This window comes from Haliotis rubra, unplaced genomic scaffold (genome assembly GCF_003918875.1).
Source record: "Haliotis rubra isolate DU_JTF1 unplaced genomic scaffold, ASM391887v1 Scf727, whole genome shotgun sequence".
Lineage (NCBI taxonomy): Eukaryota > Metazoa > Mollusca > Gastropoda > Lepetellida > Haliotidae > Haliotis > Haliotis rubra.
Genome location: NW_025767443.1, coordinates 351,913 through 469,240, shown reverse-complemented (window position 1 = coordinate 469,240; position 117,328 = coordinate 351,913). Strand labels below are relative to the sequence as shown.

The window sequence follows — 117,328 nt, the reverse complement described above, 5'->3', positions numbered from 1 at the left end:
CATATCTCCATTCACAGCATGATTTAGCGTATACTTTCCCAACTCCTAGAGAAATATCGGCAGGCCTGATTCTGTACCTTATTAATAACACTAAAATCTTTAACACCCCATACAGCAGCACCATACGTAATGATAGGTAAAACAACAGATTCATACAATTTTCTAAAAGCATTATGCGGCATACCTCCAAGGCTTTGCACTTGGCAATAACAAGACCCAGTGCCCTACTGGCAGAGTGGGCAACAGCCTTAGCGGTCACATTAAAGTCTAGATGTTCCTGTAACACAAAGCAAAGGTATGTGTACTTATCTACCATATTCAGTAAAAGATCACCACATGTTAAGGTATAACAGTGTGTGTCGGTGTCCGAGTCACATTAGGGGGACTCTTTTTGATATGGTCACATTTCATGATATCCGTCAGTGAACATACAATTGGCGTATGGTCTGATATAGTTCACGTCATTACTTCAATATTGGTTACCAGACTGAAGATGTCGCTGGAAATAAGACAGTAGTCCACCACGCTTACTCCACTGTGTCCAACGAAGGTAATTTCGACGGTATATCAGACTGAAATCGTCCGTTGATTATATGAATATCAAAGGTTTTACATAACTCTACCAAACGCTTACCGTACGTATTTACAGTGCTGTCACAGTTGTGACTTGGAGTATAGAAGGAGTCGCTCACATAATCATCAGGCAAGGGCATCATCTTCAATGTAATCTGATAAGCTACCCATTCGTGCATTAAAATCTCCACTGAGAATGACTATTATAGAATCTCCAAAGTCAGAATATATAAAACGGAATTTGTTTTCAAGCATATATATACCATTTTCATCCGAGTCTACAAATAAGATGATTTGTGTGGATGTATATACATGAACCCAACAATAACACTGTATTCTAACACATCACTTGCAAATTTGAAAAACAAACAATTCTGCCCAAAATCGTATATTTTCTGAAATAAATGTGACATATTTCGGTTTATACAAACAATAACCCCACCAGATAATGTACCAACAGAGGATAATTTCTGTGGTTTACACTCAAAGCAGTCATATGAATCAAACGTTGATTTTACAGCATCTTCAGAAATAGTCCAAGTTTCTGTAAAACAAAACATATCAAATTGTGTACAAAAAATTACAAAGTCCTGGAAAGCAAGTTTGTTTAGCAAACCGTGGATGTTCCATGTCATGAGTCCATGGGTTTTAGTTGTTGATTTGGGTAAATGTTTGCCATTGGTGCCACGGCCGGTCTCCTAGTCTTCATCTGGTGTCCGTCTTCTTTGCTGTTCGGTTGATGTTGTTGTCTTGTCCGGGTTCCCACCTCGCGTATGTCCTGTCTGCTTCGTCATATATATAAACAGTGCCGTCGATAACGAGTTTATCATATGACATGTAGGCTACACACCCATCGTCTCTAGCATGCTTCACATATGGGAAAAGGAGGGATCTAGTTCTCCTTACCCGATCTGTAAAATCTGCAGACCACTCTGTAGGTTGTTTGGCCCTTTAAAGCATGTTTAGCTGTTTGAAGCACATAGTTCTTATCTTGGTATGATTGAAACTTGACTATTATGGGATTCTTACCAGATTTAAAGTACTGTCGGACATAGAAAAAAAATGTTTTTTTTTCACTTTTATATCTACAATTTATGAAGTTAATATGTGAAATGTTGAAATATCTGTTAAACTAAGTTCGGCCTAACTACACTCTCCGTGGTGGGGAGATAGGAAACGTAAAAACAGGACTTTACTGAGGAGATATTAGTGCAGAAATGAGCAATGCGGGTTTTTTAAAGCGACTTATTTAGAACAGACCATGGCTTTGTGCAAATTAGTGTGCGATGATATTGTATTCCAAAGGACACTTTTCAATTGCCTATTTTGAAACTAGACTTAGCTTCATTATAAACGATAGCTGACGTAAAAAATACTAACTTTAATACTGAAACTATTAAGGATGTAGCTACCATGGAGCCTCACTATTACTATAGAAAGGACCAGGTAGGAGGGGCCGTCTCAAAAGCAAAACCAGGACGAGTGTCACAGACGGTGGTGTAGGTCGTACTGGGGGATAGAGATATCAGCTGAGATAAGATAATCCTTTAGGGGAATTAAACTGGGGGGAGTAAACGGCCTGTCTTAACTATTCACAAATAATATACAGTCCTGTCGATCTTGGGGTGATTATGCCACCTATATATTTTGAGACATTTAATACGATAGTTGATATAAGCTTTTCTATGGGTATCATATTGTTTTACATATCTCAACATAAACGTTATGAAAGACACGTAAGATGATAATCAATAGATGAGACATATTCAATACACATGACAAAATGATAAAATATCCTTGAGATGACCCCTTGTGCCTGTAGGCAGCGCATGCATTTCATGCCAGGTGAGTCGACGGTCCGTCGTCATACCTGGCTGAGCGACCTAATTGCCATCTATAGTCTGATCTATTGTTTTCAGCAGCTATTATTAAGTTTTGCCCGATTTCACGAGTAAACATGCATTTCTGGATATCCTATTACACATCCAACTAAACGCCCAGTTAGGCCGATGTGGGTTATTTCAACATATGCTACTTGCATTTGTGTAAATTTTAGGGATACAGAGTAACAGCCTAAAAACAGTTTTTTCCTATTTCCGACAGTACTTTAGTTTTCAGTTTTCGATCGGGATACTGCGTGATGTCGCCATACCCAGGGTAGCGTCAATAAAATATTTAACTCGGATCTCCTCCCATGTCTCACCGGCATTGCAATCTCTTCCGTAGAATATGAGATTGTTCCGTCGTGACTGAGATTCACACTTGTCCATTTTCTTCTCCATGTGTTCAAGTGTTACTTGGAGTTTGGCGTTGTCCTCTTCGAGTTTATGGAGTCTGTTGCTGAATTCGGATGCAAACAAATCCATCTTCCGTTCAAGGGAGCTAATCTGGGAACTGATGTGGTCATGGATGGTGGACAGCCTTTTAGCGAGGTCCACTAGTGTAATGGATACTTCACGGGTGTCGAGCTCGCCGGGTACATTTCTGGTCGACAGACGGGTTTGTATTTTGTCTGCGTTAGTGGTGGAAACCTTTGGAGGTCCTAGGTTAGTCTCTATGTCATCAGGGGCGTTGGCTCGTCACGCCGAAGACCCGGGTTCGAATCCCCACATGGTACAATGTGTGAAGCCCATTTCTGGTGTCCCCCGCTGTGATAGTGCTGGAATATTACTAAAAGCGGCGTAAAACCAAACTCAGTCAGTCAGTCAGTCAGTCTATCTCACCACAGGTAACTATAAGTATCATGGATCGGATCGCTAGTCTCAGTGTTACACGTATCCCACCTGGCGGCCTTATACCGGGGACCGGTTTGGTTTACCTGGTCCACGTGTACATCCTGGCTGGAAATGTTCTTGAGTACCTTATTCACTTCCCAGACAGCAAACTGTGTCTTCATTATCTTTTTCACCGTGCCAACAAGGTTGTTTCTAACCCGGTTCTCGTACATTGTAGAGAGGTACATAAAGGGAAGGAACTCGCTCCGCACTGTTACTATATTCCCAATTGTTCAGTAGCCGGACATATCTCCTAGGAGATATCCTATGATCTCACACAAGCGATATCTCCTGTGGAACACAGTTTTGGGTGATAAATACCCACACTCTCAGAGTCAGGGCCTAGATTTTCGAAGCTTTCTTAGCGCTAAGGTAGTAGTATGTTAATGTTAGGGTATGGCACTTACGACTCTCTTAGCGCTAAGAGAGCTTCGAAAATCTAGGCCCAGGTCCCCAGTCGCCAGCAGATAACCACTGTGCCTGAGTGGGTGAGATCGCTGAACTCGTATGCAATATTTATTAAACCCATACCATTGCACTCTCATAGGAAAACTCAGGCCAGCTTGCCTTTCTTTATTTATGCGTATGAAAACAATGTTTCCAAAACAAATAACGTCCGAAAGTATACTCTTATTCCAAGCGATCTATGTTGCTTTTTTAAATCATAAAATACGTTACACAGACAGTGATTGATCGTGGTAATGCTATACTTTTATCCATTTTAACGTGGGGAATCAAACCCAGGTCATCGGTGTGACGAGTAAATCACGTAACCACTAAGCTACCCCACCGCCCCTCGCATTTGGGAATATTTCCTTTGGTATGACATTTAACCAAGCAGGAGCAAGCGTTTCACAGCAAGTCGGCAACAGAATTAAGTCCTGAATTGTCATTATGAATCAAGTTTCCCCGCCGATGTGGAAGTGTATACCCTGATGATTATTGTAGTGTATTGGTGATAATAAGTTGTGTCACTAGTATTATCTGGGTGACCGGAAGCGGCATGGCCTGTATGGTTAGTCATGAATAAAGTATGGGACTGTCAAGACGTGTCTCTCATCTGTGCATGTGAGGAACCCTGCCCTGGCAAACACTACAATTATGATAAAAAACTCTCACCCTTGCATGCTCAGAACTGGTTTGATCCGTATCGAAACACACGTAAAACATATACACTTAGTGCTTTGAGATCATTTTCCCAAACACAAGATTGTCAATGAAAGTAGTTTGATTGTGATATTGCCGATGTTGTGTAAGTAGCTCAGTTCAATAACCAATTGAAAACATTATATTGTGATCTTGCCAATATTGCGCAAGCAGATTAATTTCAATGCACATTCCGTTGTTATGAGTCACAATGAGAGGGTGACTTAACATTTCTAGTCAAGTCAGTGTTGCGTGCTATATTTATAAAGATCCATGGGACACACCGAGCTTGTCTGCAGGGCATGTGAACGTATGAAAACAGTAAATAGGATCTCCGAGTTGACGAAGCCGATAAAAGACCATTTCGTTTTTGTTGCACATTTAGCCACCATCAAACATTGATTAAAACTTTCTTTTGTTCAGTAATGAATAGTTAATATCTGATTCCGAACGATGTATTAACATTTGAAAGCTCGTTGTATTTTAAATGTTGTATACGTGACCTACTTTCTTCTGAATGACAGTGATAAACTGTACCAATAACGACGAAACGTAATAAACGGAGCCTTTGTTCCTTCCTCTTGTGTCATTCGTGAACTGAATATTTAATTTCAGTTCGCAGCATGGTGATAAAAGATATACACGTTTAATCGCCTCTGTGCAGCTGGGCCATTGGTTTCTGATGACGTCAAATGCATATCGAGTTCAAGTACAACAGGTTTGGCAACCCTCACGCATATCTGAATACACAAAACGTGAAAGGTTTTCAACGAGGGCGACGGCTGAGAACACACAGGGGTAGGTGTGCTCCACACATAACACAGCTCTCCACGGTTTCATAACTCCGTCAAGGTATTTATGTGTTGATCTCTTCCATAAACAAATGTAACACTCATAACAATGTAACTTGAAACTTTGATGAACATTTAAAATAACTCATACCACTCACCCATTCACTCACTCTCTCGCTTATACAATACTTTTTTACTCGTTTCACAGACAAACCATGACGCAAATACTGTTGTTCACCGTGGTCCTGTCCCTTCTCACAACACCACAGAGAGCGTCAGGACAGGAAGTTAACACCACGCATGGCAAAGTTGTTGGTCTGAGATCTTCCGTCTTTGGCAAGACCATCGACACATATTATGGTATTCCTTATGCCAGACCACCCATAGGTGATCTCAGGTTCAAGTACCCTCAACCAATGGACTCTTGGAGACCGGAAGTCAAGGAAGCACAATCAATGAAACCATCTTGCCATCAAGCAGTTGAATCTGCATACGGAATGCTCTGGAGAGCAATTCCCCCCTCCTTCAGTGAGGACTGTCTCTACATCAATGTGTGGGCACCAGGTAATGTCACAGCAACAACAAAACTCACAACCATGGTTTGGATCTATGGCGGAGGCTTTACGACCGGATCTATCAACATGCCTTTGTATAATGGTCAGTATCTTGCTGCTGAAAACAACGTCATCGTAATGTCCATGAACTATCGTTTAGGAGCTCATGGATTTCTATATCTTGGACCTGACAGGTTTCCTGGTAACCAAGGTCTCATGGATCAGGCTCTTGCTCTGCAGTGGATTCAGAACAACGTTGGAAGATTCGGTGGAGATACAAACATGATCACCTTATTTGGAGAAAGTGCAGGTGCAGCCTCGATTGGTCTTCATTTGTTATCCCCAATATCACGTGACCGCTTCACTCGTGCCATTCTTCAAAGCGGGGCCCCAAATGCAATGTGGACATCTACTGAACCGTCGAAGGCTATCAGCAGCACAAGAAGACTCGCAGAGCTGTCGAACTGTAGTGCAAAATCGGATGCTGACATTTTCCAATGCATCCGAGTTCTACCACCAGAAACGGTAATACAAAATCAAGCACTCGTTCCTATTGATGGCTCTGCACAATTCAGTCCAGTCGTAGATGGCTATTTCTTACCCGATTCCCCAGCATCACTCATTGAAAAAGGACAAATGAAGCAAGTGGAAATCCTTCTTGGGGTGAACAAAAATGAAGGCACGTCATTTCTCATAGGGCGTCTGCCTACAATATTTTCTCCATTTACAACTCAACTTAATGTCAGCAGAACACAGTTCCTAACGACTGTACAAACCTTAACCAGGGGGCGGTCGTCTAACATTGTCAAAGCTATTATAGCTCAGTATGCTGATATCTATGTCCCTTCTCTACATCCAAACTACGTGGACAGTGCTGACGGCGTCCTTGGAGACAGTTTCTTTAAGTGTCCAGCTACCAAACTGGCTGCTTCACATTCTGCAAATAACAGTGTTTACTTGTACTCTTTTAATCATATGATCCCATCGTTGCCACCACCACAATGGATGGGAGTTCCTCATACGTTCGAGATAGAATCGGTGTTCGGGCATCCTCTCGGGGATGCCTTTACTTCGACAGATGTGGATAAGTCAATAAGTCGAAGCATGATGACTTACTGGGCGAATTTTGCTAAAACTGGGTAAGTACTTCTTCTTGTAAATATGAAAGCAATCATGGTCTATATTTGACAGTGATACTGCCAACTGTGTGCAATATTATGTTGCTTGGTTACTGTGGAGAAATTGAATTAACCACAAAAATAAATTTGAAGAGAACTTCTCCTAAATTGATAATAAACTAGTGCTGAAAAGGAAATATACACCACAACATATTACATATATATATCACTACATTCTTTCCGGGAACAAACAGCGAAACAAGTTAACGAATCGCCTTGACCTCACAAGAAATCTAAAACGACTATTTCTGATGTAACACGTGAATACTGACGGTATACGACAACCTACGCGACACGTGAGCAACACAGTAGTAAAAAGAACAGAAACAATATGCCACGTTTGAGGCAACTCGAAAGAGAGAGCTGACGAAATGGCCCAACAAGGGGCTTACTGTACCGGCATTGCAAGAACCTTCGGCTGCACCTGAGCAACTGTCATCAGATGCAACGACTAAGACAAACAGGCAATACGTCAGACAGGCCCTGAAGTGGTCGACCACGTGTGGCAACGCCCGGTGATGATCACCACATCCGGACAATTCATCTGAGAAATCGTTTTGTAACGGCGGCATCGACGGCAGCGACTGAACTGGGACACCATATCAGTCGACATACAGTGTACCGGCGACTAAGAACATGGTATTCGAGTACGTCGACCCTACTGCAGAGTGCATTTAACTCACTCACTCAAAACCGACGTCGTCCATTGACATGGGCCAGGCGAGTTCGACGTTGGGAGATGCGTGATTGGCGACGTCTGATGATCACCGACGACAATAAGTATTGCATGTACAGTAATGTCGGCCGGGCTAGGTGTATACAGACGAGTAGGTGAACATTTATTTCCGAATTGCGTTCAGCAGGTCCAACCGTCTGAAGCCGGTAGCTCGATGGTTTGGGGATGGATCTGTGGCGATCTCAAAACGAGACTTGTGATTATGCATGGCAACCTGAATGCTCGAAGATACAGGAACGAAGTTTTGCGACCAGTTGTGTTGACATTTATCCAGCAACAAGCACGTGGCATTGTCTACCAACACGATAACGCAAGGCCTCGTACAGCAAACTGACAAACGACTTTCTGCATAACCTTAACATCGTTGTTTTGCCGTGGTTAACATGTTCTCGCGACATGAAACCAATAGAAGACTTATGGTACTACCTGGATCGACAAATCAGAAGACTACCAGCGCCACCTGTCACCGCTCAACAACTGGAACAATGTATCCTACAGGAATGGCAATGGATCACGCCTACCGTCATTCGGTGGCGACGTGTTTTGGCGTGTATTGGAGCCAACGGTGGCCATACTCACTACTGATTCAACATCTGATGACATGTGTCTGATGACACCTTGTTGAATTGTGTAGAGGTTAAGACAATGATACCATGTGTCTTTTAGTGTCAGTCTAATGGTACTTTCGACTTTGTATGAAATGAAATTGTGTATATTTGCTGTACAATTGGAATGAAACAGATGTTAATATATATATACTTTTCTTTTCTTTTCAAGTTTCTTTTCAAACAAACCCGTGAAGGTTGGGGTTAGAATAAACCTTCAGTAACCCATGCTTGTCGTAAGAGACGACTAACGGGACCGGGTGGTCAGGCTCGCTGGCTTGGTTGACACATGTCATCGGTTCCCAATTGCGCAGATCAAAGCTCATGCTGTTGATCACTGGACTGTCTGGTCCAGACTCGATTATTTACAGACTGCCGCCATATAGCTTGAATAATGCTGAGTGCGGCGTAAAACTAAACTCACTCACCCTCTCACTCTTTTCAAACACACTGCATACTTTCTTTTGAGCAATAGTTTAGCATTCTTAAACAAAAATGAAGTCCATCAGAATTCACAACAGAATTAAGAAGGTCGCTCTATCCTTTGGCTTGTTCCGAGAGTCCGGTTTGGGTATATAAGTAAAACGTCTGCATGCTGTCTCTGTGGAGTAGCATTTTCGAACTTAACAAGAGCTTTCCTCGCAAGATCGACAATATAATCTTGCTTTGAATTATGTTATCTCTTTATAACTTCCGATAAGTTGTTTCGTCAATCATTTTCGGTGGTTCATTCGTAAGATTTTAACCGTGTGTTTGCCTTTGCATTAAATGAAATCTGAGTCTGAGGATAACTGGGTATTTGCACTGACTTCACATATTCCAAGGAGGTGTGGTTAATTTCCAGAAGCATAAGCAAATGGAATGTGCTTGTATATCTCCAACAAACCAAACTGAATCAAACTGAACCACTGGAAATTGTTTCATGGTATATTTTCCAAAAGCATATTGCACGAGAAAGACACTCAATAGATAAAAGTATCGTTTGTCTGTGGTGTAATTATTGACATTGCAGTGTTCCCTTACTTCAAAGTTGATATAGATAATGACATTTTATCGAATGAATTTCGGAGTGCAATGTTTATATCCTCATTGTAGTATATGAATGTTATTTGTTATGGTGTTTTTAATTGCTTAATGCGGTTGTATAATACAATTAGCCACCTTTATGTCGACCAATTTTGTAACGAACCCCCGTGCCATACATTCCCTGTGAGGTATGTGAGCGATGCATTGCATTGTTTCTGTTCAGATTCATTTTGGGGGCTGTGGCCAGGCGCGGATACAGCTCTTTGAGAGGGGGGTGGGTGCACAGTTCATTTGAGAGTGGATACTCTCATTTCACGAGAGTTCAAATGCCCATTAAATGAACTTTCAGGACGAAAGGGGGTTCATAGGACAGAATACGACTCATATATCTTTAGGTTTTTTTAAATATCTGTACAGGTCCATATCAGGTTAGTAACTTTAATTTAGAATTTTCTCTGATTAGTCTGTCTCGCTTTGTGGTGTAATGAGAAATCCGTATGTTGTGTATTTTCTTTCTAAATGTGAATAATATTATGTTTAAAATGGTTTGTAATGACTACTTGCTAATCACACCAGCAAGTGGAGAAGTGATATGTTAAAGGGTAGTCCAATCATTTTCGCAGATAGCAAAAAGTTGTGTTTCAATGTTGTTATTAGTGACACTGTAGCATTCCCTCATTTCAATGATGTGACAGACAATGAAATTACATTACTGTTTGACGAGTGTAGTTCGGAGTGCGATGTTTATATCCTGTGTGTTGGAACACTTTTGTAACGAATCCCATTCCTTGTGAAATAGAGTGGACTCCCTCCAAACCGACATGGCTCGGGACCGGTGAAAAAGGTCGGTTTAGAGGGAGTCTTTTAAAACACAATCCAAAATTGAACCACACACAGACAAATTTAAAGAAAGAAAAAAACAACGGACATGAAAGTACTTTTGCATTATGCTTTCAATGGATAGCCAGATCAAAGTTTAATCAGTTGTTTGCAACACAGAATGTAAAACTCCTAAATCTTTCACCTGTCTATGTGATATATTTTGTTTATTGAATTGTACCCTTGGTCATGTGGACATAAATACTGAATAAAGCTCTTCTTTTTCTATGTGCTGGCTGATGCAATCTCTTGTGAAATTAAAGTGTCGGTTTAGACAAAATCAATTTTGCATTAAACCGTGTTTAGGACCGGATTTGAGTGTCGGAATTCGGAATAGAGGGATGTCGGATTAGAGGGAGTTTCTTACATGATATTATATAGGGAGACATTCAGGATCAAATAAATATGTCGGTTTACAGGGAATGTCGGTTTGGAGGGAGTTCACTGTATGTGAGGTGGGTGTCAAGGACAGTATACGTCTCTTATCACATCAGTAACAACCATCGTGTTTTTTCACTATGAATATTAGTAATTGCTTAAAATGGTTTGTAACGATAACTTATTAATCGAACCAGCAAGTGGATAGTTGTTATGTTAAACGGTCGTCAATCCATTTTCACAGAAACCCCAACCTCCCGGAAACACCAAACTACCAATGGCCGACGTACAACAGGATGGATGAACGTTTCCTGGTCTTCTCCTCGTCCGGACTGACCACAGAGCAGGGCATGAGAAAGCAGCAGTGTGTGTTCTGGAACACTCTCTTGCCATTGATCTCAGAGACCAAAGAAGACACATCTACAGGCAGTAAGTCTCTTCTTGTAGTGTGACCAGGCACCGGAACTGAGACTGGCCCCTTGTTATTTCATCACTAACGTATATTAAACTTAAGAGTCAATCGTGACCTTTTTTGGTACAAAAAACCCCCAACATTTTGTTGAACCGAAAACGTTGCACCGTATCAGGGTGGTCGTATTAGACGCATTATGTTAGTGAACAAGGTGATTTTTGATGTATCATTTAACGTATCAAAGGCATTCTGTGACCAAATCTCCCACATTCCTGATTCTTCTGTTTCAGCAACAACTGATGTTTACAGATGTCACACCAGTGGAAGCAGGATGCCATTCACTGTGAACACGTGTCTCATTGCTGTACTTGCAGCATTAGTGAGTGTGTAAACATGGAGCGATCACCACAATGTTTTCACTGAAAAATCACCAAAATATTCCTGAGAAGAGAGGCTCGTGCAACGTAATCATGGGATAATACAAAGATTAATTGATGACTACCTCTCATAGATCTCAAATTCAAGTGACATGAATTGTAACACACGATTCGAAAGAGATCAATTTGACCGTTGGTTTATAATTCCAAATCATGTTTCGTAAAACAGCTTGTTGAAATCCCAGCCAGATTACATTAATTTTCTTCATTATGTACTAACACGGATGTTTACCTTATTTAAAGTTATATTTACACGCTTGTTGCACGAAACCTCTTTCATAATAAACAGTTAACCTTTCTAATACCAACATTTTATTGACATGCTTATTTCTGGTAGCCTCGTTCATATGCAGTTCTCTCTGTACCATTGCTTACATTTTAGGGCAGCCTGTTTCAGTAAAGCTTACATGTATAAACGTTGTTTTGATTTGCGAAGCCTACTGTTTGTGCATGTCATTTTTATATCCATTGGATACTTCTTTAGCCAAACCCCTTGTCATTTACTTTGCATACTGTATGTACGTCAATGAATAGGGTTGTGATATTATTTACATTTGAATCCCTAACATGATCACTAAAATCATTATTTATCATCCTTAGCATATTTTATAATTTTATATCACCTGAGATGGAAATGCTATCTCATTCCTTCCGAATTATGTTCTTGGAAAGGTACTGCCATCTGACAATTGGTAAAGAAAGACTGGAATAAGGACATATATGAGACAATATATCAATCGTACTTACGCGTCGAAAAATATATGTTCATGTATTGGATATCTTCTTTTTCCACTAGGGACGGTGGGGTAGCCTAGTGGCTAAAGCGTTGGCTCGTCACGCCGAAGACCCGGGTTCGATTCCCCACATGGGCACAATGTGTTAAGCCTATTTCTGGTGTCCCCCGCCGTGATATTGCTGGAATATTGCTAAAAGCGGCGTTAAACTAAACTCAGTCATTCAGTCTTTTTCCATTTTGGTGTAAACTAAACAATACTACAGTTATCTCGTTTCAGTTGCTGGTTTTCTATAATAAGGATTTCGTGAAGATTGCTTTTCATGTTACATACATTAAAGAACGTTTTGGAATGAGAGATACAACATTGTCGGAAACAAATCGAAATATCTCCTTGGTTCTTCTTGGAAGGAAGGTTTGATTTAGGTCAGGGCCCCATTAACCAATTCAGACAATGACCTACTTTTCAGCCGATCGGAATTTTCTCGTGTGAAAGTCAAAAGAGACACTACAAACAACTATGGTTACACTGATTGCCAGTTTCTTGTTTCATAAGAGAATGGTATTTACAAATTAATTGTACAATGTAATCGTACAATGATTCACAATTCGTCTGGTCCACTGGTTACACCTGTTATGTATTCGTTAAGCTTATTAAATGCATTTTTGCAACGTACAATGTGATTGACAATATATCATTGCCGTACCAGCCCGCCAAACTTTTTTAGCGGCGGAGCCTGGTTTTCAGATTTCCACCATTTCCAGATTTCCGTTTGTCAGAGCACGTTGTAAGACAGAGCACGCTGCGCGACGTGTTTGTTAGGATTAGAAGGAGCGTAGTGTTGCAATATACAAGTGATTAGATGTATCAAATAATACTGATTAATATTTATATATCCAGTTGAATGAGTTGGTCTCAAAAGTCTGGACTAGTTATTGCACTAAGTTGCGCAATAGGACGGAACCCAGTCAGCAGGAAACGAGACTGCTTTGTAATCAATGTTTTGACTTGGGAAGGATTTCGTTTCGCACTGTTACTGTCTTCCCAACTGTTCGGTAGCGGGACAGCCTGTGTTTGATTTCCAACAGGGGTTCAGTTTGTGAAGTCTGTTTCTCGTTCCCATGCCATTTCGAGAAAAGGTCAGCTAATCACACTCCATAGTGGCGCCTTATGAATGCAATGTGCGAAGCCTATGTTTAGTCAGCCTCAAGATATATTTACTGATCTACATGTCTTTCTCGACCTGAAGCCCTTAAAGGACTACAGTCACATAGAGCTGTGCTTGTAGTGAGTGAGCGAGTGAGTGAGTTAAATTTAAAGTCACATCGGCAGTACTTCAGCCATATCGTGACTTTGAGAGTCTAATATCTGACAATATAAATATCGTTTTTCGAAGGACAGTAGTTTGTCAAGACTATCACAGATGTAAACTTAAACCTTGCATGTAATCATAAAACAGTGTTTCCACTGAACAACACAATATAAATATGGGCTTTAGATCAACTGAAGGCCAACAACTGAAGGAAGATCACCATTCATGGGACCATGGGGACTTTTAGTACTTTTGCTTCCTGCATGGACCCTAGCTGGATTAACACCACCATGTTGAGGATTTATAGCCAACATTGAAATGACAAATATGCTGCGTCTATAACCAGTGGGAGATAAAATATACCTTGAATGACATGAACTTGCTTTGCCCCATCAGGCTATGTTTGAATGTGGTGACTCAGGCATGTAATCGCCAGCACATAAAGTCAACGATCTAACCGTTGTGGCTGGGTGGATTAGTTTTCGAGAGTGTGGATTCGAATCCCGGAGGGGACTTAACCTAACAAAAGTACCCAAACCTGTACTTCACTGACAAAGTGTTATCCCAAATATAACACGTCCTGAAAGGCATTAGGTATTCATCGGTTCTTCAGATTTACATATTGTTTTGCAAGTTTAATTGTCCAACTGATTATAGCCTCCTTTAGGACTCTTTCGTTTTCTATACATGTCCCTGCCACATACAACCTACCCAGTGCAGGTATGCAATAGATAGAACTTTGTATATCTAAAGGCTATCCGTATTTTCTGCCTGTGTTATCCATCTCCCGCCAGACCAATTTCATTCCGACGTGACCCGTGAAGATCCAGATTGGAATTGGTCTTCAGCAACCCATACTTGTCGTAAGAGGCGACTAACGTGATCGGGTGGTCAGGCGCCTACTTGTTTGACACGTGTATCTCAATTGTGTTTTTGCTGATGACGTTGATTTTCCGGTCCAGACTCGATTACATACAGACCATCGCAATGTAGCTGGACTAATGCTCTCCGTATTTTCTGCCCATGTTTCCCACCTCCAGCCAGACCAATTTCAATCCGACGTGACCCGTGAAGATCCGGATTGGAATTGGTCTTCGGCAAGCCATACTTGTCGTAAGAGGCGACTAACCTGATCGGGTGGTCAGGCTCGCTGATTTGTTTGAAACCTGTCGTCGTATCCCAGTTGCGTAGATCGATGCTCTTGACGTTGATTGTCCAGTCCAGATTCGATAATTTAGAGACCACCGCCATACATACTGAAATCCATTAAAAATGTAATTTGACATTCATACTTTCTTTACTCACACTAATTTAAACATATATAAACCTAACTGGCAGATATGTTTTAAGTGAACATCTGTGAATACTTTCATCTGAAAATGTCCAGTCAACAACAACATCAGTGACGCAACAACGACATCACTCAAAGGAGGGATCACTTGCAGTCAATATCGTGTGTGTCCACCGTGCGCTGCAAGACATGCTCGCAGTCTTTGGGGCATTGAAAGACACACATTTCTCAGGAACAGCTGTTGAATGGTCTGCAGCCTCTGATGGTCTGTGGTCTGATCATGACACCACCCCCTCTAAAACGAGCATGTTCAAGGACACAGTTTGGCGCAAGTCTTTCTCCTTTATGTCGATTAATCTGCAAAGGAAAAGTTAAACTTTGATTCATCTGACAAAATGACATCTGGCCATGTCCTGTTGCCAAGATTGGCCCCATTTGCTGCCCATCGCTGTCTGGCAAGTCTGTGGCGATGCAATAAGGTTGGACCACGGTGTGGGTGACGACACCGGATGTTGAAGGCAGCAAGGCGTCCTTGCACCTTTTTGGATGCTGAAATGACGTTGACTTGTTCCAATTGTCCTCCTTGCCTAATCATCAGCTGTTTGGAACCGATTTCGCAAGTGTGAAACGGATATTGCGGTTTTATCGAACTGTTATCACAGGTGGTACACCAGGTCGCGGACGATCAGCAACACTCCCGGTAGCCGAAAACGTTGTCTGAGTCGACTTACAGTGGATGGATGCACATTAAAGTGCCTGGCAATCATCACATCTGAAGCACCGTGGCTGACCATACCGATAACCTGATTCCTTTCGTCTTGAGAATAACATCCTTTTATCCCTACATCCTCTGTATCGCAGGAACAAATCTTCAATAGAACTTTTGTAAGTTTCAGGACAACAAATACCAGTTGCGTTTTTAATGGCTTACAGTATACTGAGTGCGGCGTCAAACAATAAACAAACAAACAAACAATAAACAAACAAACAAACAAACAATAAACAAACAAATATTCCGACATGAAACAATCGACAACTTTCCCTGTCTCAATGGCCCGTCTCAATACTCCACGGCTCTGTCGAAAATCCATGCAAAATCCGCTGTTATGACACACAATGAGAGGATGACTCATTATTTCTTGCATATTCACTGTGCTTGAATAGGGTATGGATTACGCAATTCTCGCTTACTGTCAGCGACACCCTAGACCTTTGTAACAAAAGGTTGAAACAGTACATTCAGAGCATGACATATTCATTACACAAGATCGTCGTGACATTGCGTTGAGAAAACACACAGCGCTTGTCATCAGTATGTGTAGTTGTAAACAGGTTCTCCCAGTTAACTAGGGACTAGTTCGCTGTTTGCTGTATATTAAGCCACCATCAAACATGGCTTTAAACTTTCGTTTGTTTAGTTATGAACAGCTAATAATTGCTTCTGTAGGCTGTATTAAGATTTGGAAGCTTGTCGCCGAAGACCCGGGGTACAATGTGTGAAGCCCATTTCTGGGTTCCCCTGCCGTGATATTGCTGGAATATCACAAGAAGTGACATAAAGCCAAACTCACTCAATCACTCACTCAGCGTTCGAAACAATCGCAGGCCTCGAGGCCCAGCGCCGGTTGTTATTGTATCGGGCCCGTGTGGCCTTCAGTAACTTATCTGTCAATATTTTTTTTGTTGTGTTTCTTTCCCATTTTGTTTTTGTTCATTAACGTTCGGGAATCATCCATGATCCATCGTGTTTCGATACTTACCGTTTCACTTCCTAGTATTTCAGCGCTTTGTGCATAGGACTGTCAACACCAGTCTTTAACAAATAAAAAACATCTCTCCGCGCCATAGGATATCGCTAATTGAAACAGCGTGAAACTGTGTATAGTGTAGTCTATTTTGTTCTTACTGGTTTGATTTTATCAAACTTGGCCTGCAGATTTCATCTAGGACCTGTAGATTTTAAGCCCTCAGGCAGCAGCAAGCCCTGATGGCCAACTGGCAAAGATAAGTATTGCAAACACTGCACTCACTCAGTCAGTTTTTTTTTGTACTATGATCGGCCCTCTTCTCTTTAACCGTCTGTGGTGGCAAACTGATGAAGATGAAGCGTGATTAACTGTACTGGCTCCCGAACAGTTACCGCCATTTTGCAGCGGCATTTACAAAATTAATCTGCCGTTCGTAAATTAATGAAACAGAATTAATTATCATATTTACTTAGCTATTCGCCGATGTGTCCAGCCCGTTCACTGTCGCCGATCGTGTTTTTATATAAGCGGAAGGGAATTACGGCAGTACAAATAGATGATTTCTTACAACTAACTGTAGCAGTAATGGCCATTTCAGAATTTCTCATGCCATTCGTGAAATAATATATGTTTATATCATACAGTAACCACGAATAGTTTATTATCTGACTATTTGAGTGTTTCTTGTACAGTAGATTGATAGGGAATGAAACAATTAATGACTTGTGAACATGAACGTGCTATTATATAGATCGTGTGATATCCCCCCGACTAAGTTAAAAAAAATTTAGGGTTCATAACTTTATCTTTATTTTTTTTCTTATGTTACTTACCGTGAAAAAAATTCTTTTGCTGTTCTTTTTTGTTGTCAAATACTTTGGGGAAAAGATACCGGAATTATAATTGACTGATGTATTGGAGATAACTGTTACGCTGTGATAACTGTTCGCTAGCCAGTACCATTTCCTCTTATGTCAATCGTGAACTGAATACTTAACTCATTATGGGTAGTTACCAAGTTTGGTATGTAGAGCTGATTTGCTAATATATTTTACCGTTTATGGTTAGGTTGCAGAAACTTCTTAATTCTGTGAGTTGATGTGATTTTGATTCATTCACATGCCAGGCTACGGAGCCTATAAAATATCATGTTGTACATTGAGTGAGTGAGTTAGTTTAGTTTGACGCCGCACTCAACAATATTCCAGCTATATGGCGGCGGTCTGTAAATAATCGAGTCTGGACCAGACAATCCAGTGATCAACAGCATGAGCATCGATCTGCGCAATTGGGAACCGATAAACATGTGTCAACCAAGTCAGCGAGCCTGACCACCCGATCCCGTTTGGGTTACTGAAGATCAATATTCTAACCCGGACCTTCACGGGTTGTTATTCATTGAATGTATTATAAAATTGTTATTATAAACTGAGCAGAAATGTTTTGCAAACTAGGCTGCAAAGCCTTTAGAATATTGTTATGACATCGTTGTCTTGTAGTGAGACAATGTTTGTTGTAAATACTATAAACATCCTAGTTAGAACTTTAGCTTTCGTCTGGAGGGCACAGTTCCTGAGCTTTTTTTTCTCATGTATGAGCTGTTATCTCTGGTTTATGTGGCGGGCTAGTTCTATTCTAACATTATGTTGTATTGCATGTTCTGTGATGTACTTATCTTTATATAAGTGCTACGTTTTGCTGGAAATGCCGTTGAATGATGGTTTTGTAAAACGAATAAATCTGCCGTGAGTCTCAGAACGGCTGTTCCAATATTCTGAATGTTTCGTGTTTTTTATTTGGAATGAACTCTGTTTGGAAAGAGAACACCACGTAGTGGAACACCACCACTCATTTTGGAATCCGTAGTATCAAACCACACACTGCCATGAATATATCATTTTGTTTTAATCAATAACACAACTGTCTATATTTATGTGGACGGAAGGCTTGCCTTCGCCGTTCGATTTTAATGCATCCTCCGTTACCGGATCAAAATCAATGCCTATATTGTCAACGACATCTGGTAATAACATATATATTGAAAAAAATGTGAGTGAGTGAGTGAGTTTAGTTTTACGCCGCACTCAGCAATATTCCAGCTATATGGCGGCGGTCTGTAAATAATCGAGTCTGGACCAGACAATCCAGTGATCAACAGCATGAGCATCGATCTTCGCAATTGGGAACCGATGACATGTGTCAACCAAGCCAGCGAACCTGACCACCCGATCCCATTAGTCGCCTCTTACGACAAGCATGGGTTACTGAAGATCAATATTCTAACCTTGATTGAAATTATGTAGCAGTCTATCACTTGATCTTTCTTGCCATAACATAGGATCAACGTACAGATATTTTCTTTGATGATTTTTTATCCGTAAAGCAGATGGTGCTTTGATCTTGTTCGACTGAATATTGGTTGCTATGCTTGTTTAGTAATTTTGCATATATTATCACTTATTTCTGTAATTTACACAAGCAAGGAGTCGAGCACATCATCGCTAAACCAATTTTCAGGACGTATGTGTAATTGCCGACAGCAAAGTCCCTATAATCTATCGGTAGGTTGTTTGGTGAACGCCATGTTGGTGGGCCAACAAAAATAGTGCATTACGGTACATTATGTGTTAGGGTGATCAAATACTAGTACCTGTGAATGTCAATCACAATCCAGTATATACTGAAGTTATGGTAGAACTACAAAATATCTGGAAACACAATTGGTAACAGGTAGCTCTTTATTTAACACAGACATTACAACATTAATACTCTGCAGAAATGAAAGTAAATCATGATATTAAGACAGTGAAATACGTGCTCTCTTCCTTAAAGAAGTGTTTATCTATTTATTTGTTCTCAACATGAGAAGAGGTCGCTTCTTCAATCTGATTGTGAATCGGGCATATTAGATTAAAAGAATGTTGCGGTTTAAGTTTTGCTTTACATCACGTACAGGTATGTCAGTCAATACATCAATCCAGAATCCGTATATAAACCACGATCGCAAGTGTACCGTGCAACAAAGCCAAATCAGTCCACTATGGTAAAAACTCGATGTTAATTTGCTTGTGATTAATATTAATGAAAATATCTTATCTAACAATGGTAAACGATACATTATAAATCAGATTGAACCTAACCAAGATGTTTGCCATCAGGACAAAATCTTCTTCATTCAAATCTGTATATCTCAGTGATGACAGGCAAAATTTTAATGATATTGACGGGAAACGCAAGCGCTGCTGAGGTAGTTCCTAGAGAGTAAATTATCCGCCCTCTTGGGCCACTTCAGTGAAATTAGGATTCCCATTCTGGCATCTTTGGCGCTGCGTCGATTCCAAAGTTTCAGAGAAATCGGACCATCAGCATCCCAACAAGGAGAGACGCAATGCTGACCTGCACAGCTTCTGCTTCAGAGGAGCCTCCTCCTCCTGTTGAAGGGAAACAAACAACACTGATAAGACTGAGTTAGTGATTGAGTTTAGATTTGCGCCGCATTTAGCAATATTCCAGCAATATCACGGCGGGGGACACCAGAAATGGGTTTCACACATTTTACCCATGTGGAGAATCGAACTTGGGTCTTCGGAGTGACGAGCGAACGCTTTAACAACTAGGCTAGCCCATCGCCCCCTGATGAGGATGAAGAACTGGAGTAAATGATGACGTTTAACAGAATCCATGATATGGATTAAAGATATGTCTGAAAATTGTCATGATTTTATATTTCTACACGAATGAAACAAATATTGGACGGGCATCAAACTAAGATAGCTCACTTTATAGAAAAGTCAAGAATCCGTGTAAACATTCAGTTCACAAAAAATATTGAAAACGGAAAATAAATTATGGTAATTTCGATTGTGTCTATATAACCATTATAGATTCCCGCAACGATTTTGTAGAAATGGCTGACTTAATTTGAGGGTAATATATTAGGGTATGACCCCGACCGTGTTGGAAGCGTAAATTTTCCCGGCTGTACATGGATTACTTCCCAGCTTCAGTTCTTAAATATCTTACTAATAACAATGAATTATCTCGCAAGAGAGACAGGGATTCCTGGATGTAGACGGATTACTTCCCTTTCACCCAGTAGCAGCATTGAAACAACTTACCAATGACGATAAATTGTCTTTCAAAGACTGGCAGGAATTCCCGGAAGAAGATGAATTACTTCCCTTTGAGCCAGTTGCATTTTTTAAAAGACTTACCAATAACGATGAACTGTCTCACAAAGTGTGACAGGAATTCCTGGATGTGGATAGATTACCTCCCTTTGAGCCAGTAGCAGCTTTCAAACAACGTACTAATAAAGATGAATTGTTTCACAGAGGACAAGGGTAGCTTTAAAGAAATTACCAATAACGATAATCTTCCTCTCAAGGAGCGGCAGGAACTCGCGGATGAAGAAGCATTGCTGGTACTGCAGCCCTTGCACGGTTGAGAGCGAGATTATGTCCAACTTTACATGTCTGTTGTTGGAGCTGTACTCTGGCCATGTCACAGGTACCGAGTCGGGTTGGTTTGGCTGGCTGGGAATTCGTAAAGACGAAATATCTCATTCATTACATATACAGTTTCATGAAATTAGTTTAACAACACAAGTCAAATGTCACCAGTGCTTCAACATATTCAGTGCCAACTTGTTTGAGGTTTAATGCGAGGGTGTGGTGCGGTGGGGTTAAATGCTGCAATATTTCTGTTTCCAAAGGACTGGTGTGTGTGTTCATGGACCTGTAAATGGAGTTCAGAAAGTTTTGCGGGCATTATCAAGTTACAGTGGCACGCACATTTCTGATAACGTGCGGGCGTTTTAATGATAATTCTATCCATTTTAGCTATGATGTGTTAAAAATCGGACTGGTCAGCTTTGAGCCTGTATACTCTTTCTGTGTGGTGAATCCAATTCAGGGATGTATTGTTACGATTCACTTGCTAATTCGGTCAGATGAAAGTATCCCTTTAAAACTTCATTTCGTTATTCGCGAGTCCAAAATGAATTTTGTTTCAAGGGAAGAGATTTTGAATAAATTTGGGTGAGATTCGTTAAAGCGAGATATATACAAAATTGAATACACCCAGTGCCGAATAACAGTTAGTACTCTTATATGACAGTAATGTGATCACTAATCGTTGTCTCGAAATTCTGTGTAAATGGTCAAAGAATATATTGTTACCGTTTCACTACATATAATGAATAGTTATCAACTGAACCCAATGCTAGTGATGTGTACAATGTTCGACTCATAGTCGATTCAGTGCACCCCTAAACTATTGGAACTTTTGGAGAACAAAGGTAAACTGATAACAAACCAAGGGTCATTACCAAGCCGAATTGGGCATTTCGACCCCATAATAGGATCCTGCCAGGGTAAGGGGACCAAACGCAACATTTGAGCAACTGATAATATATGATGATATTCAGCCTACATTTCTTCCCTTGCTATTTAACCCACCATTCATCAATTTCACATCTTTTTCGGGGTTGTCTGTAAATCTTCCTATTATTGACGTCATGAAAATCAATGTACATGCAGTAACCATGCCAGCGATCTTTACCACCCGAACCTGTTAGTTGCATCTATAAGAATATAAGCATTACTTACCCTGACTTCGGCAGGTTAGTGAAGTATGTCATGGTTCTCCTCGACAGGGTCTTCTCGTCGTTAGTGAATGAGAAACTTGAATCCAAGGGCAACCCAAACACGCTCTCCAACTCATAGGTGTGAGGGGCACCAACCCAAGCAGGCAGAGGGTTGAGAGTGATCCGATGTTCGAAGCTGTAGAGGTAAGACGGGTTGTTGACGGAGTAGTAGTGAAGAAAATCAATAATTGGGCATTTGAAGTCCAGATCGCTCCAGAGGTTCTTCAGGAGTTCCACGTAGTCCGGAGTCGTTCCTGGAGTCTCCAAGCTCCCATAGTACATGGTAAGATTCTCCTGGAATCGCTGGATATCTGTAGCGTTGAAGACAATGTCCAGGATGTCATTGTACTGAGCCTCTGTGAGCGTGAGGGAATCAGGAACAGGAGTCGGACGTAAGAGATCGGCTACGATGGGGTTCATGAACAGAGTGGCTTCATCTTTCATTACCCCAGCTATGATGGATGTGTTCTTGTAGTAACCTGATTTCAATATTGCCATTGGTGAGTCCGACAGGAACATACCATCGATGACTGGGACGAAGGGGAAACCGCGCGACGCGATCATCGACTGGCTGTCAATCAAAGCCTGCGGGTCTGCGTCTTTGAAACACTGGAGGAGATCTTGATCCGAGGCAGCGGAGCAACCGTTGAGCTCTCCAAGCTTCATAGCATTGTTTCTGGCGGTGTCTGCGTCGGTGTGAGACCAGTAGGCAGTAGGAGAACCGCTCTGCATGACTGCAAAATCAAACAGGTCCCATGAAGCTGGCGACATCAAATGGAAACCAACACAGGCGGCTCCAGTTCCTTGTCCAAATAAGGAAATTTCGCTGGGACTCCCGCCGAAGTTGCCAATGTTGTCTTTAATCCACGTCAGCGCCATGTGTTGGTCCCACAGCCCCATGTTTCCAGGAATTGTGTCAGGTCCCAAGTAGGCGAACCCAAGCGGTCCGAGTCTGTAGTTGATAGTCACAACGATGACGTTGTTTTCTGCGGCCAGGTATTTACCGTCAGTTAGCTCATATATTGCACTGCCACGATCAAACCCACCACCATGGATGTAGATGACTGTAGCCTTTAAAGCTGAGTTGACAGGAACCCACATGTTAAGATACAGACAGTTTTCACTGAACGTTGTCGGGTTTTGCCTGTAGACTTCTGTCTGAGTCGGAAGGTTGGATAGCTGAAGACATGATGCTGGAGGCCTCTGGGTAATGAGCGTGCTGGTCCAATTATCGGGAGGCTGGGGTTTCTGGAAGCGTAGATCATTCAGTGGAGGCTTAGCGTATGGAATACCATAGAATTGGTTTACAAACCTGCCAAGCACACGAATTCGTGTACCGTCAATGTTTCCACTGTTGGTATTGACGACGATGTCAGCAACACAAATGCTTAGAAACACTACAAAAAACGTCACCTCCAAAATATTCCGCATCTTCAGCATGATGAATCTGAAACACAAGGTTCCGTTTAATAGATGTGGATAGACTGAGTGAGTTAGAAATGAATGTCACACCGGCAATATTATAGCCATATTGTGACGATATTAACTTTTATTTCCCACGTGGTCAACGCATACTGATCTCGGACGTCACACGAGTGTTAGGTCACGTTCTGACGTAGCTACTTTTTTCATTCATAACAAACACGCGAATTCATTCATTCTACAACTTAAATGCATTGTGGGAATGTAAACATTACGAACGTTGCCGTGTCGCTGTTTAATTGTGAGTCGAACTGAGACATTATATCCGTCGAAAAACATCTGCGCAATGTTTCCACCAGTTATGTTAGCCGAATGAAGCAACTGCAAACCAAGAAACGCGGTGCTACGGAGTAGTTTACTGTAGGAGGCTGTACGAGGCGATGACAACTGACATGCATCGTGACGTCGGTTACCAGGGCAGTGACGTCATTACAGTGTGACGTCATGCAAATATTGTACTACAGTACAAAACTCTTCCGCAACCTTTTTATGAAACCGGTTTCGGTTCGAAACTAAAATATGAACAAAAATACGCTATTTTGTCAATTTAATGCATGTAAGACGTGGGTAATAAATAAAATACCACACTCGGTCTCATTACATACGAATTATACGATACTTGTGACCTTCCTATGTTATCTGACCTCGCTTTCTCTCGGTCAGATACCATAGGAAGGACACTCTCTATTTACAACTAACAATTACAACATCTTCCTGCCCTTAGAAACACCACAATAACTAGATTAGTTAAAACTAGATTGAGAGGATGGTAAAGGAACACAAAAGCCGTTCGATTATTTAATAATTTAAACGAGCTTGAGAACACAAGGAACCGACGTTTAGCCATCATTCTACGGATCATGGTGACTAACGATGCTTCTGCCATTGCATCACAGCAGGATTAACGACATGCCTTCGGATGACAACGTGGAATATAATTTCCACTTCCATTGAAAGGCGTGTCTGCAGGACTGGATCGGTCTATTATTTTGATCTCTCAATACTAAATATTATATACTTTCAGAGCCTGTCTACAAAACCGAGTCCAATGTATTTTTAATGAACGAAGCATACATCCAGTCACATTCAATTACAAGTCTGTACATGCAGGAAGTTCGCATTATGCAGTAGCTTCACGTATCTCATTAGTCGTTCTACTAAACCTGTCAGTATTTTTTCAGCTAGCTACACTTGCTCTGTAATGTCGATTCAGCTATACTGCTTACCAGCATGTTCCCCAAATGGTGTGAAACCTGCTATATGGTGTGCTGGTCTACAAGTTCAGGTGCTCAGAACCCATGAGGATCCGGGTTAAAAAATGGTCAGCCCATACTTGATGCAAGAGTCGACTAACGAGATCGGGTGGTCAGGCTCGCTGACCTGCTTGACACATGTCATCGTATCCCAATTGCATAGATCGATGCTCATGTTGGTGATCACTGGATTGTCTAGCCCAAACTCGATTATTTACAGACCGGTGCCATACAGATTGAATATTTCTGTGCTGTGCGTATTAGGACAAACAAACCAAACCCAATGCAGGTACTCCGTCACTGAGAGCCAGGGTTTGATTCCCGTATCGATGCAAGTGAGAAGATATTAGTATTCCCAATGCATTTGTTGATTATAACTAACAAGACTATATACTTCTGAAAATATTATCTCATCCCTGAATTCCCTTACTGTACTCGTTACTGATTGTTAGTCTTGAATAATTGTTAATTTTGAATCATCGTTAATCTGGAATCATCATTAATCTGGAATCAAATAAACCTGAACGCTTCCTTTCATTCCATTTGTAACTTAAATCGTTAAGACGTTTAAACTTTATATATACCTGTTAAACATACAACCACTGGGGCGTAAGAGGCGACTAACGGGATCAGCTGGTCAGACTCGCTGACTTGGCTGACACATGTCATCGGTTCCCAATTGCGCAGATCGATGCTCATGCTGTTGATCACTGGATTGTCTGGTCCAGACTCGATTATTTACAGACCACCGCCATATAGCTGGAATATTGCTGAGTGCGGCGTCAAACTAAACTCACTCACTCACCCACCACTCGGGATTATTGAGGTCATATTCCAAATGACACGTTAACGATGCAGTGCGAAGTTAAATATGCACTGCGAGGATACACCACAACCGTATCAAGTGTTTCAGTGTGGGACCAAAGAGCCAGAAACTCTCATGAGTCAAGAAGCCAAATCGGTCACCCATCCAATTACCCCCCACAACCACTGTGGCTTAACTGCACCAATGTGTGACCTGTGCGCCATACGTACGGGACGACCCATGACGATCCGGGTTAGAATTAGGAGATAAACCTACTGTGTGGGAAAATCAGAGGTACATAACGAAATTATAATAGCTCTAAATTTCATTTAAAACCGAACGCGTAGCGTGAGGTTTTAAATGAACAATTTATAATTTCGTTATATACCTCTGATATACCTCTGATTTTCCAACACAGTAGGTTTATCTCCATTCTACCATGACAATTTTATGAACAATTTCAGGTGGTTACGAGTCAATACGTGAAGCGGCCTCGCATTCCATTCTCATGTGGCATCGCCCGAAACGGGGTGATTGGTGGCAAACCGTCAATGACTAACAAACTCCAGATTCAGTAATAACAAATCACGTTTTGTTTTTTCAATGCATCACCAATCATTAACTGATAAGTTGGAAAACATATATCAAATAAGTTTAAAAAGCTTGGTTCACATTTGAAAATTCCACCGTAGACCCTATCCCCACCAAAATAATGGCAGCAACCTCATGGCCTTGACCTATTCTCGGAAGTCATTGTTTACATTTACGTGCAAATTTGGAAAGATGTGACAGGAGAGCCCCTGACAGTTTGCGCAAGGTTAACCTGATTGTGTGACTGAGATAGTCTTTGATATCTAATTACTGGTACTGGTACAAAATTTAAGAGTAGAGGCGCTTTTGCTGTAATGAGAAGTCCGGGTTGTACCGAATTTAGATACTGTTGAATTTTGCGCCCTGTCAACTTGACGATTTCACACACCTCTGCGTCTGCGTGCGACAGCTGTGGTGACTCTTACACACTCATGTGTGTACTTTGTGCTCAAATTCGATTCTACGGATATTATTTTCTACATTTTGGAAAGTGTTTTGTGACCTAGTGGCTTCAAAGTGTAGTGAATTCAAATTGAATCGGATTCGCTGGCATGTTCGCGAGTCTGTTGACAAAGAGCCAGATTTGTGGTGATATTTCCGAAAGGATGGATCAGGACATGAGGGTGTACCTCTGGCATAAACACGGTAAGGTAATTAATTATACTTTAATAGACTACTTTAGATCAAGCAGTGTAAGGGATAAGAGGGATCATGGCTAAGCTAAATAACTTTTTCAACGATATTATACTTTTAGAAAAAAAAATATGTTGGGCTAAACAGAACGGTTTGCAGATTCTGTAATTGTGTTTTACTACCGCTAAATTTGAAACAGTACAAATTTCAAAATATCATTTTGTTTGAATTGATAACCCAACTGTTTATTTATGTGGACGGAAGGCATTAAAATTTCTTCGGCGTTCGATGTTAATGCATCCTCCGTTACCGGATCAAGATCAGTGGCGATATCGTTGACGAAAGCTGATAATAAATTTAACACGGAAATTATGTAGCAGTCTATTGCTGGATCTATTCTGACATAACATAGAATCAACGTAAACATATTTGTTTTTGCTGAATTTTTATTCGGAAAGCAGACGATGTTTTGATCTTGTTCGACTGAATATTTGTTTCCATGCTTTCGAAGTACTTTTGCATGTATAAACACCTATAGCTGTGATTAACGCAAGTAGTGAGTCGAGCCCGTCATCGCTAAATCCCTCTTTAAAGACATATGTGTAATTTCCGACAGCAAAATCGCCACAATTTATCGATGCATCGGTAGGTTGTTTGGTGTCCGCCATGTTGGTGGGCAGACAAAAATAGTGCATTACCGTAAACCATGTATGATTGCGCACGGAAAATCAGAGACCTGTATAACGTGATTATATACCTCTGAATGACTTTAATTAACCAATCACAATCCAGTGTTTACTGAAGTCATGGTAGAATTGACCTTCAGTAACCCATGCTTGTCGTAAGAGGCGTCTAACGGGATGCGGTGGTCAGGCTCGCTGACTTTGTTAACACATATCATCGTATTCCAAATGCGTAGATCGATGATCGTGATTTTGATCACTGGATTATCTCGTCCAGGCTCGATTATTTACAGACCGCCGCGAAATAGCTGGGATATTGCTGAATGCGGCTTAAATCTAAACTCACTTCGGGACGGGTTTCGGTTTATCAAATGATAACACCGGGTGTCCAGACACCTGGCCACTGACCATAGCCTCGATGTTATGAAGGATTAGGCTCTGGGCCTAGATTTTCGAAGCTCTCTTAGCGATAAGATAGTCGTAAGTGCCATACATTAACATTAACTTACGACTATCTTAGCGCTAAGAGAGCTTCGAAAATCTAGGCCCGGGTCAGTTGGCAGTCGCAACTATTTCATTTTCGAATTCCTCAAATATCAACTGGTTTAAGACATAGACGCATTGTATGCAGACCACATTAATGAAAAGGAGATAGAGATCATTTCACAGTACGACATACATTTTCCTGGTCAAAACTGGAAATGAACCCCGAAGGATGCGCTTTGTCTTCCTTTACTAAACAGCCCAGCTCCAGAGCAGTGTGCCCCATATACGGTCAAAATGCTCGGGCAAACTGTAAGTCTCAGCAAATTTAACTGAAGTAATTTAACAGCTGCAATGTTCAGCTACAAATAATTATAGAATGCCTTCTTTGAATACAATGTAAATACAAGATGTATGGTCGTACAACTGCAATACAATCAGCGCTTGTTCAAACACTCTTATCATACAAGTGATGGGCAGAGTGCTCCGACCTGTGTTCTAAACAGGCTACTAAACTCCCCTGCAATCAAAACACAATCATCCAATCATCCGTAAAACCACTTAATCGTAATTACATATTCCTATCAACAATACTGTGGTGGTAAGTGGTCCTGTGCGTAGAGCCCAGGGCACAAATTAGTTGAAGTTAAGCAAAGTCGAGCGCGGAGAGTCCTCTGATAGGTGTCCGTGTTTGGCAGCTTGACTGATAGTTTCTAGGACTTAACCTCCCCACAACGAAGCACACCTTAGGCAACGTGTGCGTTTGTTCGAGATTGCCACTGTTCACCCAGCTGAAAATGGGTACCCGGTGGCATACGTCATGTGACTATTAACCTTCCAGCGCCTCACAGGCAGCTTGGGTTATCCGGAGTAACAAAAATCAGATTCTGATTACAGCGTTCAGCGAGCAACTAGTCAGATGGATACTAGGCGCTATATCAATGAATTATTATTATTATACTCAGAACCACACTTGATAACGATGGTAGAACATACACCTGAACTGCGCTCCTAAGTAATGTATGTATCGCATTAACACTCAATTGCATGATTCATAACGGTATAATAATTTAAACATTCAGCATTCCCTTCCAAAAAGGGTGCTGATTGCAGCGTCTAAAACATATGCTGAAAAAAGGCACGAGACATTTGACCATTGTCTCTCTGTTGCTGTACTCACCTGTCTTTGCTTCCGTCAACTCGCTAATGGCAACACTGTCAACTGGTATGGTCACTCTGGTATGAAACCCTGATCTCAGTTAGATATTTGGCAAGGTAAGCCCAACCTGATCTGAGCACGCCCATACAAGGCCACGTGACTTAGCAACTCATCCGGCAGTAAATTAACCACGTGATATTTTTACGAACAATTCAGATTCAGCCCCATGCACTCTTTCCGATTTATGGACTGAAAGAGCGAGTAAATCACTTAGACGTACATGCTACCAGGCGTTAAGCTCATGCTTACTGACAATTCGCCATTTTAGTCCTGGACCAAATGCTATCCATGACTCCAAACATTACCGCCAATGAGTGAGAGGGTGAGTTTGGTTTTACGCCGTTTTCAGCATTATTCCAGCAATATCACGGCGGAGGACACAGAAATGGGCTTCACATATTGAACGCTTTAACCACTAGGCTACCCCTACGCGCCTTCTCGCCAATGAACTAAACGTTTGAGGACAGTGCAGATTTGAAATACGTTTGAAATAACATACCTGTTTGATAGTCACCAAAATCATATGTACGCACAGTACTGATGTTTCAAAATGTACTCAACTCCAAGTCAGACATAACGCGCAATATATAAGTTGTCCAGCTGGGTACAAATCAGAACTTCTATCAGGACTGTTCGTATTTACTGCAATATTCTGGACATAAACATACTGTGTTTTGAATGCACAACTTGATTGCCAAATTCTGGGCCTTATTCAGCATAACGATTGTAGCACTACATCATTCGCAACTCAATATTAAAGTATGGTATTTGCGATCATCTTAGTGCTATGTTGGCGTTGTGGAACGCTGCCTTGAGTCAAACACGCAGCATGTGATTCCAATTGTAAAATTTATTACCAGGTAAATTCGCTGTATATGGCTAATCGCCATTCTACCTTGACAAAATTAAATGTAAACTGTTGCATATGGTTGAAGATGTGTGCGAAGTTGCATGCATTCGAAGGCCAGTGTTTTGTGTCGATGTAAATATAGGGAACTATAATATAGGCGATATCACAGGTGAGTTATGCCAGTATTTGACAGAGGTTGAAAGGATGTAAATTACAAGTCGTCATTTAAGAGGTAAGGTGCACCACTAACTTCAAACGTATTCCTGTAGTCGTTTTCAAACGTGGTTTATGTCATCAATATATTGCCAAACATGCTTTGAATATGGTTGTAAAAATCATATTTGTACATGTCCCTTTTCAAGGTGCCTAGGGGGCGGTGGGGTAGCCTAGTGGTTAAAGCGTTGGCTCGTCACGTCGAAGACTCGGGTTCGAATCCCCACATTGGTACAATGTGTGAAGCCCATTTCTGGTGTCCCCCGCCGTGATGTTGCTGGAATATTGCTAAAAGCGGTGTAAAACCAAAACTCAGTCAGTCAGTCAGTCAAGGTGCCTAGCGGTAATAATAAAAAGGTATTTTGTATCTGTATGTATCTGTGTTGGCAGTGACGCTTTTGTCAAATGACCTGTGGCAATTAGAGTTGGCAATTGCGATTTGATACTTCTAATTGACAAATTAACATGTCGTAATTTCCAAATTTATGGTAGAATGTATATTTGTATGGAAAGTCGCAAGGGACATTTTCGCCACACAACGTTCTCGACTTTTGGAATAAGTGAGTGACGTTTTACGTCGCTCTTAGCAATACTACCGAATATTGACAGATGGGGGATATCAGAAAAGGGCTTCACACATTTTATCAAGGTGGGGAATCAAACCTGGGTCTTTCGGGGATACCCACTGTTAGCAACTAAGCTATCCCACCATCCATCAACCTTTGGAAATGTGTTTAATAGGCCAAAGGAGAGAGAACTTGAGATCACAAGATCATGCATTCTAGCCCAGGTGAGTCACAAATAATATTGTTAGATTCTACTTTAGCAACCGCCTCCGTGGACTGTCGGACAGAGCGTCTGCGGAGAGAGTAAAAGGTAGTGCTCCGATCCCCGATTTCATCATATCACCATAGTACTTGTTGTTTCAACGTGCACTCACACCTGCACACGGGTCTTTTTACGCACAGGCACGCATCCCAACACACACATGCGCACGCTCAGTCCCCTTCTCCCTCATGCACACACACACACACACACACACACACAAATTCGCGCGCGAGCTCAACCTCAACCTGATGATAATCATTCGCATCTGTGTACATAATGTCATATTTTAATCGTTCAGATTTGAAATTATAATAATGTTGTTTTATACTATCTGAGGTATGGATCCATTAAACAGATAATGTTTCTGTATTGTTTGCAGCAACAAGAACCAGGTGAAACGACAATAAGAAGGCCTCTTTCGGATTACAATAGTTTATTTAGTGTCAGTGTCTTTTCATCGATGCTTATAGTCTGCAGTGAACACGTACTGACGAATTTCACTTTAAACGAAAAAGTAAATCAAATAAGATGAAATTAAGATTGCGAATCCCCATAATTTAACATTCAAATCTCTTATCTATAAAATTCACCTGATGAAGGAGCAAGAATTAAATCTGAAACGTTGTATAAAAAGAAATTTAAAACAAGTTGTTATCTACAAACGTGTCATGTATTTAGTCTTTTTAGTGAATTCACTTGATGAAATAGCAAGAATTAGCTCTGAAGCGTCATGTAAAGAATAAATAAATAAAAGAAGTTGTTATTCATAAAACGTGTCATGTATTTAGTCTTTGTAGTTAGATATTAAGATAGATAATTAAATATTCGCTGTGTTCACTGTCATTCCGCCATTGTGATTAGCTGAACTGATCACATGTTATTGTCAAATAAGTCAAGCCGCGCCCAACAATGCGCACTACTTTCAGCAGTACAGACTGTCCGTGAATCCCAATTACTGTTGAAAGAATTCCCTTCCTGCTTACCCGTATCATCATTCGCAGGACTTTTGTGGACATTCATGTATATTTCTGATCGACGGCCGAGAATGAATTGAACTAAAAAAATATCCTCGATACGTTCAGGCCTGAAGGCTCGATCGCTTTGGTCCTTTCTCGCCTGGGGATTTGCAACTGGCATTTTTTTCAAGTACAGCAGTGCAATGTCATCAGCCGGCCGTTTTGGCTGTCTCGCATGGTAGCATCTGGAACTGCTCATTTGTGATGTCATTCGGACTTTAGGTCACAATATGATTTGAATGACGTCATCTCAGCTGACGACGTAACAATACAATGGTGTGAGCGATGTTTGTTTGTATTAATAGACAGCGAATTTCCTGAAATCGAATACTATTTGATCATGTTTATCAACCATTCAGATTAAAGAACACAGTGAATTTTGGTTTACAATCATGCTTAACTGCGGTATGGTATTTTAATGAGCTAGCACTATTTGGGTTTGGGGTTGTTTTGGTTTTTTTGGTGTTTCGTCTTCTTCTGCACAAGGGTGAGGTGAAGAGTCCTCTTCTGCACCGGTAGAGATGTAAGGAGTCCCTCTTCTTCTGTACAGCATTGTGAATAACAAATTGCCTGTTTTGAATTTGGTGCTACGACATTTTCTGTTTTTATATAATAATGTAATGAAATATATATGTTTTCAAAATAAAACTCAGTTATACTGTGTACTTAAAATGTATATGAATTCAGACTTGATCTCGTAACTATATGGCTGGAATAATGCCGATGTGACGTAAAACCCAACTCAGCTCAACTCAACTCATCTGCACAGAGGGTGAGGTGGGGATCGGAGTCCCTCTTAATATATCTTCTTCGTCACAAAAGGTGGGACAAGTGTGCTTCACAAAGTCTATGCTCATCAACAGCCCCTTTGCACACAATATATACGGCTTTCTAGAGAATAGCATTATGAACATTGATTTATGCATTAGGAAAACGAGGAAATGCATCAAACAAGTCATGAAGCCCCAGATCCATCAGTCATCTGTTTATTGGCATTGGTTGCTGACGAACGTTCTAATGTGGCTCTTCACCCGTTCAGCATTGATGAAGTACTATTTGACATTAGTAGAATAAAAAATATATTATTTATTGTAGGCATCAGTGATTTCTTTTATTTTGTGTTTTACTTGGCATCATTTGATATTACTCAGATTTCCTTTGAATTAGAATTAATATAGTTTCACCTTAACACAATCACACAATCTATTTCCGGGGACCACACTGTTTATCTTACCACCATGTAAAATACTTTAATTTCATTGGTCAATGACGCTTTAACAACTTTCCGTGTCACCCCAGCCAGGAGGCTGACAACTTGAAATTATATTACCCGCTGCCACGGTAACTACCAATCTCTCCACCGAGAAGCAGTATCGCTAACAATCGTAATATGATGCATGCAGTGCACGGAGTTCGAAAACCGTTCGATCAGCTGTTTTTGAGTTCACTAGGTACACATTTGTTTTACCGACTGTCACTGCTTTATACAAACTATTTTATACATTGCATCGTTTGCTTACTCAACTTAAACACGATTAACCATTTTTATAGCAGTGCTAACCTTGTCAGAATATGTTTCACTGATTTTAATTCATTCGAGAGGTAGACGCCATTTTCTTCACATGTCACCAGTAGCGAGCTTATCGATCTTCAAAATAGAATAAAATGATATTTTGTACATTTAACATGGCGGTAAGATAAATACGCTGTAAACATCTCCCTCGGGTAATACGGTCTGATGTACGCATCTTTGTAGCAGGATCATCCCTCGCCTACCGGCTCTGGTAACACTGCTACAAAGATGGTACATCAGGTCAGTATTACCCTCGAGAGAAGCATACAACTTGTGCACTGCTCTGTCATGTACATTGTTATGTAATACTCCATCTGAACAAGGTCAACCAATTTGGCAATAACGAGGGAGAAGATAGTGATTCACCGCATCCAGTAGCTCACTGTTTCATCCAGGATAAACGTCCGTTACATTAAGTGTCTCAAAAGTTTCAGATGTGAAATTTGGGGAAAGTTTTCAACTTTGGTGACATCCTTCGTCAGACGTTCAACAAACATCAACATCAAGGCTTTGTCCCAAACTTGGTATGATTTAAATACTACCAGAATTCCTGTCTTTCATCAAGATCCTTGACAAGCTTCAAGAGGATTTGAATGCTACTGGAATACCTGTCTATAATTCATCACGATTCTTGACAAGCTTCAAGAGGTTTTAAGTACGCATGTGATTCCTTTCTTTCATCATGATCCTTGACAAGCTTCAAGAGGATTTAAATGCTACTGGAATACCTGTTCTTTAATTCATCACGATTCTTGACAAGCTTCAAGAGGTTTTAAGTACGCATGTGATTCCTTTCTTTCATCACGATTCTTGACAAGCTTCAAGAGGTTTTAAGTACGCATGTGATTCCTTTCTTTCATCATGATCCCTGACAAGCTCCAGGGGAGTGAGGGGATGCGATAATCGCAGCAATGCGGTTACAATTGAAATAAACAATAGTTTCATCAAACATACTTACGAACGATATCCTACGGGATGTACGTAAGACTTGGCGAGATGGTCAAGAAAGATAATAATTCGAGAAAATTTGGCAATAGGAAGTTTATTGACTTGTGAAAATAATTCGTGAAAGAGAAAAGTGAATGCAGTTATATAACATGTGAAGTATTCCTTCATGAGTACAGTTGGCTTCAAGACCAATCAACAGATCCCTGGGAGAATGCATCATTCTGTAACTTAACTCAATATGCAATCGGCTCGCTCATAAACATTTTAAAGAAACATTAAGCATTGACTAACCATAGGATATATGTCACATAGAACTTATATTAGCTGTTTTTCAGCTTAATTGCCAAGGTTGCATAGTGCATGGACGCTTGAATGTTTAGATTTAATCGTCTTAATCCCACCTCATCCCTTTTCACCAAATGATGTATTTCAAAATGTAAAAAGCAATTATTATCATTTGAATTTACACATAGCTGTTTTATGTAAGGACACTACGGGATAAGTGTAATCTAACCCACTCAAAACCATCCCACTCTAAAAAGATGAAAAACCCAACAAAATAGAACCTAAAATATACAAACTACAACTTTAAAGGATATACACAAAATAATGTCAGAATGCTTTCGGCTGGAAACAAACCCATAATGAAACATGCGTCATAACGCAACAGCCATGATTTGATTTTTGATCACGTAGGATAGAATGACCAGGGTCATGTCAAAGTGACACATTACCTGTAACAGAACGTCAACAACAACCTGATGGTCTTCTCAGACTGAGCTTATAGTTACAGAATAAACGATCAGCACTTGTCAGCGCATATTAACATATAAGGGTACATCGTGGATATAATAGAGTGGTCAACATCATGAGCATCGACTGATACGATGACATGTGTCAACCGAGCCAGCGAGCTTCACCACCCGATCCTGACAAGCATGGGCTGCTGAAGATCAAGTATAACGCGGATCTTCGCGGGTAATAAGGTAGATATGTGAACAACAATTAATATTTAACCTGATATTATAGCACAGCATTTTATCTGCAACTTTTACATGTTCAGTGGTCAAAAGAGTCCTTATTCCACCTTGTCCTTTAAAGCCTTTTGTCCTGAAGGACTATGCTCGGTCCGATTGGATGTTTCCCCCAAATCTGATTCAAATCGTTTACTTTGTCGAACGGATGTTTTTGGCAGATGCTCCTATGCCAGAATACCCAGATATATACACCTGAAAAACGTTAAGCTCCGCCATAATATATTTTTCTTGTTTCGCGGATTTGGAATCTCTGTGTATTGCACGCAGGCTTAGGAAATATCGCCACAAAATTACATATTGTTTTACAAACGTCAGAGTTATCACCAATTCCAAGGACGCTCGGACAAGGTCCGTCAAAGTAAGGCTGTGCGTATTTTGTTCAGTGGTTCCCATACCCAAACGGCTCTGAAGTTTTATCTTTGCTCATATTGTTATCTGATGTGTCCCAGCTGTTGTGGGAATTTATGTCCCGGTGTGATATAGACGGTATTGCTACCATTCCCGCTCATTAAAACACAGGTCTTGCTTTCACTGTAAATTATAGTAAAGATTCCATTTCGAAGCCAAAATGACTCGATCTACTAAACAATTTTATTGACACACTGGAATAAGTGATCAAAATTAGATTTCTTTTAACATGCTACCTAATGAGGACAACGGATTATTTGTTTGTTTTTAGACATTGTTTATTGTTTTTGCCCGCATGTTCTCTTTCGGTTAAAATTGCAGACGGGAAAAGATGAAACAAATAGGGATGGCATGATACGCCTAAATAACAGCAGCAATATGAGTACCAACCAATTGTGCTTTGTCTGAAAAGGAATGCTGCATGAGATTGTTTTACAACAAGGCTGTTTCATTAAAGAAATAACCGGGGACCGGGGGATGCCGATCTCGCAATATAACCCTGCAGGAAGAATTAAATGTTTTATCTTGCGATGAACAGCAATCACTAGTATTCTGTTTCACATATGAGACATTACATACGGCCTGTTTATGGATGCAAATACATGTTACAAGTATTGACCCCTTTCCGAAATAATAACTAAAAAATATGCACTTACGTCATGTCAAATTCGATCCATTTGAGGATCGGATGATGTATTTCTTCTAAGTTTCTTGAATGTTAAAATAAACATAAAAAATGAAAAATTACTGTTTTTAGGTTTTATATCTCAAACATATTCCAAGTCCAAAAGAATTCCAATTTGTGGACGTCATATCCGCACAAGCGAATGCTCGTATGTCCATAGATGACGTCATGGTAGGACAATATTTACCATTTTGGAATATAGTTAAATTTTCGTCCTCCATTGTTGTTTGCAATTTATCGCGTAAATATGCTGAATATTTAAAAATATGGCGATAGATGTTTTCAGGTGTATACATACAGGTGTTTCAGTATCATACTTGACGTGAATTCCAACGTCTTGTCTCTGACAGGAAGTATCAAACCAGAGCATAGCCCCTTTTAACTAACTTAGCAAGAAACGCATAACAGTTTTGTAACTATGACAACGAGCCATAGAGATGCCAGTGGCGTTGCTGTGTGGCCTGCCGCGGGCACGCAGGGCATAACGATTCTCCATGCAGGTGGTGTCGTTCCTGGCCCCGCTTGTGTCGCTGGATCGTTCGTGGGCGTATAGCTTCCTGCCTGAGTATCTTCTAAATCTGAATAAAAACGTCACAACTAAGTTTAGAATTTGCTTGATATTGATTGTTAAGCTTTTGAATCCTTTAAAAGGAAAGGATTTGTTTGTGTGTTTGCTTGTCGTATGAGGCGACTAACGGGATCGGGTGACGCTGCACTCAGCACTATTCCAGCTATATGGCAGCGGTCTGTAAATAATCGAGTCTGGACAAGACAATCCAGTGATCAACAGCATGAGCATCGATCTGCGCAATTGAGAACCGATGACATGTGTCAACCACGATGAGTGGGGAGTTGTCCTACTGGTTACAAAACAGGTGTAGGGAAATGTCAAGATTGGGAAATGTCCTGTCCTGTGGGGAATTGTCCTCGTGGGTAATTGTCCTAGTGGGGAATTGTCCTAATGGGGGAATGTCCTACACTCAGGCAACCCTGTCACCTCTTGAAAATGTTTACGAAGCACAATAGTGATTAGCAGACACCACCCCACATGGCGCTGGCACGCTGGGACAACGAAAAACTTCACAAAAATAATACAAATATCTCTTTTTACATATAAAGAGCATCGGTGGATTAGAATATATACACATCACCACAGTGCAAACCCTTCTCGTCACGCACATGCCCTTATGCTTGTCTCAATTCACATGAGGGATCGCGTTCACTACCACATGAAATTACCACTCGTGTTTATTCATGGAACATTGTAAAATAGGTTTCCATGGAAATGAAAGTGAGTTGAATCAATGTACATTAACGACAATTTGCATGCAATTTCGACGTTCGTTTCTAATTTCGTTACAGCTGTATAAGTGTATGGACAATTAATGGCATCAATTCAAACACATGGCACATAAAACGATACATCTAAACAGTTACCTCAAGCACACGTGTACTTACCGATTGTGAAAGAAGGCGTTTCCGTGAAGGAGTCTTGTGGCTGACGGCAGTTTATTGGCGAGACCTGAGGCTCGGTATTCTCTGTAGTAAAAACAAATGTTGATACATCTGAATGATCAATATATATTGCTTACGGTAAACATAATTGTATGACAGTGTTTATTGTGGATTATCATACAAATCACCAATTTTCAACAATATCATTTTACTAAAAAATAATGCATTATAAAACTAAATCAAATACCGGCCAATATAAACTTATTACCCGAACAACAAGCATGCATGTAATCATAATAAATATTTACCGTTTACGGTAAACACAATTTGTACGACAGTATTCATAGTGACCTACGATACAAATCAATCGTAATTTTTGAAACAATTAAAAGAATAATTTTTAACAATCTCATTATAACGAACTTATAGTTCGTTATGAAAATAAACTAACACCTGGCCAATGTATTTCCCGAACCACAAGCATATATGTATCCAAAATCAAGCTTGAAATATTATAATGGGGATGTTGAATAACATGGAATAGGTCATATGTGGCGAATATTTCCCGAACTACAAGCATGCATGTAACCATAATGCATATGTGTTGTTTAAAGTAAACACTATTTGTATGACAATATTTACTAATCAATCTTAAGATTTGTTCCACAATTAAAAGAACAATGTTCAACAATCTTATTTTCAAACGTATTGTTTGTTATGAAACTAAACTAACACCTGGCCAATGTATTTCCTGAATCACAAGCATGCATGTATCCAAAATCAAGCTTGAAAATATTATGATGGGGAGTTGAACAAAACTGGAAAAAGGCTTCTATGCGGACAAAGGATACTTAAAATGATGGAGATCATTGACCCCGAAGACCTAGTTTCCTCTAAACATATGTTTATTACACACTGTACATGGATCTTCAGGATGTTGTTACCTGGGTTTGGTCCTAACAACGGCAGGATCTGGTTGATGAAGGCACACTCTCGATGTCGTAGTCCTCGTTTGATTGCAAGTTTACTGACGACGTCGAGGGCCAGGTACGTCTTGTTGACGTTGTCGTACGCCGCCCATGCCATGTTCAGTGGCTCCGGGGTGTTCGGGTTCCTTTTCGAAATACATTATCATATGTGCGTCATTGTGTTTACAACATATTCACTTGCATGGAAATAATCTCTTGGCAGGATGGAAGTCAGTGAAATTATATAGGTATTTATCATCCAAAACTGCATATATTGTTTGTGTGAGATCAAACGATATCTCCTTGGAGATACCGTTTTGACAGTACATTTTGTACTATGCACTGACAATGCTATGGCGTCATGAACTTGATGACGTCACAATGCTATGACGTCGCTGCACTGCAAGTCTAATGCCAGTACTGTTCAGAGATGTACATATTTCATTGAAAACTAAAGAAGAGTGATTTTTGATAATAAATAGAATCTCATCCTCGTGTCTTCTGATATCAAATATATCAACACTAGTTGATAAAAGTAAAAATATCCTCAGCAAGCCGTGGTGATATATTTGATGTCAAAAGACACTCGGATGAGATTCTCTATATATCCAATGATAATATGTGTTTACAACACACTCACTTGCATGGAAATATTCTCTTGTGATAAAGGCAGGATGAAAGTACATGCAATTATATAGGTATATATCCAATGATAATATGGTAATGTGTGTCCTCTTGCACGTGAGAAGATATATTAAGCATTTTTGGAATATTTGTTAATACATTCGGTCCAACGTACATGCAAACGTATATACAAGTGACGACATCATTTCCACAAAAAGAAATATCGGTCGTGGTACGATTTGGATTGTGTCATAAGAGGGTGTTCATGAATAGCTTACAACGACACGAGATGTTAGCAAAAATGTGAGAGGTTCCTGTCCCAGTGGTGTCACAAACACATGCAAAGGCAAGCCAAGATGTGACTGGAAAAATACAGGATTATATGGTGAACTACTGTAACAAAGCAACGAGAAAATGTGGCAGGGTGTAGTTACACCGCAACACCTTCCTACCAAACTACCTCATCTTTCCCTTTTTATATTGCTACAGCACGAATGTAATGCACTGGATTTATGGACCCTGTGCTTCAGTTAAGAATTTGTAAGGGGTTTCCTCACATCTAACCTGGAATAATGTTCAAAACAGAGTAAATCCAACTCCCACACCTACTCCTTCACTCACTCCTTCACTCACTCACTCACTCACTCACTCACTCACGCACGCACGAACTCACTCTCACTCACTCACTCTCTCTCTCTCTCTCTCACACACACACACTCACACACCCGCTCACTCACTCACTTAATCACCAGTAGGTCGCATGTCATGAACATCTTCCACTTTTGAAACCCAAAGATTAATCTTGATCCCAAGAACAAAAATGCGGCAAGTGAAGGAAAGTCCTTAACAAAACGTGGAACAAAGGAACAAAACTTCTCACCCAGTTTTGGCGAAATTGCTCCAGTATGTCATGATATTAAAACTCAGTTCCTGCTCATCAGGTGTAAATTCATACGACGCGTTCAGTGGAAGACCAAACACCAGTTCCATTTCGTAGGAGTGTGCAGCGCCTACCCATCTCGGGAACGGATTGGTTGACAGACGGTGCCCGACGCTGTAGAGGTAGGTGGGGTTATCACGGGCGAAATAACTGCCAAATTCTATTGCCGGACACTTGAAGTCAATGTCGCTACGTATCTGATTCAACAGTTCAACATAGTCTGCCTTTGAACCTGGCTCCTGTCCAGTCTCGTAGAAAAGGGATACTATATCAGTTCGTGTATGTTTGTTCACGCTTCCCAGGTAGTTTGTCAACAATTCTTCATATTGTTCCTTTGTTAAAGTGACATTGGATGTTGGCGTGGATGAGTTGAGGATATGCTGTATTGATGGAAGAAGAAGAAGAGTTGCTTCATCTTCTACAACCCCATGCAGCAGACAGGCGTTCTTGAAATTACCTGCAGCCATCAACTTCATGGGATCATCTGGAAGGAATACTCCATCAACGACAGGGAGAAACGCCATACCATCCGTTGCTACTGCTTGCTGGATGTTGGTCAGAATTTTAGGATCAGTCCCCACTAGGCAGTGCATGAGCGCCATGTCATTGATTAAAGGACAACCCAACAATCCCCCTAACTTGACGCTGTAGCCCCTTGCAGTCGCCGCGTCATTGTACGTCCAGTCGGATATCGGTGTTCCACTTTGAAGAATTGCGTTGTTGAACAGGTTTCGAGAAAACGGAGACAGCAGATGAAATCCTACAGAAGCGGCTCCAGTACTTTCTCCAAATATGGTTATCTTTTCAGGGTCCCCTCCAAAGTAGTCCACATTGTTTCGGATCCATTCCAGAGCCAACCATTGGTCCATGAGGCCCATATTGCCCGGGATGCTGTTCGGACCAAGAAAGAGGAACCCCAGAGCCCCAAGTCTATAGTTAATGGACACAACGAGGACGTCCTTCTCGCCCGCCAAATATTGTCCTGTGTAAAGAGGTAGTTGGGCGCTGCCTTGTAGGAAACCACCACCATGTATAAATACAAGAACTGCCATGTCTCTTTGACCATTTACAGGCGCCCATACGTTAAGGTATAGGCAATCCTCGCTGTAGCCAGACGGGTTCCTTCTGTAGGGTTCTGCAGACGGGGGCATACTGGACGGCTGGAGACAGGAGGGAGGTGGAACCTGAACACTCTTGGTATACGGAGCCCATGGATCAACAGGGTGGGGGGTAGTCGAATCGCAGATTGTTGAGAGGGGGTTCTGCATAGGGGATGCCGTAGAAAGCATCAACTTGTTTATTGAGGAAAGTCAGACGCCTTCCTGTTATAAGGCCATGGGTGGTTCTAACTGTTTGGGGTCGTGCTGGGCTGACCTGGTACAGAACCAGCATCACCAGGGCGGTGAGTCGACTCATCCTGCTGAAATAAGACATCAATGCAAATTGTTTTCCTTCTTAGGTTGACTCCAAAGCGACCAAATATATATTTTTGCATGAGCCTAAAGCCTGAATGATTAAATAGTGAGACCAGCTAAGCGTCAGAGGTGGGAACAATGTTTAATAAAGTCTCAAGAATGAGGTTTCTAAGATGCCTAGCGGTTAGAACAATCGAAAAGAAAATACATTATCAGACAATAAAGGTATAGTTTTTTGATGACGTAACAATTGAATGACGTTATCCTGTCACTGCGCCATTCTAGTGTGCCCCCTCGTAATCGAACCATTTTACATTACGTCACAGTGTAAGCGACGTCACGATGCATGTCAGATGTCATCGCCTCGTACGGCCTCCTACAATACACTACTCCGTTGCATCCCGTTTCTTGGTTTGCAGTTGCTTCACGCAGCTAACATCACTGGTGGAAACATTAAGTTTATGTTTTACGACGGTTAAAATGTGTCAATTCGACCCACAAGTTTTCAGCGACACGGTAACGTTCGCAATGTTTACATTCCCACAATGCAATCGTGGAATGTCGCTTGACTACTCAGCTTCAACTGGATGTACTGATCTAAACTTACGTTGGTAGTAGAAATGCGACGTTCATATTGCCCCATATGGTTTACGTTAATGACAGATGCAATTAAAATAATTCAGAGAAGATATTTAATCCGAACGTAAACCGTCATCAAACTGTTATCATTTGTTTTTTTCTAGGAACGTTCGTCTTAACGTAGGGGGGCACACTCATCAATAGAACAGCTCGCCAGTTAGCCCTGTGCGAGGATTCATAATTTAGGTTACCGACACCATTGTTTGTTTTCTGCCTTAAATTAATCGTAATTATCCTTAGAAAGTATTAAATTTGTCATCTTAGAAAAGAAATACAGTTCGCTCTACCACCATTTATAGTGTAATAAGCACACTTTCGCCCTGAACTATTATAACGTTAAAGCACTCGGACGCAAGCGTCCTCGTACTTTAACTATAATAGTTCAGGGCGAAAGTGTGTTTTATTACATTATACATGGTAGTAGAGCGAACTGTATTTCTTAAATAAAGAATGGGTCTATTTTGGAGGCTGTAAGACAATGTTTGCCTCAAGGCTAGGTGAATGTTTAGAGCTGTTAAGACAAGCTGACTCATTCGGTTGTATCTATTAATGTTTAATTAACTACTTGAAAGGAATAGGTAAGTATCACAAATTCTAAATATGTTTAAATTAGAACTAATGGCTAGTTTATAAATTTATTGAGGTGGCGTTGTTAATTGTAATGATATTGTAGTGCATGAATATGTATATAAAAACATTTCAGATATAACTTTGTATTTATAATGGACATACATATGCATGTGTAAAGTTGGTGGTATCATGGCTGAAATAATGCTAAGCGAGGGTTAAATGCTAACTCACTCATTCTACTTATATACATAGCAGTATGGAAATATTAAAGTTCGTAATCGATAACATAAAAGTCTTCCATTAGGAAGCTCTATATATTTCTAATAAAATAGGAGCGGTGGGGTAGCCTAGTGGTTAAAGCGTTCGCTCGTCACGCCGAAGACCCGGGTTCGAATCCCTACATGGGTAAAATGTGTGAAGCCCATTTCTGGTGTTCCCCCCGCCGTGATGTAGCTGGAATATTGCTAAAAGCGGCGTAAAACCAAACTCAGTCAGTCAGTCAGTCTAATAAAATAATTAAAGTTTTGTGTTTAATTAATGTTGTTTATTCATCCTGATATTTCTTAATGCGGACACTTCATATTGGGGACAGTTTCCTGTGAAAGTTACACAGTGTATGCAACGAGAGATTATCTTCGACAAGATCTTTGACTGACTGACTGAGTTTGGTTTTACGCCGCTTTTAGCAATATTCCAGCAACATCACGGCGGGGACACCAGAAATGGGCTTCACACATTGTACCCATGTGGGGATTCGAACCCGGGTCATCGGAGTGACGAGCCAACGCTTTAACCATTAGGCTACCCCACCGCCCCTACAAGATCTTTGAAGTTAAGTGGACTTTAATACTCTGTCTTGATTACCGAACACAGACATTCTCTTAATTCAGATGGTGATTCGCCACCTGTTTACATAACCTAACCAAAGAAATCGTTTAATCCGCCTGCGCGTGTCTTTGTTAAAGAAACAATTATTCTGAATTTCAGTGATCCAGTCATAATCGTTATTTAATTTGCCATCTTTGGAATCTGAGGATCGTGTTTTGGATATTCCCTGGTGTTGATATTTGGAATTTGATCAAACGTTGCTAGACGATTTGTCGGAAAATATACCCGGCTTGGTTGTTTAATAAACTGCTGTATGGAGAGTTTTTGTATAGAGAGATGAACACGAGTGAATATCACTCTGTATCATTCGCTTAACAATTCGACCGCCTCCACGGTGTAGTGGTTAGAGCGTCCGCCCGGAGAGCGGAAGGTCGCGGGTTCGATCTTCGACCGCGTCATACCAAAAAGACGTTAAAATATTGTACTTGTTGGTCCCTGCCTGGCGCTCGGCATTAATGGGTACAACAAGGACTGGTCGGCTCGGAGTCAGTATAATGTGTCTGAGTGGGGTATTCATGCTTTACTGCGGCATGGTATCTCAGTGGGCTAGCACTATAAAACCAGCGTCAGTCTGGGCTAGTACAAGCACATACACACGCATGCACGTCGTCATATGAGCGAAATATTCTCCAGCACGACGTTAAACCAAATTTCACCTCACCTCACCGTTTAACTATTCAGTGGGTCTAACATGCCATATACATGTTATTCAGCACATAACTAATTGTAACTACACCCCATCCAAATAACATTCCATATAAGTTATTCCAGACATTTCAAACTGACCATGTAATTTATTTACAAGAAATTATAATTTAAATGGTACACGACTAAATGAAACGACCTACATTTGGTCATGTTGACATGGAAATGACATTGTATACAAACTAGATATCGGTCTGGCAAGAAATAATATTTTGTAAATTTAAAACTTACACCTCATGACAAGATGAACTCCTCGAGGATCCTCAACAGGTTCCAGGAACTTTTCGTCCTGTAATTGCAGACCAAGTGGAACAATGTCAAAAGCCATTCTATTGGTATTCAAGCTTGAAACACGGAGCTCGTTAGTATGCTGCCTAACAAGGTGTGCGATGTTTAGGAGAATAGCGGAGAAACAAATCAGCAGAATGTGTCATATATCTGTTATGTATGTCTGAAGGGATTAACAGCACAAATGCGAATATTCGAAATTAGTTGTTTCAGCATTGGTGTACAAGCAGGCATTTCGGACAGAAATATATTTTGACATACTTTGGAAATTCAATTTTCTTCAAAGCTACATGGGGGCGGTTGGGTAACCTAGTGGTTAAGGCGTTCGCTCGTCACGCCGAAGACCAGGGTTCGATTCCCCACATGGGCACAATGTGTGAAGCCCATTTCTGCTGTCCCCCGCCGTGATATTGCTGGAATATTGCTAAAAGCGGCGTAAAACTAAATTCAGTCAGTCAGTCAGTCAAAGCTGCATGATGATTTGCGGTGATGCGAAAATGTCTGTTTTAGCTATCCCAAATTCTTAGATCTCTGTGATGATGATAAATTAGTTTTACTTTTTTAAGGCAGTGTATATTTGACCGCCAAAAATTGCTTTTATATCTTAAAAAAAGAAAACATATTATATATGGATAGATATCATATTTTATTACCCACGTGGTCAACGTATGGGTAGTTGCATATTAATCTCGTACGTCACACGAGTGTCGTATCGCGTTGACCTGTGTCGTAACGACTTGACCTGAAATTCTAACGATTTGATTGGATAACCGATGACCTCTCAATAAGGTCACATTCTGACGTAACTATTTTTTCATTCATAACAAACACGTGAATTCATTCATTCTACAACTTAAATGCATTGTGGGAATGTAAACATTGCGAACGTTGCCGTGTCGCTGTTTAATTGTGAGTCGAACTGAGACATTATATCCGTCGAAAAACATAAACGCAATGTTTCCACCAGTGATGTTAGCCGAATGAAGCAACTGGAAACCAAGAAACGAGGTGCAACGGAGTAGTTTACTGTAGGAGGCTGTACGAGGCGATGACAACTGACATGCATCGTGACGTCGGTTACCATGGCAGTGACGTCATTAGTGTGACGTCATGCAAATATTGTACTACAGTACAAAACTCTTCCGCAACCTCTTTATGAAACCGGTTTCGGTTTGAAACCAAAAACATAACAAAAATACGCTATTTTGTCAATTTTAATGCATGTAAGACGTGGGTAATAAATAAAATACCACACTCGGAGCTCATTACATACGAATTATACGAAACACGTGACCTTCCTATATTATATTCGACCCCTCGCTTTCGCTCGGTCAGATACCATAGGAAGGACACTCGTTTCGTATAATTCGTATGTAATGAGACCTCGTGTAGTATTCTCTATGTATATAACTATATCAGCATTCATTTTTAGTGTTTACAATACAGTATGTCATATTATATTAAAATCTCTCATAACCCTTAAAGGGTGGCTCACTTTTATGTTATTATTTATAAGTATTATCCATTTTTTGTGAGGTGAGACTTAAATAAAACGCCTGTCTGTCTGTCTACAACTATTGACCAGCCGAGACAGAGGGATACAAGGCCAGGCCCCGGGATCATGAACGAAATTAGTCTAATGATTTGCGCAAAAAAATCGTAAGTCTTAACAATTTTGCTTAGCTAAGCTTTTAGATAAGACTGGATCATGAAACTCTCTCAGCAAAATCTTAGCTAAGACTAAGACTAAGACAGTTACCATGGCAATTTCAGAATGATGCATTCATGTCAGGTCACGTGTTGAAGAGGCGGGTTCGGTACAAAGTGTGAAGATCACTTGAGGTGTCCACCCACCGGGCTTATGGTGCCTGTGTTGAAGAGGCGGGTTCGGTACAAAGTGTTCGGAAGATCACTTGAGGTGTCCACCCACCGGGCTTATGGTGCCTGTGTTGAAGAGGCGGGTTCGGTACAAAGTGTGAAGATCACTTGAGGTGTCCACCCACCGGGCTTATGGTGCCTGTGTTGAAGAGGCGGGTTCGGTACAAAGTGTGAAGATCACTTGAGGTGTCCACCCACCGGGCTTATGGTGCCTGTGTTGAAGAGGCGGGTTCGGTACAAAGTGTGAAGATCACTTGGGTGTCCACCCACCGGGCTTATGGTGCCTGTGTTGAAGAAGCGGGTTCGGTACAAAGTGTGAAGATCACTTGAGGTGTCCACCCACCGGGCTTATGGTGCCTGTGTTGAAGAGGCGGGTTCGGTACAAAGTGTGAAGATCACTTGAGGTGTCCACCCACCGGGCTTATGGTGCCTGTGTTGAAGAGGCGGGTTCTGTACAAAGTGTGAAGATCACTTGAGGTGTCCACCCACCGGGCTTATGGTGCCTGTGTTGAAGAGGCGGGTTCGGTACAAAGTGTGAAGATCACTTGAGGTGTCCACCCACCGGGCTTATGGTGCCTGTGTTGAAGAGGCGGGTTCGGTACAAAGTGTGAAGATCACTTGAGGTGTCCACCCACCGGGCTTATGGTGCCTGTGTTGAAGAGGCGGGTTCGGTACAAAGTGTGAAGATCACTTGAGGTGTCCACCCACCGGGCTTATGGTGCCTGTGTTGAAGAGGCGTTTTCGGTACAAAGTGTGAAGATCACTTGAGGTGTCCACCCACCGGGCTTATGGTGCCTGTGTTGAAGAGGCGGTTTCGGTACAAAGTGTGAAGATCACTTGAGGTGTCCACCCACTGGGCTTATGGTGCCTGTGTTGAAGAGGCGGGTTCGGTACAAAGTGTGAAGATCACTTGTGTCCAAGATCGGTACAGAAGTGTGTGAAGATCACTTGAGGAGTTCACTGTGAGGTGTCCACCCACCGGGCTTATGGTGCCTGTGTTGAAGAGGCGGGTTCCGGGTACAAAGCGTGAAGAAGATCACTTGAGGTGTCCACCCACCGGGCTTATGGTGCCTGTGTTGAAGAGGCGGGTTCGGTGTGAAGATCACAAAGCCAGTTATGAAGATCAAGATCTTGAGGTGTCCACCCACCGGGCTTATGGTGCCTGTGTTGAAGAGGCGCGGGTTCGGTACAAAGTGTGAAGATCACTTGAGGTGTCCACCCACCGGGCTTATGGTGCCTGTGTTGAAGAGGCGGGTTCGGTACAAAGTGTGAAGATCACTTGAGGTGTCCACCCACCGGGCTTATGGTGCCTGTGTTGAAGAGTCGGGTTCGGTACAAAGTGTGAAGATCACTTGAGGTGTCCACCCACCGGGCTTATGGTGCCTGTGTTGAAGAGGCGGGTTCGGTACAAAGTGTGAAGATCACTTGAGGTGTCCACCCACCGGGCTTATGGTGCCTGTGTTGAAGAGGCGGGTTCGGTACAAAGTGTGAAGATCACTTGAGGTGTCCACCCACCGGGCTTATGGTGCCTGTGTTGAAGAGGCGGGTTCGGTACAAAGTGTGAAGATCACTTGAGGTGTCCACCCACCGGGCTTATGGTGCCTGTGTTGAAGAGGCGGGTTCGGTACAAAGTGTGAAGATCACTTGAGGTGTCCACCCACCGGGCTTATGGTGCCTGTGTTGAAGAGGCGGGTTCGGTACAAAGTGTGAAGATCACTTGAGGTGTCCACCCACCGGGGTGTCCACCCACCGGGCTTATGGTGCCTGTGTTGAAGAGGCGGTTCGGTACAAAGTGTGAAGATCACTTGAGGTGTCCACCCACCGGGCTTATGGTGCCTGTGTTGAAGACGCGAGTTCGGGTACAAAGTGTGAAGATCACTTGAGGTGTCCACCCACCGTGATGTTGTTGGAATGTTGATGAAAGCGGCGTAAAATCTCACTCTCTCACGCATTCACTCATATGTACATGTGAATGGAAATGGTCGAATACGGAACTGCTCGTAGTTAGTTCTTTGTAACCTCTTGTTTATCCGTGAATGTCCGGGTTAGAATATTGATCTTCAGTAACACACGCTGGTCGTATGAGGCGACTAACGGGATCGGGTTGTCCGGCTCGCTGACTTGGTTGACACATGTAATCGGTTCCCAGTTGCGCAGATCGATGCTCATGCTGTTGATCACTGGATTGTCTGGTCAAGACTCGATTATTTACAGACCGCCGCCATATAGCTGGAATGTTACTTAGTGTGGCATAACACTAAACTCACTCACACACTCTTGTTATATTTAGTACTATAGAAGAATGGCCACTTTAGTTATTATTTACTCCCTCCCTCACTTAAAGTATATAGGTACGCGAGAAAGGATGGAGACGGCACAGCACAGGTAAATGACTCAATAGCTTTGTCGGCACTTGTGCACGTGCTCCACGTACACCTGGCTGTTCCTCTCTTTGCAGCCCTCCCTCGTAACAAATAGTGAACTTTATCAAACGTTTTATGATAGTTTGTTAAACATCTTTTTTCTATTTTTACTGGTCATGGTCAGTGTTTCATTGAGTATTAAATGTTTAGTAGTTTTAGAGTTAGATTGCAATTCATCGGTCCGTTTAGAGCCAAACGGACTATAAACTGATCCCAAAATCAAATGGGTCAGTTGAGCTATTCTGAAATAATCATTGTTTTACCCAGATGGCCAAGAATATTTTTTTCCATGTACACCTATGCAAAGACGGAAAGTCTGTGGAATTAAAATTAACGAAATGAAGTATTTTATGTGAGAAATAAATCAAACCAAACTAAGTGGCCGATAATAATTGAAAAAATATGAACAAACTGGGATGTCACAGTTGATATTTGTTTATTGTTATTCATTGGAGTTTTATGTTCATATATACAAATGTCGGGAAAACTTAGGAATTGTTCAATTGTTTACAAGGCTTCAAGTTTGCATACATGCAATGAAAGAGTATTAGAGATGTGTCGTAGAAAATGGGATTTGGGGAACATTCAATGTCATGAGGGGAGTATGTCCACTATCTTGTATACTAAGCAGCAAAAGAAACGCCAGTTTGGAATTTTCCTTCGCAGAAACGGATAACTGTTAACCCATCGCGCCAAGCCTTTCTCAGAGTGTGGTTCCAGGTGCCAATGGCCTTTATCAATCGATTGGTGCACTCCATGCATAGACGCTGCGCTGCAGTTATTGCCGCTCGTGGTGGTCACACTAGATACTGAAGTCTAGAGTCTGAATGGACTGCAAACGTTCACGTAATGTCGCTGAGTTATTCATTGATGTGTCAAGATATTGTACACAAAAAAGATTTGCGATTCGCTTATTATGTCCATTTCTGTAATGATTTGATTACAGTGCCTATCTAATTTTGAATTCGTACTGACGTTGTTGGTTTTTTGCTGCTGAGTATAGTTCTGCTTGGATAACGTGGGTTTACATGATACATGAGCTGTATCCTACATTTATTACGTGAGTTGTGCTCTGCTGGTATAATCTGTTGTATGCGGTTGATATAATAAGGCTGTATTCTGTTTGTATGACGTGCGTTATATTCTGCCAGTGTTGTGTTGGTTGTATTCTATGTGTACAACGTGTTTATAGCCCCGCTGGTATAAAAGTTATATCGTATTGGTATAATGTATTTTACATCTTATTTATTAAACACGTTTTTGACTTTCCGGTATAATGTGTGGCATCCTGTTGGTAAAACCCATGTTTGACGTTCTGTCATAATCTGTCGTATCCTACTAGTAAACCTATGTTTGACTAGCTGGTGTTTTTTGTCGAATCCTATTGGTAAAACCCATGTTTGACGTGCTGGCATATTGGTAAAACCCATGTTTGACGTGCTGGCATAATGCGTCGTATCCTACTGTAAACCTATGTTTGACTAGCTGGTGTTTTTGTCGAATCCTATTGGTGAAACCCATGTTTGACGTGCTGGCATAATGCGTCGTATCCTACTAGTAAACCTATGTTTGACTAGCTGGTGTTTTTTGTCAAATCCTATTGGTAAAACCCATGTTTGACTAGCTGGTGTTATTTGTCGTGTCCGGTTGGTAAAACCATGTTGGACTTGCTGCTATGATGTGTCTTATCCTATTGCTAAATCCGTGTTGGACTTGCTGCTATGATGTGTCTTATCCTATTGGTAAAACCCATGTTTTACAAGCTGGTGTTATTTGTCGTATCCTATTGGTAAATCCATGTTGGACTTGCTGCTATGATGTGTCTTGTCCTATTTGTAAAACCCATGTTTGACTTGCTGGTGTAATGTGTCGTATCCTATTGGTAAACCCGTGTTTGACTGGCAGCTACAATGTGTCATATCCTACTTGTAAAACCCATGTTTGACTTGCTGGCATAATGCGTCGTATCCTCGTGGTAAACCCATGTTTGACTAGCTGCTATAATGTGTGGTATCCTACTGGTAAAACCTGTATTGTGCCCACTGTTATCGGCTCATGTTCCACAATGACCACCCTTCAACACGTAACGAAGTCAATACATCTCGGGGGTTGATTGCTGACATAATACGACACAAGATGAATGATGGAATTACACTCGGATGCTTCACTGCATTTCGTAGCCCTGACTACGAGCAGCTCTTCGGCCATATTTGGATCCAAGCAATATTGCCCCGAAACATACGAGGAAGCCCAGAGTCAACATTCCAATGGCAATCCCGGCCAGTGCGCCTGAAACAAATCCCAAAAGGTGTTAGGTAGGGTTTGTAGCTTGGTGCGTGGCGTTTACTTACAGTTGGTTGGTTGGTGTTTAACGCCGCACTAAGTAGTATTGATCCAGTCATCAACAACATTAGCATCGTTCTACTCAATTAGGATACGATGACATGTGTCAACCAAGTCAGCGAGCCTGACAACCCGATCCCGTTAGTCGCCTCTTACGACAAGCATGGGTTGCTGAAGATCAATTCTAACTCGGATCTTCACGGGTCAGCGCACGCTCCGAATCACCTCCCTCCCCTCATCCACGTCCTCTCTTTTCTTAACCTCTCTTAACTTCTTCCATCTTTCATACAGCTGGGGAATTGGTAAATGAGTTGTTATGCAAATAACCAAATATACAAACGCAATGGCATTACCAGAAAGCCTTTGAATAAAATGAAGAAAAAAAATACGACTCCATAATTTACCTCCCCATCCCTTCTCGGAAATAACCAATGTTTGTGTGTGTGACAATCTGAATCAGCTTGAAAATGAACAAGATTAATGTGGCGTCCATTCTATGGCTCCAAATTATTCAAAGTTAAATCAAATAGATCAACTGAGGAAAGACGCGAAAGTTGAAGCCTTGAATTTGTCCAAAATATAATGTCGCATTGACATTATTTCAACCAAATAGCGACAAGAACAAGTTTACACATATACACGCACTATCGTGGAGAACGGTCCAACAAAGAATGGTTCATGAAATAAGGTAATGACATACTATATCTGGATATATTCAATGAACAGATTTGAAAGAATGAGCGAGTGAATGAGTTTAGTTTTACGCCGTTTTTAGCAATACTCCAGCAATATCACAGCAGCAGACACCAGAAATTGGCTTCACACATTGTACCCATGTGGGGAATCGAACCCGGGTCTTCGGCGTGACGAGATGGGGTGGGGGTGTGAGGTGTGTGTGGGGTTGGGGTGGGGAGGGGGGTGACAACCATTATTGGCATGAGTATACTATCAATCACTGGATAATCTGCCCCAGACTCGCACAGCAGAAAAACATACCCCCGCTGTATCCCTCGGCGGGTGCCTCACACAGTTCAATTGCGCTCAACCTGAGCCCGCGGCGAGGCACAGATCGTTTGTAAATCCTGGGCTCCACCTCGGGTAGTGCTGGGTCGACTTCCGGCACAGGGTCATCCTCAGGTTCATCATCCGGCTGCGATGTGACGGGTTGAGCCGCCGTCATCGGCGTAAAGCCCCAGAGCTTGTCCGAGTACGGGATCGCAGTCAGACGGATCACCTGGAATATTGTACATGACATTGGTCGCATTGTGCAACAAGAGACATCAATTAAAAATAACATACCTCTGAAAAATATTCAATTTTACATTGACAGGCGCGGCACTAAGATGCTATTGGTCGTATGTATTTTACTGAACCGTCTTAGCTTAGCTTACGACGGGCGATTCACTAAGATCGTCATAATGTGCCTCAATGACGGACCCAAGGCTAGATCTCTTTTTTACAGAGACTCCAGTTCGTCGTTGTCGTACTGTCTGCTCCAGAACATTATATTCGAAGATTTATTCTATGTAAGGTTAGTGCCACGACATCCTTCATGTGTCTGTCTGTCGTAAAACTATCACCCCGATACATCTACGTAAGTTTACAAAAACTCTTAACTGTTTTAAGAGTAGTATTCCTCCAGTTCGTTTACCCAAGTTAAATATATCTCTTAAATGTGTACCTCAACGTATGTTCGTAGCAGTACAATATACGTAGTCCTACGATGGGTTGATACACGATTTTCCAGACCTGTTAGTCAATACATGTGGGGCGGTGGGGTAGCCTTGTGGTTAAAGCGTTAGCCCGTCACGCCGAAGACCAGGTTTCGATTCCCCACATGGGTACAATGGGTGAGGCCAATTTCTCGTGTCCCCCGCCGTGATATTGCTGAAATATTGCTGAAAGCGGCGTAAATCCCAACTCACTCACTCTCGCTCAATGCGTGTACATACGTGCAATACACGTAGTCAATACCAATCACGATGATCTGGGCATAATCCGGTCTTAATATTCCTAGCACTATGATCGCTTTGAGAACATGGGCCAAGATATGTAATAGAGCCATAGAAAGCCATATAACGCATGCGTATCAGGCACATTCAAGACATACGTATCCAATGCATCAAACACAGCAGCAGAAAAAATCATTTGATTTACAAGACCAAAATACATATTTTCGAAGACAAAACTAAAATATATCGATAACAAGTATAGAGTCCTAGGAGACTTTTGCCGAAATTGCTGTGACAGAAGAATGCAAGGTCGGAAACATCGTAGGGAGACGCAGCTTTTACCAAAATTCCAGCAGGGGAAACCAGAAATGGAAAGCCATTGTACTCATGTGGGGAATCGAACCTGGTTGTTCCGCGTGGAGAGCGAACGCTTTGACCACAAGGCTACTCCACCGCCCCTTACGTTTAAAGGATCTTGGTGACTGTTTCCTGCCTAGTAGATTTTGACAGCGCTCCAAATCAAATCCAATTCTAAAGTGTACACTTTCTTTCGCCCGGCAGTGTAGAGCATGTGCCAGTTCGGTGACTGTGAATCTGGAATACTGGCTGAGATTGCAAATTCGCATGACCTCGGGGTCAGAGACGTCATAATCCTACAGTGATCATTAGGCATAAAGAGACTACAAGCTTCAGCAGGTATTGTCGACCAAGAAGCACCGTACCACGAATTCTTCAAAAAGTTGCTCCGTAATGAAATGAAACACCAGTACTCACGTTCATGTTCGCCCCCATCTCAATAGTGACGGTCAACTGGCTCTGTTTGATGCCGTTCGTGAGGGACTGTACCGCAGTGGCTAAGGGAATCTGGTTGGGGAAGTTAGGGATGTCGCCCTGGAAAGGGGTCGGGCCCAGGAGGTAGAACGCCACCTTTATGTACTTGTCGCTGTGGTCCACCTGAGAAGACGTCATAATGATTATGATGATGGTAATGATTATGTGACAAGACGTAATAATAATTATAATAATGATCATGATGATGAAATTGTCGCTGTGGACCTCCTGACAATGATGACTGTACTTTGACTCTGGTCCACTAGGGTTCTACTCAAGGAACATTGGTTGATGGAAATCTACTCAAGGAACATTGGTTGATGGAGATCAACTCTAAGCAGAAAGGTCGTTTTGGATCAACTCTAGGAACATACGTCGATGGTTATCTACTCTAGGAACATAGATCAGTGGTATCTACTCTAGGAACATAGGTCGATGGTATCTTCTCTAGGAACATAGGTCGATGGTATCTTCTCTAGGAACATAGGTCGATAGTATATACTCTAGGAACATAGGTCGATGGTATCAACTCTAGGAACATAGGTCGATGGTATCTAATCCAGGAACATAGGTCGATGGTATCTACTCTAGGAACATAGGATCGATGGTATCTACTCTAGGAACAAAGGTCGATGGTATCTTCTCAAAGGTCGAGGAACAAACATAGGTCGATGGTATCTACTCTAGGAACATAGGAACATAGGTCGATGGTATCTACTCGATGGTAACAGGAACATAGGTCGATGGTATCTACTCCAGGAACATAGGTCGATGGTATCTACTCCAGGAACATAGGTCGATGGTATCTCTCTACATAGATAGGAACATAGGTCTAGGAACATAGGTCGATGGTATCTCTCAGGAACATAGGTCGATGGTATCTACTCCAGGAACATAGGTCGATGGTATCTACTCATACATAGTCGATGGTATCTACTCTAGGAACATAGGTCGATGGTATCTACTCTAGGAACATCGATGGTCTACTCTAGGAACATAGGTCGATGGTATCTACTCCAGGAACATAGGTCGATGGTATCTACTCTAGGAACATAGGTCGATGGTATCTACTCTAGGTCGATGGTATCTGCTCTAGGAACATAGTCGATGGTATCTACTCCAGGAACATAGGTCGATGGTATCTACTCTAGAACATAGGTCGATGGTATCTACTCTAGGAACATAGTCGATGGTATAGGAACATAGGTCGATGGTATCTACTCCAGGAACATCGGTCGATGGTATCTACTCTAGGAACATATGGTATCTACTCTAGGAACATAGGTCGATGGTATCTACTCTAGAACATAGGTCGATGGTATCTTCTCTAGGAACATAGATGGTATCTCGATGGTATCGATGGTACTCTCTAGGAACATAGGTCGATGGTATCTACTCTAGGAACATAGGTCGATGGTATCTACTCTAGGAACATAGGTCGATGGTATCTACTCCAGGAACATCGGTCGATGGTATCTACTCTAGGAACATAGGTCGATGGTATCTACTCTAGGAACATAGGTCGATGGTATCTACTCTAGGAACATAGGTCGATGGTATCTACTCTAGGAACATAGGTCGATGGTATCTACTCTAGGAACATAGGTCGATGGTCGATGGTATCTACTCTAGGAACATAGGTCGATGGTATCTACTCTAGGAACATAGGTCGATGGTATCTACTCTAGGAACATAGGTCGATGGTATCTACTCTAGGAACATAGGTCGATGGTATCTACTCTAGGAACATAGGTCGATGGTATCTACTCTAGGAACATAGGTCGATGGGAACATATCTATGGTATCTCTAGGAACATAGGTCGATGGTATCTACTCTAGGAACATAGGTCGATGGTATCTACTCTAGGAACATAGGTCGATGGTATCTACTCTAGGAACATAGGTCGATGGTATCTACTCCAGGAACATAGGTCGATGGTATCTACTCCAGGAACATAGGTCGATGGTATCTACTCTAGGAACATAGGTCGATGGTATCTACTCTAGGAACATAGGTCGATGGTATCTACTCTAGGAACATAGGTCGATGGTATCTACTCCAGGAACATAGGTCGATGGTATCTACTCTAGGAACATAGGTCGATGGTATCTACTCTAGGAACATAGGACGATGGTATCTACTCCAGGAACATAGGTCGATGGTATCTACTCAGGAACATAGGTCGATGGTATCTACTGCAGTAACATAGGTCGATGGTATCTACTCCAGGAACATAGGTCGATGGTATCTACGTTAAGAACATCATCAGACCTGGAATACCAACACGGGATGTATGAAGGTAATATTAATTACTTACATCTATGTTGGAGATGCGGAGAGGTGACACAGAGAGGTAGGCTACCAAGGCTTGTATCACCCAGGTCTTGAAGCCCATTTCGTCTGACAAGACATCTTTCGTGAAGTTACCTGAAGAGTGAGTGAGTGAGTTTAGCTTTACGCCGTACTAGCTCTATTCCAGCTATATGACGGGGGTCTGTAAATAATCTAGTCTGGACTTGACAATCCTGTGATCAACAGCATGAGCATCGATCTACGCAATTGGGATCTGATGACATGCGTCAACCAAGTCAGCGAGTCTGACCACCCGATCTCGTTAGTCGCCTCTTACGACAAGCAGGAGTTGCTGAAGATCAATTCTAACCCGGATCTTCTCGAGTTTACCTGAAGAATCTAACACACAATTACCATCCATTCTTTACTGTATTATGTCGACCTATTGACCATCAAATGAAATCAAGTCTTGTTTAATTTCACTGGGTTGGAAAATTCGACAACCAGAATTCAAAACAGAAATAACAATGAACGTAGCTGGACGTGTTAGCACCTACATCTAAACGCCCAATTCATTGCAATAAAGAAGCTGACTACCCATAGAACATGCCTCTCAAAGAAGTTGTCTGAATAGGCCGGATTACAGGTAAGAATAATTGTCTATTTTCTGAAAAGTGTTTATCATGTTCAAACTGGGTTTTTCGTACTGGCTTGTGTGAAGTACAGGTCAGATAAGTTTTGATTGTTTTCATTAAGTGGCAGGGTAATAACTGCCAAGATAGAATGAATATATGTATATATATCATATATATGGCTAAAGGATCCCACTAGCAGCTGAAGGGGTGGTATAAATCCAATTGTGACCTGGCTCTGTTGCTTGCGATCTTTAGCCCCATTTTAAACAGTGTTCGTCAATAGACCGATCCAGTCCCGGCCGATAAGCCCCGTCCACTTCGTTTTTAACGTTAGGGGGGACAACCACGGACTAATCACAATGGCGTCACCGCCGGCGAAACGTACGTGATTGCGAATGTTGTTGATGAATTATGCTTGTTGTACTTTGGTATCCGTCGTTTGTGAATGATATTTTAAAAGGAAAGTTATACGTATTTTATTTTCAATATATTTTAGTTGACAGGTTGTATAATTGGCGAGTGAAAAAGTAGTTAGATATACATGCCCGATGAAAAAAGACTGGGAAGCGTATTTTCTACCAAATAATCGATCCGGCAATTCACGTTCGTCTAACATATTAGCAGGGGAAAGGTAACTGAATTATGTTTGTTGTTCTTTTCTCAAAAATTCCCATCGTAATATTATAAAAACCGTGAACACAACCACATGTTCAAGTTACAGATCGTTCCGGTATCTATAAAATAAATTGTCAAAACTGCGCGTGCCACCTTTATTTATTTATCCGTTGTTCAGCTTTAAGTCTGAGAAAACTTAGGTTTCTACCTTTCAAGGGACAACGAAGGAAAGCAGTATCCCGGTCTACTACTTCGTCCACCTTGTTTGTCTGTATATATATTATCTGGAAAACGTTACTGGACCTGTTAACACAGTATGTTTCCCTGGATGTATCTGGACATACCAAGAAGCAAATATTCAGCAGATAATCTGCAGCTATTTTCAGTAAAATTTCTCTCTTCCAAATCTGTACACCATCCTAAAATGACACTGAATATAAGGAAATCCATTTTTTAAATAATCCTTTCCAATTTATTTTTCTATGTGTACTTTGTTATGGAATCCTAATCTACAAACCTCCACTATAATGGACTTCGTGAACTGCCAGCATTTATCTACAGGTATGTCACACCACCATAAACACAAAGAATCCAAGATACAGTCTGCACCTGTACACTGACACATCTTCCATAAATAGGAAACGTGTGATGCAAAATCTTTGAACAGAGGATCCACAGTTATCCGTACAATTAACTAGCATTGAAACAGAATGTTACACAACATACAAATATACTGCTTTTTCTTTAGAGATATTTAACTGCTAACTACTATTGTAAACAAGAGGCAAAGAATATATTCAAAGTTTAAAGCTATTTGTCAATAAAATTACATATTGACATTATTGCTTCTTAGACAATGATAATCTTTGTTTTATTAGATCTGAGACCATATCCCTTAGGGAAATAACACTAATTCTGATCTATTTCCTTTCCTGAGATACTTACTAGTGTCATCAAACTATATCATAGTTGCTTAAAAATTTGGTAAAAGTCATAACAAAAGTTTAGGAAAACATACATGAAAATGTCCTGAAGCTTTCACCTCCTGCAATTAAACCAGTGTGCATTTTAATATGAATTTAAGCCTATTTTCCAAATAAGCACCAACAAACCTTGAACAATTTGTCCAAAAAACAACATCTTAAAAAACACTACTTTGGCTCAGTCTTCAAATATTGGTAACCTCCTCACAAGCTGATGAATTCTAAGAAGTATTACATGAAATCGGGGTTGAATGTCATGTTTCAATATCCATTCCAGTTACATGAACAGTCAACTTAGAATTCTGTAAGTTACTTGGTTCCATGACTGAATAATGCCTGGGTGTGACCAAAAACGTAGCCTTTGTTTTTCTTTCAAATTCTCTGGATGTTGAAATAACTTTATTATGAGTCACTCTCTGAATAAACATATTATTTAAAGACCAAATATAACTTAAAACAAACTAGCTATCTTAGTACCAAGTGTTTGTTCAGCCATGATATGTATATAGGGTTTGTTTGCCTAGTTCTGCCTTAACTTCACATGAATCTGATATGTGAGACAGTTAAGTAATTATTAATAATTGATTGGAGTATTATCTATTTTATTACCTTTCCACGTTTCCTGGAGGAGGCAAGATTCTTAAAACATACCTTGCTATCATTTCCAGTGAATAATAATTAAAATGACAGAACTATGTTATTACTCTAAAAGTGTACCAATGTACCCCCACCCCACCCCAAACCCCACCTTACAAGTAAAAATTATACTGTGACAAAAAAATCAAAACAAATAATGTTCTCAATAGTTAGGAAATAAACTTATATTTCACTCTGTCCGATATTCCAGAAAGTCACTATTCTTCTGACATTTTCGTTTTCGTCTCCGATTCACATTTGAGTAAAGCTAAATCAATTCAAGGTCCCATCTCTTTATAGATATTCTGAAATATTTAAGACATGGTTTTACAGACACTCATGAATTAATTTTGATGTTTGGATATTGCGTGATAGGCAACTGCTGACACTGACAATATTTCCGTTTGCATAAAAAATATTACTCTTCGAATATTTTGCACTATCAACAGATACTGTACTGTACATAGGCCTTCAGATTGTGCTTGTGAAACTTTAAAACATCCTAAAATGTGTGACAAGTTTCAGAATATCTAATCGCGAATGCAACCCATATCCACCACATTGTTCTTTAATGTAACAAGTTTTGCTATTTCGGTCGACCCTAACCGAAATCAGCTCGCTGTCAGATTTGTTTACATTGTGTCACGGCTTTCTCACCTGTCTCATTTCAGGTTTATGGTGTACCAACTCAATGCCCAGTAGTGACTAAAAACGTGAAGCAAAAACAATTTTGTAGTTACAAGAATTGTCCGTGTTTATAACACTTGCAAAATCCTAAACTGCTATTTGTTGTCATCAATTGGTAATGATTTTGCACATGTGCAAAAGTGTGTAAATTCGTGCAAATTCGCATCTGCAGGCAGACGTAGGTTTCGTGAACGATGGTGCAGACATTTACCTTTTCGTTAGGCCTATCGCATTCCTTGATCCGCCTCAATTTTTTTGTCTTGATCGTAATGGTTTTGTTAAAGGGACACATCAAATCACAGCAATATGTAATCGATATAGCGAGTGTAAATGGCATAATTCAAAGCACATCGCTTCGAAGGCATCGTTTGACCCCGGAAATAAGTCTGACAAATCCACACAGCGCACCCGGCCTGCTGATTGGCCAAAATTGACGCATGCGCCAGTTTTGATTGACAGACTGGATCGGTCTATTGGCTCACAAACTAGTTTAAGAACATGTGATAATCTAGTTGTGGCAGCTTTTTTATGTATTCTAACAGTTATTCTTAATTAAGGCATTTCTGTCGTTACGATATGGCTGAAATATCGTCTATGTGACTTTTAATTCACTCACTCACTCACTGAAGGGAAGAAGAAGATGAAAACCAAAGAAGTACTACAATATTTATCCTTACGTTACTTCCCTGGAAACAGCCACTGGGCACTGAAAACACATGGGGCAAAACAAAACTGTGAAAGTGTGGTCAGAAGACTCCATCAATCAACTCAGAGGTTGCTTCGACTGCACGCTGTGGGACACTCTTCGTGAATCCACTGCAGTCTTGATGAAGTCAACGGCGTTGTGACTGACTACATAACACAGGTTGCTTCGACTGCACGCTGTGGGACACTCTTCGTGAATCCACTGCAAGTCTTGATGAACTCAACGGCGTTGTGACTGACTACATAACAGAGGTTGCTTCGACTGCACGCTGTGGGACACTCTTCATGAATCCACTGCAAGTCTTGATGAACTCAACGGCGTTGTGACTGACTACATAACAAAGGTTGCTTCGACTGCACGCTGTGGGAAACTCTTCGTAAATCCACTGCAAGTCTTGATGAACTGAACGACGTTGTGACTGACTACATAACAGAGGTTGCTTCGACTGCACGCTGTGGGACACTCCTCGTGAATCCACTGCAAGTCTTGATGAAGTCAACGACGTTGTGACTGACTACATAACAGAGGTTTGCTTCGACTGCACGCTGTGGGACACTCTTCGTGAATCCACTGCAGTCTTGATGAACTCAACGACGTTGTGACTGACTACATAACAGAGGTTGCTTCGACTGCACGCTGTGGGACACTCTTCGTGAATCCACTGCAAGTCTTGATGAACTCAACGACGTTGTGACTGCCTACATAACAGGGGTTGCTTCGACTGCACGCTGTGGGACGCTCTCACTGCAAGTCTTGATGAACTCAACGACGTTGTGACTGACTACATAACAGAGGTTGCTTCGACTGCACGCTGTGGGACGCTCTCACTGCAAGTCTTGATGAACTCAACGTCGTTGTGACTGACTACATAACAGAGGTTTGCTTCGACTGCACGCTGTGGGACACTCTTCGTGAATCCACTGCAGTCTTGATGAACTCAACGACGTTGTGACTGACTACATAACAGAGGTTGCTTCGACTGCACGCTGTGGGACACTCTTCGTAAATCCACTGCAAGTCTTGATGAAGTCAACGACGTTGTGACTGCCTACATAACAGAGGTTGCTTCGACTGCACGCTGTGGGACGCTCTCACTGCAAGTCTTGATGAACTCAACGTCGTTGTGACTGACTACATAACAGAGGTTGCTTCGACTGCGCTCTCACGCTGTGGGACGCTCTGACTACTGCAAGTCTTGATGAACTCAACGTCGTTGTGACTGCCTACATAACAGAGGTTGCTTCGACTGCACGCTGTGGGACGCTCTCACTGCAAGTCTTGATGAACTCAACGTCGTTGTGACTGACTACATAACAGAGGTTTGCTTCGACTGCACGCTGTGGGACACTCTTCGTGAATCCACTGCAGTCTTGATGAACTCAACGACGTTGTGACTGACTACATAACAGAGGTTGCTTCGACTGCACGCTGTGGGACACTCTTCGTAAATCCACTGCAAGTCTTGATGAAGTCAACGACGTTGTGACTGCCTACATAACAGAGGTTGCTTCGACTGCACGCTGTGGGACGCTCTCACTGCAAGTCTTGATGAACTCAACGTCGTTGTGACTGACTACATAACAGAGGTTGCTTCGACTGCACGCTGTGGGACGCTCTCACTGCAAGTCTTGATGAACTCAACGTCGTTGTGACTGACTACATAACAGAGGTTGCTTCGACTGCACGCTGTGGGACGCTCTCACTGCAAGTCTTGATGAACTCAACGGCGTTGTGACTGACTACATAACAGAGGTTGCTTCGACTGCACGCTGTGGGACACTCTCACTGCAAGTCTTGATGAACTCAACGGCGTTGTGACTGACTACATAACAGGGGTTGCTTCGACTGCACGCTGTGGGACACTCTCACTGCAAGTCTTGGTGAACTCAACGGCGTTGTGACTGACTACATAACAGAGGTTGCTTCGACTGCACGCTGGCGGACGCTCTTACTGCAAGTCTTGATGAACTCAACGGCGTTGTGACTGACTACATAACAGAGGTTACTTCGACTGCACGCTGTGGGACGCTCTCACTGCAAGTCTTGATGAACTCAACGTCGTTGTGACTGACTACATAACAGAGGTTGCTTCGACTGCACGCTGTGGGACGCTCTCACTGCAAGTCTTGATGAACTCAACGGCGTTGTGAGTGACTACATAACAGAGGTTGCTTCGACTGCACGCTGTGGAACACTCTCACTGAAAGTCTTGATGAACTCAACGACGTTGTGACTGACTACATAACATAGGTTGCTTCGACTGCACGCTGGCGGACGCTCTCACTGCAAGTCTTGATGAACTCAACGACGTTGTGACTGACTACATAACATAGGTTGCTTCGACTGCACGCTGTGGGACACTCTCACTGCAAGTCTTGATGAACTGAACGACGTTGTGACTGACTACATAACATAGGTTGCTTCGACTGCACGCTGTGGGACACTCTCACTGCAAGTCTTGATGAACTCAACGACGTTGTGATTGACTACATAACAGAGGTTGCTTCGACTGCACGCTGTGGGACACTCTCACTGCAAGTCTTGATGAACTCAACGGCGTTGTGACTGACTACATAACAGGGGTTGCTTCGACTGCACGCTGTGGGACACTCTCACTGCAAGTCTTGATGAACTCAACGTCGTTGTGACTGACTACATAACAGAGGTTGCTTCGACTGCACGCTGGCGGACGCTCTCACTGCAAGTCTTGATGAACTCAACGGCGTTGTGACTGACTACATAACAGGGGTTGCTTCGACTGCACGCTGTGGGACACTCTCACTGCAAGTCTTGATGAACTCAACGACGTTGTGACTGACTACATAACAGAGGTTGCTTCGACTGCACGCTGTGGGACGCTCTCACTGCAAGTCTTGATGAACTCAACGACGTTGTGACTGACTACATAACAGAGGTTGCTTCGACTGCACGCTGTGGGACACTCTCACTGCAAGTCTTGATGAACTCAACGACGTTGTGACTGACTACATAACATAGGTTGCTTCGACTGCACGCTGTGGGACACTCTCACTGCAAGTCTTGATGAACTCAACGACGTTGTGAGTGACTACATAACACAGGTTGCTTCGACTGCACGCTGTGGGACCCTCTCACTGCAAGTCTTGATGAACACAACGACGTTGTGACTGACTACATAACATTCTGTGTGGATAACATCATACCAACCAGGACTATTAAGCTATTTCCTAACACCAAACCATGGATCACCAAAGACCTGAAAGTGCTTCTCAATGCGAAGAAACGTGCTTACTGTACTGGAAATGGAGCACAGATAAAACACATTCAAAGAGTCATCAAACCTTTGACAAAGAAGTGCAAAACTGAGTATAAAGAAAAAGCTTGAAACAGAATTCTGGAAGAACAACTTAAAGGAGGCATGGCAGGGTGTAAAAACCATGGTCGACACTAATCGGAACCGGGCTAGTCTTCCTGTTCTAGACGAACTTTCCCTTGTTAATGATTTGAATAAGTTCTACTGTCGGTTTGACACCAACGACTTCACATCTGATCGTCTCGCTGTTAACAAATCCCTGCCAGCCGGAGAAAATATCACCATCACAGAAGATGACGTTCTTCAGGTCTTCAAGAAGATAAATATCAGGAAAGCTTCCGGTCCTGACAGCCTACCTGGAACAAGGTAATATTCCAGCTATCTGTTAATTCACGTCATATACCTGCAATCTGGAAAACGGCCAATGTGATACCTATCCCCAAGAACTCGAAACCGTCAGGACTAAATGATTATCGGCCAGTGGCTTTAACGCCCATAGTAATGACATGCTTTGAACGCATTATCCTGAAATTGCTCTTACAAGAAACCAGACATCTACAGAACTGGTGTAGAAGACGCTCTGCTTTCTCTCCTACATACTGTATAGACTCACCTGGATACTCCTAAGTCATATAAGAGAATTCTGTTTGTCGACTTCTCATCTGCGTTCAACACGATACAACCCCACTTAATGACGCAGAAACTGTTTACTATGGAAGTGAATAGCACTCTCTTACGTTGGATCGAGCCCTTCTCTTATACATCGGTTACAACGTGTTCTGGTGAACTCTTCCTCTTCTGATTTAACACTCACGAATACTGGTGCTCCCCAAGGATGTGTATTATCTCCCGTTCTGTTTACCCTCTACACAAATGACTGTGTGTGTGTTTACCCTCTACACAAATGAATGTGTGAGTGATTACCTTATACACAAATGACTGTGTGAGTGATTACCTTATACACAAATGACTGTGTGAGTGATTACCCTCTACACAAATGACTGTGTGAGTAATTACCTTATACACAAATGACTGTGTGAGTGATTACCTTATACACAAATGACTGTGTGAGTGATTACCCTCTACACAAATGACTGTGAGTGATTACCTGATACACAAATGACTATGTGAGTGATTACCCTCTACACAAATGACTGTGAGTGATTACCTGATACACAAATGAATGTGTGAGTGATTACCTTATACACAAATGACTGTGTGAGTGATTACCTTATACACAAATGACTGTGTGAGTGATTACCCTCTACACAAATGACTGTGTGAGTGATTACCTTATACACAAATGACTGTGTGAGTGATTACTTTATACACAAATGACTGTGTGAGTGATTACCTTATACACAAATGACTGTGTGAGTGATTACCTTATACACAAATGACTGTGTGAGTGTTTACCCTCTACACAAATGACTATGTGAGTGATTACCCTCTACACAAATGACTGTGTGAGTGTTTACCCTCTACACAAATGACTGTGTGAGTGATTACCCTCTACACAAATGACTGTGTGAGTGTTTACCCTCTACACAAATGACTGTGTGAGTGATTACCTTATACACAAATGACTGTGTGAGTGATTACCCTCTACACAAACGACTGTGTGACTCTATTCCCTCATATTCAAGTTCGCAGACGATGCCGCATTAACAGGACTCCTCAACAGCTCTGAACTACATTACAGAAACGAAATTGATAGATTCACTTCCTGGTGTTATGACAACTACCTTGTATTAAATGTCACCAAGACAAAGGACATGATTATAGACTTTACTTGTAAACAACCACTAGAACCAGTACTCATCGACGGGGAGGAAGTGCATGTGGTAGAGGAATACAAGTATCTGGGACCTATACTCGGAAAGTATAGTTCTTGGAAAGCTCTCATCTAGCCCTGTCAGTGCAATATTTTGTGATCGTTAAATGCTCGAGTTCTTATGAATGTAAACCAAATTTCCTACGTGGATAATAAAGTCTTATCTTATCTTATCTTATCTTAACTGATATTCACTGGCTGTTGACAGCCAATAATATTTCTGCTACGTGACAACGTTCAATTGAGTCTGGACTACAGGTGAGGTGAGGTGAAATTGGGTTTAACGTCATGCTTGAGAATATTTCGCTCATATGACGACGTGCATGCGTGTGTATGTGTATGTGCGGCTGCTTGTACTAGCCCAGACTTAAGCTGGTTTTATAGTGCTAGCCCACTGAGATACTACGCCGCAGTGAAGCATGAATACCCCGCTCAGACACATTATACTGAGTCCGAGCCGACCAGTCCTTGTTGTACCCATTAATGCCGAGGGCCAGACAGGGACCAACAAGTACCATATTTTAACGTCTTTTCGTATGACGCGGTCGGGGATCGAACCCGCGACCTTCCGCTCTCCGGGCGGACGCTTTAACCACTACACCACGGAGGCGGTCTGAGTCTGGACTTGAACCAGTGGTTGACATCATGAGCATGAATCTGTGAAACTGGGATGCGATAAAATGCATGAATCATGCCATGCTTGGGTTCGAATCTCCACATGGGAACAGTATGTGAAGCCCATTTCCCGGTTTCCGCAAGGATCTTGCTGGAATATAGCTGGAAGCTGCGTAAAACCACACTCACTCACTCACTCACTCTAATCTACCTTGCAGCAGAAACTGTTGGAACTGCTTCTCTGTGGAGTTGTAGCACTTGCCAATGTCAAATGACCAGATGACAGGGGGCTCCTCGTTGTAGTCGTAGATGTTGTAGATGTAGTGTCGTACCTGTAACACCGACAACACCTCATGAAACATGCGACGAGGGAAGCGGAATTCACACACTCACTCACACTCTTACTCATTCACTCTCACACACTCACTCATTCACACACACTCACACACATTCTCTCTCTCTCTCTCTCTCTCTCTCTCTCTCTCTCTCTCTCTCTCTCTCTCTCTCTCTCTCTCTTTCTCTCTCTGGTACTCATTATGTACAGTTTGAGGTTAACAGCTGGTTGTATACAATACCATTGTGGTCGTTGACAGATACGACCACTAAGAGGGTTTGCTATCCCCTCATTTCCTAACAAGCATGTAATATAGCCATCCTTTATGATGAAATAAAGAACTAATTGCTAGACCTCTCTCTCTCACTGCGGCATGGTATCTCAGTGGACTAGCACTATATAACCAGCTTCAGTCTGGGGTAGTACAAGCAGCCGTACATACATATACACACGCATGCACGTCGTCATATGAGCGAAATATTCTTAAGTTCGACGTTAAACCCCATTTCACCTCACCCACTCACTCACACACTCACTCACACACACGCACACATTCATTCACTCACTCACTCACTCACCCACTCACTCACTCTTACCGGTTGCATGTGCATTGTTATGATGATCCCAACAGGCATCTGACTCTCGAAATTGTTTCCGGTGTTGTCCTGCCACTCTTGCTGCACCACAGAAAGGGGCATTTACATGAACAATAATTAGCAGCAACCATGTATAACATAACTAGCTTATAGTGTATATCAGCTTATCAAGTATATAACAAAATCATGGTATAACTGTCATGCTCATACTATTACTGCTACTACTACTGCTACTACTGCAGCTACTGATACTAATGTTGCTACTACTGCTACTCCTGCTGCTACTGCAACTATTACTACTGCTGCTACTGCTACTGTTACTGCTACTACTGCTACTGCTACTGCTACTACTGCTGCTGCTACTGCTACTACTGCTACTGCTACTGCTACTACTGCTGCTGCTGCTACTGCTACTACTGCTACTGTTACTGCTACTACTGCCACTGCTACTACTGCAGCTACTGCTACTACTGCTGCTACTGCTAATATTACTACTGCTGCTGCTACTGCTACTTCTGCTACTGTTACTGGTACTACTGCTACTGCTACTACTGCTGCTACTGCTAATATTACTACTGCTGCTGCTACTGCTACAACTGCTACTGTTACTGTTACCACTGCTGCTACTACTGCCACTGCTACTACTGCAGCTACTGCTAATATTACTACTGATGCTGCTTCTGCTACTACTGCTTCTGTTTCTGTTACTACTGCTACTACTGCTGCTACTGCTACTACTGCTACTGCTACTACCACTGCTGCTGCTACTACTATTGCTCCTACTGCTGCTACTACTTCTACTGTTACTGTTACTACTGCTGCTGCTTCTGCTGCTGCTACTGCTGCTACTGCTGCTGCTGCTACTGCTACTGCTACTACTACTACTACTGCTGCTGCTACTACTACTACTACTTCTGCTGCTGCTACTGCTGCTGCTACTACTGCTACTACTGCTGCTACTTCTACTACTATTACTAATATTGCTACCGCTACTGCTGCTGCTACTGCTACTGCTACTACTGCTACTGCTACTGTTACTGTTACTACCGCTGCTACCGCTGCTACTACTGCTACTGCTACTGTTACTGCTACTACTACTGCTACTACTACCGCTACTGCCGCTGCTACTGCTACTACTATTACTGCTACTGTTACTACTGTTACCACTGCTGCTACTACTGCTACTGCTACTGCTACTGCTACTACTGCTGCTACTGCTACTGCTACTGCTACTGCTACTACTACTACTACTACTACTACTACTGCTACTGTAACTACTGTTACCACTGCTACTGCTACTGCTACTGCTACTACTACTACTACTACTACTGCTACTGCTACTGCTACTACTACTACTGCTACTGTTACTGTTACTGTTACTACTGTTACCGCTGCTGCTACTACTGCTACTGCTACTACTTCTACTTCTACTGCTACTGCTACTACTACTGCTGCTACTGCTACTGCTGCTACTACTACTACTGTCACTGCTACTACCACTGCTGCTACTACTGCTACTGCTACTACTACTACTTCTGCTACTGCTACTACTGCTACTGCTGCTACTACTGCTACTTCTGCTGCTACTACTATTTCTACTACTATTACTACTATTGCTATCGCTACTACTACAACTGCTACTATTGATGCTACTGCTACTACTGCCTCTACTACTACTACTACTGCTACTTCTACTGCTACTACTGCTGCGACTGCTACTGCTACTGATGCTACTACTACTACTACTACAGCTACTACTGCTGCTGCTACTGCTACTATTATTGCTACCAGTACTACTACTACTGCTGCTGCTGCTACTGCAACAACTACTAGTACTGCTGCTGCTACTACTACTGCTACTACTACTACTAGTCCTACTGCCACTACTGCTACTGCAGATACTGCTGCTACTACTGCTACTACTTCTGTTGCTACTGCTGCTACTACTGCTGCTGCTACTACAACTGCTGCTACTGCTGCTACTCTCCTCCAGTATGACTACCTCTACTACGTCTTTGCTAATGCTTCAGCAACAACGGCTTCAACTTACTCTGGCGAAGTACCACTCCCACGTGGTGTTCATGGCGCTGCCCACTGGCCAGTTGACCTTGTCCGTGATCCACACGTCACACTCTATTCCACGCATTGTTCTCTGAAAACATTATCATGTATATGTGTGCACAAGTTACTTGTTACTAACACTTCTAGAAATTTCAATTTTGTTTGTAACCAATTGAGTCTGGGACCAGACAATCCAGTGATGAACTGCATGAACATCGATCTACGTACCTGAGATAAAATGACATGTGTCAACCAAATCAGCGAGCCTGACCACCCGGTCCCGTTAGTCGCATCTTATAACAAACATGGGATGCTGAAGATCAATTCTAAACCGGTGTCCTTCTTCATCAATAACAGATTGGGTTGTTGCATTACGCTAAAGCGATTCTGCAGCCATTCTAACGGACGTAAAATCATACACTAGAAGCTGTCTTGATATGTTTTCGAATAAAAGGGGTTATTAAATTGATCGATAACCGGAAATGTCAATAGGAAATAATGTTAATGATTATTGATATGACAATTATCCCATCGATAACATCGTACATTAACTTTTGTGATAGAATAAAGTTTTAATTTTTTCAAACAATACACAAAGTTAGGTTTTCGTTCATTGGCTGATCCATGAACAAACATGTCAGCACTCACTAGTAATGTGAAATATATTCATTTTTGTTGGCATTATTGCTCAAAGTTACTTCTCCGATATTTATCGATAATCGATCGATATTTAGTCAGCGATTATCGATCTCTATGATCTATATCTATTGCCAGTCATATCGAATATACACGTAACCTAGTCATTGGAGTCGGAGTTGCGTCCCTTAGGGATACCAGCACACTGTGATTCCGGTTCGTCCTCGGTTTCTTCCCGTGCTTAACCAAGATGCAAGCCTCTAATGCCTGCGCCACTTCGAGCTATGTTTCCACAACAATCTAACACCAAAAATAATAATACTAATAATAAATATATTAATTTATTAATAACTAACTCATTCGGTACTAAAACTGTCCAAAGGATTTTACACTTACGAGGCCTTCGTAGGCAATGAAATCAGTCTTGTTCGTAAAAAAGAATTCTGAGCTACTCCGCATGCGCACAGAAGTTGGTCCTGATGTTTCAGCATCGAACCCGGAAGAGGCAATCAGACCGACCGAACAGTTGTTATTAATCTCGTCTCTGATATAGGAAATCCCTGAAAATGATAAACGAGAATAACATAACTGCCTGTTACAGATTCATTCATCTTCATTCTTTGTCATTAAGAAAACAATGAAATAATACAGATTACGAGGGAGTATATTATTACATACAAAATTAAAATGTAATCTAAATTATACACGAACGCAGGTTCAGGTGAACCTTGCGTAATTAAAATGGTTAGGCTTGTCATCGGCTCAATGCCCTTATCCCTTTCCACGCACACGTGTAGATCCGGGTTAAAATTGGTCTTCAGCAACCCATGCTTGTCGTAAGAGAAGCCCATAAACACCGAATAACATTTACTTCACAGGGAGAGGTTCACCTTCATGAACACAAACATCTTCTCCAATCAGGCCACTAACCTCTGCAGGTTCCAATGAACACGGGCGGTGGGGTAGCCTAGTGGTTAAAACGTTCGTTCGTCACGCCGAAGACCCGGGTTCGAGTCATCATATGGGTACAATCTGTGAAGCCCATTTCTGGTGTCCCCCGCAGTGATATTGCTGGAATATTGCTAAAATCGGCGTAAAGCTGAAAACCCACTCACTCCAATGAAAACACGCCACGACCATTTGATACTGATCACCAGGTCATGAACTTACCAGTATTAAAATCATGAATTTCCGTAGTTCTGTGTTTGTCTGCGCCAGGGCCTTCCAAGTTACTTGGCGTGTACTCCAACTTGACAAGTTTATTATCATGGTCAAAATATTCCTAGAAAATAAATAGTGGACACTTCATTTCGAGGCAGACAATTTCAAGAGAAGCGTTTTTATGACTTACTGTTCTTATCAGTCGCTCTGCAGATTTGGTTTTGTTTGTTTGTTTGTTTGTTTAACGCCGCACTCAGCAATATTTCGGCGGCGGTCTGTAATGTTTTTAGTCTGGACCAGATAATCCAGTGATCAACAGCATGAGCATCGATCTACGCATTTGGGATACGATGACATGTGTCATCAAAGTCAGCGAGCCTGACCACCCGATCACGTTAGTCGCCTCTTACGACAACCATGGGTTACTGAAGACCAATTCTAACCCGGATCTTCACGGGCCACTCTGTATCAGAAAATTGCAGAAAAAATGGTTATAGTCAATATGCTTATGATGAAAACAGGCTTAATTCTTTTCTTTTGACAGTTTTTAGGTTACCTAAAAAGTGGTTACAATTTACATTGTACAGGGGTAGAAATACATTTTAACTTAACATAGATGATTAATGTCTTTTGCTGACAGGATTCGCTAAGCATGTGTTAAAATTTACGATCATCTATGCATATTGGTAAAGAATCATAATCGGGGAAATATTGTTTTAAGTCACTAATCCTGAGAATAAGGGACATGACTTACAAAGCGGTCAACGGTTACCAGGATATGCGGATATGCTTACCGTCATGTAGGATATTTGAAAGGCTTCGGGAACCTGGACCTCTGCCCCGAAGCTAAATGTGTTGGACGGTGTGGGCGGCTTGGTCCGTGTTTTCATCCCATGACAGTAGGCTCCCTGGGGAGTCTACAACAACACGAAACATCTTCCAGTTTCAGTGAGTGAGTGAGTGAGTAAGGTTTTATGCCATTTTACAAATATACCAGCAATACAACGGCTGGGGACACCGGAAATGAGCTTCAAACATTGTCCCTATGTTGGGAATCGAACCCGGGTCTTCGGCGTAACGAGCTGACACTTTAACCACTAGGCTACCCCACCGCCCCCTATTTTCAGTGATTAGACCGTTTACTATTCTAAAAGGTTTGAGATCTCCAGGATTGTCGGGGCGGCGGGGTAGCCTAATGGTGTAGTTTCTATAATGTAAAGCCGACTTCTGGTGTCCCGTGCTGATGTTGCTGGCATATTGCTAAACACGGCGTTAAACTAAAATCACTCACTCCAGGATTGTCCGTTTTACAATTTTCTTTTTTTTGTTACATCCACGCTTTCAACTTAAACAAGTTCATTAAAATGAGCCAAAACTATTCTACACTCCTATGGGAATGTTGTTTTCTTTAAGTATTATACGGAATGTTAAATGAGGTGAGGTGAGGTGAAATTGGGTTAAACGTCATGCTTGAGAATATTTCGCTCATATGACGACGTGCATGCGTGTGTATGTGTATGTGTATGTGCGGCTGCTTGTACTAGCCCAGACTTAAGCTGGTTTCATAGTGCTAGCCCACTGAGATACCATGCCGCAGTGAAGCAGAAATACCTCACTCAGACACAATATACTGACCCCGAGCCGACCAGTCCTTGTTGTACCCATTAATGCCGAGCGCCAGACAGGGACCAACAAGTGCCATAGTTTAACGTCCTTTGGTATGACGCGGTCGGGGATCGAACCCGCGACCTTCCGCTCTCCGGGCGGACGCTCTAACCACTACACCACGGATTTTGGTCGAATGGTAAATGAAATAGCATAAAGATTAACGTTTGATGCGTATTATATGTATGCTCTTCTGCTGGCATACAGGACGAGGGTGATCAGGTGGGTAGGTCGGTCAGCTTTTATAGAAATCTCCCGTGAATAGATATATATAGCGAGAATGAGTGCGAGAGTTAGGTTTTACGGTACTGTTAGCAATATTCCAGCAATATCATAGCGAGAACACCAGAAATTGGCTTCACACAATGTACCATTGTGGGGAATCGAACCAGGTATTTGGCCTGACTAGCTTTGACCACTAGGATACCCCGCCGCCCCCAATTAACGAGATATTCTTGCAATAGGTCATGTGAGATAGGCTAGACAGTTCTGCGTTTCTGAAAAATCATTGTCCATATATACCTTGTCCGTAATATACATTTGCAAGCAAGTTTTAAAAAATAGTGTTATTTTAAAAGTCTTGCTGATGATGCGGCGAAAGTGTTTTGGATCTTTCGAAGCTTATCAAGGAGGTTAGAACTGAGGCCTGAAAAGATGCTGTTATACTAGTGAAGCCTCGATGTAACAAGAGTTCGAAAAGGGCTTGCGTTGTCAGGTGTTGCCGAATATTACCAATGGATCTCAGGTAAAAGTAGCAAATCCTGCTCCAACGGTTAACATGGGAATGACCCAGACAAGGGGTAGAATCTCTGTTCCGCTCTCCAGGCTGACGCGCTATCCACTGCTTTATATGTTTACTCTATTCTTGGTTTGTTAATTTACCTCAAACCTCTCAGTTTCTCCATCCAAAGAGTTCCTGTATTCTGCGAACTCGTATATGTGCTCAAAGTTCCTTGACACTGTGCCGTTCCAGATTTTCCCCGTCACGTGACATCGAACAGGGACTTGTGGTGTATCCTGGGAAGTCTGCCAATCTACGCCTGCAAAAGATCACGTGACATGTTAATGCGCGATTACGTGCGCTCTACACCGGATACAGAAACGGATCATATCCGGGCCAGAAATATCTAAAAATAGTGTCATTTCCTGGACAAAGGGGTCATCCAAGCAAATGGTAGTAACATGTTTTATCTGTACGTGTGCTAGGCTTAATCGAATGCATCATTTTCTACCTAATTTCATAATGGAAAAAATACAGAAAGTGAGTGGATAGCAATTTTAGCAATATTCTAGCAATATCTAGGCTGGGGGCACCAGAAATGGGCTTCACACATTGTTCCAGTGTAGGGAACCGTATCTAGGTTACTGGCGTAACGAGTCAACAATCTAACCACTGGCTACCCCACCACCCCTCAAATGAAAAGAGGGGCGGTGGGTAGCCTAGTGGTTAAAGCGTCCGCTCGACATGCTGAAGACCCGGGTTCGATTCCCCACATGGGTGCAATGTGTGAAGCCCATTTATGGTGTCCCCCGCCGTGATGTTGCTGGAATATTGCTAAAAGCGGCGTAAAACCATACTCACTCACTCACTCAAATGAAAAGACCAGCCCTTTAGTTACACTGTCTGCACCAGATTGTAGAACTCCACAAACGTAAGAGTGAGTGAGTTTAGTTTTACGCCGCACTCAGCAGTATTTCAACTACATTGCGGCGATCTGTAAATAATCGGGTCTGGACCTGAGAAACTAAAGAGCATGAGCAACGATCTACGCAATTGGGATACAAAGACATGTGTCAACGGAATAATCATGTCTGGTCCAGACATTCCAGTGATCGACAGCATGGGCATCGATCTGCGCAACTGGGAACCGATCACATGTATCAACCAAGTCAGCGAGCCTGACCCCCCGATCTCGTTAGTCGCCTCTTACGAGCATGAGTTAATGAAGATCAATTCTAACCCGGATCTTCACGATCCACAACAGTAGGAAGGAAATTAAATTAAATCCTTGTAGATACATATAATATTATAACTTCACAATGTTTTTTTTTGTATTTTTTAAATTTTATTTTAATCCTAACATGAATAAAAAAATAAAAAAATTAATACAAACAAACAACAATACTAAACATGTGACATAGTACTATGCAAAACAATTCAGGAAAATTCACCCCTCCACATCTGAGTTGTCCACATCATATTTTAAAACTCTTCAAATGTCAGAAAAGTATTGAAGTTAATCGTTAATCATAAATAAACTCACGTGCAAAAGAAACAACACAAACACGAAGATATATGAAGTTTAATATACATAACGAAGGTGTATGTAAAGCATGTCTGACATAAAGAAAGAGAACGTGGTAAATGTAACAGTGGTATAGGGGAATGTTATCACATGGGTGTCGATTGTCCAGTATTCGAGCACAAGCCAAAACGACAAACGACAAAACAGAGGTTCAAGTGGGAAGGCAGATCGTCAGTACGGCGTTTTGGGTTCACCCCTTGCACTGATGCACGTCAGAAAACGTCGGTTGGAGTGTGTAAGTCTCCTGATCACGTGATTGGGGATCTGACGTGATTCTGCCTGTAGTGCCTGAGCCGGTGCATTTCTCGTCAACGGAGGGTGCACACTCCGGCACAGCGATGACTTATAACATCACTGCCACAGGCTAATTTGCATATCACGTGACCGGACTTTTCTCTTGTTTGTAATCAAACGCGCATATTCATCAATAAGAAGAGACTGGACTCACGAGAGCTTAACGGCGCTCTCTTCATAATGTTTTACATTGTTACATATATATTCTTCCACAACTGCGACAGTTAGGTCTATGACAGTACATATTTAGATATCAAACTGGCTGCATCGTTTGCTCTCCGTCGGCTTCGATGACAGCACGTGGAGCCGTACAACCTATGTAAACAAAGGATCGCTACGCAAATCGAAATAGTGTTACATGTTTTTGGATATTTTCTCAGTGAAACTAAACCATTCTATTAAAGATGTTTAGTTAGATGTGTAGACTCGTCAAAAATAAAAGAGTAAAAGAAATCTGTACATTATATTGAATGGACGGTGATAGATGTGACGAATCGTCACATTTTTCTGGCCTGTGGCAGAGGTACTATGCTGGCTTGCCGCATGGAACTCTGGGTAGGAGAGTGCGGAGGGTGTGGAAGCTGATAAATCCGATGTCCAAGATGGTCCCACAAGTGCTCTATCGGAGACATGTCAGTGGATCTTGGTGGCCAAGGCAGGACGGGCACGTTGTTGGCGTTGAGAAAGGCCGTTGTGGCGAAAGCGGTGTGAGGTGTGGCATTGTCTTGTAGAAACAAGGTTCCTGGATGTTGCTGGAGGAAAGGCAGGACATGGGCCGCAGAACTTCATCAATGTACCGACGGTTGTCATTGATGATAACGGGTATGGTCTTGATGATCCCACAAGCGCCACCCCAAACCATCACACTCCCTCCATCATATGGTTCCGTTTCCTGAACGCAACAACGTGCCGTCCGTTTCTCACGCCGTCGCTAGACACATCTTCGGCCGTCAGCTCTGTTCAGTTAGAACCTACTCTCTCGCTGAAAAGGACCCGTTGCCAGTTCCGTTGCTGCCACTGCCCAACATTCCTGCCCCAAACAAATCTTCGATGTCGATATTCCGGTGCTAACGTTATGCCCCTGAACGGTGTATAGGCTCTGATTCCATGCTGACGGATTTGTCTGGAAACTGTCCACCTGCTGACTCGTGGACCAAGGCTATGCGTTGATGATGACGTCACAGCGAGGTGTCTGTTCTTAAATGAAGCGTCCTTAAATAACGGTCCTCTTGTGGGGTAGTGACTTCCGGTCGACCGCTCCTAGGCCTGTCTGCTGTCCGGCCTGTTTGTCTGTAGCGTAGGACCAATGTCACAATTGTTCTTTTTGCGCAACCCAGAATTCTTGCAACACGTTCATCTGTTTTTTCAGATGATTGTAAATGCAAAGAAAAGTTTCCAACGTGTTTTATAATCGATATCCATACGGGTGATTTCCTGGAAATTTCACAGAATAAAGTCATTTTTCCGTTTCTTTGACGCAACATGTGCATTTCCTTGGGGTGCCATGCATTTATGTGTTTGCGCAATGTGTTCCTAACTTATACCACCGGGTACCCATTTTCTGCTGGATGAACAGAGGCTAGTTTGAACACAGTCACTTTCATAAGGTGTCGCCACTTAGTTGCTTTGTTGAGGGGCAGGACATAAGTCCTGGAAACTCACAGGATTACTCGAGGGCTTCTCTTTAACCTACTTTTTCTACTGTAGCCTAGTGGTTAAAGCGTTCTTTCGTCACGGGTTCGATTCCTCACATGGGTACAATGTGTAAAACCCATTTCTGGTAGCCCCCGCCGAAATATTGATGGAATATCGCTAAACTAACAAAGGCACTTTTCAACTCAAACTGGAAAATTGTTGTTTTTGGTTGTTGTTTTTCCTTTTGAACCTCACAAATAACATCTGATGTCACTGCAGTCTAAAGAAACGCCCGTAAAATGTACGGGAACCACTTATCTTCCACCAGTTTTGTAATTAGAGTGCGTGGACATTAATCAAGAGTTTGTTTCCTTCCATACCAAATGTTACCAGGGCTACATTATCATGATAACAGTAAAACTCTAATTCCAGATTTCATCTAGGTCACAACTCGTCATGGTCTTACTGGGAGAAGGGACCACCTGATGCCCGGTTGGATGTTAGTTTGTTGTTTAACGCCACCCTCAACAATATTCCAGCTATATGGCGGCGAACTCTAGATAATCGTGTCAGGAGCAGACAATCCAGTCATCAACAGCATCAGCAACTGGGATACAATAACATGTGTCAACCAAGTCAGCTAGCCTGACCAGGCGATCCCGTTAGCCGCCTCTTACGACAAGCATGGGTTGCTGAAGACCAATTCTAAACCGGATCTTCACGGGTAAGCGCATGCTCCAATTGCACCTCCTCCCTCATCCACGTCCTCTTCCTTTCTAACCTCTCTTAACTTCTACAGTCCGTTTGAGTCAGAAACGGACCGATGAATTGCAAATTTTATCATTGTACAAAATTGCCACATAAATATATATAGTACACATGTTTATCATTTACCCAACAGCTTTCTGATATCTGAAAATTTTCCGGACTCCACCAAAAAAGTTCTTTAAGAAACTATCATTAAAATTTTGACACAGTTCACTATTTGTTACGAGGGAGGAGTGCAGAGAAAGGGACAGCCAGGTGTGCGAGAAAGGATGGAGGCGGCACAGCACAGGCTAATGAATCAATACCTTTGTGGGCACTTGTGCAGGTGCTTCTCTAACACCTGGCTGTCCCTTTCTCTGCACTCCTCACTCGTAACAAATAGGGAACTGTGTCAAAATTTTAATGATAGTTTCTTATAGAACTTTTTTGGTGGAGTCCGGAAAATTTTCAAATGTAAGAAAGCTGTTTGGTATTAGTAAATGATAAACATGTGTACTATTTATATTTATGTGGCAATTTTGTACAATGATAAAATTTGCAATTCATCGGTCCGTTTCTGACTCAAACGGACTGTACCTTCGTTCATATAGTTGGGGAATGACTGGGTTACATCTTTACCCATTCCAACCTGAATCTTAACGGGTAACTGAGTCGTTGTATGAGTATGTGAGAGATTAAATAAACTCACGCGAGAAGTGCCAAAGAACTGTCATGGTGGCGTCCATATCCGCCCAATATACACAAGACTGCCACGTGTCTGTCAGTACCCCTCGCACAGTCTGTATCCCTATATACTTCTCCGGCGTCGACCCACCAAACCGCAATGCTCCAGCTGCAGTGTAGATCCGGTCAGTTCCATTGGCGTACGTCTTCGCGCCGAAAATGAACCTGTTTGGATCCTGGGCCAGATCGGTCACCGTGCAATGGAAACTGGAATCTGCAAACAAAAAGAACGTAACAAGGGGTCTTTGAATGGCTTTTAGAAGTGATACACAGAGTTTTCATGGATGTGAGCTTCATATATTACTATGAAGGGTAATCATTCATTCACCTGTTAAAGGAGTAAGACTGACTGACTGACTGAGTTTGGTTTTACGCCGCTTTTTTAGCAATATTCCAGCAACATCACGGCGGGGACACCAGAAATACTATGAAGGGTAATCATTCATTCACCTGTTAAAGGAGTAAGACTGACTGACTGACTGAGTTTGGTTTTACGCCGCTTTTAGCAATATTCCAGCAACATCACGGCGGGGGACACCAGAAATGGGCTTCACACATAGTGCCCATGTGGGGAATCGCCAGGCAGGGACCAACAAGTACCATATTTTAACGTCTTTTGGTATGACACGGTCGGGGATCGAACCATATTTTAACGTCTTTTGGTATGCGACCTTCCGATCTCCTAGCGGACGCTCTATCTACTACACCACGGAGGAGGTCTAAAGGAGTAAGAATATACCAGGAAACGTTGTGTTGATGATCATAGAGAAGTTGACATCCATAAAACTCTCTACCCTAACGTGACAAGAGTTTTGAGATATTTTTACTCTAAGAGAGGAGATTCCATAATTTTCCCGATATTTATGAATGATATATATATTTCCAGTCCATCAACCCACAAACCCCTTCCCCCAACTCTGAACATAATTATAAATAAATATATTATTTATCAAACATAGGCTATAGAAATCAATTCATAATTTATTTCTTCGTGTGCCTGAGCATGTAATATGAACCTCAATAGAACCTAGAAACAAAGGAGAGAGAGTAATAATCATGATAATGATATAGCGCCTTATTTTCACCCATACAGCTTGCTCAGTGGCGCTATATACAGGAGATATAGGAAAACGTCATTCAGTGAGATAAGAATAGCTAGTCAAAGGCTAGCTTGAAAGGGTGTGTCTTTAAAAAGTATTAAAATGAGGTTTGTCAGAGACAGTTCTTATAGGCAGAGGTAGTTCGTTCCACAGTGGAGGAGCTGAGGCAGTGAAGGTTCGATCACCCATTGATGCTCTCGTGATTGGGACTGACAGGCGAAGATGGTCGTCAGTACTGAAGGGTTGGTTGGTATATGCTGACAAGGCTCCTCAGATAGTGAAAAGGTGATTCATGATAGAAACACAGTTTTGGGCGAGAATGTTGTACTGATTCCAGGCAGTCACGGGCAGCCAGTGGAGGGCTTTCGGGATAGGCGAGCGCGTTACAACCCTTGCTGCTGCAATCTCGATTCGCTGTAACTTTTGGATCAGAGATAACAGAATATGGAAGAAGAGGGACTTACAATAATCCACTCATGATAGGATGGAGTCTAAGCAAGAAGTGTTGTTGTTTCATTGTCAAGAAGATGGCGGATTTTGCTAATGTTGTGAATGTGGAAGAAGCAAGTTTTGCTAAAAAAAGTGAAGTAAAAAAAGTAGTTTGCTCAGGTTCTGGACATGTTTTCAAGGGACATGCTGGCTTGAAATATGATTCCAAGATTTCTTGCAGATGGAGTGGTTCCAACATTGCTGTTGCCAGTGTTAAGTGACAGACCAGCAGGCGCTATCAAAAGTTATACTGCTGTTCAGAGTGTGTTTGTTTTACGCTACTTGATTGGCAATATCCCAGTAGAACAACAAGCAATTTACGCTGCTTTTGCAATACCCCGTGGTATGTTTTAAGCAGCTTTGAAATCCATATCACCCTTGGAATACCTGTTCAAGTATGTTTTTTTAACAGCTTTTGGCAATACCTTTAATGTTTTATGTTTTTAGCAGCTTTTTCCAATATCCCTCGTTGTATGTTTTACGCTGCTTTTTTTGCAATAGCCCCTGGTATGTTTTACGCTGATTTTGCAATACCGGCCTAGTTGTTTTAAGCAGATTTTGCAATACCCGCGTTGTATGTTTTATGCTGCTTTTACCAATATCCCGTAGAACGTTTTATCATATGCTGCTTTTTGCAGTACCCCGTGGTATGTTTTAAGCAGCTTTCTTCCAATACCCCCCAAGTATGTTTTACGCAGCTTTTTTGCAAAACCCCTTTGTATGTTTTACGCTGCTTTTTGCAACATGTTGTTTTACGCTGTTGTTGTTGGTTTTGTTGTGTGTTTTTGGGGTTGTTGTTGGTGTGTGTGTGTGTGTGTGTGTGTGTGTGTGTGTGTGTGTGTGTGTGTGTTGAAAGAACACAAGAAATAGGCTTGACACATTGTACCTTGAAGGGAATCGAACCTGGACCTTTAACCAATAGGCATCCGCACCGATTTCCAAATTAATTAATTCATTAATTATCAATAATTAATTAATCACTTGATCACTTGCAAAAAATAGTAAAATGTTTCAACTTTCGTTCCATCATCTGGCATGGGATGCGGTGGGATAGCCTAGTGGTATTAACGTTCGCTCGTCACGCCAAAGATCGGGGTTCGATTCCCCACATGGGAACAATGTGTGAAGCCCATTTCAGGTGTCCTCCGCCGTGATGTTGCAAGAATAACGCTGTAAGCGGCGTAAAACTTTGCGTAAAAATTTACTCACCTGGCATTGGTATGACCACAATCAGCTCGTTGAGGTCGTAGTCGTATATGGCGATGGCCTCAACTCCCTGCTCAAACTGATCGATGGCGCCTTTGTTGTTGACCTCGTCGTACCACTCCCGAATGTCGGTGGTGTAGTTCTTGTCGAGGATGTTGGCCTCAACCCTCACGCTGAACTGCTTAGGGAGGTTTGGCCGCTTATGTGTGGCATCTGGGAAACAAATGCGTATTTTTCGTATTTAGACATTGTACAACTGTGAATGTGTTGCCCAAACACGACATTACCCGTGAATGTGTAGCTAAGAATTTAGCCATCTTCACCAACCCATGTTTGTCATAAAGCACGACTGACAGGTTGTGTTAGTCGCGTTGACTTGGTTGGTGATGAAAAGGAGAGTGAGGTGAGGTGAAATGGGGGCTTAACGTCGCACTTAAGAATATTTCGATCATATAATAATAATAAATAAGCCATCTTCTATAGCCCACAGTCTCCAAACTCCAAGTGATTGCTCGCGGCGCTTAATCAGAATCTGATTATTATTACCCCGTATAACCCAAGCTGCCTGTTAGGCGCTAGAACGTTATAGTCACATGACTTTATCCAACCGGGTACCCATTTTCTGCTGGGTGAACAGAGGCAGTTTTGAACAAACTCACTTGCCTAAGGTGAGATCACATGTATCACATGTGATTCGTTGTGGGGCAGGACTGAACTCCTAGAAACTCTCAGGAGTCAAGCTGCCAAACACGGTCACCCATCCAAGAATTGTCCGAGCTCGACGTTGCTTAACGTCAACTGATTCGTGACCTAAGCTCTGTGCACAGGACCACACGCCGCCACATGACGACGTGCATGCGTGTGTATGTGTGGCTGCTTGTACTAGCGCAGACTTGAGCTTGTGTTATAGTGCTAGCTCACTGAGATACAGTATCGCAGTTAAGCGTGAATACCCTAGTCAGACACATTATACTGACACCGAGCCGACCATTCCTTGATGTACCCATTAATGCCGAGCGCCAGCCAGGGAACAACTTGTACCATATTTTAACGTCTTTTGGTATGACGCGGCCGGGGATCGAACCCGCGACCTTCCGCTCTCCGGGCGGACGCTCTAACCACTACACCACGAAGGCGGTGATGAAAAGGAGGTACAATGATCAAATATATAACTTGTTAGAAAATCCAAGGTTTGCTTTCGATAACAAAATTCATCTTCGTCTGTGATGAAATGAAAGCACCATTGGCTCTGGAAATAACGTCAGTGTTTTCAATCATCTTTTTAGGCATGACAGAGCATGACATCAAATAAGAACAAAATGTAACACCATCGCTTAGTCATAGTATCTAGCTGCGAAGATCGATATTCCTGATGCCAATCACTGATCCGTACTCGATTACAATGTCTCGGTTGAGACGAACTCTCAGTTGTGTCGAACTCATCTCTTTGCCTCTGCCTATTTCCTTATATTTATCATTATTTCTATGCTGACGGATGTGTCGAACACTCGGATAAGTCGAACCGTTCTCTTGTTCCCGACGAGTTCGACACGACGGACTTTGACTGTATATAGAAATCACCTTGTGAAACAGTGTTAAACAAACAAACAAATAAACAAACCGAGACACGATCAGGAAGAGCATATACACTCCAATATGAACATTAACAGTCATCCAAAAATCTATCTGGAATTTAACTGCAATAATACAGTTAAAATGAAATAAGACAAACAACATGTCCACAAAAACTATTAAAAAATAGAATTGAATGTTGGTTCGTCAACAATATGTATCTTGATTTGTCTGCTTTTCTTTCCAAAGTGTCAAGACCCGTGAAGGTCCGGGTTAGAATATTGGCCTTCAGTAACCCTTGCTTGTCGTAAGAGGCGACTAACGGGATCTGGTGGTCAGGTGGTCTGACTTGGTTGACACATGTCATCGGTTCCGAATAGCGCAGATCGATGCTCATGCTGTTGATCACTGGATTGTCTGGTCCAGACTCGATTATTTACACACCGCCGCCGTATTGCTGGAATATTGCTGAGTGTGGCGTAAAACTAAATTCACTCAATCTCACTCCAGGATCCGGATCAATGTGGACGTCCTGGCCACATGATTCGTCGGTTGTTGTTTTCCGCCGCACTCAGCAATAGTCAGCTTATATGGCGGCGGTCTGTAAATAATCGAGTCTGGTCCAGACAATCCAGCGATCAACAGCATGAGCATCGATCTACACACTTGGGATACAATGACATGTGTCAACCAAGTCGCCTCTTACGACAAGCGTGAGTTACTAAAGACCGGATTTTCAACCCGGATTTTCAGGGGTATCTTGCAACATGAAGCTGACTGCTTATGTCAGCACATCTTGCATCTGTTCCAGTACATACCATTTTGGTCCACTGTCAGTTGTGTGCATACTGTCGTGTCCCAGCCATGTTGCCCAAGTACAGGAGCAATCGCCATGGTAATCACCATAGCAACATAGAGTGACGGACACCTCATGGTCTAAACCCTCAGATCGGCCACTTCTGAAATTGTATGCAATATACAACATAATTTGTCTCGCTTATTCATTCTTCAACAACAAACGAATACATACGTCCGATTTAAGTGGGTGAGTTAGTTTAGTTTTGGCAATATTCCAGCAATATCACAGGGGGGACACCAGAAATGGGCTTCACACATTGTACCCATGTGGGGGATATGCGTGACAAGCGAACACTTTAACCAATAGACTACTCCACCGTCCCTCTCATGCATATAACGTGCAGTAGAATTTGATATGATGCGATATGTCGGGCACTGTTAATCAAAACATATAGTTTAAGAGTTATATCCCCTGAATTATGTTCTCTCGAGATTTTGAAAGAACAACGCCTCCAATCAGTCCTCATTTAAAACGATATTAATTTCCATTAAAGCGTACAGAATAGATTAGCATGAACATATACATGTTCAGGTATATTTACGATATCCATTTTGTAATCACCATTCCCAAATGAAACACCCCTCCGTCTGATCGTTGATACACGATAATACAAGTTTGGGGTGTCATCTCATACACGGAAAATACCCTCCTTAGAATCTGTAAAACACATTTTACAAAGCATAAGCTATATTGTACATACTGAGTTAATAGAAAACTTACCCGAAAATCGCACAGAACAGATCTTTAGTCTATAATGGCGGTGAACTCCGATCACTGATAACAGTGTTGGTATCTACTGGGTCATTGTATATGGACATAGATAAGTGTTCTATCTACAGTGACAGCCTGACACTGTACATCGCATTGTGATATGTACATGTATTGTGAAATGTGTTCTTACAGAGAGGGATTGTTAGGAGAATATTGCTGTCCCTATAGATTGTACTCGATTGTAACATACTAATCACGTGACGTATTTCATGTGTGTCTTTCTGTTATTACGATCGTTACGATTTTGAAGGATCCTATTTCGACCATGGATTCATCATTTAACGCTTCTTTTGTAGCAGTTGTTACTTGTTATGTATTTCTGTTCATGTACCTGCCGATGATAGTGAACTTTAATAAAAAAACAGAGTAACGTATTTAAACAAGATATGATTTTGTGGAAATACAAATTGCCTTTCTAAATAGATAAAGGCAATCCAAATGTTCCAGATACCTTCTTTCTGTCAATTAATTAACCCAGTACCATTTTCACACAGACCAATTAGTCCCAATTAGTGATAGTAGTTGTCCCAATTCTGGCAGTGCAATTTCTGTATGTCCCATTTCTGGCAGTGGATTATAACACCTCCCTAATTACGTCATCTGGTGACCGCCAGTTTTGGGATGGCGTGCGTGCTTGTGTGTGTGTGTGTGTGTGTGTGTGTGTGTGTGTGTGTGTGTGTGTGTGTGTGTGTGTGTGTGTGTGTGTGTGTGTGTGTGTGTCTCATTTGATGAGAATTCAACTAATTTGTTATGAATACAAGTACATATACAAAACAAAATAAAAAAAAGTATCACTGATGTCTGAGAGAGTCACGTTATCACACGTGCAGTCTATAGCGATGTCATACTAATACCTTTTTAATCAGATACTAAACATTGACTGAACCACATGTGTTACATGAAACCTTCACGTGCACCTGCTGAAATCAACAATTTTTCAGAATATGTGAGACGTGATAATTATGTTAGGAATGTGTTTACATCCATGACGAAGTGACACGTCATCGTTTAAGTTTGGAACTCGATTTCTCCAGAAACTCCCGCACTGTGGCTAGTTTCTGAAAGAAAGGTTTTAACGATCTACAATTAGTTTCGTGCAATTGTTTATTGTTTAAAACGCCGCACTCAGCAATATTCCTGTTATAGTGGTAGGTGATTAATCGAGTCTCATCAGATAATCCCTTGATGAACTGCATGAGCATCGATCTACGCAATTGGAATACAAAGGCATATGTCAACCAGGTCAGTGACCTGACCACCCGATCCCGATAGTCGCGTCTTACGACAAGCATGGGTTGCTGAAGACCAGTTCTAACCCGGATCTTCACGGGTATCTCGATTAGTGGTAACTTTGAGTTCGTTATAGCTGTAGTTACTGAGTTGAAATGATATGTTCAAAACAGAATTAAGGACACTTGCAAGGACTAACAGCAAGATAGGAACAATATTAACATAACAGATAAACCTATATAAAGCTAATTGATATGAACGAGAAAACGACAAAGGCACAATGGCGTACACTGCAGACGTTTGTCAACATTGAGAGCATGTTTACTACAATAGGCCTAGTCTGTCTCACAGTCCCTGAACCACATTATTGTCCTTCTGACTAGCCCTCCCTGCAATGTTAAAGCCCTTAATGAAGCAAGTCTAGATTTCCCAATCTCCCAACTCACTTGGGCACCTTTTCAATTTAAATAGGTTTATTTGTTACTTTCAAAATTTTATTCAGGGACTAAGCCTTAGTCTACAATAGACCATTCGCCGATACGATTCTTAGGTAACACGTTCATCTTTAGAACGCAATCACTGCAGATCAAGAAATGAAATATGAACTGTAGTTTCACTTAATGAAATGCAGTTTCATATGTAACCTTCACATGTTGAAATCTAGTGTAATGTGAAACCGTCACATAATGGATTGTAGTGTCATGTGAAATCTTCACATGTTGGATTTTAGTGTCGTGTGAAACCTTCACATAATGGATTGTAGTGTCATGTGAAATAGTCACATGTTGGATTGTAGTGTCGTGTGAAACCGTCACATAATGGATTGTAGTGTCATGTGAAACCTTCACTGTTGGAATGTAGTGTCATGTGAAACCTTCACATATTGGAATATGATGTCATGTGAAATCTTTATACGTTTGATTGTAGTGTCATGTGAAACCTTCACATGTTGAAATGTAGTGCCATGTGAAACTTTCACAGTGTTGATTGCAGAGTGGAGGGGTACGAAACGAGACCTTGCAGGTCTGAAAGCTCCTCGTTTAGTGCTACATTTTCATGACTCCCCACAATACCATTGTTCCGTCAACATTTGCAGAATGACCAATCTCCTAAACGAATGGCCATGGACGACCCATTGTCCGTGTCATCAAAGACACTCTAACCGCAACTGATCTTCAAACAAACCCTCATTTGAGGATCGGTTATGCATTAACATTGTGACACTAAGGTCAATTTCTTTTCTTTTCCGGTGCAGAGTCAAGCCGATGAGGGTTATCTCGTGTGATACCACAGAGTGTTTGAGGACAGAATGTTCTACAGCACTGTGACCCGCAACCCATGAAACACCAGTATGTCAGATATCTACACTAGATATTGCAGTGAAATGTTGCGCAAGACTACATCGTAAACCTGACCTGAGATCTTTTATCAAACAATGCAGCCAAGCCTGAATCTTCAGCTCGATGAGCAACGCTGTATTATATATATCCGCATCTATATCATATGTGACTTATCACAGCACGTGTTGGTTTAACGTGGGAGATAAGAGTAAAGGAGAGATGTCCCAGCAATAATTGGCTTCACACATTGTACTCATGTGGGGAATCGAACCCGATTCTTTGGCGTGACGAGCGAACACTTTAACCACTAGGCCTTAAACAAAGTAACACGTCACCATTTAAAACTGATTTGTTCAGAAACTCCGAAAAAAAAACATATTTGACAAAAATCAAAATAACATTTTCATGGATATATGCCAAGGATAAATAAAAAAATGAATAAATTTCGGAAAGAAATGAACTCACCGAACAATGTCCGTGGCCACAACAACCTTAACCGTCGCACCCGGATTAAACCCGGAAGTGCTGCCGACCCTAGCTTTCTCCTGTATGATGTTGAAAAACCTATATTCGATGTTATTTAAATCCTGGATTCGAACTTGATCATCGGACCCTCGATCAGTCATCTGCCCCCTAATTTCGGTGATGAATTTGTGTTTCGAACATCCACTTGTGGATAGCTAATATTTTCAACTAACATATTTGGGTTTTTTTTCAGTTTCAGGGCTGAGGCGTGGCCTTGTGGTTAAAGCACTCGCTGGTCGCGCTGAAGACCCTGGTTCGATTACTAATACGGATGGAATACCCATTTTCAAAATGAAGTAAACTACGGTTATATCGAAGTAAAAGTGAGAACTACTTTTAGTTCGTTATAACCGTAGTTCGTTATTCCCATTGCAACTAAAATATACACCTCGTGTTCGAGTGGAAACAGTTCGTTATTTCCACCTGTTCGTTTTAAGCGGGTTCGTTATAAACGCAGTTGATTGTAAGTGTAAACAACTAGACAAACAATTAGAATATATTTTATTGACACAGGTGTTGAATAATACAATATAAGAGCTGTTGTTTACATATACACAGTCATATCTTAAAGGAGTCAACCCTCGTGGTATCTGCAATGCATTGAAGAAGCTGTATCCGATTTACCTGTAATCTGATTGATCGATCAGAGGTTTCCTGTTACGCAATAAGAAATTACTGACTGGATGCCATCTACATAATTTCTATGTTAAGTCAAAATGGGGAATCAAGGCTTTGAATTACAGTAAATATAGAATGTATAAAAACTAGGGATTAGATTCTCGGTGAAATCAACATGAAGAATAAAGAGGTCAACATATATTTTATTTTGCAACACAGAAAAATGTTACCCTGTTATAATATGCTTAGTACCACAGTATATAAGAATATCCTTTGAAGGACAAATATAAGAAAAATATATACTGAGAGAAACAAATAAAGGATCACAGGAAAATGTTCAATATTTTACAGTTTTTATGACCAGCTTTGAATAGCTCTGTGGTGATGAAAACTGGAAAATAATAAAGGAACGTTTGAATTTTCATGTGATCCTTTATTTGTGTTTTCTCAGTATATAAGTCATATGTGAGATGTAATGTTATCGCAGCATGTGTGTTTAGGTTACATAACATGTGGTCTTACATAGACTGAGGTCATTGTCCAGATGTAAATGACATCCTTAATATCAAAACAGAATAAAAGAAAAAACAAAAGAATGGAAAATGTCTCTGTTCCAGCTGTGAAAAATGTGAAACAATTCATTATATCAGAGCAGCATGATCTGCTGGAAATACACAATCTCGGAAAACTGACGATGGTACCAATTCCTGAATATTTCGATCATCCGGTCTGGGTAATATCGAGTGTCTGGTCATCAGGAACACACGAAGAGGCTTTTGGAGTTTCTGTACATCTTAGTTGACATATTCACTTAGCGTTAGGGGTTGACAATTCTGAAACACAAGAGAGTTCAGCTTTATGTTTCTTCCTATACGTTTTCGTTTGCTTGTCGATAGGTGTGGCCAATTGACTATGTCAATCGTAGCCTGAGACCAAGGATCATTGTCCACGCATGTATCTTCAATAATCAGCATAAATAGGTATGCCTGCGCCCTAAAACAAAACTATGCTTATAATATTTCTTTGAGTGGCATTTTAGAAGTTGGGACGTACAATATTACACAATCTTTATGGATAATAATTTCTTGGTTAACTGCATGAAAAGGCTGTTATCCATAATTTTGTTTAATATTCTGAAAGAAACAAATAAAGGATAGCGCTGTGGTGATAATAATAAAGGAAAATAATAAAGGAACACAAGAAATTTCCTGTGATCCTTTATTTGTTTCTCTCGGTATATTATGTTTGTAATATTTACTTGATGCATGAAAGCGCAAAACAATGTTCACACAGAAGTTTTATGATCAGGCTATTAAGGTTTGACAAATTTGAATAGATTTGCTAAGGCTTGATACATTTGATACGTTTGAATCTTCGTGAAGATCCACATGAGATACGATCTTCAGCAACCCATGTACTGTGGGTGTATCACCAAAACCTAAACACTACCCGTGAATATTTTAAGTTCGAATTAATCTTCAACAACCCACATTTATCGTAAGAGGCGACTAACAGGATTGTGTGAAGCTCGCCACGTAGTTGATGATCAGCTGTGGCTTTCCGTTAGAGGCGACAATCTGGATAGGATGGTCAGGCTCGCTGACTTGACATATGTCATCGTATCCCAATTGCGTAACCCGATGCTCATGATGTTAATCACGGGATTGTCTGGTCCAGTTTCGATTAAATACAGACCGCCGTCATATAGCTCGCATATTGCTGAGTGCAGCGATAGACAACAATCAAACAAGACGGGGAGGAAAATATCAGCTTCTTCAAAGCTTATGTCACAGGCATATACATTCCGGACCAAATCATTATCTTCACAGAATATTTGTATGGTTACCTTATTTGAAGAAGGCAAATGACAGACCAGCCCCTAGGGCCCCGCCCACTACGATCATCCCGGCGGAGAGGCCACCCAGAGCACCTGAAACAGATCACAGACAGTGTCAGATTGAATAAGGAACTCATAGCTATTCCTGTATACTCATTACAAAATCCTAATGGTGTCACTTTTAAAGCATAAATTGTGTTTTTTCTCAGAGGATTTCTCGTTATCCCGTTATTTTGTTCAGTCTAGCTACTTCGTTTATTTTCTTATGTTTTCAAGTGTGTGTGTTTTTAAGTTGAAATTATGAGAAAAGAAACGAAATGCTCAAAGTTTCTAGTTTTTTAAATATATGTATTTAAATTAACAAACACATTATCGTAATTACGAAAATGAAATTGATGTAACGAAAACCGTCGAAAAACAGCAACAAATAATTGAAATAACAAGACATTCGTGTTAAAATAATTTATGCGGCAAAACTAACACCAATATTAATCTTTCAGAACTTATTACCATATCAGTCCTAAGTCATTACCAATTCCTTGGCATTGAACACACAACACATATTTCCAAGTACCCCCTTAAACTAAAACAAGAGGTTCATAAAAGGAGTTTTGAAATTTCGAACAGTATGAACAAATAGTTACAAATTACGGTCATTCCTGGACTACTGGAAAATTGTCACCCAGTCTTTAGCATTAAACAACAAAATAATCCAAGTATCACTTGGAACAAAACAGAGACGCTCATACAAGGAGATGTCATACCTCCTGTACATTTCACACAAGTATATGTAATTAAAATACTATCAATAATATAAAAGATCATGAAATATTATATTATCACATGTAGCCACTTAGTTATTTACAGCGGTCAGTAAATTACTATTACATGTACATTAATAAAATACAATTTGGTTGTAAATACCAACTGATGTTTTTGTTCGGGTTACTTAATAGTACAGAGTGGAATAAGATGTACAGTTGGGAAAACAACTGACTTGCACAGAAGGACTATAAATTCTAATCTGTGTGGTGAGGAAAATTGTGTTTACTTGCATACAAGATTATTACATTCCCATTGAGACGAGTAAATGTGTGCGTGCGTGCGTGCGTGCGCGTGCGTATCTTATGACTACGTAATTATTCAATGATATGGACTTGAATGAAGAAAATGACCGAAGAAGCTCGAATGAATACTGAACATATGTTAGTTACTGCTTTATCTGAGATCAACAAAAAGTATTTTTTCAAGCGCCTTGACTTGGCTGATGCATGTCATCGTAGCACAGTCGCGTACGGCGATGTTCATGACGTCAGTTAAAAGTTATTATTTACAGACAGCAGACATGCAGCTTTAATATTTTTGAATTAGCAAACACCAAAACAGTAAACATACACGTAGAGTCAAATGTCAGTATATCACTTCAATCTGGTGTCCACCGACGTGATATTGCTGGAATTGCTAAAACGGCATACAATTCAACTAACTCACTCACTAACCTGGTGAATAACCTTTAAACTCCGCCAACTCACTCTCATATGTAAACTCAGTGATGGAGTTAGGCACAGCCACGATGTAAGGAGTCTGTAGAACAACAAATATGACTGACAATAACACAAGATACATTGTTCCGGAAACGGAGGGGTTAATTTTGTGATCTAGATTTTATAACGTTGGTTGGATGGTTGGTTGTTGTTTAACGCCGCACTCAGCAATATTCCAGCTATATGGCGGCGGTCTGTAAATAATCGAGTCTGGACCAGACAATCCAGTGATCAACAGCATGAGCATCATGTCAACGGACAAGTGACTCATGAACAGAGTTTCCTTACAAAAAAATTAGTCTTTTCCTCCGTTTTGGTGTTTTATTTAGGGAACAAATATCTTAAAATTTGTTATGGAGGTGCAAAATGTCTATTTCAAAATAATTTGAAAACCTAACATATTCGTACAATGTATCTATGTACATGTAGTATTACTGATATTCGTCCAAAGAATGTGATGATATGACAGGGAGTATTTGAAGGGCGTCAAAAAAATTAGTATCATCATCATCATCTGTCATCATGGATTTCTAGTTACCACTTAGTACCACTCAGTTCACCTCGCGAATGTAATATCTATAATTACAATGATGATAAGAATTGCGAGATATCGTCAAGCAGGGACGAGGAGACAGAGACAGACACGTGGAGACGACCAGAGATATCGAGAGAGACAGAGGGGGAAAGACGGAGAGAGACGTTGAGAGAAAGAGTGTGACAGATGCAGTTACAATGAGGGGGAAGAGGCAGAAAATATATGTGGAGACACTGTGAGAGACCGTGAAAGACAAAGGGCAGAGAGAAAGAGAGTGAGGGAAAGAGTGAGTGAGTGAGTTGAGTTTTACGCCGCAATCAGCAATATTCCAGCTGTATGGCGGCGGTCTGTAAATAATCGAGTCTGGACCAGACAATCCAGTGATCAACAGCATGAGCATCGATCTGCGCTATTGGGAACCGATGACATGTGTCAACCAAGTCAGCGAGCCTGACCACCCGATCCCGTTAGTCGCCTCTTACGACAAGCATAGTCGCCTTTTGTGGCAAGCATGGGTTGCTGAAGACCTATTCTACCCCGGATCTTCACGGGTCAGAGAGGGAAAGAAATCACGGGACACAATGGGGAGGTAAATGCCTAAATGCGCGCCGGTGATAACGAACGAGTACAGTGAGAGGTGTGGTACAGGTGGTGGTGATGGTGGAATTGGGTTTAACGTCGTGCTTGAGAATATTTCGCTCATATGACGACGTGCATGCGTGTGTAGGTGTATGTGCGGCTGCTTGTACTAGCCCAGACTTAAGCTGGTTTTATAGTGCTAGCCCACTGAGATACCATGCCGCAGTGAAGCATGAATACCCCACTCAAACACATTATACTGACTCCGAGCCGACCAGTCCTTGTTGTACCCATTAATGCCGAGCGCAAGGCAGGGACCAACAAGTACCATATTTTAACGTCTTTTGTATGACGCAATCGGGGATCGACCTTCCGCACTCCGGGCGGACGCGGTGTGATACAGAGATAGCGAGAGACAAGGAGAGAAGATAAAGGGAGAAGGGAGAGAGGGGGGGAGGGAGGGAGAGATGGGTGGCACACGAGAAAAAATGGGGAGGCTAAGAGGTGGAAATGCATGATGTAGATAATGAACGGGTACAGTGAGAAATAAGATACAAAGACAATCGCAAAAGAGAGACAGAGAGAGAGGGAGAGAGAGAAGGGGGAGAGAGAGAAACGTAGAGAGAGATGGAAAACGATGCAGAGATAGAGAGAATCGTAAACAGAGAGAGAAGCGTGTGAGACAGAGAGACGAGAAAATCAAAGACAGAGACTGCCAAAAAGACAGTGACAGAGAAGATGAGACACAGAGACTGCCAAAAGGACAGTGACAGAGACAATGAGACACAGAGACTGCCAAAAAGACAGTGACAGAGACAATGAGACACAGAGACTGCCAAAAAGACAGTGACAGAGACAATGAGACACAGCTGGGGACACAGTCATAGAGGAATACCAATGACCATTTATCTTTAAGTTATATAACTCCCGCTTTTCCAACATTCTCTACCCACTATTGTCAATCATTTTCCATTTACCCGAAAAGTGATGTGAGACTGACAAAACTCATTTTGACAGAGATTAATGAGAAACAGAGGATGAGTGACAGAGAAGATGAGACACAGAGACTGCCAAAAAGACAGTGACAGAGACAATGAGACACAGAGACTGTCAAAAAGACAGTGACAGAGACAATGAGACACAGAGACTGCCAAAAAGACAGTGACAGAGACAATGAGACACAGCTGGGGACACAGTCATAGAGGAATACCAATGACCATTTATCTTTAAGTTATATAACTCCCGCTTTTCCAACATTCTCTACCCACTATTGTCAATCATTTTTCCATTTACCCGAAACTGACAAAAACTCATTTTTACAAAACCCACAGGACGACACGATCAACTGTATACATTGTACACCATCAGTTCATAAAACCAGTACTGTTATCCTGTGCAACAGTTATCCGGGCTAATCTTATCACTACAGTCATGTAGACTGTATAATGGCGAACTCAGCAGATTGTCCAAGGACACGATTTCAAAGCAATCAGAGAGGCAGTCTGATACGATATGTCTGTTATCAGTCACGTGACCACTCACCTCTTGCGGGCTGACACCAGGTTGCATGACGTAGATAACGAACTGATTATTGTTGACCTTTGACAACACTTGTTGAGCAGCGACATCTAGCGACGTTTCCGTGCCGTTGACAGTGACGTCACCCGCCACGGGCCTGACGTCGAGAATTTCGAATCTGACGTGTATGTGGTCGTCATACACAACCTGGGAATATAAAACAAATTTATTTTTTTAAATATGTAAAATAAGGACTGTTATTTAGGTTTGTTCAAATCAGTCGGATGGAATTATGTTGTATATTCAAGAGTGAGTGAGTATGATTTTACGCCGTTTCAGCGATATTCCAGCAATATCACGGCGGGGGACACCAGAAATGGGCTTCACACATTGTACCCATGTGGAGAATCGAACCGGGGTCTTCGGAGTTACGAGCGAATGCTTTAACCATTCTGGCTACCCTACCGCCCCGTATATTTAAGAGACATTGAGGGTTGGAAATCATGCTAATTTTGTAGTGTTTTAAGGGGTGTTTTGTTTCTTGTTTTAGGGTTTTTTGTTTGCGTTGTTGTTTTGGACGGCTTTTGTTGCTATTGTTGTTGTTGTTGTCTTTTAGATTAACAGTGGTTTTATTATCTCTGGATGCCAGGAATGCTTCTCTCGAGGTTAATACGGTCTGATGTACGCCTTTTTGTAGCATTGTCACCCATGCCAGTAGGCGAGGGATGACACTGCCACAAAAGGCGTACATCAGACCGTATTACCCGAGGGAGCAGTTTGCAACGTATTTATCTGAACGCCATGTTGATATACATATCAAAATATAATTTTATCTTTTTTTGTGAGGATAAGCTCGCTACCGACTATATGCCTTGTAAACAAGATGGCGTCTGCCTCTCGACTGGATTTTTAAAATCAGTGAAACCTATTATGGCAAGCTTAAAAATGCTATAGAAATGGTTATCTATGTTTAAGTTGAGTGTGCAAACGATTCAATGTTTAAATAAAGCAGTGAAAGTCGGTAAAATAAATGTGTACATAGTGAACTCAAAAACAGCTAATCGAACGGTTTTCGAACTCCGGGCACTGCATGCGTCATGTTATGACGTCATACGATTGTTATCGATACAGCTTCTCGGCGGAGAGTCGGCTACCGTTTTAAACTTTTTAAAACATCATTGACCAATGAAATCAAACTATTTTACATGAAGGTAAGATAATGGAATTTAATGCCAGTGTTTGCATTAAAGGCCCGTTCAAACATTGCTCATAGTTCAGTTTTCGTGAGTAAATATGATCCATCATGGCCTTTAATCGGGCTTTGGATAGAGTATATATTTTTATATTCTGTTTTGTTCAAATTTTAGTCTTGAGAGTGGTGGCAAAGATTGTATTTCTTCACAACAAGTTTTTTCAGGACATGCAGCAATTCCAGGGAACATTGTTTGGGTATTTGTACACATCACATGTGTTAGTTTACCTCTTTTGTAACAGGTTTTGGAACTTAAATGTTATTTGTGTGCATCTTCCTCACCAATTAATTACTTATAACTTCATCACACATATCATAGAATCCCAATTGTGTAGATACTAGATAGGTGTTCATGCTGTCGACCACTGGATTGGCTGGACCAGCTCTATTACAGCGATTGGTAACCGACGTCACCACCCAATCCAGTTAAGTCCTAGGACTATCCTAGCGAGGTCCGTGGTGTATATATAACAGAACACAGAGCGTGGGGTGAGGGAGGGTGGGTGTAGTCACGAAGAGTCGCTCACCTTGAGGTTGGCTATCCGGAGGGGGAAGACGGCAGTGTAGTAAGTGAGAGACATCAACACGGAGTATTTGAACAGCTCCTTGTCCTTATCTATCAGGTCCCTCGCCTCAGCTGGAGGACAAATCATCATCATCATCATACTCATTATCACCATCGCATCAATGACAACGACGAAGTACAACCCCAAAAATGGCAATAATGTTAGTCATCATCATCCGCTCATCCACCACCACCACCGCTACCATCGTCACCATCGTCATCATCATCACCATGACAACGATTACAACAATGGAATACAAGCCAAAAATAACAATAATATCAATCATCATAACCACCACTACTACCGCTACCATCATCGTCGTCATCATCATCACCATTACATCAATCACAGCGACAACAACGATGGAATACAACCCCAAAATAACAATAATATTAATCATCATTATCAAGATCAAACAGACATATCGGCATGATATACTCCATGACTTGAAGAATCAGGATATCACCACTCCGATTAAGCCCCAACATGCACACTACTATAAATACATGGAAACTGCCCTAAGCTCACCAAACGCCTGTCTTGAGTTCGAATCCAAGAATCTCCCCTCACTGTGATCCACAGATACACGATGATTATGGGCTTCTACAACGACTTAGACATGTCTTTTGCATTTTCATAAATGACTGAGGTTGGTTTTACGCCGCTTTTAGCAATATTCCAGCAACATCACGGCGGGGAACACCAGAAATGGGCTTCACACATTGTACCCCTGTGAGGATTCGAACCTGGGTCTTCGGCACATATACGTAGAAATAATGCATTGGTTTGTTTTTGAGCAAAGAATTACTGCACTTCATGTACAATATACATGTCATTTATCCATCCTGTTCCTACTTGGTATTTTGAAGTCGAACTTCCTCCTCTTTAGGTCCATGAAGCAAGGGCTGATGTCGAAGTCGAGGAGGTTGGGGCGTGCCTGGATGAAGTTGTAGATGTTGTATGTGTAGCTGACGGACAGCTGAAACACAATAATACAATCAATGCCCCAAACAACGGTTATAACGAACACGTTTATAACGAACAGTGAGTGAGTGAGTTTAGTTTTACGCCGCACTCAGCAATATTCCAGCTATATGGCGGCGGTCTGTACATAATCGAGTCTGGACCAGACAATCCAGTGATCAACAGCATGAGCATCGATCTGCACAATTGGGAACCGATGACATGTGTCAACCAAGTGAGCGAGCCTGACCACTCGATCCCGTTAGTCGCCTCTTACGACAAGCATGGGTTACTGAAGGTGACCTTCACTATAACGAACAGACGAACTGTTTTCCCTGGCGTATGTGTGGTACGTTTGGAGTTCGTTATAACCGTATACTGTGGTCCTGTAATATAGATACTAATATATGTCAATCAATTCTTTATTCGCAGAATGTATGTAGGCCATCGGCCCATAATACAAATATTACATATTTGCAGCCATATATGATTGGCGGTGTCTTACAGCATAATAGACAAAAATTGCTATATTTCTGATGACAAAGGTATTGTTGGAGGTCATTAATATATTGTAGTTTGACAAAGAAGGGTATGTGTAAAACTTGGCAGGAATATATATAGTGCGCAAGGAACTCTATACAGTACCCACTAAAAGGAAATGATACTCGTTTTCTATATATCCATTGTCGCACATGTTACATAACCTGTGATGTCTGGGCTTATTTGTGTATCTACCTGTCTCAATATTTAATTGATGGGAACCACAGCGAAACTGTGCGAGTGCAATGCGAAATTTACTAACGTTAATAACACTTAGATATGGTTCCATAGATAGATTACACTTGAAAAGAGAATATGAATAAGTAAAAAATATGTCAGAAGAAAGGACAACTTTAAAAAGTGCCAGGGGCAGAATGACAGCCATAATTCTTGATTTCCCCCACCGAACACGTGTACGTTGATAAGATACGGAACTTGCCACGCCGTATAAAGGAATGTTTGATCAATCATTGGGGCGGTAGCCATCACTGACAAAGTTACCTTCAACATTCTGTTGGATATTGTGCCCCAGAGTGAGTGAGGTTATTTTTACGCCGCACTCAGCAATATTCCAGCTATATGGCGGCAATCTGCAAATAATCTGGACCAGTAAATTCAGTGGTCAACATCATGAGCATCGCTCTACACAACTGTATACAATGACAGATATCTACCAAGTCAGCGAGCCTGACCACCCGATAACGATAGTCGCCTCTTATGACAAACATGGGTTACTGAAGATCCATTCTAACCCTGATCTTCACGGGTCTTAAGCCCCAGAAGTCCTTGTGACATGAATTGTCTTACTGCATATTAAACAGGAAAGAAAATTACTGTTCTGTAAAACAGGTTTAAGGCATTAAACTCTAAAAATGTTTGGGATTGTTTTTAAATATGAAAGGCCACTCTGGGATCAAACGCAACTTCCACAAAATAGGCATTTACAGAGCTTAAGATGCGTATTATCTAAACAGAGAACACTAAAAGTGGGCGTCATACACTGTATAATCTAGAGACTCGAACCCGGCTTCGGCGGGAACCTGCACCAATTGGCTATTTCGCCAAGTGTGGTCACTTTAGACTGACTGACTGAGTTTGGTTTTTACGCCGCTTTTAGCAATATTCCAGCAACATCACGGCACGGGACACCAGAAATGGGCTTCACACATTGTACCCATGTGGGGATTCGAACCCGGGTCTTTGGCGTGACGAGCCAACGCTTTAACCACTAGGCTACCCCACCGCCCCGGTCACTTTAGAAGAGTCTGAGAGCAAGTATAACCAGTTTTAAATCTCACCTCATCGACATCTATAGTCAACATAAGTGGTGTCCCCATGCTGTAGCTTCCAACGCGTTGCTGCGACGCTGACCACGTACCCTAAACACAAACCAGATCATAGTATCATGAAGATTATGAAACACATTTTATATTTGGGATTACACTTTACATGTGGTACATTTGGTGAGTGAGTGAGTGAGTTTAGTTTTACGCCGCACTCAGCAATATTCCAGCTATATGGCGGCGGTCTGTAAATAATCGAGTCTGGACCAGTCAATCCAGTGATCAACAGCATGAGCATCGATCTGCGCAATTGGGAACCAATGACATGTGTCAACCAAGTCAGCGAGCCTGACCACCCGATCCCGTTAGTCGCCTCTACTACAAGCATAGTCGCCTTTTGTGGCAAGCATGGGTTGCTGAAGACCTATTCTACCCCGGATCTTCACGGGTCGTGCTACATTTGAACACTGTCTAAATGGCATTATGTATTTATGGACATTATGGTTCATTGAGACAGTGACGGACACAGTAGAACATGACGAATGTTGGAATGAAAAATGAGATAACAATCTGCAGAAAAAGGGAATATTTTCCAATGGTTGGTGAGATAAAATGAAACAGGGACAGATGGTTACTCGGTGGTGCTGTATTTGGCGATGGTAATATTGTGATATCAATGAGCATCTCACAACAGCTGATGCATCCTGACCTCTCTCAGCAGTTTCACAGGAACGAGCAGAGTGAAGAGTGTGAACTTTCTTCTGAGAAGCAATTTTTGAATGGTTGGGAAGTAATGTAATAGTTTAATTACGAATTCGTATGGGTTGTTGAAGACCGATTATAACCTAGATCATCACGGGTTGTAATATTCATGACATCGGTTCCTTCATAGTCTCACAATACATGATACACAGCAAATGATCAACTATGTATTCATGAAATCCACCTGTCCTGGTCATAACCACGTAATATCTGCACTGTGTAAATTTCGACACCACATAAAGCATGAATTATTCATCTCATATCACTTAAAAGAAGTTAAGGATCAGTCGATGCTTTCATGACAGAGTACTTTAGTATGACAGCTCGGGATGTTCTTAACTTATGTTGAGTACTGTATACTCATCGCGTTGATCTTACCCTCGAGCCCCCTCCCCACCCCCCCACCTACCAGCTTGAAGTACCACTGCCATGTAGAGTTAAAGTTGTATCCCTCAAAGGTGTTCCTCTGCCCCACCCACGTGTCCATGTCGATGTTCCGAACTGTTTTCTGTTGGATGGAAACAGGAACATATTTATTGGAACACACGCCTTCACTTGGATGAGGATGGAATAGATCAGTGGTTAAAGGAGTTGAGGTTCCACACTCTGTCTTTTCCGTCTAAGTTTTCTTGTCTAAGTGCTGTAACTGGCTGTTGATTGATAGGTAGTACAGATGGGAGCAGTCAAGGGGTAAAGAAAGATATCACCTGGCATCTCAGTGAACCCCATGTACTGTTATATGAGTGAGTGAGCTTAATTTTACGCCGCAATCAGCAACATTCCAGCTATATGACGGCAGTCTTTAAATAATCGAGTCTGGACCTAACCAATCCACTGATCAACAACATGAGTATCGATCTACGCAATTAGGAACCGATGACATGTGTCAACCAAGTCAGCGAGCCTGACCACTCGATCCCGTTAGTTGCCTCTTACAACAAGCATGGGTTACTGAAGGTGACCTTCACTATAACGAATACTATTCCAGCTATATGACGGCAGTCTTTAAACAATCGAGTCTGGACCAGACAATCCAGTGATCAACATCATGAGTATAGCTCTTCGTAACTGGTAACCGATGACATGTGTCAACCAAGTCACATGTGGCCACCCGATCCCGTTAGTCGCCACTCACGACAAAGCATGGGTTTCTGAAGATCAGTTCTAACCCGATCTCCACGGGTTCATTGTTATATAAAGGTTATGTTCATATGTTGTCTTGTTATGGACATTAGGGCTGGCGAAAATGATTGCTAATCCGAAATATCGTCGATAGGTAAAAATATTGATGATTATCGAAATGAAAATTGTTTGATCGAAAAATGTTTTAATTTACTCTCGAAATATACAAATTTAGTACTTTATTCATGGTCTGCGTCTGAATTATGTTCAGATGATGATGATGATGAGCTTATTATTAGTTTTAGGCCGCTTACGTCAGTATAATAAGGCTGTATGCACCTGTATAATCGGCCGGTGGACCCCTTACAGAAATAAACATCTCTCTCATTGTACCCACACAGTGTAGTTAGTGGTGAGTGAGTTTAGTTACGCCACGTTTAGCAATATTCCAGCAATATCACGGCGGGACACGCCAGGTATTGGCTTCACGCATCGTACCCATGTGGGGAATCGAACCTGTGTCTTCGGCGTGAAGACAATGGTTTATCCACAATGCTATCCCACCGCCCCTCTCGGCATAAGAGGTACAAATATACAGTTTAGAGTACATGGCGGGATGGTTTACATGGATACAGCATATAAACTCTGTCAAAAAAGAAACGCAACCCCTGTATTTTAGAGATTTTGATCTGAAGTTTTAGGACGACACGGCATTTTTATTATTTAAGACAGAAGTCTGAAATTTGGCAGAATAATAACCCAGATGGGCATGTTTAAAATTGTCATTTCAAAAGTCATCTCACAGACACCAGTTTGTCACCAGGGGGGCGTCTTTCTCAGTATCTCGTATGAGCACCACGCGCTGCAATCACTGCACGGCATCTCCTTGGACAAGAACGGATAAGACGCCGGATTCTTTCCTGGGGAATGGCTCTCCACTCCTCCTGCAGTGCAACGGCGAGCTGTTGCAGCGTCTGTGGCGGCGGCTGACGTTGACGTACGCGTCGATCCAGAGTATCCCACAGGTGTTCAATAGGGTTGAGGTCTGGTGATTTAGAGGGTCATGGCAAGACATTGACGTTGGAATTCTGCAGAAAGTTCATTGTTGCACGTGCAGTATGAGGCCGGGCGTTGTCCCGTTGAAAAATCTGTGTCTGTTGGTCAATAATCGGGAGAAGGTGAAGCTCTAACACGTGGTTGATGTAACGTTGGGCTGTCAGGTTCCCTGGAACGATCACCAAGTCTGATTTCTGGTTGTATGAGATGGTTCCCCAAACCATGACGCTTTCTCCGCCAAATCTGTCCACCTGTCGGACGCAGATGGGCGCAAAACGTTATGACGTCTCCTATACAGACGCTGTCTTCCGTCGTGACGTTGCAAAAAGAAAACGTGATTCATCAGAAAACCAGATTCGCCTCCAGTTTTGTAAAGTCCGTATCCTTACGTTGTTGCACCACCTGAGTCGTCGGCGTCGATGTAGGGGCGTAGTACAGGTCAACAACTGGTCTACAGGCACGTAAACCCGCTTCTTTCAGACGGTTCCTAATCGTTTGAGCTGACACTCTCCTCAAACCTGGTATTTGTGTGGCAGTCACGGTTGGTAGGGCATGCCGATTACGCAGGTGATGGACCCGGATGTACCGATCTTGAAGGGGGTCGTGATTCTTGGCCTTCCACTTCTCGGGCGATCGTTGGTCAAATTGAAGTTGTTGTAGCGGCTCCAAAGTCGGGATATCGTTGTTTGTGAACATTTAGGTGCCGTGCAACAGTTCCAAAACTTTCTCCGGCAGAACACGACCAATGGCGATATTTCGGTCGGCAGCATACATAGGTTTTATAAAACACCAATTTGTTTACAGGTAAACAATTCGTTCAATTTTAACGCATTGTGTTTTTAACAATTTTAACACATTGTGTTTTTGGTTTGGGATATAAGTTTTCCGATGATGTTTGGAGAAAGGGCGAAGACAAATGTAATGAAATTCATCGCCAACAACACGTGTCGCAGAGGTTACACATTATTTCTTCAGCAGGAATTTGTTTGTACCACCTACAGCTACCTACTTCTGTAGGCAGGAGTTGAGTGAGTGAGTTTGGTTTTACGCCGCTTTTAGCAATATTCCCGCAATATCACGGCGGGGGACACCAGAATCTGTAGGCAGGAAGTTCGCGTAAAGTGGTAAATTTTATCACCTGGCTTCTCAGTAACCTGCTTAGATTGTTATATAAAATTTCATGTTCACATGTTATCTTGATATTAGTATTGCTCAAATAGTATTGCCGTCCATAACCAATCTGTATCACTGACCTGAAGGAGTATGAACTAACCCCGAAACGTTTATTTGTTCAGCATATAGCAATTTTTTGTTTGTTCTTCTTTTGTTAAACGCCGCACTCAGCAATATTCCAGCTATATGAAAGCGGTCTCTAAATAATCAAGTCTGGACCTGACAATCCAGTGATCAACAGCAAGAGCATCGTTCTGCGTAATTGGGATACGATTACATGTGTCAACCAAGTCAGCGAGCCTGACCACCCAATCCCCTTTGTCGCCTCTTATGAGAAGCGTAGGTTACTGAAGACCAATTCTAACCCGGATTTTCACGGATAGTCGAACATATTGTAACGTTGCGATGATATGCGAGTCAGTACGCAACCAAAGTTAACCTACCACTCCTTCGTAAGTGACATCCTGGCTGTTCATGTAGAAGAACTCTCGAGAAGTCCGCATACGAACAAGATGGGGGTTCTTGGCTGTGGCGTCATCAAACGTACCGTGTTCGATTGGACGATAGGAACAGTTGCCGATCAGCGGATCAATGACGTAAGCCACGCCTTCAACGAAATCACACAAAGATTGGGAGAGGGTTAGCTAAGTTGTGAACAATTGAGTCCTTTTCCTTGTGAATAAAATATGTTTAAATCAAATCGCAAAACGCATGATATACCCTTGTAGGAATATACGATACGCACGATTTAATGTGTTCATTTTCAAATAGTTGTAAGTGGTGGTTTGAGACAGGAACACTGACGTGCGTTTTCTTTTGAAAGTTTCATGGGTAAATGAAAAGGACTCTGTGCCGTGCTAGATGGAATTAAATCTTTGATCATGAGTGAGGTTGGTTTTGCGTCGCTTTGAACAATATTTCGCTTATAACAGAGTGTTTCTGATTGGAGTGGTAGGAAAGCAATTATAATAATTATACATAATAACGATAATACATAACGTAGGCGCTTAGCACCTTGAATATGGATCTGATATCGACAAACCATGACGTTCGAACCCACTATTAGAGGCGAGTGGGCGAGTATGGTTTTACGCCGCTTTTAGCAATATCACAGCAGGGGACGCCAGAAATGGGCTTCACACATAGTACCCATGTGGGGAATCGAACCCAGGTCTTCAGCGTGACGAGTGGACGCTTAACCATTAGGCTACCCCACCGCCCCCACTATTAAAGAATAAGCATGCATAAGAGACACACGTGAGGCAGAGATTTGTAAGCACTTGTTTGACTGGGCAATCCATCTCCCTCCAATACAATATTTACACTGACATTAACAGACGAAATGAAATAGAACATTAACTTGTCTTTGCATGTGTTTGTGACGTTGGTGCGGGATACGCTTACCTTTTCTCGCGAACACCTGACATCATCATAATTTGAGAGTGAGAACACATGCTCATCATATGAGCGAAAACTATATTTAACAGACTTTTGTTTAAGTATTTATAACCCTAAACCCTTTCAATATTCGTCAGAAATGTCTGTTAAATAAAGTTTTCGTTCATATGATGAGCATGTGTTCTCCCTCTCAAATTGTGATGATGCCAGGAGTTCGCGAAAAAGATAAGCGTATCCTGTAACATCACAAACACATGCAACGGCAAGCTAATGTTCCATTTCATTTCGTCTGTTAATGTCAGTGTAGATATTGTATTGAGGGAGATGGATTGTCCAGTCAAACAAGTGCTTACAAATCTCTGTCTCACGTGTGTCCCTTATCCTTTAATAGTGGGTTCGAACCTCACGGTTTGTCTGTATCAGAACCATACTCACAGGTTAGACCACAGGTTAGACCTATGTTGTAAGCTTACCTGTGTTGAAATCGTGGATCTCCGTCAGTGGGTTGTAGCCGTATGGGCTAGGGGTCATGTGTGATGGTTTATAGGTAAATTTAGTCAGCTTCATGCTTTGATCATAATATTCCTGAAAATGTAAACCATACACTACTTTCTCGGAAGGACACATTTAATAATGAATAACAAATCGTAAGCATCAATCTATATGAATCATATTTATATTTATTTATTTATTTATTCAATATACACTTTTGCAATGAATCACCATTTTATTCAATTACATATATATTTATATGAATCACAATTGTATGGATATATATTTATATGAATCACAGTTTTATTTATCTCACTCTCTCTTTCTCTCTGTCTCTCTCTCTCTCTCTCTCTCTCTCTCTCTCTCTCTCTCTCTCTCTCTCTCTATGTATATATATATATATATATATATATATATATATATATATGTAGCCATGACAATGAGTACCGCTATTATTTCAAGCTATACTAGGTATCATTAATAAAGGGTCAAGCGATATATAGCTCATGCAAAGAAAATTTTCTCAGAAATTATAGAACTGAGAGTGTCATCATATTGTTTAATGTGTTGACAAACGTGACACATCGTGACATACAGACAAAATGTTCAAACAGCACTAGCAAACATCAGTTGTATAGACCAAAACCCCAAAATGAAAATGATAAACATGAAGCACTCGGTCATTCAGAATCTTGAATAACCCCCTCGCGCGTCCAAGACACAGGTGCACGGTAAAATAAAACTCACTCACTCACTGGAATTGACCTTATGCAACTTGTCGTTAGACACGACCAACGGATTGGGTGTCAGATTCGGTGTCTTTGTTGGTGCGCATTACCGCATCCCAGTTGCGTAGATCGATGCTTAAGATGTCAAACAAACATGTGAGTGAGTTTAGTTTTACACCGCACTCAGCAATATTCCAGCTATATGGCGGCAGTCTGAAAATAAATAGTTTGCATCAGACAATCCAGTGATCGACAGCATGAGCATCGATCAACTGGGAACCGATGACATAGGTCAACCAAGTCAGCGAGCCTGACCACCCGATCCTTTTAGTCGCCTCTTACGACAAGCATGGGTTACTGAAGATCAACTCTAACCTGGATCTTTACGGGTTTAACACGCCAACAAACAAACAAACAAACAAACCTACTTTCATGAAGGAGATTTGGGAGTGTAAGTTGTCCACGATTTCTATAATCAACGAGTATTCGGGCGCTACAGTCGGAAGAGGCTTTGTATTCTTCCGCCCAGGACAGGAAATACCGTTCGGTGTCTAATGGAGAACATGGGAAAACAAGTACGTCATACCGGGATAATCTGGTAAACAAGTCCCCAATCAAAATATCAACAATCGAAATGTTTCGAGATCTCAAAGAACAAACACAAAATTGATCAAGTAAATATAAATGACAAAAATTTGGATAGATGAATGGAAACAAATTTTTAACCGAATATGTGTTGTAAAATACACACAAATATATTACATGTTGTTGTTACGCAGTGGAAATTATACTAAACTACCTATGAAGCGCCGTGGAAACTAAACTCAATTACATTATGTTTTACTTACCTTGCAATTACCTAAATGTGAACTTTCCTTCTAGTGAACTAAATGTGAAACCCCTTTTTACGTATGAGAAATGTGAAATATACAAATACATAATAAACATTAAACTTGTTTTTTCTGATTTAGGCATCAGGTATATACCACAATATTATTGTGTAAATCCCAACATACAGAAGTTTGTAAATTTACTTAACACCCAAAATGCAAATGTTATTTTACGCCTAGCCATATTTGTAAAGAAAATCCATAACGTTTTATGATACTTATAAATGCCAGTGTACTTCTCATGCCAACGCTCAAAAGAACATGATGTCAAAATGTCACTGTACTATTGGCCTCATGGCCACTCTACGAAATAAATCTGTCTGTCTGTCATTAAACTTAAAAGGAAGAAGCTGTTTATCAAATAAATGTTCAGTATCGATGGCTAATTCTCTCAACTATACTCCTCACAAAAAATTAAGCTAGAAGTATTTTCAGTGTAATATATTTATCAATCTCCATAGCGATTTCTGCCGGCATGTTACTGAAAACTAAATGTTCAAAGAATACATAACCTTTAGTGACTGTGAAATTAATTTATCAGATAACATTGATAACATCACCCGAACACAACCACCCTCAGAACAACATGAAAATGTATGGCATGAATGTGCTCCACTCTTCACACATGCAGTCTGATAGGTGAAAACTATGGTGGCTGGTTAGGGCCATCGCTTTCTCGCCTCAAAATTCGGAGGCGAGAAAGCGATAAAGCGATATCACGAGACGAGAAAGCGATAACACACGACTTTCTCGCTTTCTCACTCCGAATTTTAAGGCGAGAAAGCGATGGCCCTAATCAGCCGCCATAGAAAACAGTCCTGTAATCATTCCTATGGTACAACAAGCGGGTCCTAACTTCATTTTTATGGGTGATAATGCCCGAGAAAGAGTTGTTAATGATGTTGTTGAGATCAACAACATCACACATATGGACTAGCCTCCAAGGTCACCTGATCTTAATCCCACTGAACATGCTTGGGACATTATTGGCAGTCGTGTTTACGGTCTCCATGTTCACCCCCAGACTCTGGATGAACTTGAACAGGCGTTACAGAGAGAATGGCAGAACATTCCACAACAGCAACTTTAAAGGCTCATTTGGTCAATGCAAAGACGTGTAGAAGCTTGCATTCGTGCTCATGATGGTCATACGAGTTACTGAACACTGCTTCACTGTCCAAAACTGACTTGAACCTTAATGTTAACATTTTGCTCCATCAATGCAGCACATTTTGCACGACTGTTTCACGGGTACATGCTTTTGATGATTTGTAAGTCTATTATTGCTCAATACCATTTCATATTTCATTTTGTTAATCGTGTGTACATATGTTCACCTTTCTATTGCATTATTCCATGATTTGCAATTTCAATAAATGAAAATGTAATGAGACTAAAAATTTGTGTTGCTTAACTTTTTGTGAGGAGTATATTTCTATCTTATCTATACTTTTCTAGTTAGTTTCTGTCACTTCGAGAGAGCTATCCATTAACAATCTGACAATAGCGCTTAAAACTGAAACTGTAATTTATGTTAATAAAACAAACGTTTGTCCTTTCCGCGAAGCGGTTGTATTTGTGCTATCCAACACTGTGTCCGAGAACATCAGTTCTTTACGGACCTCCAGAACACATGCTATTTCCTGACAATGATAGTACACGTAGTTTCGCTTTCGATGTGGAAATATATTTAGTGTGGCGACACCCTTTGTCTTCATTTAACCGACTGATTATATCGGTGCTGGATAAAGGTATTTGTCCCCAAAGCTATTTGTACGAATCAGTGTAAAACTGCAACAATGGATATTTGTATGACGTTTCACCTCAAACTTTTGTTGATCCTCGATGAAGGGTTTAAAATGAAAAAACTCGTAGTAGTGTTCAAAGTCGTAGGGGGAGCCGTTCTTCGTGCGTCGGCCCTGGATGTGAGCTCTGACTGGGGTTGACGGGATGGCGAGAGCTGTGTCCCAACTTGAAGGATCTGCATCAGTGAGCGTGATTATAAATATTTCAGATACATCACACGACAGACATCTGATTCTCATTTCAGGGTAAAACAACACCAAACCCTACCTATTAAAAATACGTGGTTACCGTCATTCATGACCCCTTTTTTTATACTACAGGGTTCACCGTCCCCTAATCTATACTGCAGGCTTCATATGTTTTACGTTTCTATCTTAACCAATGTGTTGTTAACTGGCTTTTCCATACTATTGTCCTAGTTCTCTACTGGACTGTACTGTTACACGTCCTCACACTTGTATGTATGCCTCTCAATCATTATTCTTAATTGACTGAAATCGAAGAAGTCGTCGGTGACATGAGCTCATCACCTGAGAAGTACCAGGTGACGTTCATGGTGGCGTCCATGCTGGACCAGTAGAGGCAGGAGTACCACTTCTGGACGTTGATGCCGCGCACGACATCCGATCCCTGGAACACCTCGACAGTGTTCGCCTCGCCAAAGTGCAGGGCGCCGTTAACAGAGAAAATGTGACCCTGTCCATTCTTACTCTGATACCCAAAGAGATAGTTGGAACTCTTCTGCCGCAGGTTCTCCACAAGGCAGAGCTCTAAATGGGAGCAAGGACATTCGATGTAGATTAATATGCTGTCCAATATTTTGTTGGAGATATGACCAATCAACCACCACTGGACATTCAACCACTCATTAGACTGTTAACAAATAGCTCGACCAACCAATGAAAAATTATCTCAACTGTCAACCAGCACGCGACCAATTAACCATCACCCGTTCTATCATCCATCTCTCGACTTATCTACCATCACTGGAGTAATCAACCATCACGCGGCCAATTAACAATCGCTCGTTCTATCATCCATCACTCAACTAATCTACTAGACTCATCAACCATCACTCGATCTATCAACCATCGCTCGACCTAGCAACCATCATTCAACCAACCAACAATCTCTCGACCAATCAACCATCGCTCGACCAATCATTTCGACCAATTAACCATCACTTGACCAATCATATTGACCGATCAACCATCATTCGGCCAATCAACCATCACTCGACCAATCAACCTCACACGACTCATCAACGATTACTCGACCGATCCACCATCACTCCACCGCTCTACAGATCAACCACTCAGCAAGTGCCCGGAGGACTCTCACTTTTGTCTGGCAGTATGGAAATGAGTTCGTTTGTAGCGTAGCTGTAGTAGGCCCACAACTTGATGCCATAGTCCATCTGACGTACTTCACCCCTGTTGTTGGCGTCGTCGTAGTATTCATGGACTTCAGTAGTGGTGTTGAGGTCGAGGAAGTTACACTCTACGTGGACTTCAAACTGATTGGGTAAGGATGGTCGTGCATGTTGCTGTCCTTCAAAGGAAAATGGACACTTGTAAGTGAAGCATGCATACCGATTGGTCGATGTGTACGCAGGGAGACACTGACAAGGAATGTACTAACACACATAGACAGTGGTCAGGGCAACATATACACAGAGACATTGGGCAGGGCCACATTTACACACAGGCATTGAGCAGGGCAACATATACACACAGACAGTGGTCAGGTCTACATTTACACAGACACACAGTGGACAGAGCAGCATTTACACAGACATACAGTGGTCAGGTCTACATTTACACAGACACACAGTGGACAGAGCAGCATTTACACACACACATACACTGGTCAGGTCTACATTTACACAGACACACAGTGGACAGAGCAGCATTTACACAGACATACAGTGGTCAGGTCTACATTTACACAGACACACAGTGGACAGAGCAGCATTTACACAGACATACAGTGGTCAGGTCTACATTTACACAGACACACAGTGGACAGAGCAGCATTTACACAGACATACAGTGGACAGAGCAGCATTTACACAGACACACAGTGGACAGAGCAGCATTTACACACAGAGAGTGGTCAGGGAACATGTACACAGACACACAGTGGACAGAGCAGCATTTACACACAGACAGTGGTCAGGGAACATGTACACTCAGACACTGGGCAGAGCTACTTTTACACACATAAATTGGACTGGTCTACATTTACACACATTGAACAGAGCGAAATGTACACAGATACATTGGACATAGTTAAATGTGCACACAAAACAGTTGTCAGGTCTACGTTTACACACATATACATCGGGCACGGCAACACTCACAGACATTGCAGAGGGCAACAGATACTCACAGACATTGCAGAGGGCAACAGATACTCACAGACATTGCAGAGGGCGACATATACACACAGACATTGCAGAGGGCAACAGATACTCACAGACATTGCAGAGGGCAACAGATACTCACAGACATTGCAGAGGGCGACATATACACACAGACATTGGACAGGGCAACGTATACACACAGACATTGGTCAGGGCAACATATACTCACAGACATTGGCCAGGGCAACATATACACACAGAAATTGGGCAGGGGAACATATACAAACAGACATTGGTCAGGGCAACATATACACACAGACACTGGACAGGGAAACGTATACCCACAGACTTTGGACAGGGCAACGTATACACACAGACATTGGACAGGGCAACACATACACACAGATATTGGGCAGGGTAACATATACCCACCGACATTGGGGACATATACACACAGCATTGGGGATAACATACACACAGACATTGGGGAGGAGAACATACACACACAGACATTGAACAGGGCAACATATACACACAGACATTAGACAGGGTAACATATACACACAGACATTGGGCAGGGCAAAAGAGACACACCGACATTAAACAGGGCAACATATACCCACAGGCATTGGGCAGGGCAACATGTACACACAGACATTGGGTAGGGGAACATATACACACCGACATTGGACAGGGCAACATATACACACAGACATTGGTCAGGGCAACATATACACACAGACATTGGGGAGGGCAACATATACACACAGACATTGGGCAGGGCAACATATACACACAGACATTGAGCAGGGGAACATATACACACAGACATTGGACAGGGCAACGTATACACACAGACATTGGGCAGGGCAACATATACACACAGACATTTAACAGGGCAACATATACCCACATACATTGGGCAGGGCAACATGTACACACAGACATTGGGCAGGGCAACATATACACACAGACATTGACAGGGCAACATATACACACAGGGCAACATATGACAGACATTGGCAACATATACACACAGACATTAGACAGGGCAACGTTTACACACAGACATTGGGGAGGGCAACATATACACAGACATTGGGCAGGGCAACATATACACACAGACATTGGCCGGTGAAACGTATACACGCAGACATTAGACAGGGCAACGTATACACACAGACATTGGACAGGGTAACATATACACACAGACATTGGACAGGGCAACATATACACACAGACATTGGGCAGGGCAACATATACACACATACATTGGGCAGGGCAACATGTACACACAGACATTGGGCAGGGGAACATATACACACAGACATTGGACAGGGCAACATATACACACAGACATTGAGTAGGGGAACATATACACACAGACATTAGACAGGGCAACGTTTACACACAGACATTGGGGAGGGCAACATATACACAGACATTGGGCAGGGCAACATATACACACAGACATTGGCCGGTGAAACGTATACACGCAGACATTAGACAGGGCAACGTATACACACAGACATTGGACAGGGTAACATATACACACAGACATTGGACAGGGCAACATATACACACAGACATTGGGCAGGGCAACATATACACACATACATTGGGCAGGGCAACATATACACACAGACATTGGGCAGGGGAACATATACACACAGACATTGGACAGGGCAACGTATACACACACACTTTGGATAGGGCAACATATACACACCGACATTGGTCAGGGGAACATATACACACAGACATTGGACAGGGCAACATATACACACACATATTGGGGAGGGCAACATATACACACACACATTGGGCAGGGCAACATATACACACAGACATTGGGGAGGGCAACATATACACACAGACATTGGGCAGGGCAACATATACACACAGACATTGGTCAGTGAAACGTATACACACAGACATTGAACAGGGTAACGTATACACACAGACATTGGACAGGGCAACATATACACACAGACATTCGGCAGGGCAACATATACACACAGACATTGGACAGGGCAACATATACACACAGACATTGGACAGGGCAACGTATACACACAGACAATGGGCAGGGCAACATATACACACACATATTGGGGAGGCCAACATATACACACATACATTGGGCAGGGCAACATATACAACACAGACTTTGGGCAACATATACACACAGACATATACACACAGACATTGGGAGGGCAACATATACACACAGACATTGGGCAGGGCAACATATACACACAGACATTGGTCAGTGAAACGTATACACACAGACATTGAACAGGGCAACGTATACACACAGACATTGGACAGGGTAACATATACACACAGACATTGGACAGGGCAACATATACACACAGACATTCGGCAGGGCAACATGTACACACAGACATTGGACAGGGCAACATATACACACAGACATTGGACAGGGCAACATATACACACAGACATTGGTCAGTGAAACGTATACACACAGACATTGAACAGGGCAACGTATACACACAGACATTGGACAGGGCAACATATACACACAGACATTGGACAGGGCAACATATACACACAGACATTGAACAGGGGAATATATACACACAGACATTGGACAGGGCAACATATACACACAGACATTGGTCAGGGCATCGTATATTATGACTACCATATGGTATAGTGCAGACTGTTCTGTCTATATCTACCGTATGGAGTAGTGGAGACTGTTGTGTCTATACCTACCGTGTGCAGTAGTACAGACTGTTGTGTCTATACCTACTGCATGGAGTAGTACAAACTGTTGTGTCTATACCTACCGTGTGGAGTAGTGCAGACTGTTGTGGCTGTACCTACCTTATGGAGTAGTACAGACTGTTGTGTATATGCCTACCGTTTGGGGGAGTACAGACTGTTGTGTCTATACCTACCGTATGGAGTAGTGCAGACTGTTGTGTCTATACCTACCGTATGGAGTAGTGCAGACAGTTGTGTCTATACCTACCGTAAGGAGTAGTACAGACTGTTGTTTCTGTACCTACCGTATGGAGTAGTGCAGACTGTTGTGTCTATACCTACCGTATGGAGTAGTGCAGACTGTTGTGTCTATACCTACCGTATCGAGTAGTGCAGACAGTTGTGTCTATACCTACCGTAGTGCAGACAGCTGTGTCTATACCTACCGTAAGGAGTAGTACAGACTGTTGTGTCTATACCTACCGTATGGAGTAGTGCAGACTGTTGTGTCTATACCTACCGTGTGGAGTAGTACAGACTGTTGTGTCTATACCTACCGTATGTAGTAGTACAGACTGTTGTGTCTATACCTACCGTATGGAGTAGTACAGACTGTTGTGTCTATACCTACCGTATGGAGTAGTACAGACTGTTGTGTCTATACCTACCGTATGGAGTAGTACAGACTGTTGTGTCTATACCTACCGTATGGAGTAGTACAGACTGTTGTGTCTATACCTACTATCGAGTAGTGCAGACTGTATGGAGTAGTACAGACTGTTGTGTCTATACCTACCGTGTGGAGTAGTGCAGACTGTTGTTTCTATACCTACCGTATGGAGTAGTGCATACTGTTGTGTCTATACCTACTGTATGGAGTAGTACAGACTATTGTGTCTATACCTACCGTATGGAGTAGTACAGACTGTTGTGTCTATACCTACCGTATGGAGTAGTACAGACTGTTGTGTCTATACCTACTGTATGGAGTAGTACAGACTATTGTGTCTATACCTACCGTATGGAGTAGCACAGACTGTTGTGTCTATACCTACCGTATGGAGTAGTACAGACTGTTGTGTCTATACCTACTGTATGGAGTAGTACAGACTATTGTGTCTATACCTACCGTATGGAGTAGCACAGACTGTTGTGTCTATACCCTCCGTATGGAGTAGTACAGACTGTTGTGTCTATACCCTCCGTATGGAATAGTGCAGACTGTTGTTTCTATACCTACCGTATGGGGTAGTGCAGACTGTTGTGTCTATGCCGGCTGCTGCTAGGTGAAACAGGCACAGTGTCGCCAGCAGCACGTGCATTGTGTCAGGATAGTCAGCAGGGTCAACTCTGAACAGATGCAGAACATTATATAAATATTGATGATAACAAGTGAGCGAAACCAATAGTGAATAGTTACATTCCTTGAAGGAAGTGTTTGATAAATGAAACTTTCAGAATGGTGTCATTAACGCACCGGACCGCACCGCATCGCATCGCTTCGCATCGGCCCCATCGCATCGCATTTTAATGACGTTTATCAGCGGTGTTTTCGTTGCTTATTATAGACATTCATAACAGCCAGGTGGTTTCTGTTTCATGTGAGCTACTTGTTGTATTTTTAGCGTTTTAGCACCGACATGAGTATTATTTTCGTGATAATTTTGAAAAGAAATTACGACTTACACAAAATAATATATGTTTCTTTCTGTCTGAACGTAGGCAATAGTAAATGTTAGAATGTCGGGAAATAAAAGTTCCTTTCGTGGCAAAGTTGTAGGTCTTTATATAGACTTCCCATCAAAAGTTTAGACTCACTTAAAGCACTCACTATATGTTATGCACATATATATGGTTACATCGAAGATGAATTTCTCCACTAACTTGGGGGAACCAACTGCAAACCTTATGCAGAAAAACTGCACGAGGAACATGCATGAAATTGCTGAAAAGCATGTGCAAATATCATGTGTGAATAGCTGCGTTTTAGTGTAAAGTTTTGTTCAAAATTCGCCAATTTTCACTGATTTCTATCATTTATTGAACTCATGACAATCATCTTTTCAACGTTGTGAAATTGTTTTACAACACATCAGTTCATGTGTAAACAGAACCTTTAAACAGTATGAAATATTTTGCAATTTAGTTTAGAACAGTTACCTGAAGTAAGTGGCTATATTTACACTAGTGAGTCTAAACTTTTGATGGGTAGTATACATATCGCTATCAGTTATATTCATGTCAGTATTCATATCATGTGTACGCATGTATCCAGGTATTATTATTGTACTCTGAATTATAACGAATAGCTATATTCTATAAAACTTCGGAAATAAGATTTTACTGAGTAACGCTGGTCTATATCAGAACCTGAACGTAATCATTGTACATTGGCCTCTCATTCTTTAATTCAAATGACATTTTGCAACTTTGTATCAAAACTCACCTCGACAAAGATGACCTCCTTGTGGCACGCCTACAGCAGTTATCTACCTTTGATACGGCACAGGTTTTATCAATGAAGATGATTTTGTGCTGAAATCTTACGGGTTCAAGAAGGATGGTGTGCTGATAAACACCAAATTATCTACACCGACGCGCTATCTCCGTACCTTAACAATGAGCCGACTTTTACACAACTTTCAGTGCTGTTGCTGGAATATCACTGAAACTGGTTTCGTAATATTCCTAACTTATCCCTCCAAACTGGGCTGTTATACCCGAGTTTTCTAGAAGGCAAGAGAAGTTTTGCCCAATTTTCAAAGTTAGGATTCAAAGTTACTCTTGCTGAAATATCACTGTACCTTAACAATGACCCCACTATCACACACCTTTCATTGCTATTGCAATGGGGTATCGTAATCTGTCCTAACCCATCCCGCCAAAATGGGGAATTAAACCCGAATTTTCGAGAAGGCAAAGTTTTGCCTAATTTTCAAAGTTAGGGATTCTTTTGTCGGCTACTTTGAAAAAATTTTTTCCGAAAAGGCAACCAAAACGTGGCTCCTTCCTAATTGTAAATATCTTTATTATTTCCAAAGGTATGCATAACGTGAATGATACGGCGAGACATGGGGTGGCCAAGGGGTTAAAGTGTTCGCCTGTCACGGTGCGCTTCATGAACAAGACCACCAGCTGTATGTTTTAGTAA

General features: G+C 41.7%; 5 protein-coding genes across 6 annotated transcripts; 1 reads left to right on the top strand and 4 right to left on the bottom strand.

Moving 5' to 3' along the window:
• Positions 1-4,882: 4,882 nt before the first annotated feature.
• Positions 4,883-11,727, top strand: LOC124259536 (acetylcholinesterase-like). 2 transcript variants are annotated; one of them, XM_046693674.1, is made up of 4 exons: positions 4,883-5,291; positions 5,493-6,977; positions 10,885-11,069; positions 11,343-11,727. In XM_046693674.1, exons 1-4 carry the CDS (start codon positions 5,176-5,178, stop codon positions 11,441-11,443), a joined length of 1,887 nt encoding a protein of 628 aa, XP_046549630.1. In that variant the 5' UTR covers positions 4,883-5,175; the 3' UTR covers positions 11,444-11,727. The 2 variants fall into 2 exon arrangements, with proteins under 2 accessions (XP_046549630.1, XP_046549631.1); XM_046693675.1 differs by having other exon boundaries at positions 5,211-5,345.
• An 8,090-nt stretch (positions 11,728-19,817) lies between these two features.
• LOC124259538 (cholinesterase-like) lies at positions 19,818-23,653 on the bottom strand. Its single transcript, XM_046693679.1, has 3 exons — positions 22,184-23,653; positions 20,937-21,109; positions 19,818-20,005 (listed from the first exon to the last, which is right to left on the bottom strand). Exons 1-3 carry the CDS (start codon positions 23,650-23,652, stop codon positions 19,920-19,922), a joined length of 1,728 nt encoding a protein of 575 aa, XP_046549635.1. The 5' UTR covers position 23,653; the 3' UTR covers positions 19,818-19,919.
• A 13,657-nt stretch (positions 23,654-37,310) lies between these two features.
• On the bottom strand, positions 37,311-42,331 carry LOC124259530 (acetylcholinesterase-like). The gene is made up of 5 exons (XM_046693663.1): positions 42,290-42,331; positions 40,856-42,075; positions 39,300-39,497; positions 38,387-38,467; positions 37,311-37,506 (listed from the first exon to the last, which is right to left on the bottom strand). The coding sequence occupies exons 1-5, from the start codon at positions 42,329-42,331 to the stop codon at positions 37,311-37,313; spliced, it is 1,737 nt and encodes a 578-aa protein (XP_046549619.1).
• Positions 42,332-51,047: 8,716 nt separating this feature from the next.
• Positions 51,048-85,414, bottom strand: LOC124259539. The gene is made up of 15 exons (XM_046693680.1): positions 85,269-85,414; positions 84,508-84,648; positions 82,121-82,330; positions 79,288-79,536; positions 74,479-74,636; positions 72,726-72,848; positions 71,941-72,052; positions 71,167-71,330; positions 70,124-70,225; positions 68,074-68,154; positions 67,355-67,475; positions 57,166-57,275; positions 54,791-54,970; positions 53,061-53,298; positions 51,048-52,010 (listed from the first exon to the last, which is right to left on the bottom strand). The coding sequence occupies exons 2-15, from the start codon at positions 84,620-84,622 to the stop codon at positions 51,886-51,888; spliced, it is 2,088 nt and encodes a 695-aa protein (XP_046549636.1). The 5' UTR covers positions 84,623-84,648; positions 85,269-85,414; the 3' UTR covers positions 51,048-51,885.
• Positions 85,415-88,901: 3,487 nt separating this feature from the next.
• On the bottom strand, positions 88,902-116,696 carry LOC124259541. The gene is made up of 16 exons (XM_046693682.1): positions 116,624-116,696; positions 115,418-115,527; positions 110,418-110,627; positions 109,607-109,846; positions 109,094-109,251; positions 106,809-106,931; positions 105,634-105,745; positions 104,206-104,369; positions 100,821-100,919; positions 99,665-99,745; positions 97,719-97,842; positions 96,825-96,934; positions 95,070-95,252; positions 92,369-92,453; positions 90,879-90,962; positions 88,902-89,865 (listed from the first exon to the last, which is right to left on the bottom strand). Exons 2-15 carry the CDS (start codon positions 115,497-115,499, stop codon positions 90,880-90,882), a joined length of 1,854 nt encoding a protein of 617 aa, XP_046549638.1. The 5' UTR covers positions 115,500-115,527; positions 116,624-116,696; the 3' UTR covers positions 88,902-89,865; position 90,879.
• Positions 116,697-117,328: the final 632 nt, after the last annotated feature.

Excerpts from the sequence above, each read along its gene's own strand:
- LOC124259536 (XM_046693674.1), top strand. The coding sequence starts at position 5,176 with ATGACGTCAAATGCATATCGAGTTCAAGTACAACAGGTTTGGCAACCC. Across the intron at positions 5,292-5,492 it reads ACGGCTGAGAACACACAGGG|ACAAACCATGACGCAAATAC; the intron begins GTAGGTGTGCTC and ends CTCGTTTCACAG. Across the intron at positions 6,978-10,884 it reads GCGAATTTTGCTAAAACTGG|AAACCCCAACCTCCCGGAAA; the intron begins GTAAGTACTTCT and ends CCATTTTCACAG.
- LOC124259538 (XM_046693679.1), bottom strand. The coding sequence starts at position 23,652 with ATGCGGAATATTTTGGAGGTGACGTTTTTTGTAGTGTTTCTAAGCATT. Across the intron at positions 21,110-22,183 it reads ACTAACCTGCCGAAGTCAGG|CCAGCCAAACCAACCCGACT; the intron begins GTAAGTAATGCT and ends ACGAATTCCCAG. Across the intron at positions 20,006-20,936 it reads GAGGAAGATTATCGTTATTG|GAGGAGGAGGCTCCTCTGAA; the intron begins GTAATTTCTTTA and ends TCCCTTCAACAG.
- LOC124259530 (XM_046693663.1), bottom strand. The coding sequence starts at position 42,331 with ATGAGTCGACTCACCGCCCTGGTGATGCTGGTTCTGTACCAG. Across the intron at positions 42,076-42,289 it reads TGATGCTGGTTCTGTACCAG|CCGTCCAGTATGCCCCCGTC; the intron begins GTCAGCCCAGCA and ends TCCTGTCTCCAG. Across the intron at positions 37,507-38,386 it reads AACGCCTTCTTTCACAATCG|ATTTAGAAGATACTCAGGCA; the intron begins GTAAGTACACGT and ends GTTTTTATTCAG.
- LOC124259539 (XM_046693680.1), bottom strand. The coding sequence starts at position 84,622 with ATGAGGTGTCCGTCACTCTATGTTGCTATGGTGATTACCATGGCGATT. Across the intron at positions 72,849-74,478 it reads GAGAAACTGAGAGGTTTGAG|ACTCCCCAGGGAGCCTACTG; the intron begins GTAAATTAACAA and ends GTGTTGTTGTAG. Across the intron at positions 68,155-70,123 it reads GGGAGTGGTACTTCGCCAGA|CAAGAGTGGCAGGACAACAC; the intron begins GTAAGTTGAAGC and ends TCTGTGGTGCAG.
- LOC124259541 (XM_046693682.1), bottom strand. The coding sequence starts at position 115,499 with ATGCACGTGCTGCTGGCGACACTGTGCCTGTTTCACCTAGCAGCAGCC. Across the intron at positions 104,370-105,633 it reads GATCCACGATTTCAACACAG|GCGTGGCTTACGTCATTGAT; the intron begins GTAAGCTTACAA and ends ATTTCGTTGAAG. Across the intron at positions 100,920-104,205 it reads ATGTCACTTACGAAGGAGTG|AAAACAGTTCGGAACATCGA; the intron begins GTAGGTTAACTT and ends TCCATCCAACAG.